This window comes from Saccostrea echinata, unplaced genomic scaffold (assembly GCF_033153115.1).
Source record: "Saccostrea echinata isolate AGI-Se365-2 ecotype Australia unplaced genomic scaffold, CSIRO_AGI_Sech_v1 ptg000054l, whole genome shotgun sequence".
Lineage (NCBI taxonomy): Eukaryota > Metazoa > Mollusca > Bivalvia > Ostreida > Ostreidae > Saccostrea > Saccostrea echinata.
The window spans coordinates 29,319,395-29,452,996 of record NW_026889803.1 but is presented as its reverse complement, the minus strand read 5'-3'; the positions used below and the strand labels follow the sequence as shown (position 1 = coordinate 29,452,996).

The 133,602-nt window shown below is 33.3% G+C and overlaps 6 protein-coding genes across 6 annotated transcripts; 4 read left to right on the top strand and 2 right to left on the bottom strand.

Moving 5' to 3' along the window:
* Window positions 1–3,106: 3,106 nt before the first annotated feature.
* Window positions 3,107–9,627, top strand: LOC133204771 (uncharacterized; the record flags this gene model as incomplete). Its single annotated transcript, XM_061340516.1, has 7 exons — window positions 3,107–3,271; window positions 4,794–5,018; window positions 6,783–6,874; window positions 7,447–7,626; window positions 8,131–8,189; window positions 8,363–8,490; window positions 8,880–9,627. Coding segments are annotated over 7 exons (1,131 nt in total), but the record flags the coding sequence as incomplete, so codon positions are not given.
* Window positions 9,628–12,960: 3,333 nt separating this feature from the next.
* On the bottom strand, window positions 12,961–67,846 carry LOC133204770 (tetratricopeptide repeat protein 28-like). The gene is made up of 16 exons (XM_061340514.1): window positions 67,787–67,846; window positions 49,071–49,571; window positions 27,975–28,122; window positions 27,476–27,748; window positions 22,623–24,929; window positions 22,022–22,162; window positions 21,557–21,834; window positions 21,062–21,311; window positions 20,550–20,715; window positions 18,816–20,115; window positions 18,444–18,675; window positions 18,242–18,318; window positions 18,013–18,121; window positions 16,218–16,325; window positions 15,795–16,006; window positions 12,961–15,693 (listed from the first exon to the last, which is right to left on the bottom strand). Exons 1-16 carry the CDS (start codon window positions 67,844–67,846, stop codon window positions 13,492–13,494), a joined length of 8,364 nt encoding a protein of 2,787 aa, XP_061196498.1. The 3' UTR covers window positions 12,961–13,491.
* Window positions 67,847–70,231: 2,385 nt separating this feature from the next.
* Window positions 70,232–74,181, top strand: LOC133206144 (tetratricopeptide repeat protein 22-like). The gene is made up of 2 exons (XM_061342077.1): window positions 70,232–70,418; window positions 71,915–74,181. Coding segments are annotated over exons 1-2 (2,259 nt in total). The 5' UTR covers window positions 70,232–70,417; the 3' UTR covers window positions 74,173–74,181.
* A 5,667-nt stretch (window positions 74,182–79,848) lies between these two features.
* On the top strand, window positions 79,849–82,101 carry LOC133204769 (uncharacterized). Its single transcript, XM_061340513.1, has one exon. The coding sequence runs from the start codon at window positions 79,849–79,851 to the stop codon at window positions 82,099–82,101; it is 2,253 nt and encodes a 750-aa protein (XP_061196497.1).
* Window positions 82,102–91,458: 9,357 nt separating this feature from the next.
* On the top strand, window positions 91,459–93,630 carry LOC133204768 (uncharacterized). The gene has a single exon (XM_061340512.1). The coding sequence runs from the start codon at window positions 91,459–91,461 to the stop codon at window positions 93,628–93,630; it is 2,172 nt and encodes a 723-aa protein (XP_061196496.1).
* Window positions 93,631–122,270: 28,640 nt separating this feature from the next.
* Window positions 122,271–132,479, bottom strand: LOC133206008 (5-hydroxytryptamine receptor 6-like). Its single transcript, XM_061341914.1, has 2 exons — window positions 132,321–132,479; window positions 122,271–123,595 (listed from the first exon to the last, which is right to left on the bottom strand). The coding sequence occupies exon 2, from the start codon at window positions 123,512–123,514 to the stop codon at window positions 122,381–122,383; it is 1,134 nt and encodes a 377-aa protein (XP_061197898.1). The 5' UTR covers window positions 123,515–123,595; window positions 132,321–132,479; the 3' UTR covers window positions 122,271–122,380.
* Window positions 132,480–133,602: the final 1,123 nt, after the last annotated feature.

Here is a 133,602-nt window from a genome sequence, read left to right as displayed (position 1 = left end):
TGAATTTTACTTTTAAAATACATCTCTTTAGAAAACCATAATCGTTAAAGCAACAATTTATATGTAGTATACAGACCGATTATGAGTCTAAGTTCCTTTTTCAGGTCTAGGCGGCCTCTGTTTTTGGAGGATAGATTTTATCCTCTAAAAACAGAGGATAGCGGTCTTGCCACCTACCGGAATTTTCAAAACTAAGGGCAGTTAACTCTTAACAAAACAAATAACAGCAACTCTTGCATTTATGAACCATACGCTGACTTCAAAATCAATTTTAATCATTTATTACTTCTTTCATTTAATAATTCTTAAGCACATCACTTTGTAATATTTTATTTGTTTATGTATGCACATGGCTGTATGAATATATGTAAATTTCTTAGTAAATATGTTAAATTATTTATTATATTTACTTATGCTATTCAAATTATTTATTTATTTTTATAATTATTCATTCAATCCATTTATACTTTTATTTGCTTAAATTATAAGGCAGAGTATATTTTGCGTTTTAAATACGCTTAAAATGCGTTTCCTTTTGTGTTTCCTTTTTTTAAATTAAAAGAAAATATAAAAGAAATATTAAAGTCCTTTTTTATTTGTCTAAATAGGGAAAAATCATTAAAAAATAAAACAAAATAACAAGAAATATTCAGTATCAAAGGAGCGCAAAAAGTGCTAACTTTGAGAATAAATTGCAAAATATCTAGACCTAGAATCTCAAATCGCCACATACAATCGATAGTTAATGTTTGAACTTGTACTTGCATGTACTCTGGTGCTTGCACTTTTTGATTAAAGGTAGGCACGAGGTGTTTGAAAATTACCTGTGTTTTCCTCTGAAATCGGAGGATAAACTATTCCACAATGCAACTCGGTTTCCATATATGGTAAAAATTTTGGTCGCCATATTGAATTTAGCTATCCTCCAAAAACGGAGGCCGCCAAGACCTGTTTTTTTCTGAAAGTGTATTGCACTATTGCGTAACCACTTTTATCCTTTTTTGATTTTTTCATTTAATTGTTAATCTGAATTTTTTTTTTATATAGAACAGATCCAAAAAAAATTTCATCTGAGCTGTCTTACAATTGTGAAACAAAGAAAGTTCTGGAAAATTATACAATATATCAGAATAAATTGAAGTCATGGATCAATCAAAATAATTAGGAAAGGGGCATTTATCGCTGAAGGAGAAATAGGACTCTGTTGTGACCTTTTGTTAAGGATATGAGACCTTGTGTTTAGGAATTTGTGATATAATGTTAAAGTGTGAATCACCTGTGACCTTGTAATAAGAGTATGTGATCTTTTGTCAAATACTATTATCTGCGACCTTGTGAGAAGCATGCATCTGTGATTGTCACACAATGTCCTGCAATTTCCGACTTGTGGTCCTTCGATCCTTTTTTTTGTTGATGTTTTCGGGCGAAAAAAATATAACTTTTCATGTGCTATCATCAGCAATGCTAGCAAATTCTGTTGTTACACCAGCTAAAAATTGGACAGTTTATACTTCCAGTAAATGAACGCATATGAAGCATTTAATAACATTTTGCATCAAAGAAACTTTTTCGTTGTTTTGTGTCATTTTTATCTTATTTTTCCTGGGAAGTTTTTTGTAACATCGAATGGGATTTTACTATTATCTTTGATGATTAATTTTATATTGATATTATAGAAAGAATGCAATAAAATGGTATACGTGTATTTGTATTAGTAGTTATGTCTATTGTTTTAACACCAATATCATTCATGATCATTACAGATGTACTGACAACAAATGATATTTGCTTCTTAAAACTTATCTTAGCCATTATCAAATATTCTTTTCAGTGTAACATCCAGTAAACAATAACATGTACATCTTCACAATGTGACAGAAAATTAAAAAAACATAATTCTAAATAATTATGTTCTTTTTATTGCTGACATCTTAGCGGACATTGTAGTGAAATGGCAGTGGAACTTTATACTTATAAAATCTGATACCTGATGTAATTCTGTGAATCAAATAAATGATAGCATGTAAAACTTAGTTTTTTGTTTTTTTTTATACCTTTGCATTGCTATTTGAGAGAGTAATACAGTGAAATAATTTTGAAACTATGTATACTTATCAAATCTGATATTAAGTAATACAGTGATAATTCGCTATATGACATCAAATGAACAATAACATGTAAATCTGAGTTGCTTTTTTAATGCAGTCATCTCATTGAGTATTGTAGTGCAAATATATTGGAACTTTATGAAATTTAGTAGTTAGACCATTAAAAAGTGAAAAAATGGCCACATTGAAAGTAAAAAAATCCAAATCATTGTAAATTTTTAAATGAATTTGAAAATAAAGCAAAATGTTCAATTTGTGTTTGTTTGATTTTTTTTTAAAATTATATTTAAGAGACTGGCGAAGCCCCCGAAAGCTCTCGATCGGGTTTTAGTATTTTATGGAACAGTTTTTGACTTATTTAAGTTATATATACTTTACATATAATTAATGCAATATATAACCCTGATCATCTTTATAAAAAATTTGGTTTGCTCTCTCCCGGCCGACCGCTTCGGGAGAGGGCAAGCATAAGCAATTTTTTGAAGATGGCCCGGCACAACAACAACAACAAAATTAATGTATTAGTCTTATGTAATTTTTGGTCACAAGAGGAATGGGGGCTCTAAATCCTCCAGTTGCGAGTTAGTTACTGGATTTTCTCCAACTCGATTTCCTTGATTAATCTTTTTTAATTGTCAATAAACGCGAGGCTTGACGAGCGCAAAACAATTGATATTTCTTCTTATCTATACTGATTTAGTTTTAACATATTGTAATCTATACGTTTTGTGTTAGATGTAATTGTTAAAACATTTTAAAAGTATATCTAGTAACCATTTTGAGGGTAATTCGACTTGTATATTTTTAAAATAAAGTGGTAAATAGTATATAATTTATTAAATCAGTAATTAATGAAAATGACATTTAACATTTACAAAATCTTGAATATTTTTTAACAAGTCTTCCAATTTTTTCCCGGAATTTACGACGCCATGCATTCTATAATTTATTTACATTTGCTAACATCCGATTTGATTTGTATGTAAAATGTATATCTGCATGTGTTTACCAAAATGATTTTGTGGCTAATTGAGTTTTTACCCTACCTTTGGGTAGTGACAGTCCCAGTTTATGGTTCATTCTGTGGAATTGATCTTATTTTAAGAATATCTATTCTCTTGTTCATTTATGTCATTGCAGGAGAAATGGTACCAAAATCGTTGGTAAGAAACGAAAATAGCTATCTTGTTGTCATATCTGTTCGTTCTTCCTAACAACAATGAATAGATAAAAAGCGAGATCATTGCCCTCTTATTATGATGATACTAATTAAGCCCATTTGGTGGTTGGTATATAATTAAATCCGTTGGGATGATTGTTCCCAACCTGTTAAAATTTATTTAATTTACCTTAATACCTGTCTAAACTGTAAACACAAGTAATTGGTAAATCATAAATCGTTTTGCCTTTTTTAATAAATGTATAATTTATCTAAAAAATTCAATATAAATGCATATTGTGAATAAATGTTGTAAATCTCTTATTTATGTCTTTGGTATGTTGTACGTGATAACAGATACTTTTATCAGGTCTAGGCGGCCTCTGTTTTTGGAGGATAGATTTTATCCTCTAAAAACAGAGAATAGCGGTCTTGCCACCTACTGGAATTTTCAAAACCAAGGGCAGTTAACTCTTAACCAAACAAATAACCACAACTCTTACATTTATGATTTTGCAATCAAAACAAATAAAAGGTATAATTTCGTATGATGACAGATAATTCTGGATATTAATTCAATATAACTATATTTTTGTAATTGCCATCAATCAGTTATTCCGTATACAGCTGGGAAAACAAATGTTACACTTACTTGCCTGTGACTGAGGTTAATTATAACCATGCTGATTTTCCAGTACCATAATTATGTGATAAGCAGTTTAGAAATTTTGATATTCAAATTTTTTGAAAAAATTAAGTTTAATCATTTATTATTTCTTTCATTTAATAATTCTTAAGCACATCACTTTGTAATATTTTATTTGTTTGTGTAATACTATACACATGGCTGTATGAATATATCTTAATTTCTTTGTAAACATCTTAAATTATTATTTTATTTATTTATGCTATTCAAATTATATATTTATTTTTATAATTATTCATTCAATCCATTTATAGTTTTATTTGCTTTAATCATAAGGCAGAGTATATTTGGCATTTTAAATATGCTTAAAATATGTTTCCTTTTGTGTTTTCTTTTGTCCTCCATTTTTGAATTAACATATTATATGGAAGAAATATCAAAGTCTTTTTTTTATTTGTCTAATTAGGGAAAAATCATATAAAATAACACAAAATAACAAGAAATATTCAGTAATAATGGACCGCAAAAAGTGCCAACTTTGAAAATAAATTGCAAAATATCTAGACATAGAATCTCAAATCGCCACATACAATCGATAGTTTAATGTTTGAACTTTTATTTACATGTACTCTGGTGCTTGCACTTTTTGATTAAAGGTAGGCACGAGGCCTTTAAAATTACCTGTGTTATCCTCTGAAATCGGAGGATAAACTATCCCACAATGCAATGTGGTTTCAAAATATGGTAAAAATTTTGGCCGCCATATTGAATCTAGCTATCCTCCAAAAACGGAGGCCACCCAGACCTGTTTATGTACATCTGATTGTACAATTGTGTAATAACAGATGTTTTCAGGATGAAATACTTTATCATTTTACAGCATTCAGTGGTTCCATATCTGAGCTTTGGATTATGGGTTTTAATTGTGTACTATGTGCCTATCAACCTGATTCCTTGGCCAGTTATCTGGTTGTATGATAAGTTACTATGGATAACTGGTCCAGTGCTGATGATTACAGAAATTGTCCTTGCTCTTAATTTCCAAATGAGGTGTAGCCAGCGTGTTTGTGTCAGGATACAAGAAGACGATTCATCTTTATTTAAGGTGAGTTGATAAAATCCTTGATGTTTTAGGGGCAAAGTCAAAAGATTGATGCCTGATAAAAAAGTAAATCAAAATAGTTTGGAGGGGGGGGGGGTCTCAAGAGCCCAAAAGTTTTTGTCTTCCAACATCTATAATTACACGTCAACAAGAAATTTTTGTACATGAGACTTTATGCACTTGGCACATATCTTTCTATCAACCAACAAAAGCTAAATAAATTATTTACAGTGTAATGAATATTAGTACTTCATAATTAGATTTGAATCAACATTCATCACATTTTGTTTTTGAGGGGTGGGGTGGGGATGGTGCTTGATGAAAAGTTTGTGAATTTAGTTTTTTGTCAGAAATTGAATTTTTTATTCCTAAGGAAGCTCTAAACACTGTACACTAAAGAGCTCTAATTGTAGGGTAGATTTATGCAGCTAGAGTGATCTGTCCCTATACTTATGATAGTTAATGAGACAATTTATAATACTTTAAAGTATTCTTAACATTATATTAGACCAAGATAAAGTTATTGAAGACAGAATTCACATGTTTATTACAATGTAAGTAAACATTTATTTTTATTTACTAAAACTCCATTATCTTTGAACTATTTTCCTGGAGAAATAAGACAGGTACCTTATCTTAAAAACAAACAAGATTAACTCATTATGTACACCTTTATATGATAAAATGTTCTCAAATCCAAAAAAAAAAAAAGGTTTTCATTGGTGTTTAGAGCTTCCTTAAGGACTATTCTATTTACTCTATGCTTTATGTGCTACAGCTTATGGTAATATTCTATTAACAAGTTGTGTAATTAGGCTAAAAATATTTATCTAATGTCATTGACTACTGAGACACCATTGCATCAGGTCAGACACTGCCGCATAAATCAATTTTAGTGACTTATTGAAAAGGGAAATCACTCAATTTTCTATTTTTTCAAGGCAAGTTGAAAAACAAAATTGAGTTATGTCCCTTTTCATATACTTTCGATTAGATACACAATGCATGTCTTTTTGAAAAGTGAAAATGGTACTTTAGGAATTAACTTTAAAAAATGTTTGGAATAACATTGTTTAAAGTTGAATACAAAATAAAATTACTGTATACAGGGAAATTTTTGCCTAGATTTTATTTTTGCTCCTTTTGCCCAAGACACAAGTGAGTGAATTTAAGACGGGGTGAATTCAAGGAAAACAGTGTAATTTGTTAAACAGGACCCTTACTTGGTGAATTTAAAATGGGGCAAAATTGTTTGTTTGTGTGAAAGGGCGAAAATAATACGGGGCGAAAATAACCCTGTATACAGTAATATAAAAGTACAACAGATGTAAGAATCGATTGATATCATTTTATTGACTGACAAGAATACACCTAAATAAAAAAAAGACCTGCCTGCTACATTGAATTTTGAAAATTTTTGTCAGGGAAACTAAAGATTAATTTTTTGAGGCCTTATAAATGTATTAATTTTCAATTTCAGACAATGAGTATGTGTCATAATTATGAATTGCAATACTACTGAATTTTCATTTTGTTTTGAATGTGAAGAATTAATTCTAAAAATAAATTTGTTTATAACTTTATAATCAAATATTATTATTCCTTGTTGCACTTAGTTAATTGAAACAAAGCTATAATATTTTCTTTTAAAATAAATAATTAAAACTTATTGATTTTTTTTAGTTGTTTAATCATATCTTATTCAAGAATCCCAATTGTGTTTAGTGTTTTGAAATAAATTAAGCTATGATTTTTCCTTTATTTTAGCTAATCATCATTTTATTTTCTGCTGGCTGTTATGCACTAATGGCATCCTTTCTGTATGAGATTTATTCTACTGGCTCCACAACTCATTATTTGTAAGTGCATGTTTTAAAATTAAATTTCAGAATCTAGCAAATTGCATGTTTAATTTGATCAAAATTTTATTTTTTTCCCTTCTGACTAGTTAACACATTATAATTATTTTTACTATTAAACTGCAAATTTTAAAGGATGCAAAAATGATTTTAATTGTATTAAAAAAAATTAAAATGTGGGTATTTCTAATTTCAAAGTAAGTTTCAAGAGGAAAAAAAGTAGTTTCAGAAATACTAGTAATTATCATGATTATGCCAATATGGTACTATGGAATCATTTTACTGGGTTATTCTTGGGGGTTAAGGTTCGTGTGAAAGCAATTTCGTTGGTTCAAGAGGACATAATTTTGTAGGTAACCAATAAATACAGAAAATTCAGTTAATAAATATGTTAACAAAATAATTGTTCAGGGGGGATGTAAATTTGTGGGTGTAAGAGTGATCCACAAAATCCATGAAAATTGGTTCCCCAAGAACTATGATGATTCCACAGTTATCTATGATTGATTAAAGAATGGGTAAAAAAAGAAGATTAATATTTAAAAGAAAGATATATTTTCTCACTGTTGTAGACTGATGTTCTTAGTGCTGATTATGTGTGTAGCGGTACACAACATGATGTGGATGTCCCAGGATGGAATCCTATGTGATGCAGCTTTCACTTGTATGTGTACAGTGTGTATTCTTTATGCCATGAAGGAGGAGACAACTCTCATCAACTCACCTCTTAAGACTCCATCAACCTGGTTTCAGTAAGTGCATAACACAGTTATCTGGATTGTACGGAAGCCGGTAGGTGCCAGGTAGAAAAATATTTTATCTGGCGGCTGCCACATAATTAACTGGCGGCTGCCAGAAAGTTATCTGGCAGCCGCCAGAAATTATATGGCTGCTGCCAGATAAGTTATCTGGCGGCAGCCAGATTTTTTTATTTGGTGGCCGCCAGATAACTTTCTGGCAGCCGCCAGTTATTTATGTGGCTGCCATTAGATAATTATTTGGTGGCTGCCAGATAAAATATTTATTTCTACCTGGCACCTACCCACTTCCATAGGATTGCATTAGATCAAAAGATTTTTCTTTATTTATAGTGAATGCATGCATACAAATAGAGCTTCAACAAACTGATATCAGCTACTATAATGAATGATGCAATGCATTTACAGTTACATACAGAAAATTTTGGGTTTACGCAGAAAGAAAATTTTCACATCTAAGAAGATTTTTTAGCAGTAATTTGCTAATTGCTTTTATAGGTATGATCCCAAACAGTCTATGTTTCATCTGGGACTGTTCATCTTCAATAGCACAGTTGGTAAGTTATATGCTATATTATATTTCCATTTTCCTTATATCGGTAAAAAAAAAGGTACCGGTATTAACTTTAAACAGCAGGTTTTTTAAGTTGGTAAATGAAACTTGCTTTTCTTGTAAATTTGTGCTTTATTTTACAAAAGGAAATATGTTATTGCCTTGATGTTTTGACAGATAGTGCAGGCCTGGCCATTGGATTTCTTATGAAGTTTTTGCGTCCATTTTTCCTGTTGACTCTGGGTGTTCGTCTTTATAGCATTCTGTATATTATAGAATCCATGAATAGAATAGATGAACTGCAGGTATAATTATCATTACTGTAAACCTGTATAATCAATACAAAAATATTTTTAAAAAATACATTGGAAAATCTATTTATTTATAAAGTAATACATGTATACACATTTCAAATAAAGTTACAGTTACTCTTTGGTATCTGGAATACTGATATTTCAAATACCAATGATATTTGGAACTGATTTGGAAGTCACAACCACTTATTCTTCAACTATTTTACCCTTGATATCTCAAATCCTTGGATATACCCAGTATCTATAAAAAAATTTTTCTCAGTCCCTTTGAGTTCAAGATAACAATTAAGGTTTTATTGTATTTTAAAAGTTATTAATGAAGTAGAATTCATAAGAATAAGATTGAGAATAAGATATTGAATTATACTGCTTTTTCCTAGCGCGAATACTCATGGGATACTTATGAATACCTGGATGAAGAAATAACACCCTGGAAATCTCCTCTGACCATGAAGTTGGCAGTAGTGTTCATGTTCACACAAATGACCAGCAACTTGTTCTACGAGAGTCAAGGTGTAACAATTCTAAACACATTCCCATTTAACCTGGTGAGGAATTTTTATCCCAAAGACATCATATTTGGTAGAGTTGTGCAAATGATTGCTGCAAACTGTTTCTACATCTGGAGATTATCCAATGAAAGGGCAGAGTGGAGCAACTAGTTCTCATGAAGTGATATGATTGGTGTAAATTGTCTTTACATTCAGAGAATAGCCAATCAAAAGGCAGAGTGAAACTACTGGATCTCATGGAATGGAATGATTGGTTTCTACATCTAAAGACTATCAATGATATGACATAGAGGAATGACTGTTTTATTCAAGATTAGAATAAAAGATGTAAACTTTTGTGTATTGAAAGATTATGCAATGAAAGAATAGTTAGAGTGCAGAGCTGGTTCTGTTAGGAGTAAAATGATTTGGTGTGAGCTTTTAAACAATTACTGAAGGGGAGTGATAGGTTCTAATTAAATGAGTTGGTTTCTTTGATATAGATTTTCCAATATTGCTTTGCCATTAAATCCACATATCATTTTGATTATGACCAAGTGCATAGAATTCCAGTTTGATTTGTTTATATGTGAAGAAAGCAAGAAGAGAATGTGCTATTTTTGATAAGTTCTGTGAGAGAGAGAGAGAGAGAGAGAGGGAGGGGGGGGGGAGAGGAGAGATTTCAGTTTTGATAAAGTGTGCTTTTTGACTGTACTAGTACATTATGTACATGTATTTAAGTATCTGGACTACAAGTCAAAAGTAAATGGGAAATATTGTAGTGCTATTTCTTTTTCTTTTTTCTTTTTGTTTGCTTTTGACAAAATATCATTATAACCATATTAAACTGTTTTATGTACATCCTCTAAAAAACATATGTGTATTAATCTGTAAAAAAAAATTACATTTTTTGATATTACAATATTATATCAAAGCAAATCTGATGGTATAAGAAATGCATAATTTATATTCTCTATTTTTTCCCACTCAATGATCATTTCTATGTATATTTTTGACATAAATCTGAAATGCATTTCATCTTCAGTTTTTTAAATAGTTTTTGTTGATTGACTTGGTTATGTGTCTTTTTTGATGATCCCCCCTTTTATATAAGCAGCTGTCCACTTTATTTATATGTATAATAATCCTAACTCAACCACGTGCTGCTCATATTATTTGTATGTATGTTTATCTTCATTTGTATCCAAAGAAATGCTTTGCTTGCCTCCATTTTTTAGAGCAGTGGATCTTTATTGATGTCCGAAAAAAAAACTCATTTTTTTTATATGAAGAATTATTTCTCATAGCAATATTTGTTGCAGTATCAGCATAATATAGGTCTTATATATAGTCACATTTCTTAAAGGATCTTGACATAAATTACTATACTTCTATATCACCATGCAGCATCATTTAGTTACCAGTACAAGTCACATTAATATATCAAAAGCATGTAGTTCTTAGCGGCACCTATTCAGAATCTGTGTAGATTCCTTCTTTTCTCCTATCAAGGGTGTATAAAAAGATTCACTCATATGTAGCATTTTTATTCTTTTTTTTTTGGGGGGGGGGGGGCTTCCTATGTCCAAATTGGTGCATTTCTAATTTATGATGATGAATGTCCACATGTAGTTTTGAAATGCTGTAAAATGTTGGTTTTGATCACATGGAGGAAAGCTTATTTACAGCATAATACCACCGTAGAACATGTGTGTGTGACTCTCCAGTGAGAGGGTGAACAAATTCCAAACCTTTTGATTTATTTGAAAACCTTAAATGCCAAATATGCATTATGTACAATTTGGAGGCAGCATTTTAACCAATGACATTCAGTATTTCTTTAGAGTAGTTTTTCTGCAGCATTCTCCCTGACTAACAGTTACATTGGTATAAACAGATACATCCACATCATATTTGTTTACTTTTGAGGAAACTTTACATTTATACTGAACATTTTAAATATTTCATTCTCATTTACTTTGTATGAACCAATTGAATCTTGCACACTCTTTCATATAATGAGAGTATATAGTACAAACTTTCAGTGTTAGATTATTTTCAACTAGTCTAAAAGAATCTTACTATTTATTCACCAAAAAGAACTTTGAATGAACTGTTATTTCACCTGATTATGAAGTAGACTTCTGTTACTGTTGTCCCTAAGTGCCCTTAGAATGGATTCATTATCAATGTATATGTAATTACATTAACATTTTTTTTTAATATTAGAGCAATAACTTTAATGTAATAATCTTCTTTTTTTGTTGCTTGAATGTTAGTTTTTGGTGTTTTCTTTGTTGTGCTTTTTAAGTAGTTGTCAGACTTCTTAAAAAAATCTGCATGAAGAATGTTATATATTTTGTTAAAATACTAATTTCAGAGTAGAACACTGTTACAGTAGAATGATTTTCAAAAATACTTTTTCTTAGTTTTGTAATGATTTTTTTTGGATAAATTGCAAACTGCTGCAGCTGAGTTTGTTAGAATTAGAAAATAAATTGAACTGTTACTGTACATTGTTTTATATCCATATGATTCCCAGTCTTGGGAGATTTTTAAACACCATGAAGTATGCAGAATATAGAAGGGAAACAACTCTTACAGTCAAAGTTGATGAATCTATCAGGATTATCATCAAATTTTGATTCAAGAATTGAGGCAGAAAAAAAACAAGTTTCTATTATAGAGTTACAGATCGTGTTTGCATTTCATTCCACTTCGATAATTTTTATAGAATTTTTTCTTTGCACCTATAACTCTAATTTTAAGGAGAACCAGAACATTGCTGGTAAGGAATAAGTATTGTTTATGCAATACTCTCCAAATGCTTGTTCATTATAGAATAATTAATACCCTGATACTATGGCTCAGTATTTTTGAATTTGTAAAGTTCCTCATAGGATAAGAAAGCTGTTTGTTTTAATCAATGAAGAATAGATACAATGTATTGTCCCTTGTAAAGAATGTTTCGTGCAATGAATGGTCAACACGTAACACTTTTACGTATACATTTTCTCCTCCAAGCATTTTATATCCATAAACAATCCTTTTAAAATGCTTTGGCAGTTACAGCATCGAAGTTGTAATTCCAGAATATCCAGTTATAGCATCCAAGTTGTAATTCACTTTGCAGATCCAACAGAATATCCACACAATGACTTTCATCACATTTCAAAACAAGTTCTTATTTTCTCCATTAAGAGGACTGTGGTGGTCGTAGCAGAGACATGGATAACAGAGGTTCACAACTATTGAAATCTCGTGGTCCCTATTGTTTATTATTCAAATCTTGCATAATTTAAATAAAAAAAATCTTTAAAATAATCAAGGATAACTAAGTAAAACCTTTTGATTTATATTAAAAAACTATTCAGAATGTTATATTTCTGTATCAAGCTCATCAAGTTTATTTAATACAATAACAAAGGAGAAATCTGAAATTGCAAGTCAACTTGTGGCCATACTGCTGCAATTTCACTAATTTTTTTTTTTTTTAATCATTGACCTCTTTAATTTGCCTAGTTTGCTTTTAATTATTCATACATTGTTTTAAACTTTACAAACCATACACCCATGTATAATATTTTACTTTAGATAGAAATACACAACCAATAACACAATAAAGTGAATTTTCAGAATAATGCCAGGACAGTCACATACTGTCGTAAACAAATGTTAATGGCGGTGTTACCAATCTCTGTTACGTCTCTGGTTGTAGTCATTTTTAGACTTGTTAAACTTCTTGCAAAAGAGTATAAAAATTAGAAAATTGTATATTATAATATAGGTAGAGTATTTTTTTCTCTTTTCCAAAGAAGAGTAATTGGCTAGAAAATAATCATTACACAATTTTTAGGTGGATCTTTTTGGTAATTTGTTTGACCATTCAGCCTCCTTAATATATGTATTCAGTGTGGAACACAAACCTACTGGTATCTGTTATAGGACATAATGACACAAGTTTGTTTCATTAGAATATTTTATTGTATATTCAGTAGCCTTTTCTTTTAGCCAGGCCACTCCACAATGTTAAATAAAATGCATAGTGATATTGCTACAGTTATGAATGTTCACTTATATATACAAGCATGTAATGAGCCTTTTTGGAAGTAAATATATGTACAACAAAGGTATATTATTAAATATAAATGAATATTTTTGGAATGAAATTGAATAGAAAATGCACTGGACAATAAGACACAATACAAAAAAAAAATAACATTGAAAAAATGCAAGAATGGCAATTCAGATCTACTTCCCTGCATCTTGTTTTAATTATAAAGAAATTTAAATTACTTGTATTTTTTGCACTTGCATGAGATAAAAATATAACAGTACCCCATATATAAAGTAAATGCTTTGAAAATTACTTGTTTTAATTAAAATACATTCTTTTAAAAATTCGGTATTCTTAAGATGTCATGTGAGCATAGGAATATCACAAAATACATTTAAATTAAAACTCCAGTAGTTTGTCTGTTAAGTAAAAATCACAGAAGAGTTAGCACTTTGATGACTGTAATACCTGGGTCTTCCTACCACGTCCCAAGTACAATTGTCTAATCTGGTCAGAGGTCCTGGTGCCGGGCCCACCAGGATTCACACCACTCTGAGCCAGGTTAGCTTTGTATGTAGGAAGAGCACTATTTCTGAGCTCCATTGCACTGGGGTTTTGATTTCCGTTCACAACAACTCCACCTCTCACTGTACCATTCATGTAGAAGCTTTCCATGGCCGTAGGAACACTACCGTTTCCGAAAGTTTTCATTGGTGGATACTGGTTAGTTGTTTCACTGATATGGTTCCCTGATATACGAATGGGTTGTTTTGAGCCAATGAAATTGTTAGGTTTAAATCTGTCTGCTGGATTAATAGGAAAATGTATTGGGGTCACAGGGCTAGCCCTATTAGAGTTTTGTGTGCTGGAAGAGTCTAAATCACTGGGTTCAGAGTCAGAAAAACTCACTCTCTTCTTGGGTTTCTTGTTCTTTTCTCTTAAGCAACTTGGTGAAGAATTCAGAATTGACTTTGGACTAGTTCCTCTTGTGGATCCATGGGAGCTGTTAAAACTGTTATCATGTAAAGGATGACCATTCCCTCCTCCACTGATAGGAGATTCAGGAATCTCAGGAGTACTTGTTTGACTATTATGCATGGGTGAAGGTGATAGTGTTAGTCTGCTGTTTGATGGGGGAATTTTCACAGGATTGTTAGGGCTATGAATCACTGTCACTATTGAAGATGCAGAAGAGCTCACACTCATTTTACTGTCCGGCCTTTGATGATTTTGAGAATTAACGGAATTGAGAAAAGAAGAGGCATCTCTAGTGACACTTCCTCTTGCAAGATTTTGTAATGATGTCTTATCCACTGTCTGGTTATTCTTCATGGAAGAAAAATTTTGTTTTGGCGATGAACTTGTAAAAGCTGAGATATTGCTTGACTGGAGATTTTGTTGGACAGCTAAAGAGTTTATTCTGGACACTATTGAGTTCACATTATTGAAATCTTGAGCTGGAGATGGGTGAGTATTGTTCACATTGGCACTTTGAGGTGAGTTTGAGGAAAGGTTCTCTGTGTAAGGTTGAAATGATTTTGGTTTCTTGGGAATGGGAGGTGGTGGTCTTTTGCCTTCTAAAAGCATTTGTCTTCCGACTACACTTCTCTCATCACTAGGATGTCCATTTGCTTGCTGAGCAGGTGCACTGATTTTCTGTGAGTTGTGGAATTCTTTACGTAAAGCCATTGCCTCTTGTCTGGATGAAGCAAGGCTTTCTCTTTGGATATGTTCTAACTTTTCCCTGTAATTCTCAACATCAGCATTAATGCGAAGAGCCAACTCCTTATGTCCAAGTTTTGTCACATCAATGCTCTGTTGACTGGCATCACTTTGATTTGATGAAGTCACCTCTGAATGAAATCCAGACTCATTTGGCACTGGCTCAACATTTTTGATATTTTTGATAATCATCGCCTCTGGAAGTTCATTGGGTAATCCATTAGTATCACTTATACCACTGGTGTCAGACATGTCTGACTGCCTCAGAGCATCATTTCTTTGAAAAAGATCACTTCCACTATCAGACAAAGAATTCTGAGGTTCGACTTCACAAGCACTACTAATATTTGACAAATCTGAGCTCCTATGAGCATCATATCTGTCGAAGTTTGACGGACGGTGTGACATTTCACTGTCTCTTACAGAACTATTCATACTAACATCACTGTATCCACTGTTCTGTCTGCTGAAATTATACTCCTCATGCTCCGAATAATCAGATCCTCCACTTCGAACACTTCCACTTAATTTTGCAGGATATGAATATGTATATTCCTGAGTGCAGCTGCTAGGAGACTGTGTTCCAAATCCATCTGACAAACTATAGTGCTCTGTACTAGACTGGAGCATGTCCCGGTCAGGTGTTCTAGCATCCGGAATGGTGCTACACTCACTGTCAGAGTTTGTGGATACAGTCATCCTATATTCCTTCCAGCTGTTTCCAGAACTTGTATGTCCATCAGTCTCACTTTCACTATTCTCACTGATCTCTTGAAGCTCATGAATATCATTGTGATGGGAATGATGAGATAAGGTGGTACCAGAAGGTCCATACATATTACGGATTCTGTTCTGGTGACTGAGGTAGATAGAGGGGTCTGTCCTCTGATTTCTGGAGCTGACTTTTCTTCCTGAAAGCCCTCCCTGAAAGTTAAAATAAAACAAACATAAGTGATCATTCTTTTATAGGTTTATGCCACAGAAATAAGCTTACACCCTAGAAAATACATGTAAATCAGACCTACCTGATGCATCAGTTGCATCTTGGTCATCATTCTCATTTTTTCCATTTCAGCAGGATTGAAGAGAGACTTTTTCCTGCTGCCTCTGGGGGACAAAGGAGGGGTGCTTCCCTTTGAGAAGTTGGAGGTTGAGGTAGAGCCACTATGGGAGGAGGATAAACTTTCTAGACTGCTGGAACTGTCCACAGACAGGGATTTTGGAGCCTCTTGGGTGTCTATGGAATGCAAAAGCAGAGAATATTATAACTAATTTGCAAAATCTTTGGTTGATTTTTGCATGAATTTAGTTTTTCTACATTTTACAGCAAACCTCTAAAAACTACTAATTTTAAAGGCAATCTTGGTCAAATTCTTTCAATTAGTAAAAGCTGTTTGAAAAGTATGAGTTAAAGTTTTTCTTTTCTTTTTCAAATGAAATCCACTTACCGAAAACAGCAACTAAAGACTGTAAGGCAAACTGAAGTTGGCGACGATTAGCTTGTTTTCCAAGTCTAAGGGTGACTTCATCTTTTCCAACTTCAACCAAGTCCAAACCTGAAGATGAAAATTTCATCTTTTAAGTAAAAATAGCAAATATAAACAAGAGGCCCATGGGCCACATCGCTCACCTGAGCACATTGGCTAGGAAAAAAAGCAAAAACCAGTACAGTATTGAAAAGTTTACAGGGAGGGGGTGTTGAATTTTAAACTACCTGATGATGCTTTCATATCAATATAACAAATATCTTTGTTGTTCTTGAGCAGCAGATTTTTTTCCCATATATTCATTTGTAAAAATTTGATCCCTCATTGTGGCCCCACCCTACCCCCGGGGGCCCTCATTTGAACAAATTTCATTCTACACTACCGAAAGATGCCTCCATATCAATTTGACTAATCATGGCTTTTCTGTTCTTGAGAAAAAGACTTTTTCCTATATATTCCTCTGTAAATTTGATCACCCATTGTGGCCCCAACCTATCCCCGGGGTAATGATTTGAACAAACTTGAATCTTCACTATCTGAGGATGCTTCCATATAAATATGACCAATCATGGCTTTACTGTTCTTAAGAAGAAGATTTTTAAAGATATTTTCCTATATATTTCTATGTAAAACTTTGATCCCCCCTTGTGGAACCACCCTACCCCCGGGGGTTATTATTTGAACAAATTTGAAACTTCACTACCTGAGGATGCTTCCATATAAATATGACCAATCATGGCTTTACTGTTTTTAGAGATATTTTCCTATGTATTTCTATGTAAAACTTGGATCCCCCATTGTGGCCCCACCCTACCCCCGGGGGTTATGATTTGAACAAACTTGAATCTTCACTACCTGAGGATGTTTCCATATAAATATGACCAATCATGGCTTTACTGTTCTTAAGAAGAAGATTTTTAAAGGTTTTTTTCTATATATTTCTATGTAAAACTTGGATCCCCCATTGTGGCCCCACCCTTCCCCCGGGGGTCATGATTTGAACAAACTTGAATCTACACTACCTGAGGATGCTTCCATAAAAATATGACCAATCATGGCTTTGCTGTTCTTAAGAAGAAGATTTTTAAAGATATTTTCCTATATATTTCTATGTAAAACTTGGATCCCCCATTGTGGCCCCACCCTACCCCCGGGGGTCATGATTTGAACAAACTTGAATCTACACTACCTGAGGATGTTTCCATATAAATATGACCAATCTTGGCTTTACTGTTCTTAAGAAGAAGATTTTTAAAGATATTTTCCTATATATTTCTATGTAAAACTTGGATCCCCCATTGTGGCCCCACCCTATCCCCGGGGGCCATGATTTGAACAAACTTGAATCTACACTACCTGAGGATGTTTCCACATAAGTTTCATCTTTCCTGGTCCAGTGGTTCTTGAGAAGAAGATTTTTAAATGATGCCATTATTTTTTCACTAATTCCTAATTATCTCCCTTTGAAAGAGGGCTTGGCCCTTCATTTGAACAAACTTGAATCCCCTTTACCCAAGGATGCTTTGTGGCAAGTTTGGTTGAATTTGGCCCAGTGGTTCTTGAGAAGAAGATGAAAATGTGAAAAGTTTACAACAACAACGCCAACGACAATGCCAACGACAACAACGACGACAGACAACGGACAAATTTTGATCAGAAAAGCTCACTTGAGCCTTTGGCTCAGGTGAGCTAAAAACCCCATAAGATTACAAGTGAAAACAACTGAGAAAGTTTTGAATATATGTGTATCCTTTACCAAGAGAAGCCAAGAACTCATGACATCCAGTCATGCGCCACAGTTTGACACAGATTTGCACATCAATGTTGGACTCCTTGGCAGCCATCTTGCTCAAAATATCTCTGATCTACAAAAGGTACCAACATTTCTATCATTAATATTCTGACACAAACCATTACACCAGCACCATGTCCTTCTGTAGTTATATTTTTTATTACTGTAACCTTTTTTAATGTAATTAACTTACTACTAGGATGTAGGCCTCTCCTGCTTCATAATTTGGAAGGAATTTGGACAAGGCAGTCAAACAGCTTGGCGGCAGACCTACCAAATTTGATAAAATAAACATATAATCTTTCAGGCATACCTTTAAAAAATTCTTTTTCTCGTTTTACTGAGAAATGCAGAGGTTAAGTTGAGTTGCCTTTCTTGGCCAATCATTTACTCACCTAGTAGAGCTTGCAGACTGGCACTGGCCTGAGTCAGTCGGTCCCCAGGATCTGTCTGAGGAAAGAACACTGCTGGTGGCAACCCATTCCTAGCGGCCTCAAACCGGAATCCCACAGCCTGCAGAAGGTCTTTCCAACCAGGGATTCCCCCTACCTTGTTCTCAATTGACTGACAAGTGGTGTACATAGAATTCTTTATACCCTGATGAATTCTCTGTAGAGACTTTTCAATCTGTTCAAAAAAATTATTCATGACAAATGTATTTACTGTGTTTGTTATAATAATAGATTACAAAGAGTTGTCTCCCTTTTGAGCAAAATAATAATGAAAGTTCAATTAAAGATAAAAAGAAGAAAAAATTGAACTCTTACCAAATGCAGCAGGACTCTCATGGCTTCCCTACACTGGTTCTGTGACTGCAGAAGCTCACAGATAGCATGCCCCATCAAAGCTATCTTGCTGCTAAGCTTAACATCATGACCCACAAGAATCCAGCCTCCCCAGTTGGCAGGATGGGAGAACTGTTTTGTAGACTGAACAGACTTGATTCCATGAGACAGAGCTTGTGTCACCCTTCTACCCTCCTGGAGGGCAGTGTAGAAATTTCTCATCAGCAGCTTGGCTGCAGCATCAGGAACTGGCCAGAGAGAATAAAGAACACACTTGGCACCTGCACTCAACAGAGCTCGAGTGAGCCCCACCACACCATCAGAGTTTATACGACCTGCACGATCGTCTGTATATCCTGAACTCAACACAACTAGTTTTGCATGAAGTTTAAGGTTAAGAATATCTGCTGCTGTGAGAAGATACTCTGATAACGAAGGTCCATCAAAGCCTCCCATATCACTAGCACTGTCATCAGAGTCAATGGAGGGAAAGGAGTGCTGGGTGGTCAGATTATCACCAGGGCATAACACAATGGAGGAAAGTTTCCAAGACAAGTGACAGGCAAAATGGATCACCTCCACTTGTTCTATCTGATTCAAAACAGCTGCTTTGGTGGCTTCTGCGCCAATAAGTGGACGGCTGGTCAGAAGTTCTCCCACAATTCTAGCCTCATATTCTGATCCTGGGATATCTTTGAAGCACCACCCTTGACTGACAGAAGATGGCATTTTTGGACTTCCTACAATGACAGCTCCTGAAGAGTCAATTACAGGTCGGCCATGACGGTCATGTTTCTGGCCATTTGTAAGGGCAGTGATGGACGGCATTATGTGCAGATTAAAACGTTCAAACATGTACTCCTGATTCTGTTCCTTCCGCAACACAGGAAATGGAATCAGATACAACTCCCCCTGCAAAACTAGGACCAAGTCAATAGGTCCACCTCCCCATTCTGCAGACACTGTAGCTATGGCTTCCTCCATAGGACCAATCAACACTTGATATAACACAGAAAGAGGAGCCCGAGTGGATGCCTGGGATTTCATGCGTAGACTAGACTTTCTGTGCATGTTAAAGCTGTTTGTTGTAAAGGTGGTGGACAGACTGAACATGCTACTGAGGCTGTAGTTGCTGCTGTTGAGTTTGTGGTTCCGATTGACCATTCGGAGGAATCCAGTTCTGTCGTTCTCAGCATTGAGTTTGTCACCAAGCTCTTCCAGATGTTGTTGCCAGACATCGTCTGATTCACTGTCTGTCTCGCTCTCACGACTGCTGTTATTCCTAAAACAGGAGAGATATATTACATTGGGTTGTAATAAAAACTAATCACATACAGAACTAAAATTACTTCCAGAAGCTATGATATCCATGTACAGTTAAACCTCATTATCTCGAACTCGATGGGGCCAAGAAAAAACTTCGATATATCCAAATATGTTGAGGGCAAAATACTTCAAAAATAAGTGCTTGGGACTTCTATATCACTTTGAAATATCCATGGCATTCAAGATATCAGTGTTCAAGGTACCGAAGTTCACTGCATATTTTTATTTTTAAGAAATAATTAAAAATTACAAAGCCTTTGCTACATTCTAAAAATTGGGCATAATGACAATACATGTATATGAAAGTCACAGAAAATTTCTTTCAGGTTATTTCACTTGCATTTATTTAAAAATGGATATCAAAAAATGAGAGATATCCTGATGACAGACCTGAGAGTGTGGCTTTCTATTCCCATGGACTCTCTGACATGTCCCACATACTGGTCCAGAACAGAACAGGAGCCAAAGTTAACACTCCTCATACTCAGAGTGTCGCTGTGTTCTCCGTAATCTGCCTCTAACTCAGTCATGTTTGTCTCGTGAAATTTTACAATACCTAAAACAAGAAATATATACTAAAGATTAGTAATATGCTATTTGATATCTTTTACAACTTGTGCATTACTCCTTTAGAAAATTGCATTAAATCACAACTGAAAAATTCATTAATAAAACCTGCACAGTTTCTGAAAAGCCATTAATGATTTTATCTTGTGCAATTACAATGTTTAATTTATTTTCTTCTACTGGTAATGAAAAAACATGAAAACTGAATATAAGAAGAAGTATCATTTATTAATGGTTGTTGCCATGCTCACTGTGAATTTACTTCTGCTTTTTCATTAACGTTTTATTGATTGATTTCAAAATTATTTTCAGAAAGCCTTTTTCTAGCTTCCTACCATTGTCAGGAGTCAGTAACCAGCTATATAGATAACCAGCTGCAATGGAGTAACAGAGGACCAGAGACTTCTGTTTGGAGACGATACTGACAATCTGGTCACAAGTGATTGGGGCGGGGTCAATATCATTCCGGTACATCCCCTCGCTTCCTGCCTGTCGCTCCAGCAGGTAGTCGATGAAAGCTCGAGTGCAGGCTCGCTCGGCCATAACCAGAGCCTCCTCATGTCGATTCAAGGAAACAAGAACTCGCTGTCAAGAGAAACAGCAAAATGTAAGAGTCTAGACATTTAAAGAATTCATACTGAGTTGAGGGCATGTCTTACAAGTATTTACCAATTCATTTCCTGATAAAAATCATTAACCACTTAAATGTACAACTTGACAAGATACAAAGATTCCTTCTGAGAAGGACATGATACTGTTCGGGGAGTCCTTGACATATCTGATAAAATGTCAACAAATATGGTTAATAACTTGCTGGCATATCTTTTTACCTGTAGCGCCTGATAACAAGCTGTCTGAAGGTCAAACAGTGACATCTTGTACTCGCTGTTGAGCTGGCCATCTCGTCTGATGCTCTCAAACAGGTCTGTGGCCTTATATAACTGTTGCTGACACTCATCCAGGTCCCCCTTACCCCACAGGGACAAACCGAGGCGGTGGCGAATCTTCGCCTCATCCTCTTTTCTTCCCAACTGTTCCGCAATCGTAAGACCTTGCCGCAGATACTCAACAGCTTGTGAGTGGTTATTAAGTGCATGGTGAACACGACCTAGACAAAACCAAACATTTCCATTACAGCAATGCATAATCCTAGTCAAATATATAACATTTTCTCATTTAATAGATGTGTAGGCTTTAATGTGAAAAAGCACTTAGTCTGTAGCTTCAGGAAACACAGAGATAACAAAGCCACTAATAAATACAAAGCCTGGAAACAATAACTTGTCCATCCTTACCCAGACTGCTGTAAGCTAGAGTTTTAGCCACTCTGTCATTCAGTTGAGCTGCGATGCTCAGGTGCTGCTCCTCATACTGAATGGCTTCCTCAAAATTTCCCAGTGACTCATGGGTCAGACCGAGATTTCCATAGGCTCGACCTAATAAAAAAGACAAAGATAAACTCAACAGTATTTCTTAGCACACAATTTCAAAAATTCATGTTATGCATTTTAATCTAAAATTTCCATGAGAATATTAGGAAGACTATTTGAAACATTATTTCTTTGAGGTGGAACAATTTTCTGCAACCTTGAAATTAAGCAATTTAAAAAATCTGAGCCTCAAAGATAAGCAGACACACATACACACAAAATACTACATGTTCTCTAAAAACTAATTCCTTGAAACCTACCGGTATCTAAAATCCAGAAGTTTAAGAATTTTGACATCAACATTCTCATTAATTTAACAATATGGCAAATTGAACTTAAGAAAAAAGTCCTTACAATTATCAGGAATCCACAAATCACTAATCAATCCAACAAATTTCTCCTACTCCCATTGCATATTCTATAATTTCCAACAAATACTAACAATTTAAATAAAAAGGATACTTACATTGACAAGTGGAATTGTTTGTCTGCTCTGCTATATGTAGGTCCATCTGATGATACTCCAGAGCTTTGTCGTAATCACCCATGTTCTGATAAACCCCTCCCAAACCACACGCTGCCTCTCCCTCACATCTCTTATCCTCCATCTCTTGAGCAATGGTCAACTGATGTTGAAGACAGGAAATGGCTTGCTCAAAATTACCCAGATGGCTATGCAAACAACCCAGCTCACCATAAGCTGATGCCTTTGCTGAGCTGCTGTTAAGCTCATGGGCCACAACAAGTCTCTTTTCAAAGCACACCAAAGCCTGTTGGAGGTTGCCCATATTTTTATGGGCATTTCCAAGCCCTCTGTATGCTTTGTCTTGATCAGACAAACTGTTGGCTTGTTGAGAAATGGCCAGGTACTGTTCATGACATTTTACAGATTCATCAAAATCTCCCAGGGCTTCGTAGCAATCACCAAGGTTACCCAGAGCTCGACCTTTGTCATATATAGATGCTACACAACTCACTTGCTCTAGCATGGCTAACTGCTGTTCAAACAGTCCAATTGCATCTTCAAAACAGTTCATGTTCATTTTTGTTATTGCAAGATTGCCACAGGCCTGTGCTTCTAAGGAGCTATTCTGAAGTTCCCTAGCTTTCTCCAGTTGCTCCTCATAGCACTTCAATGCATCCATATAATGTCCCAGAGACATGTGAACATTTCCAAGGTGACCATGTGCTCTGCACTCACCCCGGCGATCATCCATGTCCTGTCTAATACTAAGCTCCTGAGTATGGTAACCTAAAGCTTTGTCATATTGTCCAAGATTCCTATGGGCAGCACCCAATGCACCGTAAGAAGTTGCTATCAAATCTTTACTGTTTGTTTGTTTGGCCATTTGTAACTGTTCTTTGTATATTGCTATAGCTTCTGTCACATCACCCATCTTTAATAAAACATCTCCAATATTTCCCAGTGCTCTGAATATTCCCTTTGTATTCTTTATACTTTTCATGATAGTTAAACAGTTCCTTTGACATTCTAAAGATTCTTGATAGTCATGTAAAGCTTTATGGGCAAGGCCCAAGTTACAGTATGCCCGGGCCATGCCCAGTTGGTCTTTTAACTCCCTAGCAATAGACATGTCCTGTTCATAGTATCTCACAGCCTCTAGGTGATTTCCCAAAGCAAAATGAGCATAGCCCAGATTAAAGCAAGCTTTAGCTTCACCCTCGGAATCATGCAACTCTTGTGATAACATTAAATATTGCTCATAAAATCTCACAGCACTAGCGTAATCTCCTCTTGAACTATAAAAATTTCCCAAGTTACACAAAGCCCTAGCTTCACTGGGAGTGTCTTTGAGTTCTTTGGAAATGTTGAGATGAGATGTGTAATGAAACTGGGCTTTCTCCACCATGCCCAGTGCCTGATAGGCCACGGCCAGGTTTCCATGAGTAGCTCCTTCAGAATGGCGATCGTTCACTTGTGAAGAAATTTGTAATTCCTGTTTATGATATTTCACAGCTTGTTCATAATTCTTTAAAGCACAGTAAGCATTTCCCAAATTCCCATATGCACGTCCCTGACTAGCATTATCACCAAGTTCCTTTGCAATGCGAAGGTGCACCTGATGAAGTTTCAATGCAGACTTAAATTCACTGAGTTGGTGGAAGATAATTCCCAAGTTAGAACAAGCCCGGCCTTCAGCCACTTTGTCTTTAGTCTGTAAAGCATTGTCAAGTTGTTTTTCATGATACTTTCTTGCATTTTCATAGTCCATCATGCACCGGGATGCATGGCCCAAACCAGCATAAGCCCGGGCTTCTAACGTTTTATCTTGTCTTTCCTCCGCAATCTGAAGAACCTGTTTATGATAAGATATCGCTTTTTGATAATCCCTTTTGTAATGAAATGCACTTCCTAAGTTACTATATGCTCTGGCCTCTTCGACACTATTTTTCAAATTTTTGGCGATTTGTAAATGTTTATTATGACACTCAACCGCACTACTGAATTCTCCCATTGCCAGATACACAGCCCCAGCATTTCCAATTTCCCTAGCTTCTTGCAGTTTGTCTCCACTTTGCTTCATTAGAAAGAGACACTGTTTGTGGCTCTGTAGAGCATTGGGATAGTCTCCGATGGCAGTGTACACGTGTCCCAGACTGCCCAGAGCAGACGCGGCTGCCTGTCGCTGCTTGAGCTTCATCGCCAAGGCCAACTGGTATCTGTGATTGGACAGTGCCTCCTTGTAGTGACCTTTAGAAAAGTAGGCTGACCCCAGGTTTCCATAGGCACGACACTCTCCATCATGGTCCCCTGAAAATTATTACATCAAAATTAACTGAAAATTATTACATCACAATTAACTGAAAATTGTTACATCAGAATTAACTGAAAATTATTACATCACAATTAACTGAAAATTATTACAGGAACAAGTTGACCAGGAATACAGTTTTATAAAGAAGTAAATGAGTCTACTTTCAAAGATTTAGTTAACTTGCAACGCATTCTGCACATATACCAAGGTCATACATCAAAATATGTAAGTTGCAAAATTAGTAATGATACTTTTGGGCACCTAAGAATTTGAAAAACAGGCTACAGTTCTTAAATCAATTAAATTTTGCATTTTAAAAATGTTGGTTATACATATTATATAACATATAACATATGATGCTTAAAGGATTCATAAACTTTCTCATTTTCATTTCTGAATTAATCATGTTTTAATTTTCATGTACATGCTTAGAGTATCAACTATAAAGTGATTTATCAATATCAAAATATATAATGCTGAGGAAGAATTACGACTCTGAAATTAATAATATCCATTGTGAATATATAGGTAATAAGATTGCAATATAAAAGGTGCTTATTTTTCCCTGATTAAAAATGTGTACTTTGGTGCTTATATACATAAAGGTATGAGGGTAGATAGCCAATAAATACTATACCCGTAGAAAAATTAACTGGAAAAAAGATTGTTTTCAATACATGATCTTATCATAAATTTATTAATCGAATAATAATAATATGAGGTTATAATTATCTGGTATTTTAATGATCCCTAACTGACATATAAGGGTTTAAAACTCAGCATATCTCAAGTACATAACTGTATACTTGAATGTTTGAGATAAAACGAAATTGATAGGGGCACTTGTAGGTTAAATCATAAAGCAATATTATCAGATTATTTAGTTTTAAACTTCATGTGTTAAAAAACAACCTTGTAAACCCTTACTCAAATGGTCTGACATTTCTTTGCTAGATCACAAAATGATTGGTTTGGAATGAAGATCTTTCTATCAAGAATTTTCTTAACAACAGTAATGCATTTTTTATATGGATAATGGTCTGATAGGAACAATGGTTGACTCAAATGGAATTTCAAACACCAAAAAAATCAATCAAGGTTTAAGAACTCTGTGAATCACGTGCAAGCCTTCGAGTGTTCTAACAATGTTTGCGAAGAAAGAAAGGAATTGCGTTCTTTCTTGCATTTAAAGGAGACTGCACTACCAAAAAGAATTTTCAATCACTCTTATCAAAATGTTGTTGTAACGCAAGAATGTCAAAATAATTATCAATATTAAATAGTCTTAATTAAAATTTTACTCTTAGTGGCCTATTTTAATATCTTCAAAGATGGCACTTGCCCTGAGTAATCTCCCCTTGGATAGAATTAGTCAATTACATTTTAGGGCACTAATATTGTGTAAAATGTACCGGAGTAGGCCCCCCCAGTTCTTGTTGAGATCTTTTTAGTACTGAATTATCTACTTTAATCCAACCATCCCTCACAATGGTCTTAAGAATTAAAAGATCATAAATACACTAAGCAAACAAGGACAAATAATTGATCGTAGATTTAAAAGGAACACAAATAATGTGTACACTTCTATTGGGAAAGTCGACGAAACACAACTGAATAAACACGCGCTTTACAGAATGGAAGCACGCCAAAATATTAAACTTGGACCTAGAAAAAACATGAGCCCCGATTCAATTAGCATAAGGCTGCAAAAGATCGACACTTGGAAGAAAAGAAAATTTTATTAACCAACTTCATGTCAATTATATCAATGATAATTTACTCTGTAGACACTCAAGGCATTGAAAAAAAGATTCACTTGCAATTAACAAAGCAAAGTTATTAGGATAATTGTGGCTCTTTTCTCTTGTTTGATTACAAAATATGACAATTTTATGATTGTTCCCAGCCCAAATTGCAAGCAATTTTGACAATATGGCTAGCAGGCAAATTAAAAATTGTCAGGTTACGAAATCAATTCCGCTTCATTTTACATGGGAACAGGCAATTTGGGACTTTTTTGTCTCAATCTGAATGCTCAAATTTTGATCACAATTTGATTCTCTTTCTTGTTTTCAAGGTGATAGGTCTAAATAATTTAGCATTTTTTTATACTAATGAAATTGCAACAGAATATATTTGGATAATGGAGATCAACTGCTTTTATATATGGTTTTGTTCTCATGAATAATTGACTCTAACAAAAATGACTCTGATGAGTAAAAAACTCTACCTCTGACAAAAATTAAAAATTGATCCTATCGCAATAACCTTAGTACTTTTATATCTGACTAGTACGTCAACTATTACACAGCATTTAAACAATAAGACAAATTCTTGTTGCAAGAAACACTTGTTCATATTTGTGATGCATGGTAAAATTTTATTCATATTTGTCAGCTCATATAGGTCACATTCTTTTGATTCATTTGGCCACATTTTTAGGTCAAAATAACCTACATTCAACATATTTTAAATTCACAATAACCTATAGTATATAGTAATTCATGATACTTGAAGACAGGTGCTTTTTTTATCTACCTACCAAGTGACTTTGCTACAGAGAGATCATGCTGCATGTATGAGATGGCAGTATCTATACTCCCCAGGCCCCAGTATGCACTGCTTAATGCAGAAAAGACAGATCCTCGAAGCTTTAAGCTGCATGTTCCAATCTGCAGAGCAGCTTCCAGCATAGACACAGCAGCACTGTAATGACCTGCTGCCAGAAGCTCCTGGCCAATCACAGAGATGATAACAAAAGAACTCTGGTTTAATTTCAACTTCTGCAATTGGTTGAATGTTGGTCCAAGTTTGTCTGAAAGGAATTTCAAGAAGAATAAAATTATTCTACACTCATTTTCCTTTTTTAAATACAGAAAAATTCAATTCTTTTACATATTTTTAAGTCAAAGTGAATTACTCAATTTGCGAAAAGGTATTTTTAAGTAAAAAGCACGAGAAATCTGTTGATATTTCTTCTATAGAGATGTAGTTTTATATCCTTAATAAGATGTGTGAAAATCAGTGCTTTGAATTTATACCTTTGAGTGGGGACTTGAGCGCTGCATCAATAAGACCAGTTATGAGGTTGGAGTTGTTTGAGTCTTGGGCCAGCCCCGCCCCAAACGCAGCCAATGCTTCTCCATGCTGCCCTAGGTTCTGTAGCGCTACACCCTCGCGTAGGTAGGCCTAGAATACAAAACAAGAGGGATTTTATTACACACTCTCCATTCCATCTTTGAGATTAGTGTTATGTTGCTATTTATTATTATGTGCACATTGTGAGAGGGGGAAAAGTATCTTTTCTAAGAAATTATAACTGTTTCACACTTTACAGGCATATTATAAATTGTCTGGTTCTCTCTCAGACTATTACTAAGTTAAATAATGACTGGCAATATACCTTAATAATTTGAGCATAATTTATGTGGAAATTTAAAAAGAATATATTGTTTCCTCCATATAAAATTAGTTTGGGTTTGACTTCTCAATTCCAAGTTTATAATTATACATGTGCAGACAATTTTGTTTCCTTTGATCTTCAAAGGAAACCCATTTATCCCCCAATTGAAACAAATTAATATATCATAAATCTATAGGATAAATTATTGCTAATTAAACACATTAAGGGTATTCTTTTTCAATCCAATCTTCCGATATTTATCTCAATAATTGCTATGTTTATACATGCGTTTGACCAACGTTCATAGCGATTAGCACACAGATGAATGGACTAGATTTCTATTGAGAAAAGTCATTAGAAACTACAAAGGGCTTTCTTGCTTTCGATTGTCCTTCAGTGGTCACATCTTTATTATAGCAATGTCTGCTATGTGACTGAAGTTAATGGAATGCCGTACAAGTCTTGGGATGTTTTAACCAAGAAGGTTGATGACTCAAAGCCTCGTGCATTGTGATGAACATGAAGACATTCAACCACCTCGTAGATCTCGTTTCTAACGCTTTGCAATAAATTTCACTAGCTGTGCCTTAATAAGTGCCCGTTATCGTCAATTGAACAAACAAAACTCATTCATTACAACTGCAAGATTCTAACTTTAAAACAACAAAAGGGAAAGTTTCGTAATCGGAGATGAGACAGTCAGTGGTCTGTTGCCTTCGCTAGATCTCTATCAATCAAGTCGCCACACGACAGCAAAATGAAGTCTTAGAAAACAAAAAGCAGTGACATTAAAATATGAAAGAACAAGTGCATTTGCTCAGCAGAAGAACTTGGGACACTGGAAAACAATCAAGTATGACAAGAATTAAAAGGGACAAAGAACACAGCTCATTAGAAGTTAGGTCTGTGCGTATTCAGGTAGAAACTGCTGAAAGCTTCCTGCACTTAGCTGCCCTTTTTGGACACCAATATTAGTTTACAGTTATCAGGAGTTTTGATCTACCCATAATGACATTATTCATCGACATATTACAGCATAGTCACATAACATACCCCTCTGCTGAAATTAGACTTTTGGTGATATTTAGGGGGGTATACCCAAAAATAGACTGAGTTTGTGGGTAAATTCAGTTTGACTATTGTCTAAGATCGTGAAAGTACATGGACAAAACAAAGGAACAACCAAAATGAATCAGTGTTTCAAACTTATGTAACAGAAGATTGGTACATTTCATTCAATCTTGTTCACCATCAAGTGTTCAGAAATTTCCTCTTTCTGAAAAAAAAGCTTACAAATCTATTTCCTGTTGGAGTTCAAAACCATTGAACAAGTAGACAAATTGAAATTGATTAAATCCCCATCTTCGATAAATTATTTTCACTTTCTTTTTCATTTCCAACACTACATCATACTAATCAATCATTGGGGGCAAACATTAGTCAAGACCCAGATAGATTTATCTCCCCTGCTCAATTGATGTTTCAAATTAAATTAAGGTTAGAGTGGGTTTGGTTTGCATTGGGTGGTCATTTTGCCGAGCGGGACAGCCAGTGCAAACACAGGTCACAATAGTTTCCAATCCTTTGCAATCACAAAGAACAATTTACAAATTAAAATCCCAAGACATTTAACAGTTAAGAATGACCATTTCTGAGATAAAAAGCCATTGTCAATATTTGAAATGGGGATCAGCAATTGAACCTGTATCTATTAACTGTATACCTGCAAAAATATATTTTGAAACTTAAAATCATATGCATGGTTTAAGAACACAAGGAAACATAGATTGAAAGTTCAATGAACAACTCCTAACTGTAACACATACATGTATATAATAAAGCTAATCCTATAGATCAACACTTTGGGATGGATTAAACTGTTATGAAAGCTTCATATAGATATGTCATGTTTTGTGGACAAACATGCCCAATATATACACTTTGCAGAGCTTTGAGCTAACTTTGAACAGTTTTTATGAGAGGCGATGCCTCTTGAATTATACGAGTTAACAACGAGATTACTCTTGATCAGTGCATTTTCCACATTAAGCTTGAAAATTCAGACATTATGTACACCAAAATTGGGCAAACCTTCTCTATTTAATTTGAAAATCAATTAAGCTTAGTCAAAGATATGCATGCCTTAATTCCACTTAAAGAGTAATGATTACTGAAGTCCAAATGATTATTCCAAGCCAGTACTGTCAATGACATCAAAGTGCATAGATATATGCAATAAAAATTTACTGCCTGAAACCAACCAGGTGATGTATGTAAATATTATTGCTTAATACAGGCAATAAACCTCTAAACTACACAAGTCTGAGTGATATTTGATTTACTATTGAATTTTTTTTGATCACAGGAAAAGTTTAAAATTGAATGATAGATTTTTCTAAAATTCATAATTTTATTATGCAGCACTGTCATTAATACTCTGTATTTGGAATGTTCAATTTAATTTTATACATCTAGGTGATCTAGGGGTTGAAATCTAAATAAATTATGCATATAGAGTTAAAATTAAATATGATTTTTCATTAAAACAAAATATGGGGTAACCACAGAACAAAAGATCCATTCTTATGCCATTTTATTCACAAATCAATGCAAAAAGTGATGAAGTTAGGTGACAAAATTTCTTCAATTACAAATAAATAGTTAATTTACACAATTTTGATGAGTTTGTAAAAGAACAAAAATAAAACAAAATCCCAAAATATTAACCTCAACTAAGTTAAAAAACATTCTTTTGAAAAATATGAAAAAGAAATAGAATCTCATTTTCAACAAATAAGACTTAGTGTACCAATATATATGTGAATCCTTTCAAATCTGACATGCATTGGGACACAGATTTTGTGTCAGAATGGACAAGGTGTCGGATTGCTCAGGGTAAAGACCATGGAAAATAATAATAAAGTATAGGTCCAGAATCACAGTGAAACAGATTACACAGGTGTTAGATTAGATAGCCCGGTTTACTGTATTGAATATGGTGGTGTCCAAGTGAAAATTTTCAAGAGGGTGACTAGAAAAAAAAAGTCAAAATATCTCTTTTTAAACTTTTAACTTTCTTTGATAGTAACTTTATCAATTGATTTATATGTGTGCTAGACCAACATGTATCAGACCATACGTGACAAAAGTCCATTTAAAATGCCTACTTATAAAGCAAAAAAACTCTCCGATATATCATTTTCTTCTATTGCAAGAGGTTTGAACTCAAAATAACCAAATTAAATTGTGAATAAAGCATGTGATACCACTGTTATTATCATAAGAGTACACTCTTCAGGAATATTAACTATCAAGACAATGGACTCTCTTCAGACTGGCTGACACAATTTTCAACAGTACAATATGGTTGGGACAGAACGAGAAAGGGGTTTGATCAAATACTTGGACAGGAACAACCACAACTGCAGCTGTTTTCTGAGGGCCTATTGTAGTCTCTCAGTTCTCATTGTTGAGAGGTATAGAAAAAGTGTGTTGAACTTCTAAGGAGAGAAAGTTGGAGAAGTTGATTGATACTTGCTGATTATATTTTTAGAGTGTACACTGTGGATCAATAGTGGGAAGAGACCCAGTCGGTCGGTATTGATCTCGGGGTCCATATTTCCACTGTTTCACAGGAAACTTATGGTTCTATCCAAATCTTTGTGTGCCGGTAATTGTCAAAGTTCCCAAGAATTTAATCATATTATAATCCCTTTCATGAAGAGTATTGACAAAGTCTATAGGAAAGAGGAATAAAGAAAACATTAGGGGGATTAAGACTTTTACTCTGAACTCGAATATTGACACGTTACAGTAATTAATCCAGTTAAATCAGATAGATTTAACTGTCTCCACAGAGTTTGTATTGACGCTATTAATTGCATCCATTTAATGCACAGTTCGATTCTTTTGTGTGGCCGTTCTCTTACCTCTAACCGTTCTATACAAAACTAATCTGATGTTTTACATAGTAATCTAACATGAATTAAACTTTGTAAACAAGGGGTTAATTCCGTTAATCAAATGTCATTCAATTTTGTGTCCTTACTAAATATTTCTATGGTTACTGTCTCTGACTTGCCATTGTCATTTTAAATTTTTGTTAAACATTGGCCTTAAACTACTTAATGTCAGATTGCTGAACAAGCTTTGTTTGTCTTAATTGTTGGCTACTGGCAGTTGGTATAAATTTTTAAGGATGATTTTTGCATTTAAATTTGCTGAAGTTTTACTGCAGGTTCAATACTTTCAAAGTCATGCCTTTGCCTACAGCCAGAACGGAAATGTTTCACACTCCTTTTAAGGAGAAAGCTGTCATATTAAAACCGAAACAAACTCTAATACCCAAAAGAGGCAGTCATTTTTCTCACCTGAAGCAAAAACTGAAGAATCCAATGTTTGGTATAGTTATTGTCTAGGTTTATAATTAAATGTTCTCATAGACCACACATAATGTGCTTTCAGACGATAATTTTCTGCTTAAAGCATGTATTTCATTCATATTTTAAGAGAATGTCCACTTTTTTTCTCCCCAGAGATCAATAAAAGACAAAAGTAAATTGGATATAATCAAAGTTCATGGACTTAATCTATAAGTTTTTTTTATGTGTGTCAGACAGTTGCAGAGATGAAAAGCACGAAACTTGATAAGATATTGTTGAGAGTGACAATAAATTAATTGTCATCTTTATTAATTAATAAACCTGCATATAAGGCACAATATTAATACATTTCAAGGCATTTAATTATCAATCTCTGTCTCTCGCATTATCTGAATGAAAAGTAAGAATAATTGCACCACAGTGCTTTGGACATCTGCACTATGGCGGGAATTCCACAATTCCTGACAATGATTAACAAACAGGAACAAAAAGACAGTAAGCAGACACCTGTAATCGGACAGTCATGACCAGTGTCCATCATAAACCTGTCAGAAACTGTCCACTATGGGGATCCTGATGCATGTTCTACCATCAATCCACAGTGTGGACCACTATGCCACAGTGTCATTCATACATGAACACAGAGGACTGAATAACACCAGTTTTTATTGACCAATCAAAAAAGGGTGTAATCTGCAAAGGTGTTCTCCAAACAAAAGTCTGGCTGATGGTCTAAAGACCACAAAAACCATATGTCCCACTCTACTTAAGGACAATTGCTCATATAAAAGTGCTCCCTGCATTGTGTACATATTTTAATGATCAGCAAATATCAATATTATTACACATGCCATTAATGACGAGTTCCATCTTGCTATTTGCCCATTAATCAGCTCAATATGTGTACTTTATTCTTCATTTTTAGTCTATGCTGCTACAACATTGACTAATTTTTATTCAATATGTTTTTATTTAGCAGATTGTGGTCATTGTTTTTACCTCAGCAACTTGCAAAACATTGAAGGTTAAGATTGACAAAAACAGATAAACAGCTGTGTTGCAAAAATGTATGAAAAGATCAAAAGGTCCCACAAGAATAGTCATATTTATCATAGTCTAAAGTTTCAAAAGATCAAGTTGCATTCTGCAATCTGTTGCTGCATGGAAGGTCAAAAAATATTGAATGCTAATATTTTTGTTTTATCCAATTCAGAAAATTTGTGAAAATCAACAAGGGTACAGTGAATGCTTTTTGTCAGATCTTCTTTTCTGCAAACGCTTTTTTACCAACAAGTTTAATTTCAGTATAGACTCCAACCACAAAAAGGGTTGGTTACTAATTGCCACCCATGACTTTATATTTTCCTTTCATTGCCAGTAGAGCAGATAAAAAAAATCATTACAAAATGATTACATCTATATCAGACAAAAATCAGAATGGAATAAAAAATATAATCAACCACTTTAATCATGATGAAAAGATTCTGGCAGTATATAAACTTCTTTAAAATTGACGTATAAAAAAAGAATTTCAGCAACACTAAGCACGTGCCCTAAAAAGAAACCGTAATGGACCAAATGAACTTGTACAAGAAAAAAACATAACAATGATCCGATCAGAGTTCCGGCATGGGAAGCTGTCAAGAAACAAGCAGGTCAGAGACATTTCAATTAAATTTCTCACAGATTACATGAGTCTGGACAAAGAACATAGAATCCAAAGTTGATCTTGCATTCACCATGTCTATGGATTCGCAGTGACAACACCAAAGTTTCTGCTCAATTTGATGGATGACAAAGAATAGTTTTAAGCAAGTTACACATGTCATATTATTCCTCTAAATATGTTGAGATCCCATTTAAACATGCAAAAAATTTAAAGAAATTGTCCCAAAAGACATTGAATTTTCTCAATTAGCCATGCAATATACAACCATTCTGTGAGCAGCAGATTCAAATTAAAAATGAAGAAAAAAAGATAAAATTGGACATTTTTAGAGATAGCTGTCCCATTAAAAGATTTTCCTTTCTTTACTGATTTTTATTTTCTTCTCTTTCTCTCTCTCTCAGTGATTTAAACTTTGTTTGATTTTCTCACCATTGTATATATTAAAATATGCACAATATCCATGCTTTATCTATGCAAAGTATCGGGTACCTTCTAACGTCATCTTCACAATTCACCTCTTATCACCAAAAAATCTATATTTTGTTGACGTTCAAAACATTGGCCATTACTTACAAACTAAAACTGCATGTCGCACGTTAAAAATTATAGATTTTGGGGACAGAATGACATAGCTTTCACAAGATAATCTTCCGTGGATTGCTGTCAAAGTCCATTTAAAGGAGAGCCCCGTGTAATCTTTACAACATTTATTGTCACAAGTGATGTAACCTAGCTCTTTTAAAAAACACTTGATCCCAGTAAATCTGACAAAAATATGAACTAATTCTGTCCATTTTCTATTAAATATGGAAGATCAAAGAGCCCCCAGTAATCCAGATTATCTTAGACATTCTATGTGAATCTTGTTAAAAAAGAATATTCTAATGATACTACACTGACAAAAGGTAGCTCATTTAATAAAAAATAATTTTAGGTCATAGTTTAAACTCACTTTAAATGAAGAAAATGGTTGAAAATGTCGGCTTTGCACTAATTTCAAATATCAATTTCCATATTTCTCTTTGTATATGCACAATTACCATGTCAGGACATCAGGTGCACGGAAGAAATTAATGCATAAGGCAGGAGGCACATATTCATAAATGAAAATTTTAAGATAATTAGTACCACTCTATGTAAGGGACTGCTAATCAATGTGCAGACAGGGTCAGAACTGATTACATAAATCCTGGCCGTTGTCATTTAGGACATCTTTACATCATAACTATTAGCAGACGACAGTTAAGATTGACAATGGATTGTAGCCACTAAATTTATTACTCCTCAGCTTCCTATATGAAGTGTTTTTTAGGAAACTTTGATGAATTATAAAAAGTTCTTAATTAATGGTGCACTCAAATATCTCAGGTTCAAACCCTATCCAAATCAGAAAAACTATATAGCTTTTGTACTTTCACTGAATAAATTAGCATATACATTGACTTAAAATTTGACCAGAAATGAATTTTTTTCTGATTGTTCAAATTCCTTTGCCTCAAAGGGAGCTCTCCACAGCAGAGCTTATTAAAATAGTGATGTTTGGTCACAAAAATAAGAACTTCCTAAATACTCAATATTTATATATATATATGGTCATTATTTTCAATTCTTACCTTTTTCTGGCCTCCCTTTGGCCCTTTAAGATCCTTGAGCTCTTTGAATGATCGATATGACCATTTCATCATTATGGGGATCCAAATTTTTTACGCTTGTGAAATTTCTCTTGACTCCAATATTTCATGATCAATTCCCATGAATAATAAGCTCACAACTCCAAGTAATATTATTAGCAATAAATATCCCATTCACATTTTTCATTTTTTTGTTAAACTCTCATTTCATAAATGGAAATTTACTCATTGATGATTATATTCTTCTCCAATACATACATTTCTTAAACACAGTTCTCCTTAATAAACAAATAATACTTTAAAAGTCATATTTTTTTCCACATCAAATTTCAATAACCTCCACTTTTAATCCTAAACTTTCACTAAAATATGTATGCTCTCCTTTCAATGGTATATTATTTCATTCTACACTGGCACGAAAAAGGAATAACTTTTCCATTCAGCACGTAATTTAATTCACCGATGGACGTTCTGCTATATAGTGCAAGGTGCCAATTCGTAGACAAACAATGTATTCCGCTTTATCCCAGGTGTAAATTGATTGCCGCTGAGGAAACATGACATGTTTGTAGCTTGTAGGTTTGAGAGGTAAGGTGTGACCAGGTGTTAGGTCCCTCCGATACCTACATTCACCTGTGTTGTTCGCTCTCCGTACAGTTGATACTGATTTAACCTGCACAGGTAAAGACAGATCGGACTCTAATACCCTCTAATCGATCAACCATGACCAGGTAAATATATTAAGACATGAGGCCCAATAGCCAGATCAAACAGACCGATATAGGTTCATGCTATACCTATTTTTCTTGTATCATCTTTCTTCTCTGGAGAAACATTTGCATTTTATGAATTATAAATACCTGAAGAGTTTGAGCACACGCAATGTACTGTTTCCTGATCGAGCTTGATCGACCATCAATGGAAACCTGGGCCCTGCACTGCACATCAAGATATTGCAATTAATGACCTGTCAATTTTCTGATTAATATTATTTATGGTAAAAGGGACGTTTTTATTTCAGATGAACTCAAGCCTTCTTTTATTGTCTGTAGAATATTGCTCCACATGCAATTATTGATAAGAATTTTTAACTGTCATTCAGAATGATAAGCCATTAACAATCACAGTTCTCTCCCACATGATATCTCAAAACTTATTTCTGCATAATCAGCCACAAATAGAATCCAATATTAATACAATAATGTAATAACTATAAATTTTTCAATTTTGAATTCTCTTCATCAAACAGAATTAGATATCACTATTTGCAGTCTAACATAAAGATAATGTAAATTACATGCAATAATAATGTCAACTTAGCTTTAATGTTTTCAGTGGGACATTGCAACATTTCTAAGGACCCCTAGGACAGTTTGTATACAAAAGAGCAATTACTTCTGTGCACAATTATGAAGAATTACGAAAATCACCGAGGAAGCGTCAAAACGCTTTGAAGATCCTAACACCCAATTAACACCTATCAATACTTGTAATCTACAAGTCCTATCAGTTTTTACTGTAAAATTAATCCCAGAGCCATAAATCATTTGCGACAGGAAATTCAATAAAAAAAATCACCACAACAAACCCTAAAAATATAATGTTCCCAAAATATACCCTGGGCTAATTGTTGAACTGGCCTTAGTACATTAATGACGATCTAGAAGAGATACAATCTTTTCTTAGGTGGGGATCAAAGGAATGACCTTGATTGGCATCCTGAGGTCACTAAATTTATTGCTTTTATATTAATACATTTCTTACAACTCGCAGGTATTTTTCGCTGCTGGTTTCTCCAAAGGTATTCATTTATGGACGATGCCTGAGAGTATATTGTGAAATTTTACAAATATGGTGTTCAATTATCTCATCTTGACTGTGCCTTCTTGTACCTCTTTGTATCAAACCAAACAAGTCCCTTCAAAATTTTTAATTACTTTTGTAGTTAATATCTTCCCTTAGTATAATATTACAGAAATGAGAAACAAAAAAAAAAAAAAAAAACCCTTCAAAATAAATGATTTAACACTTCAAATCCAGTCCAAGTCCAATCCATTAAAAGAAACAAAACCAATATCATATCTTATGAGATTTTCCTATATCTAATAACTCTGCAATATAGAAACATCAGGGAATTAAAAAGTAATAGTGCTTTTGCCCTCTGCAACATTATGTCTGAGTAAACAATTGGTGCCTTAAGCTTGCCCTACATCATGGGATCAAAGTGGTTATCGAAAGATTTGTAGTGAAAATACAATAGAGGGAGAAAAAGTCATTATGGCAGAGACTTCGCATAATCTACCGCAGAATAAAACTTTTACATTCCATGCATGATTTTCTTAGGGTACACAATAAAGACACTTTATAGGGAATCACTGATTGCATTTCTTGGGAGGGTAACTTTGGTGCAACTCTTACAACAGCTTTGAGAAATTACTCCCTCATAATGAAGGGTGTAATCCTAAAAGTTTGCATTTTACACTTCAATGTGAAAGTTAATTCTACAAAACCTTTTCCCCCCATTAGTCTATATTTCTTTTTTTAATGTACACAATGACCTTTCTGCGACCTACCAGCAAAACTGAAATATAATGCAGGCATAATAATAAATGAAATCAAATTCAGAAAGTTCTTTTTCACACAAAGCCAAACAATGTAGGCCACATTATGTTGGTAAAAAGATTGTAGGACTATTCCTTTATCACTTTTTAAATAGAAGGAAAAAAAAAACAGCATTTTTCATTTTTAATGCCAATTTTAGCAATTTTTGGCAAAAAAATATGATTTAAACATAACAGTGATAAATTAATGCTTTCGATATATAGTAGCAAAATATAGCAATTCTATATGATTTTAAATTATCCACTTATTCATGCAAGGATATGGCTGCATTGAATAAAGGTGGGCTTAATTTGGTTTTCAAGAGGGGGGGGGGGGGTGTCTCTGGTCTAATTACACTTTTTAATAGAATGTCATGTCTCCAAAAGGTGCAATTTGCACATCTTTTCAAACACTGACAGATGAATATTTTGAGATACATTAAAAACATTTTGCAAAATAATTTCTTTAATAAGTGCAATGAATTTGCATATTTTTAATTCTTAATAAATTGTGATTGGATGACAATTAAAAAAATTGCCATATTACTCTTCAGCAAAACAGTACTAAGTGCAATTTAAAATAAAAAGTCATTTCTGCAGGCTTTCGTTTTCCCCATTCAAATATATGTTGATTTCATTTTTAATATATAAATATCACTGAAAATAATGTTAAACAAGAATGGAATTTTTAATAATTATTTTCCATTTCCCACATAAATTTATCTGCAACTTAAATGACTTGACAAAGCCTAGTCACTTACTTCTCCTTAAAGTACAAGATTTATGATAAGAAAACCCTTCAAAAATCAAAAATATATTTTTTCTTGGTTCATATCTGAAAGCACTTGCACCTTTTTAAATCTTTCAAAATGCTTGGATCCAGGTAAAATCAAGGTAAATGGGGATTACGGATAATCTGCAACTATTAAATCCGTGAAGGTGAAATCCAATTTTATGTAAAAAATGTAGTGCATCCCAAGTTTAACCATTTGTTAGCATACATCATGCTCCAAGAAATTGATAAACCTGTTTCTGCAAATCTGACAAAAATAAAACTTATACTCTTAGTTAGATATTCCAAGAATGTAAAATTGATACTAGATAAAAAAAAAATCCTGTATAAAAACCTTTTCTTAATTGCATCAGTTTGTCTTACAAGTAGTGAATGTAACCTGGGAATGCAATATATCTAACACTATGCACTGCTTGCATTATTATTGGCAGGTGCCCTGCTTTTGCACAATGTGTAAACCAACAAGAAGACTTGATTTTGATGATGCCTCTTTAATGAACATTTTTCTCAGTCATAAAGACAAGATTCTAAAGGGGATGAATTAAAATCAAACTAGAAAAATTCCAAGATGTAAATGATCAAGTGTAGGGTGAATGTAGCTGTTTCGTGCAGATGGTCTCCTATTCAGCAATTGATACCCATAAGGTTACGGTATTAATGAAAATATCTCCCGAATAAATTTCACTGACTTGTTCAAATTTCAAAATTGAGAGTATCGCCATAATGCAAGGCACCTTTTCTGGGTTATGAATTTTTGACTTATTAAGAACTTAAATACTTCACTTTTGGCAAGTTTTTTTCCATGTGCTTTTTTTCCTTAACCACCAGTCTTGATTGAGCCATATTTTAGAATCCTGGCCAATGAATGATTCATACATTTAAAATGTTAAGATTTAAATTGTTCTTAAATTTTTAAAATCTTGGATTCAAAAGGTTTGTTAACTGTAATTAGGATAAGGTTCAAAAAACCTGCATGCATGCCAGCTTTTAACTTCGGTGGACAAACATTTACAAAATCAGGCATGAAATGATTGAAAGCTCCAAAGGAAACATTTAAACAGATGTAAAAAATTACTGTTAATTGATTTTTTTTTTCTTAAAAAAATGTCAAGACATTGTTTTCTGTCTGAGTGAAACATGACAAAAATATTTTTTTCAACAATACGGTCTTTTCATGACCATCTTCAAAAATAATTACCCTTTGGAAGTAATTTTCTCCAAATTTCTATCAGAACCCCTTAGTCATAAGTGGCCATTTCTATGTCCTTGTATCATTGTGGAAGTAGGTCATTTGAAAATTACTTTCTAAAAAGTTTTCATCAGAAGTAAGTCAGCCATACATAAATTGTCAACTATGTGTCTGCACGCAAAAGGAATTTTTCTTTTTCTGACTAAATACGGAAGGATCTGAATAACCTTCAACTTAATGCTGCACAAGTTACTCCCCTTGAAACACAATGCACATGCAGATCACATAGCTTTCTCTCTCTCTTTTTGGAAAGAATTAATGTATTCTAGTTTAAAAGTCACTTGAATTTTAAATGAAATTTCATTGGAAAGTAGATGAACCTGGAAACCATTTACCCCCTCCCCTCCCCCCCCCCCCCAAAAAAAATAATAAATGAGTCTGCAGAATCTTATAGACTTTTTATATGTTGACATTTCTTTTTATAAATATAAATATAAAAAAAAACACTATAAATTTTGCTCTTTAATCTTTTCTTTGTGATATCAACCAGCTATGAATTTTTTTATGGATTTTATTTTTAAAGAAAAAGATAATGTGATAAAAGGCTATCACAATCACACTGGTCTCTTTGTACCTTTAAAATACAGTCTATTAATGGACAAATCCAATAGATAAAATGTTTATTGACACACTGACATTTTTGACAGAATAATGCTGATAAATATCTTTTTTTAAACTGGACAAATTCCAGTTTATTACCTATTCTCTACAATAGAGACATTCCAGGTAAACTAAATTGGACATCAAGGAGGTTAATGCCGTGCTCTGCCTAAAGAGAGATAACTCCTGAAGTCTACCTGGATATAATGGGCATACAGGAAATATGTTTCAAAACAAAAAAAAGAAAACAAAAATAAAAACAAACAAACAAAAACAATACAAGTAAATTATTAATTAAAAAAAAATCTAAAGTGAGGTGTTTTTTTCCTTCTGAAAAAATTTCAAAATGTGCGGTTAAAAAAGGAATATAAACACTGCATACATATGATATATTTTATCCTGCCTCTGATTAAAATCTTGAAATTGCATTGGTCAAGAAGAATACTGTATTAATTGAACCATATTATACTGCCTACCGACATTATATTGTTAACAGTGCCCCCTCCACGTGACCTACCTACCACACATCACATCAACATGCCCCCTCCATGTGCCATACTGTCCAGATAAAATTCAATATGCTGTTTTTATTTGAACACGCAAGGAGCCTAATAATTGACATCACATAAGCATTAAACGACATCACAATATAAACAATTGTTACTTAACTCAGAGAAAATGAACTTTATTTAATAATCTTCAACAGGATAAATTCGTTATGTAGATACTTAGAGGGGTAATACGAAAATATATGGGGTCCTTGAAATAATGCATATTGGGCGAGGTGTAAGGATCCTTGAAAAAATGCATATTCTCGCCCAATATGCAGTTTTTCAAGGACCCCATATATTTCTGTATTACCCCTCTAAGTGTCTACATGTATAAGTAATATTGTACAATTCTAGTTTTCATAAGGAAAAGTCCAAGACAATATAGGTTGATTGATTGTTTTTAGTTTGATGGCCCTTGCAAGATTATTTAACTCATATGAGATGTCACCAGGCCCCGGGGCCATAAAACTTAGATGAGCTCACTTTTGATCTCAGTCTCACTTTAACCAAAGGAATTAATAGTAGAAAAGTGAGAATGAGATCAAAAGTGAGCTCGTCTAAGTTTTATGGCCCCGGGGCCAGATGCTGGTGAAGGGCTTCAAATTTAGACCTGTACTTGGCACTCAGGTCCATTTACAGTGAGGGATCTTTGGTGTGTCAACGCCTACTGTGACATGGGGCCTCGTTTTTAAGGTCTCACCCAAAATAATTTGAATTTTCACTTCCAGGTGTCGAGCAATTTGCAAAGGAACAGTTGCTACCTATTTTTGTTTTACTGACTTAGGTTTGTTGCAGCTGGGGCTCAAACACATGACCTTCTGATTAAGGAGTGAGTGCTCTTCTGACTCAGAGCTACCATGATGGAAAGACAATATAGATGTGGGTAGTTTATTTTAGAGCAAGAGCATCACTTTCTGTTTTGTTTGCTAATACTAACACTAGCAAAAGAAAGCTAGCTTGCTAAAATGAGTTTTTATAAGGTACCAGACAAAAGGTTTTGGCCACAAGTGCAAACAATTGCATGCTGTGAGAAGTATCCTAATGCCGACATAAAAATGTTCAAATGGCAATATGATAGTGGAAAAGGTTATCAAATTATGTTTTGAAAGAAAGTTTACACTTCAAAATTAGATGCCAGTATACATGGGTTGGTAAAAGATACCTAGGACTTGGTTAAAAGCTTTACATGCATAAAAGTGCCCGAATAAGCACCAAATGTTTAATTTAAAAAGCATATGCATTACTTTCTTCCTGTTGTTTAATCAAATATCATAAAATGCACAAATTTGATGATTCTTTTATAGGCAATGCATGAAAAAGTTCCCTTTTACATGAGCATGTCAAAGTGCTTTTATGTAAACCACACTCTTTAGCAATCTAATTAAAATTAGATGTTATATCTGCTAACTTAATATGTATAACATTAGTATGCAAGTGGTTCCAACATCTAATTTTATTAGAGTGCGCTCTTTTGGACATATCATAATTACTATAATAGTATGATAAATATAATTATTATACTTCTGTTAAAAAGTTTCCTTCATAAAGTTAAGAAGGTAAAATAACTATCTTTTATAGTCTGAAAATTTCCACGCATAGCAAAGCTATACCCCGTGGTATAGTTTTTGCTACCCACCCTCGGAAAATTTTCATGCAATTTTTGACGCCAATTTTAATTTCCTGCGATAAATCAATACAATGCTGATGTCATCATGACTTCAGTAGCATTGTGACATCATCGGGATTTCAGCTTATTCTTGCAGTGTTATTCTTTTGTCGTTTTCATGTTTTGCCTATGAAACTGCAGTATTGGGTAATTCAACCCTCAGAAATTATAATATACATCAGTATAATAAAACGCTTATCCACTAGTTGTGAGTGGGATAGCTCTTTCATCAAACCCTTGACAGGAACTATACCCCTCGGGCAAGCCCTCGGGGAATAGTTCCTGTCACGGGTTTGATAAAAGAGCTATCCCACCCACAACCAGTGGATAAGTGTATATTATCATCTCTTTCATCCAATTTTACAGTGACTTTAGAGATAACTACGTAAGAATATTAAAATGCAATAAATTAAGTCATTTTACAATAAATTAAGATAACACTAAGTAGAGGACAGCTTTAAATTAAAAAACACAACAAACTTTTCCAATATTTCTTTGAATTGGATGACCTACCCCATTCCTTGATTTCACAGACACAGGGTAGAATGCACTATTAGCCATCAATAATATAATTTAAAAAAAAATAATTAAAAAATCCAACAAAATAATGATTACTTAATATTGTATACATCTAACCCCTCAAAACTCTCACATCTCATATATTTGTACAAAATTGCAGACCCATGGGTCTGAAGTTACTAGTTTGTGTACATATTTGTACAGAGATTTTCGACCTGTGGACACCACTTCAGAACTTATTATACCCTCGCCAGACATAATGGACTGCTAGGATAAGTAAACATACCAACAAACTACATCGAACAATCCCCACTTCCTCTCACAAATAAAATCTATTTATACTCTGTTTTTATCCCATTACAGAAATTCTTCCTGTAGGAAAAGTTGTTAACTTTACACCTGCAAATGCAGGGGGTAAAACTCCTCAACTGAGCTCTTATTGCATTGCCTCACTGTTATATATAAAGGGAGGCAATTCTTATCATCTTATCTAATTGATCTACTGTTTTCTTCTCTGGCAACAAAAACATTAAGGGAACAAGAAATCTTTTTTGTTTAAAATTGATTGATTATACTTAAAATCTCCAGAGAGTATAGGTAGCGTAGACTGCATTTTTCCAGCACACCGACTGCACCCAAACACAGGTGTAAAGAACAGGCAATACGACACTGAGCGCTCGAAATTCCGATCTTTGTTCACATTAGAACCGAGGTTGATAAGCAGGGATGTTATGGACATAAGGTCCTTAAAAAAGATCAATGGGGGACGTGTCTTTTCCAATCAATCATCTAACCTAGATCGCCATACAGACAATATTGTCTTAAACACCTCTATGTACATTATGGGCACAGATTTTTTTTTAGCTGGATGATCTTGCATTTCACATGTGAATTACATAATGCCTGAATTATATACAAGGTAGCCTTGCATGATAATTGGAACTTTATTGATTTTCTGAATGGCAAGAATAAATATTCGTTTTAAGAAAGGAATGAAAAAAAAATACAAATTGGTATTTGTCAGGAAAATCTCTCCATGGAGTGTGATAATTGTCTAAGTAAACTTTCTAAAAATGCATAAATAACTACAAAAACTATACAGAATCTGAAAAAAGGATCATTTTCCCTGGCCTGATAATTTTCTCCGTGAACCTGTTGTGCACTTGTAAATCATGGCTGTCGTATTTACAAATGTAAAACTACTTGCTTTACACTTGTTTTTGACTTGATCTTTGGAACTTTTGTGTGTACCTGAGGCTTGTAAAACACCACTTAACAAACATATTTATGACAAATGGCCAACGGAATGCACCAAGACCAAAAAGAAGAAACCAATTAAGACAGTAAAACTTCATGATTCAAAGCAAGATCATTTGCATAAAGTTTTTAATTATCAAAGAATCCAACTTTTCTTAATTGAAACAGCTAGGACAGAAAATGACTGTTTTATGTTTTGTTTCTCATGAAGGTTACAGTTAATATTCTGAAAAGCAAGCAAGATGAACACCGAAAATGTCAGAGCCATTCCTCTGGAGATGGACAAAATTCATCCGGTGACAGGAATATGACAGATAAAGGTGATTTATAGCTCTCTTTGAGGTGGCTCTCCCTAGTCCAATGAACAAACCTAATTTTATTGCTGCAATTAATTCTTGACCTGATTAGTTCATGTACTGATTTTGGTAGACATTCAGATAAACATTTAGCCATATGTTATCTACAGCAAAGAGACAGCATGTTATATGTGTAAAAAATATTAAAATCAAAAATAAAATAAAACAAAGTAAAATAAAATAAATCAAAAGTCATAAACAACTACTTTAGAGCTGCATGAAGTATTGGACAGAACTATGAAATTTTTGATTGTACAAATATCACTGAAAAATAAAAATGATATAAATAATTAATTAAAGAGACTTAAATACATGTACCATCAACATGAATCTTTAAGGTTTCTTGGCTCTCCATCCTGAAAGCCCCATACAGAGAAATTCATAATTACTTGTCTAATTAGGGGAAAATCTTACACAATGTATAGAAACAGCTTTATTCACATGAGAATATTTATTTATAAATGGAGACTTTGTCAGGATATGATCAGTATGCCAATTTAAGAGGGCTGGGTGGTCGTGGCAATTTTTAGACTATATTGATCTCCTTTAGAAGAAGAGCTCCATATAAAGATATACAAAAATGATCAAATTTTAAAACTAAAATGTATGAATTAATTTTTTCTTTGCCAAATGATAGTTGACAGCTTAAGATATCAAATCTAAAAAAATAAGTTATATCTGATGGTTAATTTGTTGACCCCCCCCCCCCCCCCCTCCCCTTAACTCATCATTGACTTTTTGGTTACAAGATATTAAGGTTGATGAATTTTAGAACAAGAAAATCTCTGGTGAAATGTGGGTATATCTCGTTAAAATACACTAACTTTGAATTTCAACGCACTCCTGTACAAAAATATAGCTTAAATTACTATACAAATCTCCCATATTTGGATTTATGTCATATGTTCTCATATGACGTATTATTCACAAGAAAGACTCTGATATGTTTTACTTCTTAAGACCTCACAACCCTTATACATGTATCTGAGTCAGAAATTTTCTTGAGAATTGTTTTTTCTCTCTCTATAATAACTGTATTCAGAGTAGTTTTGCTTTGAAAGTTTGAATTACCAGAAAGAATTTCTAATTCCTGATGAATTTGAATTTGACAGACAACATACCACACTGATGTTCTTTGATCAAACAGGCAGGTATGGTATATACATGTACCAAAATCGGAAAAAAAAAATTCCATTGAAACTTACTTGAAATGCCCCTGGCATTAGATTCCAAAGACCACACAGTCATCAAGACCAATATGGCCTTTGCCAGTACAATTAGTCCACATTAACAAATCTGTACCACTATTTCTTTCTTTGTCTGGCAAGGAGGAGCTTGGTCTAGACTCCACATAATGTAGCACTCTTGCATTGACACATGTGCAAGGTTCCTAGTATCTTATGAAATATCAACGGAGCGTAGAGGAGGAAAAAAAATCTTCTTTTGTATAAACATGGGCTTTTAATGGGAGACCAAATTCATTTACAACTCTCTTGCACATTCTATTGAAAATGGAGCATTAAGTATGTGCTCAATTAACAGGCTAACCAATTTGAGTCATTTTAATATCCATATCCTACACATGACTGGAAGTTTGCAGCATAAAGAGATATTTAATACGAAATAATTTATATTCAAGATCAAACAAGATATGCAAATTTTTAAAAAATAACTGTACATAAGAAGAGCAAAGGGGTCTGTCTATTCTTTTTTTATCGTTTTTAACACCGTTTCTTTTTACAGTCCGTACCCTGCATTACAATGCACAAAGTATTTAGAATTGAGGACCCGAGTTGATGTGGGTTTTTTTCTGTCCCAATATTATGTGCTTACAGTGTGTGTCTTAAGTTTATGAAAAGTTTACATCTTGAAGTATGGTAATTAACATTCTTTTATTTGGTTCACGTCACACTGCATCAAGTCACAAAATTTAAAAACATTGTGAAACTTCCACATTGAGTGACCTTTTTGAAATTCATGCTTGATTTGTCCTAGGAAGCATAAACTCATGAAAAAATCTCATAATTAGAGGTAATACTAAATTGAAATACTAGATGCGAGTGAATGAATAAGTTTTTCTTAATACCACTATTTTCAGAATGACAGTTTTATTATAATTTAATGTATTTTAAAGATGAACATTACCCTTGCGAACTCTGATTTTCTGATAAATTGAAAGCTTTTAAGCTTTATACTTAAAAGCATATCAACCTAAGGGGTGAATTTAAAACATTTAACAATTAGAAGTATATTTCTCCCCTTTATCCTAAGAAAGGAAAAATATCTTAATGCAATTTTTGCTGTCAAACTTCACCAGTATCCATTACTGGGTAATCAAGCACCTTCTCCTTGAGAACTTGATAATTACAGAAAACTTTATACTTATAGCATTGTATGTCTAACAAAAAAAGGGATTTTTCTGCTTAAAAAAAGTTTTATATAGATGAATTAGGGATTAGCACCTTTGCAGCTACCTAGAGTTAATGCTCAAATTCTGTTAAGTTCTATTGAAATGACAAGACATTTGTAGTTGGTAGTGTGTCAAGAATTAAGGTTTGTGGCTCTTTAAATTTGGACTGATCAATTGCGGAGGACAAATGACGAGGAATCTGACACCAATAGTCAGTAGTTTTGGGGTCTATCCATCTACATATCACTCAGTTTGATGCATATCAGAGGGAATTGTGGGAAAAAGAGATAAGCATCTGAATTGTGGGTAATACTGAATGAACCTGAATGGCAAAAATAATCCTTTACAAGAATAGGTCCTCATCCTAAAACAAACACTATGCATTGAACATTTAATTTTAGATCCCTTGCCTTTTGTTCCTTCCAAAACCTTTACAAAAATAATTGGATACATTGACATGCAGACATTTTTTGAATGATCAAGATGGGAAACCTCTTCACACTAAAAAATTTATCCACTAGTTGATCATAATAACACTTTAAATGCAACTGTGATCCTACCATATAAAGTAACAATGGTGTTTTCAATTATGGAGTAGCTAATGCATCTTCCACCACATTAAATCATGGTGCATGCATTGTTTACTTGCTAAAGAAACAATCACCTGTATGCTCTAAGGGCTACATGTAATTTTACAAAGTCACCTTGAAAAATTTTGCATAACGTTTTAAATCTGAGTTGAGAAATGATAGAATTATGTAAATAAGCATTGGGATGGTGCATTCGGCTTATTCTGTCGTAAATTCCCTAAAGATACTGCCCTTTTCTTTTGCCTTAAATCCTCTACCACTAATGAAATTCTATACCTTCAACTGCAACAAGAGAAAGCAAGCATTCTGCCACCCCAGTGTGTATAATTGGTGGCAAGAGGTTACTTTATTCTTACGAGACAGCTCATTTCAAACAGAAATCAATGAAAAAAGATGACAGTTACTGCTAGAATTTGATAAATGCACATCATTTATGTGAAATGCAATTCATGATGCCTTACCTTTGCCCACTTTGGGTTGAGCTGCTTGGCTTGTTTTGCATCTTCCAAACTCTTCTGGAACTGCCTCAGTTTGCAGTAAGCTGCTGACCTATTAGTGAAAAGGATGTGGTTGGATGGATCAAGTCTTATGGCCTCTGAGTACAAATGGACGGCCCTGCGGAAGTCTCCACTGTTTACAGCTTCGGAACTTTCACGAATTTTTTGTAGATATAAAGTTTGGTTGGCTCCTCTGGGTCCACAGGGAGACTGCTGTGTGTCAGAGGAAGGTAAAGCGGGTTGTCTGGGATTTGACACGGTAGAATGGTTGGTGTACATTTGCGGGGATTCGGCATGGTGGTGCAGGGCCCGGTGCGTGATGGGGGAAGGTGGTTCTCTGGGAGATGGGGGACCCTTGGATCTGGGGGAAGATGGTCCCTTTGATCTGGGTGATGGTGGCCCTCTTATGCCATGTGATCGATGAAAAGGCTGAGCTGAACTTTTGGTAGCTGTGTCTTCACCAGACTGTAAAAAATAAGAGATTAAACTGATGGCATTTTATGATCAACATTAATGCATAGGAAATTAGTTTGTTAATCCCTAAAAAGGGATGGGAATTTGTGATCTCTATTTTAGCACACACTGGACTTAAATTACAACCTAATAAATGTTTCATCAAATAAGAAATAAATCCCATCATGCAAGGCTTCATTTACAAAAATCAAAATCTAACTCCAAGTCAACTAAGATACTATTAAACTGGAATAAGGAATACTAAGTTCCCTACTGATAATTGGACTATAATTCTGTCAAGAATCATCGAACTGAAATGAAATGCATTTTTGATTTGTAACATATCAAGATAAACAGTCACATACTAAAAATCAGCTCAATATATGCAAGCATATAGAAAAAAACCCAGAAACTCCAAGTGAGACAGACTGCTGAAACGTTAATTTAGTCCCCTCCAGTTTCACCTTTAGGTGACTAATACTGCTATTCAAAGCCTGTCTCTGTAAAACATCATCTAATAATGAGACAACTGCAAGTGGTGGTTTGAATTTGATGCAAAGATGAGCTATGTCTAAAAAGAATTATGGTCAGAATAGAAAGCAACAACCATATGCTTTATTCAACTGGTTTAAGGTATATTGATTCCAATTACACTCCAAAATAACAGATGAAAAACCAAAATGCCTAAAGTAGAAGTCAGGATCAATGACACTACATGCACCTATAATTACAGTCATCGAGATGGAGAGTCATATACTTTGAAGTGACAATGACTATAGGCCACAAAGTCAGTCACATACACAGAAAGACATCTGAAAGATTTAGTAGTCAAATAATCAAACTATATAAAAGGGAGGGAGCCAAAACAGAAATCATATACTTGTGTTTTTCTTATATTTTATTTATGAATTAAGGACATACGCAAGGTAGTTTGAACTTTATTGTCTTTGTCCCTGGAGTTGAAGAGTTCCAATACTTAAAGGAACTAAATGCTACATTTTAATGTCTATATATGGTGCTGTACACATCCTCTAAAACAAGTTTGGATAGACAAAACATCTAGAATATATGTATAGTAATTTTTGTATATTTTTCTTTGAATTATACAAGAATTTTCATTAATTGATATCTTTTCAAAACCCCTGGTAATGCATGCTGATTTTTGTCTATGAACATCTGATGGCTCTATAATCTTAAATTTAAGAATATCTTGAAATATCATCAGTAAGTAAGGTATGTTGCATATGTCCTTAAGCTTTGGAAATTTTATTAGAGTTTAGGATAGAGAAAACTATATGTTTCTTTGAAAAATATGTCCTTAAAACATAATGAGGTCTGCTTAATTTATCAGCTTCTATTTGATATCACGATTACTTAATGGAACTCTTTCATAGTGGAGGTAGGCAACGTAGATGTTTGCTTGGAACAATGTGCTGTTGAATACAACGCGAGATCGATCACTGTAGATTTTATAAGGACAGATAAGAAATTGGTGAAACATCTTGCTGAAAATTTGCTGAACCATATGCTAATAAAACTTGAGAGGATCTAGTCCTTATACAGTAAAACTAGGTTATAGCAAAGTCCTGGGGACCCTTGAATTTACTTCGCAATATCCGTAATTTGTTATACATTATGTATCCGTATAACAAATTCCTTAAAGTATGAATAACGAATTTGCAATATACATGTATTTTACTAGTATTACTAGCGAATATGTTAGGGAAGCAATTTTTACAAAACATACCTTGGATAACTAAGGTTTTATTATGAATTGAATTGTATATACAAATATTTAATGAAAATAAAGCCAAATCAATATTTATCAAATTATGAGATCTTTGAAAATTTGTTATAAAAGATGTAAATTTCATTATTTTTTACCTCTATGGGACTCAAAATCAGTTCTCTATATCCGTAAATTCATTATATCAGAATTTGTATATCCGTAAAATTTTACAAAGAATTGTTCAGAATTTTGCTGGGGACCCAAAAAAACTTCGCTGTATCCGTGAATTCACTCTATCCATGTTCGTACTTAACAAGTTTTACTGTATATGTTATATATTTTTGATGATACTATAAGCTCTCACTTATGTGATTTTCTAATTAAATTCAACCATTTCTTTCTAAATATGGTTATACTTTTGGAAGCTGATAAAATATTCTTCACATTCCTTATTAGACAATCTACTATTTGGAGTTCAACCTTCACCAATACACTGTACTTTCGGTATACTGATTTGTTTGTATCATTCAATTGTCACAAGTGTAAACAATGTTATGCCCCGGAAATCTTGCGTGATTCGAAGCTTCCTCGACTTCATGACAAAAAAGTGGCGTTATGTTGAATTTGAACCTATATCAATATATTAACACTTTAAAGACATGTTCATGGAAAGTGTACAATAAATACCTTAGTGCTTCTGACTTCGATGTAATTTTGCAACCATACAGCATAAAAGTATTTAGTACCAAACTTATGAAATTCATTTTTAAAAGTCGTTTATTTTTCCTTTCAGCAAGAAATTAATTTTAGTATGAAATTAATAGAACAGCTAGAAAACCTGTTGCCTGTCATTCATAGTGAACTATTTACTATTTCATTTGATAGCGCTATTTACAGATGGTTCAGTAATTCATTGATCGTTTATCTATGATAGTGTCTGTTATATCAGTAAGAATGCTCCATTTATAATATAAAATGATTTAATGGCTGGTTACTTTGTGAATTTTTAACATCTTCAAAAGCTAAATTGTACTGCATCAATATCGCCATGATACTGCTATTAAGTAAGCAATAATTACACCAGGAATGTTACGCACCAGGTGACTTGAAATGACTGAACCGACCAATTTAATCAATATTTTACTGCAAGAAGAGTTTTTTTCAACACAAGAAAATCATTGTTTGCTTTAAGACGACAAGCTTCCTGGCACTTGCACTGTTAACAACACATTTTTAATGTGTGCACACCTTTGATTCATAGCTTTCAAATATTTCACCTAAACTCGTTACATTGTTAAAAAATATTAAACTGTGTGAAAATAAGAGTTTTCAAGTGTGATTAAAGCGTACAGAACTCCTTTTTTCACACAGTTTCTGACTCTTTTGATATGATGGTCTTAAATGGTTTCAAATGGTACTAGATGACCAAGCAGGTTTCGTCCTGAATATGGAAAACAAGTACGTAAATGGGACATTAAAATTCTACATAACAATGTACTGTGTACTCCCTAGAAAAAAAAAATTCTAGCTTCTCAGGAAACTCAGAATTCAACTAAATTGGCACATTACATTGATGCAGTTTGCATCTAGAATGAGGCAAAAACAAAAAAGTAAAGTTGCTTTGCACCTGTTTTACAGCAATTGCATTTTAATTTAAATGAAGGATGCAATAGGGCAATTAAATTGTATGCATTCTAAAGTAAAAAAGTAAAATCTGATGAAAGCATGATGAATTTAGTATTCCAGACTTATAGGAAACGTTTATGATCTTTAAACTAATCTGATGAAAGATATGATTGAGTGGGTATCCTCATCCAAAGCAGACGTAATTCACATTCATTCCTAAAATATGCATTTCATTCCAAAAAAAAAAAAAAAAAACAGCCAAAAAAAACAAGAAGCTTGTGGGACACATTGCTCACCTGAGTTACCACTGCCCTGCTGTTTTCCATCAGCTGATTTTTTTTAAAAAACATATATAATATAAATATAAAAGATTTTTAAAGATTTTCCCTTGTTATTCCTATACATGTTAAACTTTAATTTAATTAATTTTCACTAATTCTTAATCGACTTCCCTTGAAAAAGGGCATGGCTCTTCATTTGACAAGCCTTAAATTCCCTTTTACCAAAGGAATTACTTTGCAGCTAGCTGAAATAGGCTAAGTGGTTCTTGAGAAGAAGTTGAAAAAGTGAAAAGTTTACAGGTGCCACATGACAAACAACAGAGGGGCAGGATGCAGGACATACTTAGATCAGAAAAGGTCAATTTAGCCTTAATGGCTCTGGTGAGCTAAAAATGAAGTGAGTTTCATACAAAATATTAAGCTTCCATCTAGTATCCATACAGTAAGCATTTATTGATGGAATTGTTACATGCGCAATTGCAAATGTACTTTACAGTATTTCATTTTCTCAAAAAAAAAAAAAATCCCTTTGTAACAAATCGTAATCTATTGAAAACATAACAAAGCCGTCATGAGACATAGCACCAAAACAATTTCAGCTGAACTGATAATAAGGCAACATGCTTTTCAAAGAAAAGCCCTGAGAGGGTGAGTGTTAGGGAATTTTGGGCCATTCAGAGGTTGACATTTAAAAGACTGCGACAAAGACAGGTAATATAATGTAACTGTTCCCAGTGTGATAATGAAATATGTTTCTTTTTTTCGTAGGGAGATAATTGGGTAGCTAATCCATTACAGAGAAAAAGTATGTGGAACATGTCTCAAAAGAGATTCATTATACCATTTAAAAATTTTCCTCAGAGTAGAAGATCTACTCATGCCAAGAAATATGTATTTTTTTTTTAGTCTTATAAAAGTCTGATTGCAGTTTTAGAATCCCCTGCAAAGCATAGCTTTCACATGGAGGCCTGCGTTTCTTTTATACACCCATATATAATTGTACTTTTATGTAACCTGTTTGTCAGTTGCACTGTTCATTGTAAATAAAGTTTAATGATGATACGATTCTAATCAATAATATTTTCTGTTTATTTTACATTCTCTTTTAATATGTCACGTACTGTATCTTCATTCTGCTTTAGGAAGTGGGTGGATGATTATAGCCTAATGATCAATAGCTAATATGCCAATTCATCTTACTTCTCAACAGTCAGAAAAGTACTAAGTGCTACAGGGGACTACAAAAGCAAGTTCTAAGCACTTTTCCTACAATTATAACTCATTTTCAGTTTCATTTGACCCAGCGAGGTATTCTAATTTGAACTGATATGAAGACTCAATGGCCATAAAAAATGCAGATCTCCTATCACATTTAAAGTTAAAACAATTTAGAGTTTTGGAACACAGAATTTTTCTACATATAAATAATTTGCTGAGGAAAACTAATGTGTCAACTTCACTTAAGTCACAGTTAAAATTTTGTTCACAAAATATGATAGAATTCTCTTTCTCAAGGTCTTAACTTACTAAGAAATCTTTCTCAGCAACACACTTTTCTTTTCTGCCTTTTAAACAGGTCTTATTTTTTGAGATCTTCAAACAAACTCCATCAGTCTTTTCTTAACACTATAATAGACAGAGTAAGTGATTTTTTCTGAGATAAACATCATGTCATCTGCTCCCCTCTTTATCTAGGGGATCATGTCCCTGCTCCCTTTCATATCAACAACATTGAATGTCCCCTCAAACAAATACCCTCTCAACAGCCCTGCAATATGACTCGGCCCATTGTAGTCTGGCAGAACTACAAATACCGACAAACTCTCTGTGGGTATCATGTAGCCTGAACATGACAAAATGAGAAGACATTTGATATTGTTTGGGTAGGTCAGTCTTCAAATTATTCAATATCTCCATTAAAATATGATGTATCTTCTTCCAAAAATTCTAATATACTCCAAAAATTAGATATCAAATACTATATATTTTTTGTCAGTTGTCTAGGTGTAATTTTAACTGCATCTTTATTTTTTCTAAATGTTCTCAGCAAAAAATAAAGCCTTTATTTCATCTCACTGTTAAGAACTCAAAAACTTGGCTTAAAAACATTTGATTCAGATTGCAATATCATTCAATGAAAATGGAATTCATAGTTTTCAATTCAATGTAATAACAAATATCAACAATTTTTTGTCATAACCTTTGTGTCCTTTCACAAAAATCACTTCAGTGAAAGAGAACTTAATATAGACCTGTAGGTTTTTTTTTTTTTTTTTGGATAAAAATTATCTCAGTGTATGAGAACTTAATAGCTAAAGGAATTAACCATATCTGGCTTTGCTATCTCAACAGCAATGCTCAAGATTTCTTTAATTTCATCACTATAGGGCCTGAGGATGACTGCAGCTAAAAAATGAAATATCTCACTTCTCTTTCCACACTTATTTTCTCAAGCTTTAAATTTTTTGTGTTGATCTCTTCTTATTGATACACACATGCCCCTTTTTTCTCTTTTAGTAGCTTTTTTTTCTCTTCAGTACACCTGCATATAAATGTTCATCCTCTAATGCCATCCCTCTCTTTTATACTGATTGTCCTTACTGTCCATTTCTTATTAGTGTTAACTAATAAAAATGCATACAAATTACAAAATGCATACAATTTCAGCATAAATTGCAAGGCAAACTTTGACAAAAAAGCTTATTTTTAATTTATCAATTACATAAAAGATTGATAGTCATTTATCCAAGCAAGAGTTAATCTCTCTTATCAGATGGTAAATGAACCTTAAATTTTCTGACCTTATATAGGATATCTCTGCATCTCCCTTAAGCTTGAGTTGTCACTATATATATATGCATTTTTCCATACTAGTTGTAGACTAGCTTCCCTCTTTGAAGCATCATATGCATCAAATACTATATATATGACAAGATATGTGTCATTGTAATACATGTATTTCTTCAACATTCAAAAGTATAACTTGGAAAAAAGAAACTGAAGGTTTCAACAAACCATTATCATCATCTGATAATTTTCCCCCGTCTGCAATAACACACTTTTCATAAAATCTCCTGTTCAAACAAAACTTGAAAAAAAAAATCATTTGCAAATATAAGATTTGCACTACCAAGAGTAATGGATATTAAATTTCTCTTTCTTAAGAACGTACAAGTTCAAAAATGGGGATAACGGGCATATTGTGATGACAAAAAAGGTTGTGGGAAAGTTTGATAGCGAGGACCAGTTGTTGATAACGTGCTGTTCTTGGCACAACAATGCACATTCAACCTTCTAACCTATGGAACAGAGAGAGACCAACCGATCAATGGCCAAAAACCGGGCAATAGATAAGTGTTTCCAACACCAAGGGGAAAAATATGCCGACCAGGTATTGGCATTATGTCCCCAAATAAACCCCAAACAATCAATACTGGTTCAATTATTCAAACTCCAAACAGACATGCAAAATCCCAAATTAAACATGCCACAGAAATAAAAAAAAAAGTTTTGCAAGACATTAAGATTTCTTATGTTGTGCATCATACAACTCATGAGTGTAGTCCTTGGGTTTATTTAGGACAAGAAACTATAATAATTTAATTTCTACAGGTAAAAATGAAAGGTTCTGGCAATGAAAAAAATTGAAAATCAAAGAAAAGGTTACACCTCCAGTGTGGTAAAATTAACAATGTTGGTTCCAGAGAGTCTGTGAAAGGCAACATATCACACAACAACTATAAAATACAAAGATTTGCCAAGACACATGGTTTGGGGGCAAAGACACATCAGATGTATCATTGAAACAATCAAGAGTACATTGCAGTAAATAGAATTTATAGCATTTTAGGGTTGACAGTGTACACACATTTTTATGCTATAATTGTCAATCATAAAACTGTTCTTGTGTTTAAATAAAGTGCTATATATTTGCATGTAAACTGTTTTGTAAAACAAATTTTACATCCTAACATCTTATTATGCATGGTCCTCTTGGTTCTGTGGTGGTAATATTCATGCATGGGAGGCCTATGGCCCTTCACAGTCACCTGAATCACACAGGTATCTTGACATATCTATAAAAAATGAATTCTACAACAACCAATACCCTATGAGCTATACACCTAAATAGGTGCAAGAAAATTAATGCTATAGAATGGGTCTTCCAATAAAAACAAGGGAAACAAAACAGAAAGAAATATGTATGATTTATATATGTAAAAACTTAACTAACAAGTAATGCAGGATAATGACTGCATGATGTGTGGTGGGACATCAAACTTGTCCAACAATTAAAGAACAAGCAAGGAATATGTTACTTGATTTTTAGCTAACGCAAGATGAAAACATGCAAAATATTCTTTGAATCATCTCTCCTTAATTTACATACCTCTTTACATGTACATATTGTACTTCATACAACAAGATGTTGAAATTGTAATCTATGAGTTAAGTTGACATAAAAATGCACTGTCCTAAGTCATTTTCAAATTATCATGTATGTAGCAAAGCAATACTTTAAGCATCTTTTTTCTCCCAAATTAGCTCTCTCTAGATTTTGATAATATGACATTGTACCAGACTCTTTCAATATTGACACTTCTTGCTATTATTGTTATCATAAGTCTGTGTGACCATAGATCATCAAATACTGTACAATATGCTATGATGTTTATAAAAAGAGACCTATGGGTAACACCCTACTCATCTTGGCCTAGTTGCTCACAAGCTTTCTGAAGAAGAAGAAGAAGAATTTTTTCCCTTTTTACTTTACTGAAAATTCTTACTGAATTTTGATACACAATTCCTTGACCATACACTTTTTCTTAGCTCTGCACCTCTGAAAATATCAATATTCCAGTGTTCAAACTGCTAAATTTGCACACTCATCATATTTACCAACCTTATTTTATGAAAACTAAAACCTGCATATTTTTTAAGAAAGGCTTACTTTTCATAATCATCCATTCAGTTTGTCTGCATTAGCTTTATATAATATACAGTTGAACTTCGGTATCTTGAATACTGATATCTCGAATACCATGGATATGTCAAAGTGATTTTGAAGTCCCAACCCCTTATTCCTTAAGTATTTTACCCTGGATATCTTGAATCCTCGGATATCTCGAAGTTTTTTCTTGGTCCCATGGAGTTCCAGATAATGAGGTTTGAAAATACGAGGTTCTGTAAATACATTTTCATATATGACCCAACTTAGCCCTTTACCCTAAGGCCTTAAATCTGAATTCAAAGAACTACAATTTGATAGATCTGGTAGAAGGGTTCATTGCTTCTTATTATCATGCAAACAGTAAGCTACATGTAGGTGTTTATAGGTAAAAAAGAATGGATAAGAAAAATTTGGTGATACACATTACAATGATTCAGAAGATGGACAAAAGCAACATCAGGTCAACAGTTACCATCTGAAGGACCCTGAAAAAGCAAAGCTACAGCCTTGCCAGATAGATGAAACCAAAAAAACTTCTGACAAATCTTTAAATATCTTAAAAAAAATTCAACTGATCCATATGTGTTTGATTGTTGGCAATTTAAAAATTTCCTTATAAATATTTCCAAAATTCTTCCCCTTTGTGAACATTCATGCCTTAAAGTAGAAGGCATTGATACATGTACAATGTTTATGGAATTGCGTCAAGATAGGGCAATTCCCTTGCAATGTGCACTCATCCGATCAGATGGAATGAATTTTCATGATCGATGTTATTAACTGAACAAATTTTTGTTAGGCAACAATTACTTGTAAATCTTTTGAAATACTCTTAAATTCCAATCTTTGCGAGCAAAACGACCACCATCATGAAGAGTCAATTATAAATTGAAAACAACTTCCCATAAAGTTTTAAATTATGATACAATTATAATGAAACAAAATCATTTTTTACAACCTAAAGGTTAAGGGAGAACTTCTCTCCCCCCATTAGAGAAAGGTATATATAACCTTAAAAGGCAATTTGTCAATTTGTTGTGTATATTTTATTTAATGATATTGCAGAACACAAAGAAAAGAGACTCTACCCTTAAACCATTTTACATTATCTTCATCACAAATCAGATCTTAAAAAAGAGAAACATATGTTTGTACAAAAAGAAGTTAGAGATAATTATGCAGGTTGGGGCACGACTGATGTCCAGGGGAAAAATTAATCTCTGTAGAGGGCTCCAGATCTTTAAATTAAGAGTTACTTTTTTAAAAAGTGCATATCCTCTGGTATGTTTAACTATAATATGACCCTGATAACTGTTGACAGGGCTATGTGTGTCAACAACCAGCACATGATAATTACACTTCTAGTTCAACCCCAAGTCAACATTTTTGTGTATAATTATTGGTATGGGATTGCCGTTTTGTAACGACAACTTGTTGTGACTCGGGTATTCAGCACTGCCAACTTAGGGGTTGAGAGTATATCGTACCCCCACCAAAAGAATTTCATTATTAAGTCCTAATCTCTTTAGTTTATTCTCAATATGCTGTTTTGAAAACAATGAGAGCGTTTTTGCTTTTAGCCCTGAAATATTTCAAGTACAAAAGAAAAATACTGTTTAAACATCTTCTTTATAATTCTATTGACATTTCTTCTCAGGATTGACATAATTTTCTATCTTCTTAACAGAAGAGTGTAAAAATGCTTGTCCACCATTCAGCAAACATTGATCTGTAGGTTTGTTACCTTTAAAAATTTACAGATTTTCTGTGAAAAATTCCTAGCCTTCATGTTAACTCTCAGACTGTCCCTGTAATGCTGCTATATGACTCATGGATCCTGTCTTCCTGCCTTCAAGTGGACCAACTGCAAGGCTTTCTTAACCCTGACTAGACTGCCTAATGAAGAACATGTTTCATATTGCCTAAAACAATACTTAAGACTCTGAGGTGGGTGCTGTCTGTACAGAAACATTTGATTTTAAAGTCACATCTTTTGAGATGTAAAGATAAGTACCAGGATCAGGTCATTCTGAAGATCGGGGGGGGGGGGGGGGGGGGGAGGGACTGTGCTGCAGTATTAACCTCAACATCCATGAAGTCCTTGGCAAGTTACCATCTGTTTTAGTTTCTTATTTTCATCCTTACTCTCTTTCATCATACCTTGATCTCTGTTTAAACATCTTATGATAAAAGTTTCATATTATGATCATCAAACCATTACATGTATTGGGGTATTTTCAAATAGCATTCTTTTTGCAACATAACTAATTATGAATTAGAGTCCCAAACTCTTTTTGTATGCACAAAAGTAAATCTACTTTCCAGATCAAATCTAATTGATTTTCAGTGTACACATTAGAGTCAAGGACCTTGAAATTACAACTAATGCTGTCAAAGAAAGACTTGGCCTAATGCCTCTGAATGAGCTAATTTGAAATTTCAAATGTGATTCCTTAATTAAGAGTGTCTCAAAAGTCCATCATTGATACCTTGAGCTCAATTAAAAATATATTATTATGAGCTATATTTCTAAAGCTGTGTTCTGTAAAATTCCTCCAAATATTTTTTAAAGATCCATCACATCTACTTTAAGGTCCTGATCTCTATATATCTGTCTTTTATCTTAATCAAGTATGTAACTTTAGACAATTTGTTATTTGTTTTTTAACTTAATTGATCAAGTATTATGCTTCCTATAGTTACAGAAATACACCATAGTTGATCAAGGACTGCCGTGCTCACCTTACCAAAATTTAATGTAAGTGGTGCTAAATCTCATATCAAATGAACATGATAAATGTTCTATAATATGTGATACTTATTTTCATAGTTACCGGTATGTTGTTCAGAAAAAATTCCAGTGAATGTGCGATCTTAAGAAAGACTGTTCTAGTAATTGCACTGGCCCCTAAATCATTTATGCAAATTTGGTCTAGTTCAGGGCTTTCAGTGCCATTTGTCTAGAAATCATAAGATGAAATGCAGCATCTGAAGCATGATTGTCAGAAACATGCTTAGACATATCATGTACAGATTAATTATCATTATCATTATGGGAGCACATCTGCTTGAGAAACTTCAACTTCAGGCCATGCACTCATAAAAAAGCGTAGTCAGAGTCAGCTACAATGTAGCATTGTTGTATTGAACCCTAGATAGATCACTCCTGCAAGATTTGTCTGTAGGTAAGGCTAATACTTACTAAACCAATGAGCCTTCTCCGAAACCTTTAAACAGAGACTCTGACTCTGGGGGTGAAGCAAAATCTCAATGATCTCAACTTTGTTGAGATGAGATATAAAGCAAATATTTTGAGAATTACACACACTACAGAATGTTACTTAATATTCAGACTTCAGAACCAAACAGCTCCTAGCTTCCAAACTGAAAACAAGTTTTGAATTTTTTTACTAAAAAAAACTTTTGCATGTTGAAAATGTTTAATCTGTGAAATTAGAGTGATGCTTTAATGACTGAAATGTTTGATAATTATACAGAAACATAAAAGAATTCATCTTGTTCCCAAAGAACATGTTTCTTGGAAATTTTCAATGTTAATAAATTCATGTTCCTCTTTTGCTAAAAATATATTCATTCAAATTCAGTCCTAAGATGTTTATTACACCTAGAAGTGTGCACAAATACTGGCTACTGTACATTCTTACTTATGACTCTTCAACACCCCTGTATGAAAGTTGAAGTGTTTCTCAGACCACTGCAATTGACCTATCAAGTTGTCTGTGACCTATGGGGTCCAATATGATGGCTACTTATGCTGTGGACATACCCAGGGTGTTTTAAGGTAGAAGTGTTATTCAAGGGTTATACAAATGTGCTTAGGAGCACCCAAAGTGTAGGACTACCGCTGGTGATAAATCAAAAGGATTACTGAAGGCAACGGGCTAAGTGGAGGTCCACAGCATGATGGGAATTGTATTGAATCCTTCACATCTTCAAGAGCTTGTACAAGAGAGATGGGGTTCAAGCGAGTTGTTGAGTTGTTCGTGTGCACTAAGCCATGCAAAGCAAATAAAGGCTTGAATAAATAGGCCAAGAGACAGGTAATTTGAAAAAAGGTGATTTTCAGAAGCTAAGGAAAAAATCCACATTGATAGTAATTTGTCAAAGGGTTTTACCAGGAAGGCGGACTCTATATGAGGTGTCTGTCACTGACCTATTCAATCTTATAAACCACTTGATTTTTTTGTATGGCCATACTGCCCTAGATTTGTGGAGCAAATATTAAAAAAGACTGATGGAACATTTTAAAAAGATTCTTCCATTTTTTGTATTCTTTACTATAACAAATGATTTAGGAAATTTGGGCATTAGAGAATCTGAACACATGCATCTTAGATAATGACCTTTTTATATGGAAAGAGGTATTATTATTATTAGAAAATTTAGAAAAAACAAATATTAAACTCAATTTCTATGTTAGGGTACTTTGTGGTCAAGACATTTTTAATATTGCTCTGAAACTTTCTTAAAAAGCCATAATTTAGTTGCAAACGGTGCTGAGTTCAATGAATCAACTATATATCTTCCTTGGTGTGAATTTTCGAAAAATAGTAAACCAATAATATTCCCTAAATCAAACACTGAAAACAGCCCAGTGAGAAAACTAATGAAAAGCCAGGTACTTTTTTCTCTGCAAAGAACCACACAGTATTCCTTTAATTTGTTATCAGTATACAAGTATTTGATTTGTATTAAAACTATAATTTTACAATTCTCATTCCATTGAAACTATTTAGTTTAATAATGGCATTTATTCCAAAGTAATTGATCACAATTGCAATCAGATATTCATGTGTAACTGCATTCAAGGTATATACACTGTACCTAAATGTCAATTTCTTGTGCCATAGGCCAATTCATTACAAAATATTTTCACTGCATATTATGAAAAAATTTTCAGAACATTTAACAGACATAAAAGGTAATGGATATACTTTCTCCATTATATTCATGCAATCCATACAAGAAAACTGCTGAGTTAATATGAACTCTTTTGGACAAATTGATGGCACCTCAACAATTAAATACAGTGATTAGCAGCTAGCTCTGATTTCAAGAAAAGGTGCTATTTTCATCAAATAGCATTTATCAAAGATACTCTCCATACCGTCAAAAGAATCCATTTTATTGTCATTGGGATCATGGGGGATCAAATTCTTGAGAAAGCCTATTATTTAATGACTATGAAAAAGCTTTCTGTACGGTTTTAATGTATGCTGGATGGTGCTGCTCTTTCGGTCATAAATCCTGCAAAAACGATAGACTGAATCATTGGGACGCAGTCCACATACAACAGTAATCACCATATTCGGTGCCTCTGGTTTCAAATAAAATGTATCGTATTAAGCAAATTCGTCATAAATTACACATTAAAAAATACTAACTATATGAAAGGTTCGACTTCTTTAACAGTATTTTTTACGCAAATTAAAATTTTTTTTGTGACTGCGAAGTGACTTTGAGAATGATCAAGCACTTTTCATTCAACGAACCAAAATATGTCCTTTTTCTATATTAACTATTATTCAGACATGGGCAATAAAAAGTTTAAAATTTAAAACTGCCAGCTAATAATTGGATTAACATGTCGTGATTATAGTCGGAGGTATTCTAATGACTCTATTTGAAAGAAATGAAAATCTGCACTGCCAATTGCTTTATTAGTTCAAACAGATATATCTGAAATTATTATTGCAACTTTACCGATATTTTTCTGATAAGTATCTATGTACCTGCCACACATTATGTTTAATTGTCAGCATTGATAAGGCATCATTTCAATATATTTTCAGAATAGAAACCTTGGCCTTTACATGTATAATTTTTTTTTTTTTTCAAATTCAGCATCAATAATTGATTGCAAACAACTGTCAAAATTAAAGTTTTAAATAACATAATACTGATTTGGAAGGAACTGTAAAGGAACCTAATATTCTGAGACACATGATACACATAGTTTTGTCAAGCCAATGGTGAAGCTATCAAATCTCCTAAAAACTAAAATATTCACAATAATTTACATTTTTATATTTTCATGGAGAAATTTATCTTATCCCAGAGGATTGCCTTCTAAGTTTAAATTTCTCTTTCATCAACCTTAAAATTTTGAACAGGGACTCCAATCGTATAAAGTCACATTTTTCTTCCCGATATTAATAATATTAAGGTACAAAAATAGCAAGTGCATTCAGCCTTTCAGCAAAACTTTGTTTTGAAAAACAAAACTTGAAGGCATGAGTAAGGATACAAAATATTTCATTCATGTCCTCCAAAGTACTTGATATGACATCCTCCCTGGTATTTGTTATATACCTTGGAAGTTATCAAAGTTTTCAAAAGTACTCAAATGTTGACAGATTTTAATATCGCATACGGACACATCGATAAAAAGAAGTTTTTTTTTTAAAAGCTTCACCTAGGAATTTAGCAATAAGTGATTGATGGAAGAGCACATTCCTCATACTTAGGGAGATCTCTGTGGTCTGTTTACCCAGCCTGATAAAGTTCTTGTGCCGATTGTTGGGTACACAAGGCGAGCGTGCCCCTCCACAATCTGCCTAATACCTCCCGGTAACCTGTCCTTATGGGTGTACAGGCACAGTTAGGTATCTATAACATCATTTTCTAATCTTCTAGATTACAAGAACAATAAATAAACAAACTTGTACTTGATTAAACAAAATCAGAGATTACGTATTAGAATAAACTTAATCAACATGGTAGAGATTAGCTTGAATAGCTTCCAGAAGAAATGAACAACCACAAGCAATCATTTAATAACTGCAATTTTAAAATGTATTCATTTGTATCATTCTCGACTGCTTTGTTGAGGGGATTAAATTGTTGTTGGCTTTTTAACATGTGACTAATTCATCCAATGATCAATCAAAGTTAATCGTCATCACACAACACGTATGAGAAATAAGTAAACAAAATAACTTCATGTATTGTCGGCCATTTCCTGAAGAAATTCCTTTATACTTAACACCAAATGGAACTTAGGTAGATCAAACATACCATTTGAAAACATTCTTCGTCATAATGTTCATGTTTGGTACATTGAAGAACCTATGTGTGAGAGTGCAGCAAGAAAATGTCCAAACAAAAGCCCGGCTACTTTACAACAGTTTCTTCTAAGGTTGTAATACTTTTAAGCATTTTGACAATTAAAGTTTTAATTGCTTCCCCTAGCTATAAATATATGGCAAAAATACAAAATTTAATTAGAAGCATAATTAACACTGAGCCATCTGACAAAATCAATATCCTTTTAAAAATAAAAATACATCCGACTAATTAAAACCTCAACTCTAAATTCTAATGAAGATCAGCTTCAAAGTCATTCAATGAATACAGAACTAAAAGATTAGGGGTGAAAATAATACATCTTCGCGATACAATATATATCGTATATCATATAATTGGTACGATTATTTTGGATACATTTTGACTGAAAGAAACAAATTCAAAGTTGTTTTTTGTTTTGTTTCACTAAACCAGAAACTTAATCGATGTTCAAATTGACTAGAAAAAAAATGATTAGAATGAATTGATTGCTAATGATTATTCCACAAATTATTAGCCATAAAAATCCCATTTTTAAAATTTAATAATGCTGTGTAACATGATTTTACAAATGCCCAATCTAGCTGAATAACAATCTCAACCAATAAATGTACCAAACCAAAAATGGAGATTCTGTATAGTGTACCATACTGACAAAAAATGCCTTGGTGAATCAATACCACTGAGAATGGTTTCACTACTAGAAAAGATTGAAGCTGCATTAAATGCTTCTCCTTAAATTTCATTACAATATTTTTAATCATGATTAAATCAATATTCAGCATCAAGGTTTGAAACTGCTTTCCTGAATAGAATGGGAAAATAAGCTTGAATTGATGTTAAACAATATAAACTTCCTTACTTCCATGCTTACCATAAATATCTTCTTTATTTGAATTAGAGTAGAGAAATTAATTATGAAGGAATTAATGCACATTTCAACCCCAACCCCCATCCTTTAGCCTTTCCCCTCTCCTTCACACACATACTTTAAAACAAACTAGCAATGATGAAGCTTTCCATTTTGTATGACCATTTCCCCCTTCCAAATGTCCTTATTTCTTCAGAGCACTTGAAAATTTTAAACACAAATCCTCACACAAATTGCAGCATATATATCCAAACCCATGTAATTAGACAGGTTGGGCACAATAGAAGGGAATTGTGACCAACCTTTTAGATTTCTGTTATTGGCTGCATTCAGTTTGCATTTTAATTGTCAAAGCCATTCAGCAAATGTAACATGATGCAATTGTGCATATGATACAACATACTTGATGCAAAAGTGTAGCTCTGTCTATCTGTGGGAAATAAATATGGAACAGCACTCAGGCATACCAGACCATATAAGTAAACATACAATACTCTGGTATATGTATGCCTGTCTGAATTTTATTTTCCAGAGAACTACAGTTCTGCAGCCAGCAACAACAGACTACCCTGATATTTGTATATTAAATGTCAAAATACTGCTCTCTCCCCCTTCCCTCCTTTGATCCTCCTCCTGCCCCCCCCCCCCCCCAAAAAAAAATTATCATTTCTTGGTAGTAAGAGTGAGAGTAAACATTTTCATCTGGGAAAAATTTACTCATTTAATAGGGTTTCAGGAAAATTAATTTGTATGGGGTGTTTGGGAGGAAGTTAATCTTTTTTACATAGGTTTTAGACTTTATGTACATTTCTATGCTATTCCTCATGGAGAAGAAAAAACCTTTAAAACAAAGTGCAAAGAAAGAATAAACCGTACAAATGTTTATTCCACGTACTTCTCAATAATTTGTTTTTAAAAGTAAAACTTTTTTTTTTAAAACAAGGATCTATTCCTTCTGCACATTATTAGCACAACAATTTTTCCCACAAATGAAAATAAGTATTTCAATATTAAGAAAGAAAATTTAATATGTACACTATAGAAGTTATTTTTCTACTTTATATCATAAAACCTTCTAATAATTATAAATTATTAAATATATTAAAAACACTGAATCAAAAATTATTTTACTAATTTCTTTTCAATGTCTAAAATATCTCCCTCCAACTTCACTTTTCTGCACCGTATATAATCAAATTCATGTATAATCATGGGGAAAATTAACATTTCTCTTGATTTTATTGCCTTGTTAATGAAATTAGTGGTTTGCAAATTTAATTGTTTGTTTGATATTACTGACACGTTTTCTTCTAACAGTAACACAATAACAGACTACTATGTAACACCTATGTGTTAATGTTTTATTAAAAATCATTTCCTCAGAGAGACCTACTGGGCCTTTTTTGACTGTAAAAAGAACAGGTAGACGCTGAAGACAATTAACGTGCTACTGGCACCGTTATAAATAGCCCTACCTGTTAATGCAGTGACTAATTTACGGCCAATTTACACCCCAGTTTTACCTTTTTAACAAATAAAAAAGTCATATATTGAAACTGACTTCACTTATCAACAAGTATTTAAACGTGTTACTTGATTAAATAACAAACAATATTTACGTTTCTGGTAAATTGTAGCTTAATGAGATGCACGTGTAATTTATCATTTCGTTAATTACTGTACCTGATGTTTGCCTCCGCTTTGCCGTGGAGGGCCCGGGGTTCGGGGCTCCGCTCGATTCATTCAATAGGTTTTCATTTAGTAGACATCCAAAATAAGACATACACATGACAAACCGAAGCAATTCGAGATAAAATTCCTTTTCTCTTTTTTACATGACGATTACCAATACAATCGTGTAAATGTCTTTTTACACAGGTAAATACCTGTCCGCCATTTTGTCAAATAAATTTCATCTTATTTTTTGAGGACTCCATACATCACACGATTAATAAACGTATTTCCAGCGAATTCTATCACAAGAAGCAAAGAAAACAGAATGATATTAAATTCTCCAAACGAATCAAGCTGAAGGAAAGCGAAAACAATACACTACTTGGCAAGGTAACACATGTAGTGTGACACCGCGACGCTCTATCGCACCTTGTTTACGTATGGTACAACACAGGTAAACTGACAATCCGTCACGGGAGACAACTCATTCTGTTATCGAGCCCATTCAGAGAGAGAGAGAGAGAGAGAGAGAGAATTCTGTACAATCGGCATAGATAACGAGATATTCGTTATCAAACCATAGGCATTTCCCAGTTTAATTGTTAAAAACCTGAACAAACAATAAATTAAAAACTCAGAAGTTTAAAATCAAAATTCGGTTTTGGAAATTTGAATTTTGAATATTTAAGGCAAAAATCTAAAAATAAATAAATAAATAAATAAATAAATAAATAAATAAATAAATAAATAAATAAATAAATAAATAAATAAATAAATAAAATAAAATAAAATAAAATTTTAAAATCTGTTTGGAAATTTCAAAATTTAGATTTTTGAACTAAATATATTAAATTTCAATAAACGAAAGTTTGAGTTTTTGAAATTTAGAAATTTGAACTAATATATTAAAATTCTAAAACTCTGAATCATTTTATAAACGTTACACGGACTGAGAAAGGGGGAGGGAGGGGCGTGAGAAGGGGTCTGGTTGCTTATCAAATTTAAGGTCTTCTCCAAATTTTTTGTCAAAAATTTTGTCGCCAAACAGAGAGACAAATCCTCACCTATTCAATTTAAAGTTTGTGACTGCACCTTTTATCAGGGTTGCATTATAGAAAATAAATGATATTAAATTTGATAATTTATCATAGAAACAGAGATCTTCATATTCAGTGCAGTAGACCACGTAAAATAAACGTGTTTTTAACGTTTTCTTTGACAATGACGTTTTATTTGCAAACATTTTTTTGATCTGTACACAATTTCAAATTTTGTCAAAAAATATATATAAATATAAATAAATAAATAAATAAATAAATAAATAAATAAATAAATAAAATATTTAATAAAGATAAATAATAAAAAGTAGTAATTCTTCATAAAAAATTAAATAATTAGCTACATCAAATCACAAATTTGTTATATCAGATTTATCATTATTAATTTGATATATCAAATTACCAATTTGTTATAACAAATTGATAAAGGTGCTGCTTTTTTTTTTTTTTTTTTTTTTTTTTTTTTTTTTTTAAGCTTTAAACAACTACAAATATGCAGTATTTTTCAACAAAACATTTTACATCTACAATTTTGGTTTCAAATTCTTTTTTTCTTACATCTTTTGTCAGGAGACATTGAAATAAATCCAGGTCCTAAAAATGATCAAATACACACACTGGTCCTAATTACACTGAGGCCAGGAAAGATTTCTTCGATAAGTTTTTGAGATTTAATAAAGTTCATATTGTTGACACTCATACTTTACTCTGGGGGGATACCTCACTCAGTATTGCTGAAAATGAATATCTCTTCTCTATTGTTCAATCTTATATTCAGCATTCAGGCAGATTTAATTGATTTTTCTAAAAATGTGTATAGATAATAATTTAGCAGTATATGTTTCTATGTTGTGAGTTAATTTACTTTGTACATGCTGTTGGACACGTCTGATTGAATTTTTGTGATATAACATGTAGGGAGAGGGCGAATTAAGTTTTTAGAACTTGTGCCCAATCCCATTGTATATATTTATTGCAATAAAATATGTTCAAATCAAAGGTGCTGCTGCGGCCCTAATACGCTTCCGTACTTTATACGGTTTTCTACCATATATTTTGTTCAGCTGCATTTTGTAATCTTATTAGCCCATGAACCTTTAAGGTCAGTTTGAGTGACACATGACATTATATGCATTTCAGACAAGGTTGGGAGTTGAGGTCTTGGATTTATATCATCACAAGCGAGACAACCTCATTAGAGTAGCTGACGTCAAGTTATTGGATTTTCCGCCCAAAAAAGAAAATAGAAAACAGTTCTCGGCTGCCGAAAAGGATTTCTAATATTTTCATTTCTTATAATCAACACAGCATGTGTTTATGTTTTACACAAAAGTGCGCAGTTAAGCTGACAATCTCCCTTGAAGAGTTGTCGTCGTTGCTCTCTCAGACAATGTATGAGCCGATGGTAGAGAGTGTTAAGCTAAAGTATTCGTGCATCGAAATGATGACTTTCACCTCTCTCTGGTCAAGTTTTGAGGACATGTACAAATATATGTGCTAATTAACGTGAAGGATTCTCTGAACATCACAGAACGAGGATATTACGTTATGATCGTTTCCTGAGTCTTAAGGCACGCGGAAAAGTAAGTAACTTTAATAAGGAAGTTAATTAACCATATATATGGCGGCTTAGAAATGTTAAAATTCAATGTCTAGTTCTGAGGCATCCTCGCAAGCCAGGGGTCCTGAGTCAACACTTTGCCGTTGGACCCCTGGCATATTTCATTCAACATGCCAGAGGTCCAACGCCGACGTGTTGACTCAGGACTCCTGGCTTGCGAGGATGGTTCTGGGGCAAAGAGTTTCCACATTGTAGAAGTTTTTTTTTCAGTCTAGAATTATTCTTATCTTGTAAGTTCGAAGGAAAATGCAAAAGTTGAACATGTTGAAAAAAAAATTATTCTAATAAAAAAAGGCCGATACAACAGTGGACATTACAGAATGAGGGTATTATGTTATGATCGTTTCCTGAATAAGGCAAGAAAAATAAGTATCTTTAATAAGGAAGTTATTTAGCCTTATAGTTGGAAGCTTTGAAATACTAAAATTCATTATGTCTAGCTTTAATGCGAGTGTTTTTACATGTACATTGCAGAAGTTTTTTAGTCTAAAAATATTTTTAAGACTTCTGTAGTATACCAGTGTTCTCAGATTGTAGCCCCTAAATTTATTTTGCATAAGTAGTTTCTCTTGCAAGTTTGAAAAAGAATTTAAAAGTATTAAAAATGTTATTCTTATCATTTTAAAATACCTCTTTCAGAATCAAAAACAGAAAATACTTACCATTGAAATACACAAGATATAAGCAATCTTATAAATTTCACTTAATTTGAAATACGATTTGTACATTTTTAACCGTATTAAGAAGTAGCATTATGAAATTTTATATTAAAAAAAAAGATGTAGTACTTGTGTCACAAGTGTTCATTGATATTGAAAGCATGATCTAAAGTATGTATCTAGATTTATGATACCACCTAAATCTTTCACCAAGTCTTATTTAAAGCATGCGCAGAAAACGGTGGGAGTAACATTTTGAAAGAAATCATCATCCTGACTGTTGTCATTTGTTATTGTAGATGTCATAACGGTGTTATAGAGTAGGACCCCCGCAAATTCTATACTCTAGAGTAGGATTCCCCCACCTCCGGGGGTAGAAGTCCTGCTCTAGAGCAGAATTTCCACAGGGAAAATCCTACGCGTCACATTGAAATTAAATGTGTATAATAAAAATGTAAGTTGTATTAATTACCTCTGTAAGATGGAAGTGATGCTTTAAATAACTTTTTATACGTTTAACTTTATTTTCGCTTAATTTCTACTATAGAGAATTGTTCATCTGCACACTAACGCAATATTCCACAGAAATCATACAAAAGTGCAGGTGGAATAGTGGAAGAAATTTGTAAAAAAAAAAAAAAAAAAAAAATATCTTTTTTTTTTAAATTAATCTTACTTGGATATCTATGTATAAACACGCCAACTAAGAGTTTTGAAAGAAAATCTTACTTCTGTAATTATCTCAAAAGGAAGGGATAAAAATAATGAAGAATTTTAATAAAATAATTTACAATTTTAGTGATGGATTACGATCCAACAGACATCTTGAGGAAATATGGAGAAAGACCTGGACTTTTTCATATATCATTGAACGCCTCACAAAATCCACCAGCACAGCAACTGACACATAGGATCAAAGTTATGGAGAAGTTAATCCGGGACTTCTCAGAAGGATTTTCAGGTCAAGCGTCTAGAAACTTACTTGGAACATTCTATTTCTACAATAACCAATACTTAAAAGCTGTTGAAACATTTCAAGAGGTTCTTAAAATCGATCCGAATTCACTAACTGCCTCAGCAAATCTTGCATTTGTCTATCGGAGATTGAAGCAACCTTCCAAGGCGGAAAAGTATTCAACTGAACTTGCATCAAACGATGATGAAAGACAAGGGATTGCGCTAGCAGATCAAGCTTTTGCATTCATCTTTGATTGTCATGTAGAAAAAGATGTAATGGAAAGGAATAAAGTACCAAAAGATCTCCTCGTTCAAAGTCTGGTAAAGCTTCAAAAGAGTGACCGAAAAGATCTCGTCATGGAGGTGAACTTTTGGTTAGGTCAGACATATTACCGCCTCCTCACACAGTGTCCAAGACAAAAAGGAACGGAAGAAAAAGCAAAAGAATTTTATATGAAAGGTGTTAAAGCATTAGCAAAAGTTACCAGATTTAGAAAGGATGACGACTTTACAAAGACATATGTATCCCCAGCATGGGCTTTTCTTGGTCTTTTCCTATCAAGAAGAGGAACAATTAGGGACGAGAATGGAAAATCGACAGAGAAAACCATTGAGCAAATGGACGATGACATCAAACACCATTTGAAGGAATTAGGTCTAATTCAGTTTTTAGAAAATCCTGAAGATTGCTTTAAAAAGGGTCTTCAGTGTGGTATAGAAGCAAACGAAGAACCGTTCAAAGAATCAAAACTCTCTACTGAACTATTAATTCGATACGCAATTTTTCTAAAATCTAAAAGGAGATATAAAGAAGCTTTAGAGAAAATTGACGAATCTTTGGAGATTGATAAAAGCCAGGGAAACTGGTTTGCTTGGACAGTAAGAGCAGATATTTTATTCAAATTAGATCGAATAGATGAAGCAATCAAAGATAAGGAAATAGCGTGCTCTTGGAATGCAAGTACCCAAGATCTTTGTGAACTGGCCAAAGCATACCAAGAGAAATACAAGTCATACAAAACAACAGATGAAAAAATGGCAGATGAATTTCTTTTGAAAGCCTCTGGATGTTTTCTTCAAGCGGTAGAAAGCCTTAGACAGCAGAAAAGACCAGAAGTGCATCGTGCTTACGGCAGATTCTTACGCGAAATAGGAGAAGTCAGAGAAGCTATAGAATGTTTTAAGAGAGCAATGGAGATTGATACTGCCAACAAAGCAACACAAAGCTTTATTCAATTATTTGAAACACTTCTTCAATTCTATCAAAGCTCTGTTTTATCGGACAATAAAGATGAAAGTGAAATAAACAAGTTATTGCATGAAATGGCCTATTTTTATGACGTGGCGTTACGAACGCATGGTCAATTAATAAATGAAACCAAAACGTTTTTGAAAGACTTTCATGTGGAAATGTCTGTTTTGACAGCTTACTTTCAATATTACAGAAATAATTCTTCATTTCATATCAACGATAAAAGCATATCCGAAATTATTACTTCAGCAGTTGAGCCTGAAAACATTGACGTATGGAAAGAGATGGTAGAGAAAAATTCAGCACAATTTGAAACCCGAGAGAAGTCAAAGAAGTCTGAAAGAAATGAAGAGGGAGTTACTTTTTGTTCTAAATGTAAATGTCAGCTCGGATATAGGAGACAACTCTCGGCTTTTCCTGTGCCGCCCGAAAGACCCCGAAATATAAGATACCCATACGATTTCTACGTGATATTTTCTCCACTTGACAGAGATTGGGTTTGTCACGTGTTGTTGCAAACTCTAGAAGTATCATATGGATATAAAGGCGCCGTAGCGGAGAGAGATACGATTCCAGGTTCCATGGATATATTTAAACGCACATCCTTTATTCAGAACTGTCCCAAGATACTTGTAGTGTTGCGCACAGAGTTTGAAGACTATCCTGAATGTAACTATGAGTTGGCTCATGCTCTCCACAGAATGAACGATGGAAAATCGGAAAATTTAGTGATCCCAATATGTCGTACCATTAATGGTATGCACCCAAGCCTTAAGACTATAACGTACTTGGATGCAGTAGATGATTGTGATTGGAATAAGCTGATCAAGGCATTGGAGCTGAAATGATTGATAGTAATATTACTTCATACTAGTTTTAAACATCTACTAGTCTGCTTCCCCCTCTTTTTTAACATACATGATAAGGGACTTGCATCTGAGAAAAGCTGGCTCTACTGTCTGGAGAATTCATTGACTTCTCTCTCTCAAACACACCATCCTACAAGAAATTAGTTTAATTCAGTAGACAAGGTAATATTTCTGATTCACATCAATCCAAATACACACAAGATAAAAACATTTAATTTTCAATTCAATCAAATTGACAATGTACTGTTGAACAGAAAATTGCAATATAATCATTTTCAATAGTTGAATTCAAAGTAGTATTCACACAAGTATGGCATGTAAAGGGTAAGAAGTAGACATCTAGAAGTTCGTTACTTTGCTGTTATGTCAGCATATGATTTTTGTGAAGCAAAAAGGACAAAGATTACTACACGAGATCACGATAGGAGACTGTTTAAGTTAAATACCGGTGTAGAAGATAATTGCTGAGACTTACCGTTATGTAATTAAGCTATCTTGGACAGTATGCATTTTTCTAGATTCTATCAAAGCACCAGCAGCAAGGCGATTTACAAATGAATGTATATATTGTTCAAAAGTATAACGGTATTACGCAAATAGTACGCTGTACTTTTCAATAAATTATACTTATTTTATAGTCTATTTTTATGCTGAAATGTTTGTTTGTTTGTTGTTTAACGTCCCTCTCGAGAATTTTTCAGTCATATGGTGACGCCACCACTTTCCGGTGGAGTGCTGCAAATTTTGACCTATACTCGGCACTCAGGGCCATTGAGTAGTTTGGGATCTTTTTCATGCCAGCACCTACTGCGACACGGGACCTCGGTTTATACGTCTCATCTGAAGGACCGGTCTCCACGTCCCACGGTGGGATTCGAACCCGCGACGTAAGGATCAACTCCTTACTCCGTTATGCTGAAATGTGTCATTTTTCTAAACGATGAAGCCCTGAGATAAATTTATAACGTAATGTCAAAAATGCATATATATACTAGGCATGGGTATTTTCATGTAGAATGGTGGTATATTAACATTTTTTTATTTTTAATTTTATACACTTTGTTTTGCAATCAATTTTTATTTCTTGCCATTGTATTTGGAATAATATTGTCTTTCTTATTCATAAATCTCAAGGTTGAAAGATTTCAAAGAATAAACCTTGAATTTTTATCGAAAAGAGGGAATTGTTATGCTAGTTGTGCCTAGATTTACATACATGTATTTTCTTTCGATAAAATAGGCTGTTGCAGAGGACAGATGTAAGGTTCAGCCTCAACTGTCTTATATGGACATGTCATTTATGTGTTGAAACCTCCTTATTTGAAACCTCATTATATGCCGATACTTTGTCATTGTATGCTGACACTTTGTCATTGTATGCTAATACTTTGTCATTGTATGCTGACACTTTGTCATTGTATGCTAATACTTTGTCATTGTATGCTGACACTTTGTCATTGTATGCTAATACTTTGTTTTCTATATTCTGATAATTCTTCATTACATGATGGTACTTCAACTTTATATGCTAGGGTTGTAAAATAGTACTTCTAAAATTCCTGGACAAAAGCTTACAAAAATATCTGAGTTATTTCTGTGTTGATTTGAACATATTTTATTATTTAGATGTTACAACAAAAGGATCAGATATTTCTGTGTTATATTGGTGTTATTTTTTCCATAAGCATGTTACAATCATAGTTTCTCCAATATATATGCAAATATATCTATGAAAATTATAACCCACATAACCTAGATAATAACCAGATTCAGAGTATGTTTCTTATTATTTCAGCTAATAAATTGTCCAGAAAGAAAAGTTATCTGTTGTCAAATACACTAAAACGAATAACAGTTTTAATTTCACTTCTATCCAGAATTTTTCTGATTTTATGTTAGAAACACATGCCTTTGGTCCACTTCAACTTGTTGTGTGATACAATGCAAGCGAGACAACCGCATTTCAAAACTTACTGACGTTGTTATTGGATTTCCCCTCAAAGAGAAAACTGAAACTCGGTTGTTAGTTTTCTTCCTCCTTAATTTTCATTTTTGTTTAAATCAACATACCACGTGTTTTTTTACGAGAAGGTGCATTTGAAAATTGTGCAGTTGAAAATTATTTTTAGCTGACTTACAGTTTTCTGTTAATGTTGAGGACGTACGTACCGTGTGCTACATGAAGTATTTTCTGGTCTACAGAGAGATTTTCATTGTTATTGCTATGATTATAGTAAGTACTTAAAATTATTTGTTGATAATTTCATCATATATACGGCGGCATGACATGACATGAAATGTTATTTGACGTGAGGGCTTTTCTTTTAGAGACCCGCCATTTTGTCTATTGCTTATCTTGAGATAGTTTTTATACTTCTTGGTATGGATAGTACATGTACATAGTTTTTATGATCTGTAATCTTTGAAAATATCTTTCTGTTGTTAATTTTGAAGCTTTTAGCAATGATTTTACACACATTTAAAACAAAGAGGAAATTCTTTGAATAGTATAAGACTGTTAGAGTAGTAGTCTTGACGTCATAAATATGCGATAAATACGCCAGTTATAAAAGTCTTACCTCAAAAATTGAAATAAAACTTCGGAGCATTTTAATAAAATGTATATGGATGGTCAAAGTTAAGTGGAATGTAACACTAGTACATGGATTTTTCAACAAAATTCATGTATCTTATAATAAACAGTACATGTACTTAATAGTTCAAACTTGAGTATATTACTTGAAATATTTAAAAAAGCAGGTTGTAGGTCAAGTCCAAGGCCACAAGGTCAATAACCCTGTGCTCCCCTCAATCTGTTCCATTGCATTCTCTCTCTCTTGCACCTCAAGGTGTTCTTCCTCTCTTTCTTTTTCCTACAGGGACTCTTATTAAAACGATTCTCACGTAGAATTAATGTATCTTCGGAGAATACGGCCTCTCCAGTTCCATCGCTGTACTTTGCTTGTTGTAGATAATGGGAATGTTTTTGTTCTTTTATATGATTGTGGATTTGAGGTCTTGTCTGACCAGGTATCTAAGGGAATTTCTCCGAAGGAATTTACGTTGGAATGCATTAAACCATTCACCATAGTAGATTCTAGTATAGAACAATACAGCAATATGGATTTGATATGAAGATTTTCAGTTTGGTTCTTGTGTTGTACTCTGTTGACTTCCACACTTCTTTCAGGGATGAAAATGCAATTCTGACTAAACCTAACCCTCTCCTTATGCCTGCTTCTGATCCTCATGTCCTTTGTTATTCAGGGTGATGACATCAATTTCTTTTCTATTGATCTTCACTCTTTTCGTCTAACTCACGTTTAGTTTGAGTGCAGTATATTTTGCGATAAAATTTAGTCTGCCAGTCTTTTCTTGCATGCCACTATATTTGCTGGATATCAGTGCCAAATTGACCGGGGTAGGCTTTTTCCAGCTACATGTATTCATTCCTCTTTTGTTAGTGTTTCTCATTATACAGTCTACCACAATGATGAAAAGGAAACCAGACATAACAAACCCCTATCTCATGCATTTCTGTCTGTACTTCAAACCAGTTTGTTGTTATCCCGTTTTCTTCTACATTGCTAGTGCTTCCATCATATATTTTCTTGATGATATTTACATATACTTCAGGAATCCCATACTGCCTTAGTTTATCTCACAGCTTTCCCTTATTATGCTACCTATAAAACCTTATGTATAATGGTGCTTGCCACTCTATTGACCGTTTCAATATGTTTCCTTGTATGTTCTGAAGTTCCTCTCCCGCTCCTAAGTTCATTTCCTGCATGCACGCTAATTTTTCTAGGTTTCTCCTTCCTCAGCTTTAGCTCTTGTCTTAAAACTCTATCCTTTGCTTTGTATTCTTTTTTTGCTATCTTCTATTCCATCTCTTATTCTGTCTATCGCTATTTTGAAAAACACTCTGGATGGTACTGATAGTAGGGATATTCCTACCCTGTTGTCACATCTAGTAACATGTAGGTTCCCTTCCTTTGGTATTTTTACAATGTGCTCTTTCATAGTCTAGTGGCATCATTCTATTCACTGATGATTCAGTTGAACAATTCTCTCAATTTGATGATGTAGATGTTATATTTTGTTTAATAATTCTGCGTTAAGTTTACTCCATTTTTCATTTAAAAGATGGCTTTAATTCTTAATTTCGTCTTTTGTAATTGGCCATGTATCTTTTTTGAATGATACATTCTTCAGGAAGTTGTAGGGATGTTAAGAACTCCTTCAAAGTGTGACCGTCATCTACCTTTTATCTTTTCGTATTTAAGGAGAAGCTCATCATTCTTGGTATGAAACTTGTTTTCTTTCCAAAGAAGTGTTTAGTCAGTTGCTACACTTCCCTAAGATGTTTTTATTTTGGCTGTATTTTCTGCATGCACGATATTTTTTTCTAGGTTTCTCCTTCCTCAGCTTTAGTTCTTGTCTTAAACACTCTCCTTTGCTTTGTATTCTGTTTTTCTTATACTCTCTAGTAGTTAGTCTTTGTGTTTCTTCTTTCTCCTAACATTTTTTTCTGTTGTTCCTTTAAGTATATGTCTTTCACATGGTTCCATTTTTCGTCAACTGTGTTGTCCTTGTCTGACAGTTGGTGAAACGTATTTCTTATTTCGATCAGGAATCTTCTGCACTTTTTTTTTTTATTTTTTCACTCTGCTGACATATACATCTTCCTGCTATTCGGTATTTGTTTTGTATTTCTGCAGAATTTCAGACACGAAAATTCAGAAGATATATTTAGCAGTAGGTCCTAAAATCACTTAAAACATTGAAATTATTGTCTTAGACAAGTATCATTGGGGTTTATAAACCTTTTCAAAACAATAGAGAACTGTAAGAGTAGCATTTTGAAAGATATCAACAACCTGTTCATATTTTTCAGTAACATGGCAACATCAAATGCCACACTAATGATATAAGTATGATGATACATGTTTATTTAATAATACATAAAAGTAACAATTCACAGAAGTCGCGCTAAAACTTTAGGAGGATTAGCAATTAAATTGTTTTAACGATCTTACACTGAAATTAAAAATAGATACAGATAGTGTCTCAGACCTCAAAGTGTCCTCTAATATTTAGGGGTCAGCTGCCTCCTGGCCAAATTTTTTAAGGAGCCAAACTAGTTCTTTTCTCTTAACTACAATGAATGAATTGTGGGTTTTGACAGCTCTATCTCAGCAATACCGTTTTCTTGGTGATGATGCCGTTAACAAATCGCTAGCTTGCAATCCGCCAAAAACCTGCTTTAAAAGCGTTGTCTCTCAGTCAATTTGATGAGCAAGTATTAACAAACACTCGGTAGATAGACACTCAAAACTCAGAAAACACCGTACAAATGTATTTAATATTCAAACAAAATGTTTAAAAAGTTGCCTGTTTGTGTTCCATGTGTTATTCATATAAGTCACATAGAAAATAAAAATGTAGAATATGATGTACTTGTGTGTTGCAATAATAGTTATTTATCAAGAAGTTAATATTCCATAATATATCCATGCAAAAGTATAATATTAATCACTTATTATTTCAACCAGAAAGACTTGAAGAAAATCTTACTTCTGCAATAAAAAATCGAAGGGGGGGGGGGTCGAAAGGAATGTAGAATTGAATTTTTTGTTTTTAATTTTAGTAATGGATTACGATACCAAGGACATATGGAGAAAATATGGAGAAAGACCTGGACTTTTTCATATATCTTTGAATGCCTCACAGAATCCACCAGCCCAACTACTGACACACAGAATAAAAGTTATGGAAAAGTTAATCCGGAAATTTCCAGAAGGATTTTCACGTCAAGCATCTAGAAATTTACTTGGAGTGTGCTATTTCTACAACAATGAGTACTTGAAAGCTGTTGAGACATTTCAAGAGGTTCTTAAAATCGATCCGAATTCCGTAACCGCCTCTGCAAATCACGCTTTTGTTTATCAGAGATTAAAACTAAGTTCCAATTCCCAAAAGTATTCATTTGAACTTGGATCAAACGAAGTCGAAAGACAAGGGATTGCGCTAGCAGATCAAGCTTTTGCATTTATCTTTGATTGTCATGTAGAAAAAGATGTTCTGGAAAGGAATAAAGTACCCAAAGATCTCCTTGTTCAAAGTCTGGTAAAGCTTCAAAAAAGTGACCGACAAGACATTGTCATGGAGATAAACTATTGGTTGGGTAAGACATACTACAGCCTACTTACACAGTGTGCAAGAAGAAAGGGAACGGAGGCAATGGCAAAAGAATTTTATATGAAGGGAATCGAAGCATTGGTAAAAGTTACGGGATTAAGAAAACAGGGCGAGTTTACGAAGGAGTTTGTTTCCACAGCATGGGCTTTTCTTGGTCTTTTCCTGTCCAGAAGAGGAACAATTAGGGATGAGTCTGGAAAATGGAAAGTAAAAATCATTGAGCAAATGGACGATGACATCAAAGACCATTTAAAGAAACTGGATCTGTTTGAGTATTTAGAAACCCCTGAAGATTGTTTTAAAAATGGTCTTGAGTGCGTTATCAGTGCAAATGAAGAATCATGCGAAAAATCAAAACCATCCGCAGAACTTTTAATTCGATACGCAATGTTCCTAAAATTTAAAGAGAGGTATGAAGAAGCTTTGGAAAAAATTAACCAGTCTTTGGAGATTGATGATAGCGAAGGAAACTGGTTTGCTTGGACAGTAAGAGCAGATATTTTATTCAAATTAGGGAAAATAGACGAAGCAATTAAGGATAGGGAAATAGCATGTTCATGGAATGCAACTTCTCACCATCTTTGTGAATTGGCTAAATCATACCAAGAGAAATACAAGTCATGCAAAGCAACAAATGAAGAAATGGCAAATGAATTTCTTTTGAAAGCCTCTGGATGTTTTCTACGAGCAGTTCAAAGCCTTAGACAGGAGAAAAGACCAGAAGTGCATCGTGCTTATGGAATATTCTTACGCGAAATAGGAGAAGTTAGAGAAGCTATAGAATGTTTTAAAAGAGCGATAGAGGTAGACACCGCTAACAGAGCAACGGCAAGCTTTACTCAATTATTTGAAACACTTCTTCAGCTCTATAAAAACTCTATTCTATTAGGCAAAAATGAAAGTGAAATCTATAAATTATTGCATGAAATGGCCTACTTCTACGATGTGGCGTTACGAAAGCATGAGCAATTGACACATGAAACCAAAAGGTTTCTTAAAGATTATGAAGTAGAAATGTCAGATCTGACAGCATACTTTCAGCATTACAGAAATGATTCTTCGATGCAAATCAACGAAAAAAGTATATCCGAACTGATAACTTCAACAGTTGAGCCTGAAAATATTGAAAAATGGAATGAGATGGTAGAGAAAAATTCAACACATTTTGACGCCCGAGAGAAATCAAGAAAGTCGTCGGAAAATGCAGAGGGCGTAACTCTCTGTTTTAAATGTAAATCGCGGGTCGGATATAGGAGACAACTCTCTGCTTTTCCTGTGCCGCCCGAAAAACCTCGAAGTATACGATATCCGTACGATTTCTACGTCATATTTTCACCACTTGACAGAGATTGGGTTTGTCACGTATTATTGCAAACTCTAGAAGTATCATATGGATATAAAGGCGCCGTAGCGGAAAGGGATACCATTCCAGGTTCGAAGGATTTATTTGAACGCATATCCTTCATTCAGAACTGCCCTAAGATACTCGTAGTTTTGCGCACAGAGTTTGAAGACTATCCTGAATGTAACTATGAGTTGGCTCATGCTCTCCATAGAATGAACGATGGAAAATCGGAAAATTTAGTGATCCCAATATGCCGTACCATTAATGGTATGCACCCAAGCCTTAAGACTATAACATACTTGGATGCAGTAGATGATTGTGATTGGAATAAGCTGATCAAGGCATTGGAGCTGAAATGATTGAATATTATAAGTATTATAATTATTACTTTTTTTCGTTTTCTTATCTGCGAGTCTACAAGTTTCTTGTTTAAATATGCATGATAAAGGGAAAAAAAATTTAATGTCTATCTATCTATCTATCTATATATCTCCACCGGCAAGTGGTGTCGTCTCCATATGAGTGAAAAATTCTCGAGAGGGACGTTAAACAATACACAAAAATAATTCAGCAAGAAAGGTTATATTCAGACTAAAGTTCCCATAAAATAAAAACAAAGGTTAACCTTTACCCATAACCTATATAGGTAGTAACGTTTAAATACAACCTATCATTACATCAAATGCTGACTGACGTTTTTCATACTAACTGTACGGGCGGGTGTGACCGTTCGGCAGAGGGTGCTAACTCCTCCAAGGCATCTGATCCCACCTCTGATGTTTTTGGATGTCCGTGTTTGCTCTGCTCCCGATTTGTATTGTTTAAAAGGACTTTGAGCTTGAAGTCCCTGAGATTTAACCATGTATCACTGTGTTAGTTAGTGGCAATTGTAGTGGTTTTAGTTCGTCAGGGTTTTTTGTGTGTAGATTGATTGCTTAACATTACTTTATACTAAGTTTTTCTTTTCGTTTTACAATGTATTTTCATTCTTGCTATTGCATTAGGGATATTGTTGTCTTTCATTATTTAAAGGATCTCAAAGAACAAGCCTTGAAATTCTGTTTGTTTTTTTTAATTTTTTTTATTTTGTTGTTGTTGTTGTTTTAATTCAAAACGAAGGAGTTCTAATGCTTTTTATGCCTAGAAGATTACGAATTCCGACTTTTTGTAGTTCAACATTTGTCATATTACAGATTTTTATTTGATTAAATAAAATAAATTATTATAATATTTGTTTCAGTCCATCTGAAAAAAAAAACTCTCTAAAGTTAAAACCCCTCCAGTTATCAGTGGAACGCTGCAAAGTTGTACTTTTTCCTTTGTGTGCATTCACTATATCTATATTAAATAGTCCTAGAATTTGATCTCCTGTCTTCATAGTTTCTTATCATTTCCCATATTTTCTCTTTTTTTACACCACTTGAAGAGGCTGCGATTTTCAGCTTATCTTAGTGACCTATGCCATCTTTCATTTCAATGGCTAAAACACCATGGCTTGACATGCTGAATAAAGAAAGTTCTATATTCAATGACAGTCAGTTTACCCTAGGACTAAGTCTTAAGGACCCTGTATATACTATGCAAAGGTTCTTTTTAGTTTTCCATTTTCAACATGAAGTGCCAACCATTATCTTCAAAGACGATTAAGTTTAGTCATTAGAAATAACTAGAGTAGACGGGAATTTAGTGAAGAATAAACACAAGATATGAATGCATTGTTACAAAGCGAAATGTAATAACAAAGCAAAATGTAATAAACTGGGATGATTACATTTTGCTTCGAGATCAATGCAAAATGTAATAACGTAAAATATAATAACATATTTTTTAAATTATTACATTTTGCGTTGTTATAATTTGCGTCGAGATTAAGCAAAATGCAGCATCGCAAAATGTTATAATACACATTTTGGTCAGTTTTCAATTAAGTAGTGGATCAAAAAAAAAAAAGAAAGAAAGAAAACAAAAGGAAAAACAAACGTATACTAATTCTTACTTAGAACTGATTTTATCATATAATGATTTCATTAGTCATTAAATGCAGTTGATATTCATAACATGGGTGTTGCATATTAGAAACGTGGGTGGGTGGGGGTAATTTCGCTGAACAGTGTATCAATTTGATTTTGCTTTTTGATATGCACACGCATATACACGTATGTTCTTTAGCTAGGAAAAACTATTTATTTATACTGGAAGGTGTATATATAGCGGGGAGGTGTTTTCTTGACAGTTAAAATTTATATATTATCATACAATTTAAGTTATATGAGTTACGTTAAAATGGAGAAGAAGGTGTTACCTTCTTTTAAGTAATATTACAGTACTTTTTGTGTTAAAAGTGAGAGAGGGATAAAGATCGATGTTATGCATGTTTTTAGTATAAATAAGAGGCCCCAAATCATCTGTTCCATCGCCTATGTAAGGTTGTTGACAGTGCTAAAACCTTACCGGGTACATGTATATCCCGCCCTCTCCCTGCGTGCAGGTATATTAGTAAATAAACTCATATTGGACATTAAAAAGACATAAAATTAAAGAAGAATTAACAAAGTATTTTTTTTCTGAGCTCCAGTTTTTAGCATTGTAAATATGTCTACGTCCATTCTTCCTACTGTTTTACAAATCACGTGCACTGCAGACCAGCAAAAATAATATGCTCTCTCTCTCCAACAAAACATGGATATTTTCTATGTTGCATTAATCTCGACGCAAAATGTAATAATCCAAAAACCGTGCGATTACATTTTGCGTTATTACATTCTGCGTTGATCACGACGCAAAATGAAAAATGGGTTGTTGCACATTGTAACAATCTCAGTTTCTTACATTTTGTGTTGTTATTCAATTTCGCGTTGTAACAATGCATCCCCTCAACAGATCCTTGAACATGAAATAAGCTTTACTCAACAAATCATTGAAAGAACTCAATGGAACCTGTGCTATAAGGAATCTCTGTTTTGTGTGTCAAAATTTGCACACAAATTAAGGAATTAAGGAATCGAAAGACTAATGTTCGGAAGGTATCCAAAATTTTATATGTTGGCAAATTTATTTATTTATTGCTTAGTAGGTATCAAAATTTCAAATTTTGTAAAGTTCATTTATTTATTATTTTGTACACTATCCAAAAGTAGCTCTGCTTTTTAGAAAAATTTCTATTATAGAGAATGAATTAATTTCTTTTCTTTTCAAATTTTTAGGTTCTTTCATGGTAAATGCAAGAAAATTTCCATGATATTCTCTCTCTTCTCTCTCTTTCGTGTATCAGGTACCAAGTCCGTCCGCTTATTTTTTAAGGTTATTTTGGTAAGTATTGCCAGTGACCCTTTCATAAGTTGGTATTTTTTTTTTATAGAACCAGTTGACAATAATATTTCAGATCAATGCTCTAATCCTTTTACTCGTGTTTCAAATAATATTTTAGGAATTGACACCAATATCCAACTGTTTATTCTAAACAAATTAATCTTATGTCAATACCCTTTTTCCTGAGTTCAAATAATACCGTATAGCGGGAATTTTTAGCGGGGTGCTAACTTTGACTTATTTAAGCGGTTTTGAAGAAGCCCGCTAAAATCTTAATCGTTTAATTTGTACCCTTGCGTGTAAGTACTGAATACAAGAAGTATAACTTTGTTCAGTCTGTTGTCAAATTATATCTCTCTCATCTGATGTTGGTTTTTACTCAAAATCTTGCCTAAATCAGTATTAATGTGTATATTAAAGGAACTGAAAACGCATCCAGAAGGAGAACTTCCTCTACTTTACAGTCAAGGAACTGTGCGTTCGCCAAAACAAGTACCGCCAAATTATTGGCATACGTTTGAGCACACAAAACGTCAAATTTTACACCCACTAAAGAAACCCGCTATACACTAACTTTGGATATAACCATCGATATTAAACATTTTCTTCTCAACAAATCAAACAGCTAACATTTCGTTTTATGTCTTCCATGTTTTTGTTGAAGAGTTATAAGCCCCAAATCGGAATATCTTTCGACCCTTTCCGTCAAGTCGAATTTTTTCTCGACGGAAAAGGCCGAGCGATGTTCCGAATGATAAGCCCCCTCAAATCCCTACATTTTCCCGTCCAGAAAAGGACTCGCCAATAAATCGGACATAGAGTTTTGAATCAAAATCTAATTTACTTTTAAAAAAATCTTTATAGGCTAGTATATACAGGTAAATGTATATGTATTATTTATCATTATTGACTTTAAACTGAAAGCTTTTCGAAGTTTCATTTCCGTTTCCTGATTTTACTTTAAATTTTTTCAGTCAAAGTGTTTTTATAGCTGTATAATACACACAACTTCCGACAATAGCAGTTCACGTAGGAAGGAAAACATTTCATGATAAAATTCAGTGACTGTGAAAAATTTTTCAACATGAGTTTGATTTCCTGGCACCCTTAATATTTCATTGTCTTTACAACTTTGATATGCACATAGATACTGCACTACTGCTGCTGCATAAGATAAGGTAAGAAATATAAATTTATCTGCCTTACATGTGTATACATGTACATGTCGAGTATACTGTAGTGAGTCATATTACTTTCCAGTTTCACAGTTAGCGGACAGTTTTTAGAGCAGCAGCCGAGAAGTCAACAGTCAAACTGTTGTTTCTTTCCTGAAAATGGATTTATCAAGTAGCTCGGGAAAATATTTTGAAGGTAATTATCAGGAATTAAATAACTCATTTTAATTCCCTGCCCATAAAAATACTTAATTTTGATTTTGAAATAATTTTATGTACGAAGGTACATAATACCATATAAAGAAATCCCCCCAAACTAGATTCTGAGTAAAGATGTCTGTATATGAATTTGAAGTCCCGTTTTCTTGTTAAAAAAAAAAGAATTTAAAAGATTCTTTGTTCAAGATGGACCCTTCCTGTGTCCCTACACCCTGTCCTGCCCTGTGGGAAATCATAAATATTTCATTTGCAATTAAATTTAACAATATTTAGAGAAGTTTTCATATATACAACTATATGTTCAAACAAGGGCCCAAGGGCCTAAATGGTCACCTGAGTATTATACAACAGTGTAATCGATCCATAGATTGATTGATCGATCATATGTTGTTTTACTTCCCCTTCGAGAATTTTTCACATTTAGAGACGTCACTATATACCACTGATGGGCATTAGATTTAGATCTTTACTCGACACTAAGGGCCATTGAGCAGTGGAGGTTCTTTATCGTGCCAACGCCTACCGTGACAAGGGGCCTCGGTTTTTAAGGTCTCATCCGAAAGACCCACACTTTCACTTCAAAGTGAAGGAACAGTTGCTACCTATTTTTTATCGACTTGGCTCAGTCGCGGCCATGATTCAAACACACCACCTTCGATCATGGAGCGAGCGTTCTACCGACTGAACTACCGTAACGGTAAAGGATTCATAGAAGTATAAAATAAAATTAACTGAAATATGAAGCTATGTTGCCCAAGAATTTCAAAATTCTGATAAAAAATACCCTTAAGGCGTGCTTATTGTAACGTGCAAGACACGAGTGATCTGCTTGGGATCGTGGTTGGTTTTCCCGGGTCTTACAGGGATTATAAATGAATGCAAAATATTCAAGTACATCTACATTGAACACTTCCCTAGTGTGTGCGATATTCCATATATACAGATATGTTTTTGTCACTTGTCCAGTGCCACAATTAAGTATCCAAAGAAAATCTCTAATGACTGTATATTTACTCGAGGTGATGCCTCTAGACTACACAAACAACTTAGGTGCTTTCCAACAGGTAATTTGGTACCAGCAATTGCCTCTTGGCTATACAAATAGTTTTGTAATACAGTTTAACTTCGGTGTCTCCAACACTGATATCTCGAATACCAGGGATATGTCGACGTGATTTGAAAGTCCTTACCGCTTATTCTTTAAGTATTGTACCCCTGATATCTTTAAGTTTTTCTTGGTCCCATCGATTTCGAGTTAATGCGGTTTGACTGTACTTGTTACCAGCACTCTCCACTTGGCTTAGAATTCAACATGTCTATTTGCCACTTGTCAGTAACTATAACATGTCCCCTAGTCACTCTCTGTTCACTTGTTCTTTTTGCTAAAGTATACATGTATAATAACTTTTTGCAGTCTCTTGCCAACTGATCTCCATGAGTTTACCTGGCAAGAAGTCGTCAGTTATCCAACAGAACTCTACAGTATACACATACTAAGTACAATTGGTCCTTTTGCAACATAAATAATGAGAGTAACTCATTTGCTGCACTCATTACAATTTTTAACTCTGTTTGCCTCCTAGATACAGAGGAGCAAAGAAAGGCACATTTACTTATATTTATACTTTTACATTTATATTATTGCATTTAGTCTGCTTAAATGCTCAGGGACAGAGGAGAATATTTTCAAAGGATGAATTCATTTCTACCATGTAATCAATAGAGCCCCGCTCAAACACCAGAACCCCTGACACAGGAGTCATGAAATTAACAGTTTTGGACGATGCACCATTTCTCATCATATCTTTGTACTTAGTTCATCAGCTTAATACCCAGAAGCAGAGAAGATTTTCAAAGTAATGACTACATTTTCACTATTTAATCAATAAAACCCTGCCCCAACACAAAAACCCCTGAACCAGAGGCCATGAAATTCACAATTTGGGAAGGGGCACCTTCTTCATCATAACTATATATTTAGTTCACCAGCTTAAAACCCAGGAGCAGAGGAGAAAATTTTCAAAGAATGAATACATTTTTGCTATTTAATCACTAGAACCCCGCCTAACACCAGAACCCCTGACCCAGGGGCCATGAATTTCACAGTTTTGGAAGACGCACCCTTCCTCATCATGACTGTGCACTTAGTTCATCGGCTTAATGCCCAGGGGCAGAGAAGGTTTTCAAAGAAATAATGCATTTTCATTATATATTCAAGATAGCCCCGCCCTAGCACCAGAAACCCTGACCCTGGGGTCATGAAGTTTGGTATAAGGGCTCAATTCTTATTACAATCATACCAACAGTTTGACTGCTTGATTGTCCAGGAGTAAAGAGGAATATTTTTAAAGATAGCATTGATTTTGATGGTTCTAGCCCCACCTTTCAGGACCCAGGGGGCAGGGGCCATTAATTTCCCAAATTTTACTCCCCCTCACCCATAGATGCTATATGCCAAAATTGGTTGAAATTGCTTCAGTTGTTCCAGATAAGAAAATGTTAACGCCACCGACGGACAGAAAAAAAGAGAAATGAATCCTGATAGTCTCATCTCTACCCTAATTAAGGTGCATTATTTGAACAGACTCGAATATACACCACATAACTATCTTGCTCATTTTTGACAATTGTAGCATTCTAATCTTTCAGAAGTTTCCACAGATTTTTTTTCTAAGCATTTTTCTTAAATTGTGAGTTCAACATTTCCAGGATTAGAACAAATTGATTTCATACATTGTAACATGCAAGAAAATAAGTTTGACAAATTTGTAGGTTTGTAGAATTTTTTTTCCTCGAAGTTTTGATGTTCCATAGGTCGAAGGCTAAGGTCCTAGATTGAGGCTAGTTAATTGTTCATATATTAAAAATTCATTAACTTTCTTTACTCATGACCATCTAATTAGGCATAACTGCATGGTAAAGTGACAGGTAAACCTTCCACTAAAATTATGTAAAGCATGTCACTTGTTTCTAGGGCTCAGTGCTTAACTAACTTAGTTAATTTCTTTAGTAATGCCATGACGCTGGTAAACTGTTTGCATGATTCTAATATGCAATTAAACTAACACTGTGAAATCCATGTCCGGGTCTAGGGTTCTGTTCCTAGAGACCCAGACTTTTTAAAATCTCTTAACCTCATGGATATTTAGCTGACAATCAATGTGCATGATTATTTTTAGCAATATGCAAAATCGAAAGTCATATTCTTTGGCCTAAGATTCGGGCCCATGGTTTGAGTAGTACTAAGCTGATTATATTTTGAAAATACTAGTACATTACAGCTTTGGAAAATCTTCTCCACTCCTGGACATTTTAGGCAAACTGCTTGGATAATGATGAGCAGTGAAATTCATGTCCTAAAAAATTTAATACCAGAGCGGACGAAATAATCACATAGTGCGTTACCTTATAACTTTGATATTTTCCATTACTTATCTAGCAGGTACACTAATTAAATAACTTTAAAGACATATTACATATTTAACACAAGTTTGATACCCCCCCCCCCCCCGGGTTCAGGTCCCAGGATGGTTGATATACAGTTTGTACAAAATTCTTATACTTTAAACATCTTTACACATGGTCATTAAATAAAGTAATTAGGTAACTAGGTATGAGTTCTTTGATAAAAGGTAATCTTTTTTTTTTAACTTAAGGGTTGGTATAAGTACATCATAAACACAGGTATGCACAAATTGTAACTAAGTATTTCGAGAAGATTTTAATAAAAAAATCCTGTACACTTGAATCGAATACTCTGGACATAGTCCGTGGCCGAATCACTGACCATGGGATACTGTTTTGTTTTTTTTTTTTTGAAATTCTTCAATAAACAAAGATGCTGTCACAAAATACTGTCATTTCCAGATAGGTGGTTCTTCATGAAAAATGGACAAATAGTAATTAAGCTTAAAAGTCCATTAAAATAATACATCGGGAGCAGAGCAAACATGGACTTCTAAAAGCATAGAGGTGGGATCAATCTGATTAAAATCAGATCCTTTGATCCGTTCACATAGATCGCTACAGATCTATGTGAGCGGATCAAAGGATCTGATTTTAATCAGATTGAGGTGGGATCAAGTGCAATGGAGAAATAAGCATCTCCAGTCGACCGGTCACAGCCGCGCTCTTTGTCATGATGGGGAAATAGTAAAAATCCGTAGACAATTCAGTGTGTAAATAATGGCCTAACAATTAGTATGAAAAACGTCAATAAGCATTTGACTAAAATGATAGATTGTACTTGCTGACAATGTCATCGTATCGACCATTATGTAGAACTTGTGATATGTTGGCATCAAACGAAACTGTTGATATCCTTGTTTTCAACTTATTTGTCAATAGCTTGCTTCGGTTTAGAAATTGTTCCTACGTGGAGTATGTTTTTGCGTATGAGATCAACTGGGAGATATAAACTCCATATGCAGGTGATAAGGGTACACGTATATTGCTACATATTTAAATATAAGGGAATTTGACGATAGAAAAATCGAAGTCATTACATTTATCATTAAGTTTTGTCGTAAGGTTACCATTAACGTCCTTTTCTAGTAAAATATATAAATATGAAACAGATGTGTGTCAGACTTGTGGTAACTTTTATTTCAAGTTCCCTGGGATATATCGAGTCGTCGTTATATCTAAACGTCGAGTGGAAAACCACAAGTGTTTTCTTCTTCTCATGTAGAAGTTTGAGAGATTTTTAAGATTTTGAAATGACCCTATCCTATTTATGTTAATTATCTATCTCTGGTCCTTTTACATAACGTGAATGTCAAGGCCCAAGACGCTGGTTTGCGGACGGTTTGATTGAAATTCGCCCATTGATTCTACTGAAAAGGGGAAAAAATGTTACATTACTTAAAAAACACGGTAGACAACGGGCGAAGACCGAACGCAGTAGTTTACCTGATGACAGGTGCCACAAGCTAAGTGACATAAAATGCACATTGTAAATTGAAATATGAAGACCAATTATCTTTTTCAGTCGAAGAACCTAACACTAAAGCCATGTGGAAAAAGTGTGGAGAGAGGCCAGGCCTTTTCCACATAACATTGAGTGCATCACAAAATCCACCAGCTCACCAGTTAACACATAGGATCAAAGTGGCAGAGAAACTCATTCGAGATTTCCCAGAGGGATTCACTCGCCAAGCATCTAGAAACTTGCTTGGAACTTTCTATTTTTATGATAGTCAGTTTTCAAAGGCTGTCAAAACATTTCAAGAAGTTCTTAATAGAGATTCAAAATCACTAACTGCTTCTGCAAATCTTGCGTTCGTTTATCAGAGACTGAAGATAAACTCTAAAGCATCACAATATGAATCTAAAGTATCGATAAATGACCCAGAGGGCCAAGGCATAGTTCTAGCTGATCAAGCCTTTGCACTTTTATTTGATTGTTATGTTGAAAAAGACATTTTAGATAGGAACATACTTCCTAAAGAACTATTTTGCCAAAGTCTGTTAAAGCTGGAAAATAGTAATCGTCATCAGTACATCACTGAGATACAGTATTGGCTCGGGGTAACGTGTAGCCGTCTGTACCGTCAGTGTCCCAAAAGAAAAGGAACAGAAACTTTAGCAAAGGAATGTTACCTGAAAGGGATTCAATTATTTACAGAGGTCATTAAATACGAAAGTAATGGCGGACTTACTAAGGAATTCGTATCAACATCATGGGTCAATATAGGAATTTTCTTGTCTAAAACTACAGAACACATTGACGATGATATAAAACGCCATCTCCAGAAACTAGATTTATTGCAATATTTGCAAAATCCCGAGAAATGTTTTAAATTAGCCCTACAATGTGTGTCCGTTGATGAATCGCAGTGTCACTCAGAATTACAACCTTCAAATGAAGTATTAAACAGATATGCTATTTTTCTCATGTCTAGTAAAAGAAACGAGGAAGCTTTAGCAAAGTTAAATCAATCTTTGTCTATAGATAATAGCCAAGGAAACTGGTTTTCTCTGACATTACGAGCTAAAGTACTGTCTAACCTAGGCAGGACTGATCAAGCTATTTATGACTGGGAGAAGTCCTGTTCCTGGAATGGGATTCCTACAGACTGGTGTGAGTTGGCAAAAGCCTATCATTCAAAGTACAAGTCGTGTGTAATTAGCGACCAAGACACTGCCCAAGACTGTCTTTTGAAAGCCTCTGATTATTTTTTGCGTGCTGTCCAAAACCTTTGGCAAGAAAAAAGACCAGAAATACATTGTGCATATGGGGAATTTTTGCGCGATATTGGAGAAGTGCGAGAAGCCATTGAATGTTTCAAGAGAGCAATTGAAGTTGAAACTCCTGACAAAGCAACACACAGCTTTTGCTTATTATTTGAAACTCTTCTCCAATTCTACAAAAGTTGTAGAGAAAATTCAGAAAAAACGGAAGAAGAATTGAATAAATTATTAGATGAAATGACGTACCTCTATGACGTGGAATTACGAAAACATGGGGATTTGAAAAATGAAACGAAAAACTTCATAAGATATTTTGAAGAAGAAATGTCATTATTGACAGCTTACTTTAAGTATTATAGAAGTCAACCTGCATTTTATGTTGATGGAAAGAGTTTATCCAATTTTATCACATCTACAGTGGAGCCTGAAAATATAGAAAAATGGATGACTTTGGTCGAAGAAAATGTAAAACAAATTCATGATCGAGACAAATTTAAACAAGTTGAAAGTGTTTGTTCAAAATGTGGCGGTGGTGGTATCAGACGACAACTCTCATTTTTTCCCGAACCACGAGTTAAACCTCGAAGTCTGCAATACCCTTTTGATTTCTACGTCATATTTTCACCACCTGATAGGGATTGGGTTTGTCACGTGTTGTTGCAAACCCTTGAGGTATCATACGGATATAAAGGTGCTGTGGCAGAGAGGGATATGATTCCAGGTACTAACGAACTCTTTGAGAGGGTCTCTTTTATACAAAACTGTCCCAAAATACTTGTGATTCTGCGCCAGGAGTTTGAAAATTATCCAGAGTGTAATTTTGAATTAGCTCATGCTGTTCTCAGAATGAAAGACAAAGACTCGGAGCGAATTGTGGTTCCAATATGTCGAACCATCAACGGCATGCATCCAGTGTTGAAAACAATTACATACTTAAATGCGGTCGATGACTGCAACTGGAATAAACTCATAAGAGCAATAGAGTCAAAGTGATATATATATATATATTCAATCAATCTCTGTTACATTATTGCAGTGATTTTCTAAAAAAATTAAGTAGATGAGTTAATACAAGTAAATGTCCCCAAAAGCTAAGTGAAAACATATTCAGCAAGTATATATTTATTGTATCGGTCCCTTTCGTCCGTTATTTGAAGTGAAAAGCAACGGTCCTTAGATAAGGAGCTGAGACAGAGAAAAACACTCTGCTCATGGGAACCGAGCATAAATGAAATTGGGAAGTCCGTCACAAGAATATTTAGGACATTAAATTTATTTTAGTTTCTTGTGTACGTCCCTTCGAGAAAATTTCACTCATGTTAGGATACCACCAATTGTCTGTAGAAGGCTGCAAAGTTGTACACGTACTAGGCACCTATGATCATGAACTGTAAAAGATCTCTTTCACGCCTGCATCTCTTGAACCGCTGTTTATATAGTCACATCCGAACAACCGGAATCTACGTAACATACATTAACATTTCGGTACCCTGCATCAGTGTTTGGAGGGTGTTACTAATGACAGGATCAAACCTACATTGTAGTGCTTTTTTGAGCACTTTAAAGGGGCTTGGACACAGGTTTGAGGTAATATTTTCAAATATATTTAGTATAATATCATGACTTATATGTCAAATATTAAATATTATATATTAAAGAAAAAACTTCTTTTATCCGAAAAACTAAAACTAAATTTTGGCATTCATCCTTGCACTTTCACTAAGTAAACTTTAATTTTGATTTAAGAAAAGTGGAAAATTTGTTGTGTATTAATGAACAATATCAAAACACGTACAATCCAGAAAACTCAGAGTAGAAACATGAGAGCAAATCTAACTCACTTGTATTGTCATTCCGTGCTCAATGATGTGTACAGATTGCACACATGGTAAAATGTAAATATTAACAATAACAGAGCACGTGCCTAAGTATGTTGTTTGGCGTGAAGTTATAAATAATGTCCTTATTAGATTTTAAGAGGTTTCACGTAAGTTCAATTCATTAAACTGAGGTTATATTTTTTAATAAAAATAGAATTTTACAATTGTTAAAAAAAACAGCAATGCAGCTGTGTTCAGACCCCTTTAAGACTGCCAATATCTAAGTTTACTTTTTAAAATGCCTTATTAGATATTTTTTCCATGTCAGTATGTTTTTGGTACTTCAACTAACCATGTATTTGAGTAAATCTGCTATACCAGTATGTTTGGTTCCTGCTCTTTTCCGGTATTATGGTACTTTTTCTAATGTTTTAAGGAAATAAAAGCATGATGATAAATGTTTTAAGCTTTCATTTTAACTGGCAATTAATATAAACATTTAAGGACTAACGACTCTCTGCTCTAAATTTGACATTTTTTTATCTTCCCAACATGGATTTTCATCAAAAGCTATAGCATAAAATAGTATGAAGTATTTTTTCAGAAATGATTTTTATGTCAGACCATGATATGAATTTTAACACAGAGAATTAGAAGAATAATAATTTATTATCAGAACATTAAATTAAAAACATAATATAAAAATATCATTTAGTCATATACCTATCAAATTCATATTAGAAAAATATAATAAAGCGCTGCTTCCAGAAAATAACAATGTTATATGTATATATGGTTGTTAGAAAAGATTTCGTCCATTAGCAAGAATTATCTTCCTTATAAATATTTTTTCAATGGACAAAATGTAATTCTAATAACAATTCTACATATGGTACTTGATACATGTACATTAAAGCATTTTTGAAATGGTTTATTAAAAAGATAGAACTTATTCAATTTGTAAGTGGTTGAAAACTGAATTTAAATGTTTTTGTCAAAAATAATAAAACACATTGAAAAGTATAGGCAAGAGGAAATAGAAGTCAATGTTTCCATCCATAGGTCAGGTTTGATCGAACTGATTACTCAGTGGTCTCAATTATTGAACTCTTATGAAGTAAACTATGAGTAATATTAGTATTTTGTAGCTGAAAAGTTATCTCCCTTATCAGAGGATCTGTCCCCATTTACATATTACCTGAACTTCGGTACATATTGCTGTATCTTGTATTTCTTGTGATTTGACTCTATGCATGTAAAACATAACCAAAAAATAAAAATAACATTTTCCGAATTTGAAATGCACACGAAAGGGATTCTTTTATCCTTTGATGACTTAGTATGGCTTCCATAACAAGTTGCAACATAATGATGAGTGAATATCAAGTTCAGTCTATTGTTTGATTTACACAATGTTATGATTGAAGCATTTTCCTGAAAAATGAAAAAGGTATTTTATTGAAGCCTACTTAAAATTTATTTAGGCCCGTAGAACGTGGGGTGGGAGGGCCTGTTATTTAATAAAGCAATGTATGTATAAAATGTATTAAAACATTGTAGGTGGAATAACAACAATATAATGATTTCGTTCAGGGTGACATAATGTGTTTTTCAACTGCGTTCGGGATGATACAATGAATGTGAACAAAAACATCTTTGTATGTTACAAACAAACAAAATACAGGTATCAGAAGTAATTCTTTACCATGCAGTTACAGGTATGTTATGACAACTTTAATTCTTCGAGATTTTCATTCAAGCTGGGATTTCACCAATTTAAAACGTTGGAAGGATGGTCAATTTATACCTGTACTCGACACCTTTGACCATTGAGCAGTGAGGGTTTTTTTCGTGCCAACACCCACTGTTACATGGGACCTCGGTTTACACTGTTTCAAACGAAGGACCGGTCTCTGATTGCTTCCAAAAATAACACACACACACACATTCTCCATTCAATATAGCAGCTATTATATAGGTTGCAAAGAAAAAAAATCCAATGCCAAAGATGAATCTTTTTTATGGGTTTTGAATTTTGTTGTTATAAATCTAGTTCATTGCGTTGACTACTTACTTTAACGGACTGAGCTGGGGATGAGCAAAGAGCAAGAACTTGTCAGTCTCACCATCAGGGATGACGATCAAGGGGGGGGGGGGGGGTCGTATGGCACTCTATTGTATCACATCATATATACTGGGAGCAAAAGCATCAATGGCAAAACAAAATCAGTACCGTAGCATTTTCAGCAAGTCAAACTTGTAAACCATTCAGCTGGAAACAGAAAAAGCAATTTAAAATTCGATGTTCGATTACACAGGAAGAAAAAAATTGTTTGCTTAAGCAAAGAAGTAACTATACAGTTTATCGATCATTTCGCTGTATCTTGACCACTGATCAGACAGGTATGCTGATGAAAATAACATTTTCCTCTGTCTGCAGGGTATACTAGTAAATAATAGACAACATAGGATCATTAAGTGATTAACTAATATGTGGCAGATCCATACCAATCATATTCTATGACCAGTCGTTTACATGTTACCCATCTGACTATCCAATCAGAACATTTGTGTGGAATTATTGTTCCCAGGGGATTTTAATGATATTACACCGGAAAGTCAACAATGATTTTCTGTAGTGAATTGTTAAGGGAAGGACTTCATGCTGTGTAATTTGAGAATATGTAGACGAGTCAGGTAAAGATTTATGCATGTAATATATATATTTATTTGTCTATTATTTATAAATTAATGATTCTGTGAAGTCAATACACAAATTAATATAGTAACGATTTTTATTGATATAATATTTCTTAAGGTCAGATAACACGTTCCTCAATAATATACATGTGTATGTATTTTTCAAGAATTTGTCATTAAAAATATTGCTACTTTAACAAGTTTCCTCACATAAATTAAGGTACCCCACCAGGCATTTGTGCAAAATACCAAAGGATGCTATTAACTATATAATCATTTTGGAAATCCCTTACATTGCCAATATCACACTTTCTTGGTATCTTCACCTACTAAGACATTTTGAAAACAGTTTAAAAATCACAAGACATTACAAATTATAATTATTTATTGTATATCACGAGGAGGTACAAACAGATATTCGAGCAACGTGTCGTCAGACCTTAAGATTTCATTAAGAGATTTTTTTAGGCTGAATACCCTATAGATACTGATATGTGTGTGTTGACACATATTTACAATTTACAGTATTTTTTTTATATTTGTCAGAAACCTTTACTTATTCGCTGCAAAATGGAAAATGGATTTGGAAACAGTTCTCCAGCTTTCAATTCTACTCAAGTTTTGACGACACCATTCCAAAATGATACAGTATCTACTGCTGGAGGACATACACATGAAGATCGCTTTTTTGTTGTCTGGATATCCACCTTCATTTTAGTCGTAGCAATTCTAGTTATAACCTTGAATCTGCTGGTAACCTTCACCTTCTGGAGACAAAGTTCCCACATGGAAAGCAAAAATGTTTGTTATGTGTCCATAGCCATTTCTGACCTGTTTTCAGGACTCTATCTCTTGATTAACACTTTTGCCTATCTAAGGACACCGATGGAGTTTTCCTATACGTTGTGTTTATCGTTGCATACTTTGGGAATGATCTTGTATTATGTTTCACCATATCATATACTGATGTTGACAATATTTCAGTTCATTGAAATTCAATTTCCTTTTCGACCGAAAAGTATGTGTAGGAAATCGTTTTACGTGAAGTTGTGCTGTGGGTTGTGGATTACGTTAACGCTTGTTTTCGTCGTTCCTCTGGTTTGGTTTTCAGAGGAAAAGGATATAAAAGAATGCTCACTTCTCAGTGTGTTTGGTAACTATCACAAACGACTGAATTTAAAAACATTTCTATTTTACGTCATTTTCCTGGTCTTGCAGACCTTCTTCAGCTTACTTCTTCTGCAAAAAATTCGATCAGTTTTATGTAGAGCTTCAGTTTATGAATCAAGAGAAAACAGTTCTGCAGAAAATCACAGAAACGAACACATGGATAGCAATCAAAGTTTGCCGTCTACAATGACTGATGGAGCAAATAGCAAAATTAGCAAACGCACGCATGACCGCTTGATCTCGTCAGCAAAAACGCTTTTCATTTATCTGTTTGCTTACATGATATGTACTTTACCTATAATGTCTATGGTTTTTCTTGATATGATATTGAAGTACGATTTCTTCCACAGCAGAAAAATTACTATTTCTCTGGGAACAATTGCAATGATTAATTCTATCATTAATCCCATGTTATATTTTCGAAGATTTCATGTACTTTGTTGTTAAGTCTAGCAAAAAAAGTTAAGATTTATGCAAAAAAAAGAATAAAAAACACATAGTTTCCTTTTTCTGTATACGAGATCAACTTTTCATGTCTATGATATTAGTCTTTTTTGAGTAAAGTCGGGAAAGTCTATCAAAATTTTAGTGCGAATAGCTAGCAACCTGGTAGACCCTCAGCTGGTATCTGTTTTCTGTCAAAGTCAGAATGGTGAAAATGTGTATACGTCTTTTCCTTGTCTGATTCACATTGCTTCTCTCAATATTAGGCACTCTAGAGAATCCAATCAATCAGCCTGACTTGTCCGTACTTAAAAAGAATGCTGCAAAGAATTAAAGGATTTATTGAAAATTAGGAGGGCTCATCCAAATGTCATAAAATCAGCCGAATTCTTAACCTCACCAAAGATCTACAAATGATAAAAATCAATGGATTATCATTATCAACCGTAATCAAAAGGAATCAGTGACTAAATTTAGAGAAAGGTCAATGACTCAGATCACTCTGTAATCATCATTAATGTACCAATGTATTGTAATCAGAGCGTTGACATTAGGAAGGCGTATTCTGCCAACCTTTTCTTTCACTTAATTCGAAACATTCAGATACAAGTGTATTCTCTATTTTGGCTTCTTTTGAATGGTTATTTTTTTTCAAAACAATTAAAACCTACTAAAATGGAACATATATTTACTCTGTATCTTAACGTTATTTCTATCAATATATGGGTAAACCTCGCACCACTGACAAAGTTTGATGATCATATGCTTTACACTGCTCAAGATAAGCAATCTACTACCATTTGATTGATTGATTGAAAGTATGTTTTTACGTCCCATTCGAGAAGTTTTCACTCATATAGAGACGTCACCTTATACCGGTGAAGGACGTCTAATATAGACCTTTACTCGACACTCAGGGCCATTAAGCAGTGAGGGTTCTTTATCGTACCAACGCCTACTTGGACACAGGGCCTCGGTTTTTAAGGTCTCATCCGAGATGAGACCTGCAACTTTCTCTTCAAAGTGCCGAGTGCTGGGATAAGGAACAGTTGCTACCTATTTTTTATCGACTTAGGTCAGTAGCGGCCGTGATTCGAACACACGACCTTCCGATCACGGAGCGAGCGCTCTACCAAATGATCTACCGTAACGGTTTACGAAAAAAAAAAATTCAAAAGTATGTTACTGTTACCTTTTTGAGTCAACAAAGCCCGAGGCCAAGATGCATCAGTTGACAAAATTTGATGACCCAGGCTGCTTAAAACGATTTTCATAGAAGAATGATAAAATTTTTAAAAAATACGTCACAGTGACCTACATTTGTGCTGACCCTTCTTGCATCATTTTTTTTTAAATTTGGTGACCCTATCTGTCACGATAGTGTTTATAATATTCTGGATAAAGGTTTCAAAATAATTAGCCAAGAAGTTTAGAAAGTAGGTCACATTGACTTATTTTTGTTGACACAGTGCAAGGTACCAAGATGAAACAACATGACAATGTTTGGTATTAGATGGTTTGAACAAGGAAAGCCGTAAAATAAATATATTAAAAAACAGTAGGTCACCGTAGCCTACTTTTAAGTTGACATATCCCGAGGCCCCTCCATGCGTCGACTGAGTTTGATGATCGAAACCATAAGTTACAGTGAGCTGTTTTGTGGTTGGCACACCCGTGAGCCCCTAGGTTGCCTCATATGTCTAGATTTGATGACCCTCCATGTCATAGTACTCAAAATTGTAGGTATTTAGATTTCAGAATGTTTCTTGTACATTGTAAGTCAATAAAAATTAAGAAAACAGGTAACTGTATCCTACTTTAATTTCAGCACATAATAAGCTAAGGTTAACAAATACATCAACTAACAAAATGTTTATGTATGATGTACAAAATATTCACTTATGTTCAGACATGTTTTGAAAGGGGAATAACCGTAAAATTCAGAAATTAAGGATGACGTTTACTCAGATGACAAAAAATTCCACTGATAAGAACGAAAAACCACCTATTGCACATTGTACACTTATGATTCGTGTGTTAAATTTCAATTTCAAATGACTAGGTCAATGACCTACTTTTCAAGCTAGTGGCCCCTGAGTATTTCTCGGAAAATACCTCAATTTTTCACACTATGACCAGTTTTTTCTTTACTCACAAAATATTACAAGCAACAAAACTCTTTAAATAATGAAATATAATAGAAATGGAACAGCGTTACTTCATATAAATAAACGATTAGAGTTTGGGCCATAAATTTATTAATTATTACAGTCCGAATTTCCTCTGTCAGATTTCTATTTTTTTCACCATTTTTAATCTAATATTACAAAAATCTGAATGATAAGAACTCTAAATTATTTATAGCCTCAGCTTACTTTTGTTGCCCTTATTCTAATGGTATTAAAATTAAATGAAGTCAATGATCAAATTATTGAGATATGTTGTCTGGAATGGTTTTTGTTCATATTTTTGATTTTCTTTATTTCATGGCATTCAATTATTTGAAATAATTCAAGAGCTTTAACACACATAATATTTGCAAAATGATGTTTAAAAATACATGTAACCTTTACTTTGTAATTGATATTGCAAGAAATGTAATTTTGTGACAAAAATGAAAAATTAAAAATTTAGTCCGAATTTCCTCTGCATTACCATATATTGACTTTTGTTCTTGCATATTTTCTTCAAATAATAAAATATTTAAATTTTTAAATTGATATTGAGTTAAAATTTGGTTATTTTATCCATTTAGAACAATTTTTGATTTAACATATTGTACTTTATAAAATTTCCCTTCTGTCTTCTGAAACCTGAGTAAACGTCATCCTTAAGCCACTGTGATATTTTATTTTTTCGTTGACACAGTTTTAGAACTGAGATGATTTGACAGTGTCCACTATAGTCATCTGATACAATTTATAAATGGATAGCTGCAAAAACCCAGAAATAGGTCACCATGACCTTTTAGGTCAACATATCTCGAAGCCCGAAGATGCATCAATGACAAGTTCATTGTCCTAATCCGCATAGCTGGCAAAATAAAGTTTTAACAGTTTTATTTTCAGTCAGTTTTGAAGTGCCATTGAAACCACTACCGTTGGCCTAAGGTAATGCCTTTAAAAAACTTTAATCCACAGTATATTTTCATCCTTATGTTTACGGTGATAATCTGCTTGGAGATTTTGAGAAGAATTTTAGATATATATTATATTTTCCAAATTATCTCCCCTTGTCAAAGGGTCACATTCATACTCTTCAATAAAACTTGTCTAGTCTGGATTTAATTAAATCCCAAATCTCACCTATTACGATGTAAAATTATAGTCACTTTCAGTAAATTTAAGTGTTTGAAATGTTGTCTAATCTGGAATGTTGTCTAATCCGGCCAATTTCTATGAAAGCAGTGGTGACCGAATTAGACAAGTTTTACTGTAATATCTGAATGAAAACTGTAGGCCCAAGTATACTCTGTGACACATTTGATTAGTATTGGCTGAGGGATTCTTGAGATATATCCACATTCCAAAAAGGTTACGCACACCACAAAAATGGCCATAAATTGCATTTAAAGTTACATAGTGAGTCAAAATCATGCGTTTCTTTTAAGATAATTGTATCATAAAGCTAAAGATTTATGAGAAATATAAATAAGGCGAAGTTTTGAGATCTCAACTACACGGTAAAAGCAAGAAAAGACTGCAAAATGTAAGTGCCGGAAAAAGAAAAGTTGTATCTAGGGCGTGGTTGTTATCGTCAATGTCAACAATGTCAAGGCCATGTGTCTTTTATTTTTAGCGTGAAAATTGTAAACAACATTGAATTAGAGCTATCAAAAGTGAGGAATAAGTTCTGATCATCTTTTTGAAGATTATATCAAAATCCTCGCTCATCCAACATTTATGCCTATGGAATTGACGCCATGGTAACTTCTTCAACTTTTCTGCGCATGCGTACCTTAAAGAGGAAGAAGTGAAGCAATATTTCCGTGTTGGGGCAAACTAAAATTATTTTTAATTATATTTTTCTCCATAAAAGTAGATTATTTAGGTTCTGAAACCTGTAATTTTCTGAAACCTAATACTTTCAAGAAATGTATAAAATTTGCATGTGTCTTGCAAAAATTCTACTTTCGTCAATTTTCCCGTTTGTCCGTCACAGTGTCTCTTTAAAATCTTCGAGGCTTCGGATCAGAAGAGCTAACAAGAGGTCCATGGGCCACATCGCTCACCTGAGCACACTGGCCAGGAAGAAGCAGAAATCAGTTCAGTATATTGAAAAGTTTTAGGGGGGGGGGGCAAATTTAAATTACACTACCTCAGGATGTTTTTAATCCTTCTGTGTCAATTTTACTGATCATGGCTTTGCTGATCTTAAACAGAAGAATTTTAAAGATTTTTTTTCTATGTATTCCTATGTAAAACTCTGATTGCTCATTGTGGCCCTACCCTACTCACCGTATATTTGAACAAATTTGAATCTACACTACCTGAGGATGCTCCTAAAATAATATGACTAATCATGGCTTTTCTGTTCTTGAGCAGCAAATTTTTCAATATGATTCCTATATATTCTTATGCAAAACTTTGACCCTCTGTTGTACCCGAAAACCCTGGGGTCATGATTTGAACAAACTTGATTCTACAATACCTAAGGTTGCTTCTATATGAATATGACTAATAATGGCTGAGTTGTTCTTGAGAAGAAGATTTCAAAGATATTTCCAATGTAACGTGTATGATCAGGTTCATGGGATATATAGGTTTTTCCTTTTACTCTGTCTGAGTTAATGATTGGAATGATTATTAAGACAGCTATGTCTGAGGTTATATCAAATAGTACTTAAATTTTCTCTTATCTGAAAATGGGGACTAGGTAAGGTACTACTTGCACCGTGTTTCTTCCCTAGGTTCCCATTGATAGATAAGAACCAGTTGTCTCAAATTTCTTCAGGTTTACTACACCCAGAAATTAAGTACTTAACAAAGATTGCATTGAAGTCTATGGAGCAATTTTTTTTTAAATAAAAATTCAAATAATAAGAATATCAGTAAATACTGTAGTGAAGAAATGCACTAAATAATACACATTAGAAATGGAATGCCAATTGAAAATTTTTTTTTTACCAGGTAAGATTTTTAAAATTGATTTTTTTTTTAATTAATTGAAAACAGAGGGATATAATAACTCTTACCAAAATTCAATCAGTAATTTCTCATGACCAATTTTTACATTTCAATATGTCACATATTCGTTTCCATATTTTTCCATTTACCATATTAAGGAAGGAAGTTGAATCATTGTGTCTATATTTAATTTCTTTAATGTGCTCTGTTATTTGGCAAGTTAGATGTACTGTTAAATTTGAAAAGAAAAGTATAAACTCAAATAGAATGATTTTAATGTATATTAGTTGGTTAATTCAAAGAATTCAATGTGACTTTCATAGATTAGATGAAACACAATTTTATAATTTCTGGGCTTCTACTCACCTTTTCTGTTCTGTAAATAACGGTCAGCTTGACCTCCACGTCATTGTCTAAATTCTTTTCCATTGTCATCCATTCAGTGTACTTGCTTGTAGTAAAACCGGTTTTTTTTCTTCATTCATAATATTTCTACGTTTAGATACTATTAATACTGTAAATACATTGTTGATCTATATAGGTCACTATATGAGTTCGTTATATGTTGTGATGTTTTTATAAGATTTCTAACTTTTAAAATACTTTGTTACAAAGTAATATTGTTGTGTTTCTATCTATTTGTTATAATATTTACATAATTTGTAATTATGTATTTGGCTGAATAAATATTTATTCAAAAAAAAAAAAATTGCGCTTCTTTAAATACAAGTAGAATTGCACTCTGCTGCAATACAATGCAATACATTTGCTGATCTTTTTTTATTGAAAGACTGATATGGATAAATGCGAAACATCCCGAGGAAAATTGGAGTGTCGAGTGAAGTTCTTTAATTGCAAGCTAATTAATTTTGCTTTTAAATATAAATATAACTGTCCTACAATACATTGCATTGTAATGCTTGATGTACTCTCTAATTAAAACATACTTGGTCAATTTTAATTATTAGACAAAACAGTGACAAAAAAATATAAATTTTCCTGTTTGACTGATGAGTGAATATTTTGAGACTCAAACAAAGCGCCGATGACTTTGTAGAACAATCAAAGACGCTTTTCAATACTGCTTAGCAGTACTTGTTTAGTGAGATAAGCTCACACTAAGTCCTTTACACGCAACATTACCCGTAACCGTTATTTACTCTGACTTTAACACATGGTCATTTGTGAATGTCTCTCTAAGGTCTTATATATAGTACACAAGCCTGTTACTCGTTAGCATTGCTTAAACATTTACATAATATAAAGCAGAAATCAATGACCGTTTTGTCTACGTTGTTCAAAGGGACATAATTTGAGTTATCGAACTTTGAAACAAAACTTTATGCAAATTTCCAAATAAACATTCAATCACAAGGACAAATTGTATATAAAAGCTGTCTTTGGAGGATGGATGGTGGGGAATATTTCTAATACATTGACAAGTTAAATAATTGTGCTTGTTTAAATACAAGTAGAATTGCACCATACTGCACTCTGCTGCAATACAATGCAATACATTGTGATGCCTGCCAAATTGTCCAATCAAAATTAACTTAGTCAATTTTTTTCTTAATTGAATTTAAAAACTGATTGAATACACACACTTTTTTCATTTTATGCTTTGAAAAAAAAGGTTTCAAAAACAGACTAGAAAGCATTTCTTTTATTCTCATATTCTTAAATATTTGTTTTCTTTCATATGAATCAAAATTAACAATCAGTAATTAAGTCGAAGGACTTTCGCAAAGTTACGTGTTACTGTTTTGTTTTTTTTTCATCGAATGACTATTTTGAGTATTCGCAAAAGATCGAAAAGAAATGAACACTCCTTTTTGACTGATGAGTGGATTTTTTTGGTTTGCAAGAGAATTTATACTGTTTACCATAATAAGAATTTAACTGCATTTTATTGCACTGCACTACAATGCAATGTCAATTAATAAAATGAAGTCCATTTTTGTTTTACGTTATGGTATTGAAAATAAGGTGTAAATTAACACATTTTCTGATAAATTTTTATTTTTAAAAAAGTTTTGAAAAACAGACTGGATGGAATATTTTCATTCACATTTTCTTATATGATTGTTCTCTTTCATATGAATCTAAATTACCAATGCAGTAATAATGTCGAAGGATTTTTCGACAACTTTTTTCATTGCTGTTTATTATATTATGCAACGCCTAGTTTGGGTACATATGTATATGAAAGATTGAAAAAGAGAGAAATCTCGTGTTTGACTGATGAGGGTAAATTTTGAGAGTGATGCAGATAAGCACTAGGAAGGATAAACAGAATATATTCTGATAACAGTATTTAGAGCTAAGTTCTCACCAAAGAACAGTTACATTTGCTGGTATTTCTTTATTGAAAGACTGATATGGATAAATGCGAAACATCCCGAGGAAAATTGGAGTGTCGAGTGAAGTTCTTTAATTGCAAGCTAATTAATTTTGCTTTTAAATATAAATATAACTGTCCTACAATACATTGCATTGTAATGCTTGATGTACTCTCTAATTAAAACATACTTGGTCAATTTTAATTATTAGACAAAACAGTGACAAAAAAATATAAATTTTCCTGTTTGACTGATGAGTGAATATTTTGAGACTCAAACAAAGCGCCGATGACTTTGTAGAACAATCAAAGACGCTTTTCAATACTGCTTAGCAGTACTTGTTTAGTGAGATAAGCTCACACTAAGTCCTTTACACGCAACATTACTCGTAACCGTTATTTACTCTGACTTTAACACATGGTCATTTGTGAATGTCTCTCTAAGGTCTTATATATAGTACACAAGCCTGTTACTCGTTAGCATTGCTTAAACATTTACATAATATAAAGCAGAAATCAATGACCGTTTTGTCTACGTTGTTCAAAGGGACATAATTTGAGTTATCGAACTTTGAAACAAAACTTTATGCAAATTTCCAAATAAACATTCAATCACAAGGACAAATTGTATATAAAAGCTGTCTTTGGAGGGTGGTTGGTGGGGAATATTTCTAATACATTGACAAGTTAAATAATTGTGCTTGTTTAAATACAAGTAGAATTGCACCATACTGCACTCTGCTGCAATACAATGCAATACATTGTGATGCCTGCCAAATTGTCCAATCAAAATTAACTTAGTCAATTTTTTTTCTTAATTGAATTTAAAAACTGATTGAATACACACACTTTTTTCATTTTATGCTTTGAAAAAAAAGGTTTCAAAAACAGACTAGAAAGCATTTCTTTTATTCTCATATTCTTAAATATTTGTTTTCTTTCATATGAATCAAAATTAACAATCAGTAATTAAGTCGAAGGACTTTCGCAAAGTTACGTGTTACTGTTTTGTTTTTTTTTCATCGAATGACTATTTTGAGTATTCGCAAAAGATCGAAAAGAAATGAACACTCCTTTTTGACTGATGAGTGGATTTTTTTGGTTTGCAAGAGAATTTATACTGTTTACCATAATAAGAATTTAACTGCATTTTATTGCACTGCACTACAATGCAATGTCAATTAATAAAATGAAGTCCATTTTTGTTTTACGTTATGGTATTGAAAATAAGGTGTAAATTAACACATTTTCTGATAAATTTTTATTTTTAAAAAAGTTTTGAAAAACAGACTGGATGGAATATTTTCATTCACATTTTCTTATATGATTGTTCTCTTTCATATGAATCTAAATTACCAATGCAGTAATAATGTCGAAGGATTTTTCGACAATTTTTTTCATTGCTGTTTATTATATTATGCAACGCCTAGTTTGGGTACATATGTATATGAAAGATTGAAAAAGAGAGAAATCTCGTGTCTGACTGATGAGGGTAAATTTTGAGAGTGATGCAGATAAGCACTAGGAAGGATAAACAGAATATATTCTGATAACAGTATTTAGAGCTAAGTTCTCACCAAAGAACAGTTACATTTGCTGGTATTTCTTTATTGAAAGACTGATATGGATAAATGCGAAACATCCCGAGGAAAATTGGAGTGTCGAGTGAAGTTCTTTAATTGCAAGCTAATTAATTTTGCTTTTAAATATAAATATAACTGTCCTACAATACATTGCATTGTAATGCTTGATGTACTCTCTAATTAAAACATACTTGGTCAATTTTAATTATTAGACAAAACAGTGACAAAAAAATATAAATTTTCCTGTTTGACTGATGAGTGAATATTTTGAGACTCAAACAAAGCGCCGATGACTTTGTAGAACAATCAAAGACGCTTTTCAATACTGCATAGCAGCACAGGCGCCTGAAGTGTGGATCGATAGCCACCCCCCTTTTCGTAAAAAAAAAAATGTAAGAGTTATAATATCTCAATGATATAAAATTTCTCCATCAATCACATCCATATGTCGTTCTACATGTATGCAAGCAGATTGTACCTTTTTTTACGTTTAGAGAATGGCCTTGTACGGTATAATAAAAGAGACGAAAGTTGTAAACAAATGGGGGGTTCCCTGCTTCGAGACATATTTCCAAGGTAAAAACAATGTTACCTATCATAATTTTTGTAAGCACTCTGTCAAGGAGATGTTCTTCTACTAATCTCTTTAACCTAAACCCCATCATTGGTGTTTTATATGTCGTAATCGGACGATTTATTAATCCAACACATAAAATTTTCTCCATTGACAGCTTTGAAGGAGGTTTTGGAGTTCGCACGTCCGTCTCGCTTTATCTGATTGGTCAAAGATTTAAACTGTATCACTGTTAACCAATCAGACAAAGCGAGACGGATGTGCGAACTCCAAAACCTCCTTCAAAGCTGTCAATGTGTCCGATTAATAAATCGTCCGATTACGACATATAAAACACTAATGATGGGGTTTAGGTTAAAGAGATTAGATTAGGAAATATGTCTCGAAGCAGGGACCCCCCCCCCCCCCATTTGTTTACAACGTTTGTTCCTTACCTTGTGACCGTTCACGGTAGGTCAGTCGGTAGAGCGCTCGCTCCGTGATCGGGAGGTAGTGAGTTCGAATCTCGGCCGCGACTGACCTAAGTCAATAAAAAAAAGGGTAGCAACGGTTCCTTCGCCATGCGCTTGGCACTTTGAAGTAAAAGTTGCGGGTCCTTCGGATGAGACCTTAAAAACCGAGGCCCCGTGTCACGACAGGCGTTGGCACGATAAAGATCCCTCACTGCTCAATGGCCCTGAGTGCCGAGTAAAGGTCAAAATTTGAAGCCCTTCACCGGTATATGGTGACGTCTCTATATTAGTGAAAAATTCTCAAATGGGACGTAAAACAACATACAATCAATCAATCTTACCTTGTGTATTTCTATTATACCGTACAAGGCCATTCTCTAAACGTAAGAAAAGGTACAATCTGCTTGCATAAAACGACATATAGATGTGATTGATGGGGAAATTTTATATTATTGAGAAATTATAAGCTCTTACATTTTTTTTTTATGAAAGGGGGGGGGGTATCGATCCACACTTCAGGCGCCTGTGGTTTAGTGAGATAAGCTCACACTAAGTCCTTCACACGCGACATTACCCGTTAAGCTCCAATTTTCGCCGTAAATTATCATAAAAGCGAAGATTGATTAAGTAGATTGTGATTTTTTTAAATCCCACTCATTTCTGTTTAAAATCTTAAAAAGCTTTCAGAAAATTCTGGAAACAAATCTTTATAGGACATATTTTTAAAAGAAACAGATTATAGCAATTTCCTGTTTACTGCCAATTTTATTTATAAAACCAGTTCTACCCTATAACCTTAGAATGGGTCAACCTACACCACGTGTGAATTTAAATCACAAAAACATTAGTAGGGGTGTATCATGTGAAATGAAAAAGTTATGACGTCTGGCTTGTACAAACTCATAAAATCATTATTACAGTGTGGTAAATATTCTATACAAAAAGAATCTTCTATACACATATTAAAGAATAAGCAATCAAATCTTAATATCCATATTGGCATTTTTTATTTCCTTCAATATGCATGTATACATTTAATAATTCTACAAATCAAAGCCCCCCCCCCCCCCCTCGAACTGCTCATGCTCTTCTTTTTCCCACTAAGCGAGGGACACAAATTCTCTGAATTAGCTTGTTTTTATTTTAGCATGTGACCAAAAAAGCTAGCAATTCCCCATTTTAATTATGCTGAACAAAATAGTCAGAAAAAGGGGAAACAAGGTTTTTTTAAAAAAGTATTTGTCGTTAAAAAGTAAATTATGAAGAATTTTTTTTTCTAAATTATTCATATTGATGCAAAAAATTGACACTTGTGTAACCAAACTTACTTGTATTCATAAAAAGAACACTTTATATTCACTAATATTAAATATCTAGTAAAAAATGAAAACAGGTCATGATGCTTATTTCCTTTTTCCATTTGATGCCTTTTTAAAATCTAAATTTAAATAATCTAACACATGCCATGGTCACAAACATATCATTGAAAAAAAGCCCCTAGCTTCTGTTAGAATTATCTCTCTTTACAAAGCTCAAAAAACACGTTCTCAATATCTGTTGAGTGAGAGGTAGGGGTAATATTAATATCCAATTTTCTTAAAAAATAAGGTATTACAGCTTTAAATGTTCCTAATTGATGTGCAAGAGTTTCGTTACCATCTCATGGCGCGACGAACATGTTTAGGGGAGGGGATAGCATCGCTATTCTGCGAGTTTTAATTTATACATAATTTCATTCACAAAAAAGTGAATGGGATTGGGCAGCAGGCATAGCCAATTTTAGTCCTCTCCCTACATCAATGTCAAAGTGAATATACATGTACGCTTTAAGTATAAATCATTATAGAACAAACACAAGACAAGAAAAAGGGAAAAAGTACAGAAAAGTACCGGTTTGGAAATATTGAAAACAGTTACATATATGACAGTGTTAAAATAAATCGTTGTGTTGCTGCTATGTTTGCATGTACTGTTTCAACTATTTAAATATTGAGTCTTATGATCAGGACGACCAATTAATGATAATTCAAATAGTTCAAAGTTATGATCAAAAATCAATAATATTTTGTATTTTTTGGAAAAAATACATTTCTAGAAAATGTATATTTTGGACAACCAAATAATTAATGGTAAGCATCTTCTACAGTGTCAATACAGTGTTCACGCATTGGCGTTTCTGATTCACACTGGCTATATATGTTTGCCATCAAATTACTTGCGTGCGAGTGTATAATGTATCGATGTGTGTACATGTATGTCCATGTACAAGCTTGCAAATGAGTGAGAGAAAAAACCCTAAAGTACTTAGGAATAACAAACTTTGTTTCATTCTTTCCTGTTGTACGTGTAGAAGTTCAAACCTATTTTCAAGTTTATTGAAGAAATATTTTTAAGGTCTCTTCCGAAAGACCCGCGACTTTCACTTCGACAGTCACTACCTACATGTACAATGTATGTTTACTTCTTAGGTTTGACGCGGCGCTATGAACGAGAATCGAACCCGGGACCTCCCGATCACGAAGCGTGCGTCTTACCACTGATGTACATGTAGAAGCGAAAATGACGATTTATAAGCGTCAACGACCACTTCTCACTCCGAATAATATCAATATTGCTTTCTTGCGAATCACGTAATTTGCTGCTTCATGCATTTAACTGTATATGTAAGTACTGACTACCTAGAAAGTTAATTAACTAACCTTAGAGCTTTTAGAATCGTTTCATAATTCGTTTTAAAAGCTATGGACAGAAAAAAATTGTCTCATTTCCCAGTGATCTATTTATAACTCATAAAAATCCTCTTGTGGCGAGGGGATGTCGGCTTGGCTGTGCCCTTATTAAATATTTATATCAATATACAAAATATCATGTCATTAATATCAAAGCAAGGCAAAGAACTTAGACAACTGAATATATGACATTCGTTTTTAAGGGTTCTTTAAATAGGTTTCCATGCAACTCACTAAAATTCAGTAACACACTCCTTTCAGATGAATGGCGTGCTTTTTGCAGAAAATAATATTGCATTATGAGTGTGAAATATAAACGATGCAAATGAATATTAACATTCAAAAGATCACAATCCGAAATAGATTAAATCATAGAACTGTTTAATTTGTAATTCCCCCTACATAGAAATTATTCAGGATGTAGTCGTAATCATAAGCCTAATTAAATATAGAAGTAACAAATTTATTAATTGGTGATTAAAATCTTTCAATTGTTGCAGTAATATGAGTATAAAAGTAAGAATCTTAATAAATCAGACAATTTATTTGTGATAAAATACTGGTCTGTGTAAGATCTAGAGTTCGTATACTCAATGGAATCATTTTCATTTTAGTCTTTGAATGAAATTTGTTTCGTAATTTCCCGTGATGATTAAGAGATCAAATTAATGTCCTCCATAGTCTTGGTGAAAAAAAATCCACACTTTTCACACAGTTTCTTCTCTATAAATGGAAGCATCTTGAATTGATTTCCCATATTGATACTTGTTCTTCGCACAAATGAAAACACATTTTGTAAGGTCTTTGACTTGTCAAAGTATCGGCGCCATCTTAATTGCATTGTGTTAAACTATCGCAAAGGAAGTAAACAGATCTACTCTAACTTGCATGTATTTGTATACAAGATAAACTTTTTAAACAAGGCACGCTACTAGGGTCGTTGTATTTAGAGACAAACCAGTACACAACCTTTGGTCAATTGATTCGATAAAAATGGTCATTTCGTTGATATTTTCTTTTCACTCATTAAGAAAATTTCCAAGAGTCATTGCAAAGGGTTTCATTACTAGAAAGATGATATTAAAAATAATTATTGAGGGGAAAATGTCTGCGTTTGTGATAAAAAAAATAAATAATTTACACAGTGGAGTGCGAAATTACCTTATATAATCGGCAATAAAGCACATTTACAGACAGCACATTATTACAAACACCTACTTATGTCGAATACGTAATTTCATCAAAATAAGATTTTTTAGTGGATTAAATGTGAACATAACGAAAATGATCATTATCAATTTAAAGTATAGCATGCAACAGACCCAAAACTTTTAAGTAAGAACTGATTATTCTATCATGAAACTATCCTCTTATATGTACAGTTTCATGGGTCTTCCAAATGAGATCTTGAAAGCAGACAGTCAGTTGCTCAGTTGTATGTGTCTTTGGAACTATAACTTTTGCCGGTTTGGTAACTCTTTATGAGTGAAAAAAAATCCTCTGGGATGTGGTACATACATATCATACATTCGATTGATCAACAAAAAAATCTGCATTGCTCATGTATTTTAAAGGCTTCATTCTATTGTTTCATTTAAAAAACAAACAAACAAACAAAAAAAAACAACACTCAGAAAAAGCTAAAACAAAGACGTTTAACATTTGTTTTGGTAAATATTTTTTTTCACTTATTACATATATAAGGAAAGTTGATAGAAAAACTGAATTCATCTCGTTTGTCATTCAGTTTAGTTGTTAGTTGACCCTTATTCTATAGTCAGTTCTTGTCATGCATAAGTATTTGAATAAATTCTGCTTCGTAGGAATATAACAACAGAATACCAATTTCATTCATTGATTAATTTTCTTGTACTTTGGGTGCTCAGTTTTCATTTCCATGAAGAATAAAAGAAGCGAATGCGCACATTTTACCGATAAATTTATAAGAATTTTTGTTTGTTTGTTGTTTAACGTATGGAGACGTCAGCTAAACGTCATAGAATGTCAACGTATGACCTAATTTGCATAAAAAAAATTTAACATCCGGGGAAGTAAAAACATTTGTGCTGTTAACGTTTTTCGAGTTTTGCTGGAAAAGCCAAAGAAGACGCGACTGCACTCAAATCAATAGGTCACCTGGAAATCATACATGTACACAAACACTTGTTCGTTTCTTATTCTTTATTGTTAACTCGTGCATAAAATTGAAGTTGTAGTTACCAATATCCTGAGAAATAATGTACCTATAACAGGGTTTGACGCATTACAATAGAAAAGAATCATGCAAAGGTTTGTGTTCATAAGACGAAAATTATTTTCAATCTTAACAATCGCACACCCACAAGTTAGCACTCCTACATATTCAGGCATATTAGCTATGTTTCATTCCCTTTTTTCCTTGCTTTCCGGGGGGGGCGGGGGGGGGGTAAAAATTGCAGCAAGGGCAATTGTAAATAGATGCATGGTAACTGCTAGTATTCATATACTAGCATTTTTCTGATGCTGGACTAAACTTGATGTACTCTCAAGTATAACTCTTGTGCCCTTAAGATATCCTTGCAACGCTTCTTTGACATCAAATCTAATATAAATCTCGTTAGCAATGGAATGAATTTTGCATATCTCATGGTTTAGTCCATTTTCTTCCGAAAAAAAAGAACACCGATTGTATGGCCTTTTTATTGTATTGTAAACAACTAATTGATTACTTTAAACAAACTAATGACGTTTATTCGATTATTTCTCACACCTTCTTCCAATGTTTTTCTATAAATTTTGCTCTTCATTGTTGCTAATGTCCAACTCCATTATTCCACCTCTTCATGCATAATTGAGCTTCTTTGTTTATCGTGCTTAATTGGAGCTGCTAAAATTCTAGGAGGTGTTCAATGAAGATTTCAGTGAATTCATTATCCTACACTTCCTCTTAAGATGTAAATTTGAAACATTATACCATTTCAAATCATAATGAGAGGAGATACAGTAGGAATGTTTATTTTATTTGCGGTTAATTTCTTCAGCGTCATCATTGAATATCAATTGTGAATACAAAATAATGTTTTCCGGGTCATTTATATTTTATTTTTGTAGAATAATGTTTTTCATTTTTTAAAATATACTGAAAGGAAAAGGAAACGCATACCTAAATATTAACAGTCAGCATTTATTACTGTTCGACTCAGTGATAATAAAATTCAATTTTACATGTACATGTGATATTGCATTCATCATTGTCATGAATTCGAGGCACAATATCGAATCAAACGAAAATTTATCATCACATTTATTGACTGTAGGGAGAAGGTTCTGAATTTTAAAATTTTAATAATTTAAGAATTTCAAAAGTCAAAAACGTGTGGATTTATTCCGCAGCTGCTATCATTTTGAACATAAAATTGATCGATTGCCATGGTTGATTCTTCGAATAGGGATGAGATTTTACTCCTCAAAAAGTGCTTGTCTCAGTTCATTGGTGGCGTTTGAAATCGGATATGGAAATCAAATTGCTCAACTGGAAATAGTTCGGGACTAAATGGTGGCCATTATGTGTCCATGCTTTGTTCGTCACATGGAAATATCGGCATACCTTAGCAACGTGCGATCTTTTCATGTGAACTTGGTTGCAAAAGGATGGCCTGCGTTCTTTGAGGCCTGCCTCTATGTAACTACAACATTTTGAATGAAATGGGTAACGATGGTCGATCTAAAAAATAAAACCCTACAAACAATACAAAATCTTTAAAGAGGGTATAAAACATGGACACCTGGAAATTCCAGATTGGGATCAGATGCCTTGATAGAGTAAGCATCCTCTGGTGACCGATCACACCCGCCATAAACCCTATGTATTGGTCAGGTAGAAGGAATAATCTGTAGTCAAATTTAATACAAAACATAGGTTTAAGAATGACATGAAATATTTCAGTCAAAATACGGCCCAATGATAGACTGTATTTGCTAATAAAGTCATTATAACGATTATAGAATGTACTAAATACTGAACGAGGTTCTTGAAATCCTTGTAACATTAATTTATTTGTCAGTAGCCTGCCTCGTTTAAATTGATCGTACTCAGAGCTTGCACTTGATTGTCGAATACACACTGTTTGCAGTTGATAGTGGAATACTAAAGTCAGTAAAATTTCCAAATTTGAAACACATGTGGCAGACTCTTTGATGTCTTTATTTCGAGTTCACTGGGATATATCGAGTTGACATCTATTTGTGCGTGCTTGTGTGATGTCGAATTAATTTTTGTAGACCTAGAGCATTATATAGTTGTAGAATTCCACTGAAAAGTGAAATACTGCTTGAATTCAAACAGAGAAAATTTATCATTATACCGTAAAAATATAGTATTTAATTAAAATAAAGTTATCTCGTACGGTGTAACAGTAATGTTACAATATAACTTAATTTCATATTTGTCACATAGTACATTAATCAATTTAATAATATAACTATGATGGTGAAACTGAAAGATGTACAAAAGTTTTTCGTCATAAATGAGGTTACTTTCTTGACTTACAGTGTAACTGTTAGCAGAAAATCGTATTAATTGTTGCACTGTAAAATTTAAATTTAATTTAGTTAATGTTCTTTGTGACAAATCTTACTTTATTGCATGGGCCAACTCGAATGCAGCATGAACACGCAATGTCTTTTTCAAACGTTACCACATCTTGAAAGTCATATAGTTTTTCCAATATTCAAGGATTCCATTTTTCTAGGACCATTGTTTGTTCCAATGTCGCATTCTAGCTATTCCGTGCATTGAATATGTCATTAGTTTTACAAACAAGGTATCTAGTTCAGAACATATAAAAATAGCTCCTATCTAAGAATATAAAGGAAAGCACGCTATCGCGAAATTTCCTTGACAACAAAATTGCATACTGTCTTAGCAATCATTTGTAATCTTAAATGTGCATCATTCATCAAAATAATGAATCTAAGCTGTTTTCATATTGCATAATTATTTTTTTTTTCCGAACGACATACATATTTGCCGAAAAAAAATTTTGAGGAGCTTTATTAAGAAATCAAACCTCGTGCATTTAAAAGCCAGAATTTTAAAGTTTTAATATTTCGTTCTACACATTCGCCGAAGAAAGAAGGGGTTATTACGGAATTGAAATAATCGAATGGAAATAAAAAAGAAAACATGTTTCATTTCAAAGTCAGTATTTTAAATTTTAAATATTTCCAAATATATAATTCTCTTTCATATTTATGTATTTATATCTAAAATAACATTAAAAGAGAAAGAATAAACTTAAGGATGTACTTATGTACAAGCCTGCCCTGTCACCTCTAGTTAACCGTTGGTAAAAGGTACCGTAGCAATAATGTCAGATGAAAATTTTTCCAAAAAAAAAAAAATTGAAAAAGTGGCAATGGAAGAAGAAAAGTATTTTTTTTTAAGTTAATGATCTGGTTGTATCTGTTAGTTAATTCAGTCTTTTTTCGATCTCTCTAAGTAAGGAGTGACACAGAAATATGCACTAAAGCCCGATAAACTTCATCAATGAGTTCAAAAGTAAAGAAACGGGCACATGCAGAGCAAATAAAGACGTTGTTAGCGCCATATGTGGGGAAATGATTTTATGTTTGCAACCAAGGCCATTCCATTGCTAACGATTGAATTACCTGTGGGCCCTTCAAAAAGACATAGGATGTTTTATAATCTGTAAAGAAAATATCAAGGTAAGACGGTTAGAGGTCAAGGGATGTACCTATGTACATTTCTTTTGATGTTTTTTAGACTTTGAAGTTTTTTAACCATTGGTTATGCTAAACTTATGAGAGATTTATTGTAACTTTTTACTAGTTTTAAGATGATACCAATTTATTGCGATCGTTTCAAGTTCTAAATCCGTTATAATCAATATTACACAGTTTTCCAAATTTAATGGAGATCATGTACCCATAAACTACTCAGTACCACTATATTCAAATCATTGAGAATGAATCAAAAATTTTAACTAAATTGAATAGGAAATTGTAAAATTACTCATTGAAAAAATCGTAAGACTCGATGCCTCAACACCTCTTTTGGTGCAGCAGTACCTGTTGTTCAGGAATTTTTAAATGCATATCAGATCACCTTTAGGGATTTAATTTCTTTGACCTGTACCGGCCCAGTATTTTATCTATAGGTCGTTACCTTTTACAAATAGTGTGTGAGAAAATTCTAAAACGTATATTATTGATAGGTTCAACATACAATTTTGTGAGTATCGAGAAGCTCTTCAAAGGGAAAAAAAAAGAAAAAAAGAAAGAAAAAAGAATACCAGAAACATTAATTTTGCAATCCGTAGCATGTCCCCTCGATCCTAGCGATGTAATATTTGATTTGAAAACAGAGAGCATATACTCTCTTAAAGTTGTGCAAAATTTCGAACTTTTAGAAGTTTACCCATTTTTGGTTCCATAGCAACTGCAGCTATTTTGGACGTTTAAGCATATTTATGTACTTGTAGTTTGAAAAACAATTGGAGAAAAAATCCATTTAAAACAGAATTCTTCCTTTTTGATTCAATGGCTATAGTTAGAAAGTTGTCCAACCGGTTACACTGTACCATTTTATTTTTCAGAAACCAATTTGCCCAGATGAAAAGAATTAGATTTTAATGCTTCAAACGAATTGGTTGTGCAGTCAATGAAAACAAAAATGATATTTTAATTTTTCAGTTTTCATATGTTTCAATGGAACTGGTCGCCATTTTTTAAATTTTAAATGTGGAGTGCACAATGGATTTTGAGAAGTTTTATGAAGATTGTCGACTGCGAGAGCACCTGTTGGAAATATAGCAGAGACACTTGTAACAAGGTGTCGCTCCCCTCCCCCTCATATTTAAGTACAGGCTTGATATTTTATTTGGGTGGAAATTGCACTCTATAACTATTATACAGAGTAGGATTTCCCCCAGGAAAATGGAATCTGGTGTGGAATTTCCGTAGGGGAAATCCTACTCTAGAGTCATTTTTCTGTGGGGGAAAACCTACTCAAAAGCCAGTTTTCTGGGGAGGAAGATTTAAGAAGGGAAAGTCTACTCATATTGTGGACTCTTGCTTTACAGTGCAGTTTAGTTTGTCAAATTTTCGCTATACTCATATTTTTAAAAATCTTTTGATTTACCTACTAAATTCAAACGATACTTGAGGCGAAAAGATTTATATTTCTATTTATTTATCAGATGACTTTCAAAGACTTTATGCCAAAATATTGTCAATATGACTTTAGCATTGATAAAATACTTGAAATCTTACTCTGAGAAAGAAAGGGGGAAATTTGGTTCAAGTGTTCTCGTGGGGAAGTCCTACTCTAGAGTGGAGATTTCGGGAGGAAAACTGGTTAGGGGGAAAAAACTATTTTCCATTTGGCTCTGCTCATAATTTGTATTCTTTAAATGGACTGTTGACAAAATGTTTATCAAGTTTCGCTTAATCAGTGTTCTAAGATAGAAGTACATGTACATAATCTTATGCATGCACTACATCGAAATAATCAGATTTTGACATAAAGCACACATTCCTTAGAAGGGAAGGGGGAGATGTGAAATATATGATATATTAAAACTCGGACTTCTTTCTTTCATTCCATGATTTCTAATATTATTAAACGTTTCATACAAAATAACCCTTGGTTGTTTATTACCTACAATTTTCTCATTCTGCAGAATTGTTAAAAAAAAAACTACTTACAACCCTAAAATCTCTCAGTGTGGAAATGACAAAGCGTTGAAGCTTCTGGTTAGTTCATGATCTATTTCCATCTGTTCTCAAAGATAATTTTTTGTGCTTTATGAAAAATTTTATGATGTGTGTTCTATTACCGTAACCTCTCTCGCCTTCATCAAATGTTTTATTGAATGCATTTAAATGACGATTGTTCATAATGTATCATCAGCAATTATTGCCATTTTAACAAACCAAAATATATTTGAAGTTACTCCTCGAAAGGTGAAACTCCTAAAAACCTAATTGTAGCTTCAAGGAAGATGTTAATACAACTAATGAGGATGCAGAAATTTGCTTTCATACTTCCCTCATTGATGAAGATTTCCATTATTACCATATCATTTAGTCAGAATGACAAAAAATGCATTGAAACAGACACGGACTGAAAATTGGAGTGTTTATTTCATTTGAAAAGCTAATATCCTTCATGCCATCAATATACGAAACAACATCGGATTTGTTTTTGCGTCGTTGTTAGAGTTTTTATGGATTTGTATTCAATAGAACTTTTCACAACATTTCATTATACAAGTGCAATTTACTTAATAGATATTAAAATATATATGAAACTGAAGATACTGTCATAGATTTTAGAAACAGATATCTCTCACACAGATTGAGGATGATGAATCGGCACTTTCTAAAAAGTACGTTCAGTCGTAGAAATTAATCTAGAAAAGTATCAATATTTGATGGGACAGCAAGCAATTTGCTAAAAATAGGGGCCTATGCATGGGTTTAATTCAAGGCAAGTATAGGGATCTTTGGTCCCCTGTTTAAGATCGCAGATGCTAGTTTATTTTTTCTTAAGAAATGCACATGTATTTTCGAAAAAAGATCATTCTATATGAGGAGCCTTAAACTTGAATGCTGGCATTTTATTCAGCTAGCATCATTCTATATTCGCCCGTCATGCATATGTTTTTAATCTTTTAAATTGTTTCTACACTGTCATCAGTGGAGATGCATTTTCCCAATTTCTTACCTGAAGGACGGTAAAAATAAACAAGTCCGGATGCACTTAATATATCTGACATTTGCATTTGTTACATAATCATAGGGAAATCTGAAACTTGCGTGTTTTTTTTCCTCGACTTGTTGACAACAAAATCAATACATAAAGGAAAAAAAACATAACAACAAGAGAGATTAACAAAATCGATTAAACAAAACAACTAACTTCTGAATCCATAATAGTATGAATATAAAGGATACAAGTTTAAAATTCATTTGACGTGTTTTGTTAAGAACTATTTCTTAGAAAAATATCATTATAAAAGACTTAGAAAGCTTCATTGTAACCAGGTTTTCATCTCCCACCTCGCTTATTATTTTAAAAAAAACCAAATAAATAAATAAATTAAAAAAAACAGACGGCGAGTACTCTCTTAAGCAATTGCTAATAACAGAATTTTTCTTACAGAAAATCATAAAATCTGAAATAGATTCTGCGAAATCTGATTTTTAGAGGAGTTGAGATTGACAATGCTTCAGAAACAATCATATTTATTAAATGTTCTACCTCGTTCTTACCTCTTTCTAAAACGAGGTAAGTTATTCACAAACAAGTTGATGACACAAGAATATCAGCAGTCTCGTTTAAAGTCGTAATTTCTTAAGTTCTGTGGTCGATACAATGACCTTGTCAGCAAATACAATTTATCATCAAGTCAAATGATGACTGGCGTTTTTCATACTAATTGTTAGGCCATTATTTACACACTGAATTGTCGACGGATTTTTCCGTTATTACCCGATCATGACAAGGACCACACGGCAGGTGTGACCGGTCGGCAGGGGATGCTCACTCCTCCATGGCACCTGCTCTCACCTCTGATGTTTTAGAGGTCCGTGTTTGCTCTGCTCCAAAATTTGCATTGTTTAATGGACTTTTGAGCTTGAATACTGTTCGTTATCTCCGTACATTTCATGAAAATGTTACCTTTGGTATCTTAAGGCAAACTTCTATAAAAGAAATATCTATGTTGTTCTCAAAATTGTGTCCTTTGTGATTTTAAACCAAAAAAAAAAAAACAGTTAAAATTTCTAATTTTTTAGAGTTATATTTAGTTAAGGTAACGACTATCTAATCTTTACATTTATGTCAACATTACGAAACAGAACAGCATACTTATAAAATCAATTTTCGTCCAGCAACAAATTGCAGAATAATGATTAAAATAAAAAATCTTAAAAAATTTCCTTTGGGGGGAAAGAAATTTACTGCACTTAGACAATTGTTAAGTTTTACCAAAATTTACCTTTTGATTTATAACGAATGGAAAAATGGAGGCTATTGGCATAATTGCTTCCCCCCTCCCCCAAAAAGAGACTTCAGCATTGAGATTTATTGCAACCACCTCTATTTTCCGTTTGGTATTACTTTTTTTCTAAAGCATTCCGTTTAGTATTACTTTTTCAACTATACCTTTATATATGTTTCTGGAATACTTATTTGGCAAAGATTATCGCATGATTGTGTATTGTTTCTTAAAGTATAAAAATGAATTCAATTACTAAGTAATTCTTTTGAATATTAGTTAACTTAATTAAAGTAAAACAACAAACTTTCATAACACAAATAACAAATAGGGGATATTTCAATATCAGGGAATTATAATGTCCTAAAATAGCACGCGTGAAATAAATTCAAAAGTTTCTCCAATCTTACATGATCTTATTACACGCACTTTGCACAGAAAAGCTTATTCACAGCTTAAAAATTTCCATACAATTTCCAATCTTGTTGACCACGATTGCTTTTCCTAGAGAGCTTTATGTTTTAAATGAAATTTTCAGCAAAATGTAAGAAAGAAATTGATGTAAAATTTAGCCGGATGAATACAAAGTCCATTGAACAAGATTTCTGACATTTAAGATAACTATTCATTTCACTTGTATATAAAATATCATTTCAAGAAAGTTCAAAATGTAAATAAAGCCAAATATTGTAATATTTTAAATATTTATTCATTTTGGGGTGAAACAAAAAGTTTTAACAACAAATTATAAACATATTACAATTGTGAATAGCATATCACTTCGTTGGTGATAAAAAGTTATTTTAATGCGTTGGGTGTCGAATTCCCTCATATAATGTATGCTCTATTCTAAAATGTTTTATTTTATGAAGGAAAGGACAACATTTTGACAGGGCTAAAACATACACTTTCCTGAAATCTTTCATAAATAAAGGATAAATAATTGGGTTGATTAAGCTGTTACAATATCCCAACCATACAAAGGACGTAAACAGTTTTCCAGGAATACATTGACAGAATCCCTCTACGATATTGGCACACAGAAAAGGGGACCATGTTGTAACGTAAGCACCGACGATTGTCCCCAGCGTCACTGTAGCCTTTCGGGTTAGAGGTTCCCTTAAGTGTTTTGCTGGAACATGCTGTCTTAGAAGAACATTTCCTGGAGTAAGAAGAGTACCCACGAAAAATGCTTGTCGTTTTGCTTCCTTTGAAACACGGTAATAGAGTACAATAGCTATGATAATTGGACACAAAATCGTTACTGGTGTGGCGATTGCGCCATATATACCACTTATAATGAACAAACACTGCGGAGTGCTGGAAAATAGAGTTAAATTCTTTAAGGAGGGGACATCAGGATTGTGAAAGCCATTCATAATTGGAACGAAAGATGAAAGAATTGCTATGCTCCACGCAATTATCAGCATTAAGAAAGCTTTCTGGAATGTCATCACTGTTTTGTATCTGAGAGGGGTTAAAATGGAGATATATCTGTCTATGCTGATAAGACAAACATTTAAAACAGAAGCGCTGGATAACATTACGTCAAATGATACCCATACGGAACAAAATTCGTGTTGAAAAATCCACTCTTGAAATATTATCTGCAGTGCAGATGGTATCATTACGATAGATCCCAATAGAAAGTCGGTAAAACTCAGCGACACTATGAACATATTAGAAACAGTTCGTAGTTTCTTTTTCACAATCATAGCTAACAGAACCAGCGAATTGCCTAAAATGGTTAGAAATATTAGGAGGAACAGAAATACACCAAGGACAATTGTTTCTGCATTTGCATGGAAACTGCTTGCCCTTGCACTCTTCCCTGTGGTTGTCGACCAATTTGTTGCACTTCCCAAAACGACATCTGTGTCGTTGAAAACCATGTAGGGCTTGATTTGACATCCACATGAACATAAAACCGATTCCATAAAATTCTCACTGGGGCAATGAAATGGCACTCCTACAGGTTTTGTTACGTTCTGCTCTGTTCATCCTGAATGTCCGCATCTCTGCAAGAAAGGAATACGTGTTTTATGTATGTTTTATGATAAACAACATATTGATTTTAAAACGTGGAAGCTTTAAACGATCTAATGACGTTTGCTTAATAACTTCTAGCATTTTCATCTGATTTTCACCCACAAATTTTAATTGCTGATAATGGACCAACTTCAATATTTTCCGGATTATTATGCAACATTAAGTTTCCTTAATGTCATTGCTTTCCTAAAAGTTGAACTTCTTAAAAAAAACTGAGATGTCTTCCCAGGAAGATGCTAAGATGTTGCTTTTTATGTTTACTTCTAATCTGGAGAGTCCTTAAGCTTGGAACACACAAGTATGAATTTCCTATGATTTTTTTTCATTTTCATTTTGCCATTTCATAACTGTAGTCAATTTTTTTTGATACGTAAAAGTGCGATAGGACAATGGCATGCTTTAGCAGATTGAATAATGTAATATACTCATAGCACTGTGACTTGCACAAAATTATAACATAACATAACAGTTTCTGTAACATTGCATATCTACATGTATGGTCGTTGGTCGGCAATAAAGTTTAAAATCAAAACATAGGTTTTCTTTTTTACAAGTAGCACTTGTTAAAGACGAACTCAAAGATATCAAAAGAAATATAGAAAGTGAAGGAAATTGAAATTTTTTTTCCACTAAAGTTTTGTTCTAAATTTTCTTTCTACAAGTTGAAGTTATTAATTTAAAAAAAAATATGAGCTGTTGCTATTATTCTGATTGAGAAGTAAATGTTGTTGTCATAGCAACTATTTTCAATCCAAATTTAACGTTACAGGAAATCAATATAGACGAAATGAAGGTAAAAATTTGCAAAGCATTAAAAGGGTATATTTTGGGATGAAAATGCTATCAGGGTGACAGAAAATTAATGGAGCGATTGATATGAAAATAAATTTTTGTCGTTACATATTGATTTTCCGATTTAAAAATTTAGAAGAAAAATGATTTAATATATTTTTTCAATTTTAATGATTTTCTTCAAACGATAATTTTATTATTTTTTTTTTACGTTGGAATATCTAATGTTCTTACCTCTAGATACATTTGTATGCAAAGAATTATTACAATACGTGTTTATCGAACACACGCAAAACATGATAAAAAATAAATGGTTACAGGGAAGTCGTATTTTGTCAGTTATTTGCACATGTACATAATAATAAAAATTGAAAAGAATAAATACTAAAATTTGGATTTATAGCTCTGCAGCTATTTCTACAAAGAAAATCCCCAACCTTAACTCAATATCGATGAGGTTTCAAGATGAATCGTATCATTGCGTTTGTCTCATCTTTGGAAGGCTGTTAACATTTTACGCAATTACACTGCCATTATATTACCTTCCTAATTTGCACCGGTGTTTTGTCCCTAATTGATTCATAGTCAATAAAATTGCCTTTAACAGATTGTTGTGGTTTACTTTTAATAGAAAAAAAATACTAGTGACTTTGCGAAATAAGATAAAATGCGGAGTACATTCTCGAAAACCAGATTTACGCAGACACTAATTCACAACATTTTTATTCTAACCTTCGGTTGATGATGATGCATAAAGGGTAAGAGACAGAATAAAGATTTGGGGGGGGGGGGGGTCTACATGACTACATAACTTACTTATCCGTTTCTTTCTTAAATGAATTGATACTTTCGGTTTCTTTGTCTTTTAATTGTAATTTGTAATTTTATTGTTGATATAAACAAATTGGATAAATTATCAAGTCTTCAAAGTGATGATATCTCAAAGTACAGTGTACATGCACATTTGTAACATAAAGACATTAAACTATCTGTATTTGGAAATTCATTTGAGAAAGAAACGTTACTTTGTACATTATGGGTTTCTAATTACTTTCATTAGCCACCCCCTTTCCACACACACATTTCTTACCTGCATCTCAGCCCCACCCCCCTTTTCCATACACACACACGCACAAATTTCTTACCTGCATCTCAGCCCCCCCCCTTTCCACATACACATTTGCCTGCATCTCATCCCCCCTTTCCATACACACACACATTTCTTACCTGCATCTCAGCCCCCCTTTCCACACATACACACACATTTCTTACATTCTTACACACACACATTTCTTACATGCATCTCAGCCTCCCTTTCCACACACACACATTTCTTACATTCTTACACACATACATTTCTTACCTGCATCTCAGCCTTCCTTTCTACACACACACATTTCTTACCTGCATCTCAGCCTTCCTTTCCACACACACACATTTCTTACCTGCATCTCAGCCTCCCCCTCCCCCTTCCAGACACACACACATTTCTTACCTGCATCCAGGGCGATGAGAATTGACATGCAAACAATATACTCCAAAGCAATGACAAACTCCTTAACTATTTACATATAATTATATAACAATGTATGGAAATGAGTGCTTGTGTTTTTTATGTACGTGAACAAACCAAATCGATATGCCAAGGAAACCCAACAGAGATAAAGCAAATCGATGAAGAAAAATTACTTGTTATTGATTTCATATCAACGAATAGAATAATTTTTGATATCTTTTCACTTCAATTTGTTTTTGAAACAGAAACACTAATGCCCAATGCTTAATTAGAATATGAAGCATTTCAAAAGTTCAAAAGTAGAATACATTTTTAAAAAGTTATGTGCAAAAGAAAGGTTTATTCTTTGGTACAAAAACATTTAAATCATCATCTTCGTCGTCATCTTCATCATTAAAAAGTCTTCAAGAATGATTTGAAGTGAATGAAAGAAAACTTAAAGCAAACCATTGTTAAAAACTGGAATTAAATGAGTCGTTACTAGAAGAAAATAATGTTGAAAATGGTTAATGTTGTCTGGATTGAAATGGGTTTTGTTTTTATCGTATGTCAACGTTGTCTGGATTTGAATGGATTTTATGTTACAGATACATCAACGTTACCTAGATTGGAATGGATTTTATGTTACAGATACATCAACGTTATCTGGATTGGAATGGATTTTACGTTATAGATACATCAACGTTGTCTGGATTGGAATGGAATTTTATGTTACAGATGCATCAATGTAGCCTAGATTGGAAGAGATTTATGTTACAGATACATGATCAATGTTGCCTGAATTGGAATGGATTTTATCTTACAGATACCAGGAATAATTTAATCCTGGTTTATGATAAAAGTTACGAAAAATCTGTTATTATTTTCCTATGCTTATATGAACAGATAAAAATATAAATTACACAAAAGATGAAATTGTATGCCGAGTTGTTCATCAAAGTAGAGGATCCATATCAATACCATATCAACGAACGTCAATTCCTGTCAAATTTTCTCTTTGTAAAATGTAGACTGAATACAAGACACTAATTTCAAGGTTTCCGGAAAAAATTTGAATACTAATCGAAACCTTAGTCCTAAAAGGGGTAAATGAAACAATGCAATGCGAAATCTACAAGAAGATTCGTCAAATCATGGAATATCTGATACATATGCAACAGATCAGATTAATCTTGAATAGTGGCAATCAAATTTAGGAACATGTCCAACTTTGGACTGGTTCCTGTCTAATGTCATCACTATTTTGCATGCAATTTCACCATTTATCTTTTTTTTTTGCAGGGCGGTGAGTTTTGACACGCCATTATGTTTTTAATAATACATCATTTGTTGATAGGACATCTTAATTGATTATGCATGTTATGTAATAACGTATACATGTATATTTGAAAATTGTGGAATAAACACATTGCATGCTTGATATACATGTCAACATCTGAAAATAAATATGCTGAGGAAATAAAGATGAAATAAGTCAATCGTAGAAGAAAAAAAATTAACTAGGTATTGATTCCTGAACAAATCCTGTACCAATTAAGATATTCATACCCTTAACTTGGTTTATAGTTTTTCTCTTTTCCGCGAACAAATGATTTTGACGTCTCATAAATCCCACAAAAATCGGTTGCATACCACTTTATTCCAATCCATTCCGCTTATAGCTCTTGCCTCAAGGTCAATAATGCATACTAACAAAAATCAAGTTTTCTCTATATAGACTCTCTTAAATTGTCCAATTTGTCTGTATAAAGAAAATTGAATTAGAATTTTCTCTTCCCGCGAGACACGATATTAGATCAAAAATAAGTACAAGATAATTACAACATGCAGAATGGGATGTGAACTTTTCATTTTCTTCGTTTATGCAAGTGAATTAGCTTGATCAGGTTTTCTATATTTTGAAACAGAACCCTTAATGAGAGTTCTCTCTAGAGGCATTAGTTAGAAGAATTGTCCTAAAAGGGATTTAAAAAAAGAAGCCCTGATTAATTAAATAGTTCTCTATTTGATCTTCCATGCCCGGAGACTGATTTGCTGTCTTCAATAAACCAATGATAACAACACTAAATGTAGTAGAAAGCAACTACTTTATATATATACTAGATGAAATCCCGCGCAAGCGCGGGGAATTGAATTTATACCACAACGGACCAAAAAATTCCAATAATATATATTGTAGTTTCTACTGTCAGCCTACAGACTTATAGCAGGAAGAAATACTTTGTTAAAAATCCCAGATGAAGTAGATGTACGTTTCCGTCTCCACCCCCCTCCCACCACTTTTTTGTAAAAACTTGAAAAATGACGATTTCATTAATTGACGTTTATTGTGAAACCATATCCATGCTATGTTATGGATATTGTACGTCAGGTGCTCTATTTCATTTCTGTTAAGGATAAAAGCAGCGAATATGTACATTTTACTGATAAATTGGATTGGGGGGGGGGTTAGCTTTTAATGCCCTATGAATAGGCCGAGTATTTGATACAAAACACTATATTCAGAAAAAAACTGAAATGTTTTGATTAAAGCACAAAATTTTACAGCAATACATCGTACCTTATTCATTAATTTTCTCTTTTCATGTAAGCAAGTTTATTACGAAGCACAAATTGTACTCCGGGTTCGTTGCCACGATGCTCAGTGAGGAATATATACAAATTTTACCGATAAATTTATTAGGAAAAACCTACTAATAGTCTTTCAATACATAAATATGTTCACAACTTATAGTGTTGTCAATGATTTGCCATTATTTCAATGACCATTCACACAAAAGCTTTTTTTTTATGTTCACCTCGTTTTTCTTTTTAACATCGGGCTCGATGCTATATGATGTTCTAGAAGCTTCTGTCAATATAAAGATCGGTGAATGAAGAAAATAATTTGCACATTTCCCTTTTTAATCGGTTATCACAACTTATAATTATTTCTTTTATGTCATTTAAATCAAGTTTTGATTAAATAATTCGGTGATTACGTTTTATGAAATATGAATAAAAAATATTAAAAATAAGTAAACGATTGTTTGTTGTCAGTTTCATTAAAAATCGCCAGTAACTTAGAACCGCCAACCGGAATCGCCACCGTACTCACGTTTTTGCTTTTTCTTGGCTGTTTATGAAAAATGAAAGTAGACTTTTAATTTAATGTACGATACTTACTATGCAAGTGAAATCTAAATATAGTTTACGGACATCATCTTGTATCTAGTGTATTCTTAGAGGAGTAAGTAAGAACGCTGGTGCACCCGTTTCGGAGTTTATTTGCAAAATTTATTAATTTATATATATATATATATATATATATATATATATATATATATATATATATATATATATATATATATATATATATATATATACATGTGTGTGTGTGTGTGTGTGCCTCATGTTTACCTCCTACATTATAAACAAAACCAAAACCAGAAACAAATTTAAACAAAATGATGTTCAAACCATTATGTCTAATGATAAAGTGTAATAGGTTTAACAAAAAAAAAACTTTCAGATTTAAATAAAATTAATATCTTTTCAAAAAAAATTCAATAGAAAGTAAAAAAAAAATCAAATAAAAATTTAGAATGCGTACTATTGTCTTGCATTTTGCAAACGTGGATTCTTAACCTACTAGTATTTAATGTATATTGACACTTGTAAATTTCAAGCGATAATTAAAATTTAAAAATATGATATAAATTTTCTCCAAAATCTTAAATCATGGAACGATATATCTTGTGCTGAATGAGCTTCTTGCAATATCAATACATGATTTCTATTATGGGTGGAGCAGGAGAAAACTAAACTATGAAGACATTTCGACAAACACCTTTATACGCAGCCTTTATAATCCTTTCGTGTATAGTAGTGTCATACAAGGTAGGCCTGTATAGATATTGTAGAGAGACTTCCGTGACGGTCTCAAATAAAACCTCCAACTTCAATAATACAGCATGTACATATATTTAGAGAACACGATTTTACAGTCAGCAGCCTATTAGCAATTCCATACAAAGACTCTCCCAGTGGCTTGAATTGCGTGACAAATTATCCCTAGCCATTGACAGAATTTGAGAAGATTACTGTTATGTTGTTTTGGGGTATAAATATGGGGGTCAAATTTTGAGAAATGGCACGCCTACACATATTTTTTGATACTTAATAACTGTAAAACAAACAAAACACATGGAATGTTTAACATGTGACAGATATACGTGTGAAAGCTTATGGTAACTGAAAAAAAAAGATTTATAACAGTTCTAGGAACGGTGAGCGATCACAACACCACGAAGGACGTTTTGGAATTCACAAAGTACATTTACATGAAAATCTAAGATATTTTCAGCTCCATTCTTTTTTCACTTTCATAGGGTTTTAGAGGTTTTCATCGGATCTTTTAAAAATACAATACATTTGGATGTGCTAAATAAGATTCCAAATACTCCCCGTTTTCTGTTCGTCAGGTAGGTATGTTACAACCAGGTGAATGGAAAAGTTATGATTGACTTTCATCCAATTTACAATAAAATATTCCATAAAAATGTCATTTTTTATATTAATATCTACATTAATAAATATATTGCTTTAAAAATGCCATTCTCTCATCTTGTATTCATTTGTTTGTTTGCTCAGTTAAAGTCCCTTTGAGAATTTTTCATTCATATTGAGACCACTTGCCGGTGGAGGGCTGCAAATTTAGACCTGTACTCAGCATTTACGGCCGTTGAGCAGTGAGGGTCTTTATCGTGCCAACAACTACTGCGACATGGGACCTCGGTTTATACACGGTCTCATCCGAAAAAACGGTCTCCATTTACACTGTGGATTCGGACCCGCAACGCAAGGATCAATCCCTTACTCCGAGACTCTAGAGCAAACGCTCTAACCACTGCGCCACACGGGCGACTCTTATATTCCAGGCCCGTAGGAAGCAATTTCAGTTGGGGGGGGGGGGCACAACCATACATTTTCAGTTGGAGGGGCACTATCAACTACCAAAAATTCCTTAACAAGCAAAAAAAAGAGAGAGAGAAAAAAAAAATAGTATTCTATATATCGCCCTCCCGTGCCCCCCCCCCTGTTCCTACGGCCATGTATTCGTTAACACTCAGCAAGATACTTTGAATAAGAATATGTATTTAGCTATAATGATTACTTATTAACAAGGGAACATCTTATCAATTTCAAGGTAAGATAAACTGATCAATTACTACATGAAACAATCTATGGCTTGTAAAAAACCAATGTCTCACTGCATGTCAGAACAAGAAAGATGTTCAATGCTTTCGAATTATCCAATAATGAAGTGCTTGTCATCAGTAAGACTATCTGATGGCGATGATGCAGATGAATGGCATCATCAACTAATGCAAGAACTCATTAAAAAATGGCGACCTCATTCTTTTTCATTTTGATCGCGCATGCTCAGTGTATTCAGATTCTCTTCAAATTATCAAATGCTGTGCTTAAAATTATTACTTCATAAAGATGCGTACTGCTTATGATAAAAAGATATTTCCTAAATAAAATCAAATAAATTAAATCCAAATATTTTGCATTATGTGACGTATTTACATCAGTTCATGTGATATTCTTCAGAGGTAGCGTTTTATATCAAGAGATATGTATTGACATTTGTGAATTTACATACATGTATATACGGTTATAAACAAATAACATACAATAAAATAGGGTAAAAGAAAGAACACGATCAAAGCACCAAAAAAACTTCAAACCTTTAAAAAAAAAGACACACATAAAAGAATGAAAACAAAATAGCAAAGATATGTTCCTGATGTTACATCACTACAACAGTAAAGTGTAAGCCTTCATAACAAAAAAAAAAAAAAAATACTACAATAAATATCTACAGTTTACCATAGTTAATTTGAATAGTTTACTATAGTATCAAAGTTTTTTACTATAGTAAATCAAAGTGTTTTTACTATGAATTTCAGATTATTTTATTTTTGGTTCTTCAATTTATACATGCACATTTTTTTTTATATTAAATACAACTATTATTTGTATATTTACATATTATTTCCAAATTTTATATCACTGTTACCGAATTTAGGAGATTTTAAGCTTTGAAATCTCAAAAAAGGGTTCCGGAGTAAAGTTTCATAGTAAATCAAAGCATCAAAGTTTTTACCATAGTTATATATGGCAATCTTTAGTAAACTATAGTTAACTATAGTAAATTTTTGTTAGGGCTAAGCCAATTTCCTAATTATCACTTCCCAAAGAACTAAAATCATTACAGGTAAACAATTATTATCATTTTGGAATCTGAAGATAGAGAAATTTATATTATTTGGAAGAAAATATTTTAAAATAAAATATTACCTAACACGAAAAAAATATATAATTATAGGCACACATACCCTTTCTTTCCAAAAAAAATCCGGATGGAACGATTTTTTCAGTTATAATAACTAACTCTCCTTCGGAATTTTTTGAAATGTATATCCGCAATATGCACCCTCTGGTAGAGATCCCTATAGAACAATATGAAACAAGCACTCCCCTATCGAATCAAGGTCTTTAAGAGGGAAAGTATAGACATCAATAAACGTCTGGACAGGATGGAGTTTGTATGGCGCTCTAATCGAACGTATAGAACGTGTAGAGTCTGCCTTGTGAGTCTAAGCGAAGAACAGAAACGAGAGACTAGGGGAAAATATTTTTTTTACCTTACTGACATGGGAACGCTATTATAATTTGTTATCGATGCTGGATGGGAGAAAAAGATGCCCACGCTGATTTGAAGAAAATTGATAACTATCGAATCGGGCACTTATTTTATGTCGCTAAAATTGTTATTTTGCTTTTATTAGACCTGTTGACAGATTGACTTACCAGTACAACATTTGCGTTCATAGAAATATTCCAAGTGGGAGCAGAAAATCGCAGTAAACATGAACAATTTATGCAATTACAAGAGTCAACATTTTTATGATACAAGGGGGAGAGGTCTCGGCGAATTATTCTACATAAAGGAAAAAGTGATACTTTAAGTGAGCAGAATAAGAAATTTGGATAATTTTGGAATAAACATTAATCTCACAACAAAATTTATTTTTAGGTTTGTAGTGGGTGAAGACTCAGATCAATTAAAAACGTTTCAGCATTGGGTGCTAGGATTAAACATCCATTGTCTATATATAATAAAAAAAATCAAAATATTTGTTTTATTAGAAACAATTGACTTTCATTGTAACAGCTATTTCTCAATTCGAGTTAGAATAGGAAACATCTTTTTGGGGTTATTAGTATTAACTAGTATGTTACACATTCATTGTATGAAAGATATTCTATAGGGTCAGATTGGAGCCGTTTAGAATGTATTTTTTTTGTTACAAATTAAATCTAATGAAATATTATAGCTTTGTTATATTACGTCATTTCTCTGTCTTTACATATATTAGTGTATACAGAATACATGTAGAATTTTGTTTTTCATCTTGATTAAGGATAGATAATAAATCTAGAACTAAATAGTAAAATAATTACAATATGATCTTGATTTTGAACTTACATGATATACATTGAACATGCAGTAATATGATCAATTTTTGCATAATCAGTAATTAATCTTTAAATAGTGTAGATTTCATTATTTTCTTTTTTATGACAAGTAGGATAAAAAAAAAACTGAAATGAAAG

Excerpts from the sequence above, each read along its gene's own strand:
- LOC133204770 (XM_061340514.1), bottom strand. The coding sequence starts at position 67,846 with ATGAATCGAGCGGAGCCCCGAACCCCGGGCCCTCCACGGCAAAGCGGA. Across the intron at positions 16,007-16,217 it reads GTCTTTAGTTGCTGTTTTCG|ACACCCAAGAGGCTCCAAAA; the intron begins GTAAGTGGATTT and ends TGCATTCCATAG. Across the intron at positions 15,694-15,794 it reads AGATGCAACTGATGCATCAG|GGAGGGCTTTCAGGAAGAAA; the intron begins GTAGGTCTGATT and ends TTTAACTTTCAG.
- LOC133204769 (XM_061340513.1), top strand. The coding sequence starts at position 79,849 with ATGGATTACGATACCAAGGACATATGGAGAAAATATGGAGAAAGACCT.
- LOC133204768 (XM_061340512.1), top strand. The coding sequence starts at position 91,459 with ATGTGGAAAAAGTGTGGAGAGAGGCCAGGCCTTTTCCACATAACATTG.
- LOC133206008 (XM_061341914.1), bottom strand. The coding sequence starts at position 123,514 with ATGGAATCGGTTTTATGTTCATGTGGATGTCAAATCAAGCCCTACATG.